At 43.5% G+C, this 121,896-nt stretch overlaps 1 protein-coding gene across 2 annotated transcripts; it reads right to left on the reverse strand.

Annotated features, from left to right (window-relative positions):
• Positions 1–36,614: 36,614 nt before the first annotated feature.
• On the reverse strand, positions 36,615–121,445 carry LOC147114589 (vesicle-associated membrane protein-associated protein A-like). Of its 2 annotated transcripts, XM_085992359.1 has the most exons (7): positions 121,253–121,445; positions 84,766–84,918; positions 59,650–59,753; positions 51,781–51,861; positions 49,151–49,417; positions 47,786–47,965; positions 36,615–37,374 (listed from the first exon to the last, which is right to left on the reverse strand). In XM_085992359.1, the coding sequence occupies exons 1-7, from the start codon at positions 121,308–121,310 to the stop codon at positions 37,213–37,215; spliced, it is 1,005 nt and encodes a 334-aa protein (XP_085848485.1). In that variant the 5' UTR covers positions 121,311–121,445; the 3' UTR covers positions 36,615–37,212. The 2 variants fall into 2 exon arrangements, with proteins under 2 accessions (XP_085848485.1, XP_085848483.1); XM_085992357.1 differs by lacking the exon at positions 49,151–49,417 and having other exon boundaries at positions 121,253–121,432.
• Between the last annotated feature and the right edge of the window lie 451 nt (positions 121,446–121,896).

The raw sequence follows: 121,896 nt of genomic DNA on the forward strand, positions 1-121,896 counted from the left end.
CAATTAGAGTAGATTGGGCCATCCCAGACAGGGAGCGTTACAGCAGATTGGATCATCCCAGTCAGGGACAATTAGAGTAGATAGGGCCATCCCAGACAGGGAGTGTTAGAGCAGATTGGATCATCCCAGTCAGGGACAATTAGAGTAGATTGGGCCATCCCAGACAGGGACAATTAGAGTAGATTGGGCCATCCCAGACAGGGACAATTAGAGCAGATTGGGCCATCCCAGACAGGGACAATTAGAGTAGATTGGGTGATCCCAGACAGGGTTAATTAGAGCAGATTGGGCCATCCCAGACAGGGTCAATTAGAGCAGATTGGGCCATCCCAGACAGGGTCAATTAGAGCAGATTGGGCCATCCCAGACAGGGTCAATTAGAGCAGATTGGATCATCCCAGTCAGAGGCAATTACAGTAGATTGGGTCATCCCAGACAGGGTCAATTAGAGTAGATTGGATCATCCCAGACAGGGACAATTAGAGCAGATTGGGTCATCCCAGTCAGGGACAATTGGAGTAGATTGGGCCATCCCAGACAAAGACAATTAGAGTAGATTGGGCCATCCCAGACAGAGACAATTAGAGTAGATTGGGCCATTCCAGACAGAGACATGTAGAGTAGATTGGGCCATCCCAGTCAGGGACAATAAAAGTAGATTGGGTCATTCCAGACATAGACAATTAGAGTAGATTGGGCCATTCCAGACAGGGACAATTAGAGCAGATTGGTCCATTCCAGACAGACTATTAGAGCAGATTGGGCCATCCCAGTCAGGGACTATTAGAGTAGATTGGGCCATCCCAGACAGGGACAATTAGAGTAGATTGGACTGTTCCAGTCAGGGACAATTAGAGTAGATTGGATCATCCCAGACAGGGACAATTAGAGTAGATTGGACCATTCTAGTCAGGGACAATTAGAGTAGATTGGATCATCCCAGACAGGGACAATTAGAGTAGATTGGGCCATCCCAGACAGGTTCTAAATTGGGGGAAGGCCGATTTTAATAGGATAAGGCAGGATCTGGCCAAAATGGACTGGGATCAGCTACTTGTAGGAAAATCCGCATCGGAGCAATGGGAGGCTTTCAGAAGGGAGATTGAGATCATACAATGGCAACATGTTCCCGTAAAGGTCAAGGGTGGTTCCAAAAACCACAGGGCACCTTGGATGTCAGGGGATATACGAGAATGGATTAGGAAAAAAAAGGAGGGCTTTTGGTAGATACAAAAGGCTAAAGACGGAGGAAGCCCTAGAGGAGTACAAAAAGTGCAGGGGGATACTTAAAAAAGAAATTAGGAGATCAAGGAGGGGCCATGAAATAACACTGGCGAGCAAAATAAAGGAAAATCCGAAGATGTTTTATAAGTATATTAAGGGTAAGAGGATAACTAGGGAAAAAATAGGGCCCATTAGGGACAAAAGTGGCAATCTGTGTGTGGAGCCGGAAGATGTAGGAGGGGTTCTAAATGAATTTTTTGCATCTGTTTTCACTATGGAGAAGGACGATGTAGACATAGAAATAGGGCGGGGGGACTGTGATATGCTCGAACATATTAACATCGAGAGGGAGGAGGTATTGGCGGTTTTAGCTGGCCTAAAAATGGATAAATCCCCAGGCCCGGATGAAATGTATCCCAGGCTGCTGTGTGAGGCAAAGGAGGAGATTGCGGGGGCTCTAACACATATATTCAGGACCTCTCTGGCCACAGGGGATGTGCCAGAGGACTGGAGAACCGCTAATGTAGTACCATTATTCAAGAAGGGTAGTAGGGAAAAACCGGGGAACTACAGGCCAGTGAGCCTAACATCAGTGGTAGGAAAATTATTGGAAAAAATCCTGAGGGACAAAATTTGTCTCCACTTGGAGAGGCAAGGATTAATCAGGGATAGTCAACATGGCTTTGTCAAGGGAAGATCATGTCCGACTAATTTGATTGAATTTTTTGAGGGGGTGACTAGGTGTGTGGATGAGGGTAACGCAGTGGATGTGGTATACATGGATTTCAGTAAGGCCTTCGATAAAGTCCCGCACAGGAGACTGGTCAAGAAGGTAAGAGCCCATGGAATCCAGGGTGCCTTGGCACATTGGATACAAAACTGGCTTAGTGGCAGAAGGCAGAGGGTGATGGTCGAAGGTTGTTTTTGTGACTGGAAGCCTGTGGCCAGTGGGGTACCACAGGGATCGGTGCTGGGTCCCTTGCTGTTTGTGGTCTACATTAATGACTTGGATATGAATGTAAAGGGTATGATCAGTAAGTTCGCGGATGATACAAAAATTGGTAGGGTGGTAAATAGCGAGGAGGGTAGCCTCAGTCTGCAGGACGATATAGATGGGTTGGTCAGATGGGCGGAACAGTGGCAAATGGAATTTAACCCGGAAAAGTGCGAGGTGATGCACTTTGGGGGGACTAACAAGGCAAAGGAATACACAATGAATGGAAAGACCCTAGGCAAGACGGAGGGTCAGAGGGATCTGGGTGTGCAAGTACACAGATCCCTGAAGGCAGCGGAACAGGTGGATAAGGTGGTAAAAAAGGCATATGGGATACTTGCCTTCATTAGCCGAGGCATTGAATATAAGAGCAAGGAGGTTATGATGGAGCTGTATAAAACACTGGTTAGGCCACAGCTGGAATATTGTGTGCAGTTCTGGTCGCCACACTACAGGAAGGATGTGATCGCGTTAGAGAGGGTGCAGAGGAGGTTCACCAGGATGTTACCAGGGCTGGAGCGCTTCAGCTATGAAGAGAGACTGGGCAGGTTGGGTTTGCTTTCCTTGGAGCTGAGGAGGCTGAGGGGGGACATGATTGAGGTGTACAAAATTATGAGGGGCATAGATAGGATGGATGCTGAGGAGCTTTTTCCCTTAGTAGAGGGGTCAATAACTAGGGGGCATAGATTCAAGGTAAAGGGCGGGAGGTTTAGAGGGGATTTGAGAAAGAACTTTTTCACCCAGAGGGTGGTTGGAGTCTGGAACTCACTGCCTGAAAGGGTTGTGGAGGCAGAAACCCTCACAACATTTAAGAAGCATTTGGATGTGCACTTGAAATGCCATAGCATACAAGGCGACGGGCCAAATGCTGGAATATGGGATTAGATTAGACAGGGCTTGATGGCCGGCGCGGACACGATGGGCCGAAGGGCCTCTATCCGTGCTGCATTACTCTATGACTCTATGACTCTATGAGGGACAATTAGAGTAGATTGGACCATCCCAGACAAGGACAATTAGAGCAGATTGGGCCATCCCAGACAGGGACAATTCGAGCAGATTGGGCCATCCCAGACAGGGACAATTAGAGTAGATTGGGCCATCCCAGACAGGGACAATTACAGTAGATTGGGCCATCCCAGACAGAGACAATTAGAGCAGATTGGGCCATCCCAGACAGGGACAATTATAGTAGATTGGGCCATCCCAGACAGGGTCAATTAGAGTAGATTGGGCCATCCCAGACAGGGACAATTAGAGTAGATTGGGCCATCCCAGACAGGGACAATTAGAGTAGATTGGGCCATCCCAGACAGGGACAATTAGAGTAGATTGGGCCATCCCAGACAGAGACAATTAGAGCAGATACGGACCATTCCAGACAGGGACAATTAGAGTAGATTGGGCCATCCCAGACAGGGACAATTAGAGTCGATTGGGCCATCCCAGACAGGGACAATTAGAGTAGATTGGGCCATCCCAGACAGGGACAATTAGAGTCGATTGGGCCATCCCAGACAGGGACAATTAGAGTAGATTGGGCCATCCCAGTCAGAGACAATTAGGGCAGATGCGGTCCATTCCAGACAGGGAGAATTAGAGTAGATTGTGTCATCCCAGACAGGGACAATTAGAGCAGATTGGGCCATCCCAGACAGGGACAATTAGAGCAGATTGGGTCATCCGAGACAGGGACAATTAGAGTAGATTGGGCCATCCCAGACAGGGTCAATTAGAGTAGATTGTGCCATCTCAGACAGGGACAATTAGAGTAGATTGGGCCATCCCAGACAGGGACAATTAGAGTAGATTGGGCCATCCCAGACAGGGACAATTAGAGTAGATTGGGCCATCCCAGACAGGGACAATTAGAGTAGATTGGGCCATCCCAGACAGGGACAATTAGAGCAGATTGGGCCATCGCAGACAGAGACAATTAGAGTAGATTGGGCCATCCCAGTCAGGGACAATTAGAGTAGATTGGGCCTCCCAGACAGGTACAATTAGAGCAGATTGGGCCATCCCAGACTGAGACAATTAGAGTAGATTGGGCCATCCCAGACAGAGATAATTAGAGCAAATTTGGCCATCCCAGACAGGGACAATTAGAGCAGATTGGGCCATCCCAGACAGAGACAATTAGAGTAGATTGGGCCATCCCAGACAGGGACAGTTTGGGCCATCCCAGACAGCGACAATTAGAGTAGATTGGGCCATCCCAGACAGGGTCAATTAGAGCAGATTGGGTCATCCCAGACAGGGACAATTAGAGTGGAGTGGGCCATCCCAGACAGAGACAATTAGAGTAGATTGGGCCATTCAAGACAGAGACAATTAGAGTAGATTGGGCCATCCCAGACAGGGAGCGTTACAGCAGATTGGATCATCCCAGTCAGGGACAATTAGAGTAGATAGGGCCATCCCAGACAGGGAGTGTTAGAGCAGATTGGATCATCCCAGTCAGGGACAATTAGAGTAGATTGGGCCATCCCAGACAGGGACAATTAGAGCAGATTGGGCCATCCCAGACAGGGACAATTAGAGTAGATTGGGCCATCCCAGACAGGGACAATTAGAGCAGATTGGGCCATCCCAGACAGGGACAATTAGAGTAGATTGGGTGATCCCAGACAGGGTCAATTAGAGCAGATTGGGCCATCCCAGACAGGGTCAATTAGAGCAGATTGGGCCATCCCAGACAGGGTCAATTAGAGCAGATTGGGCCATCCCAGACAGGGTCAATTAGAGCAGATTGGATCATCCCAGTCAGAGGCAATTACAGTAGATTGGTCATCCCAGACAGGGTCAATTAGAGTAGATTGGATCATCCCAGACAGGGACAATTAGAGCAGATTGGGTCATCCCAGTCAGGGACAATTGGAGTAGATTGGGCCATCCCAGACAGAGACAATTAGAGTAGATTGGGCCATCCCAGACAGAGACAATTAGAGTAGATTGGGCCATTCCAGACAGAGACAATTAGAGTAGATTGGGCCATCCCAGTCAGGGACAATTAAAGTAGATTGGGCCATTCCAGACAGAGACAATTAGAGTAGATTGGGTCATTCCAGACATAGACAATTAGAGTAGATTGGGCCATTCCAGACAGGGACAATTAGAGCAGATTCGGCCATTCCAGACAGAGACTATTAGAGCAGATTGGGCCATCCCAGACAGAGACAATTAGAGCAGATTGGGCCATCCCAGTCAGTTACAATTAGAGTAGATTGGGCCATCCCAGACAGGGACAATTAGAGTAGATTGGACCGTTCCAGTCAGGGACAATTAGAGTAGATTGGATCATCCCAGACAGAGACAATTAGAGTAGATTGGACCATTCTAGTCAGGGACAATTGGAGTAGATTGGATCATCCCAGACAGGGACAATTAGAGTAGATTGGGCCATCCCAGACAGGGACAGCTGGAGCAGATTGGACCATCCCAGGCAGGGACAATTAGAGTAGATTGGGCCATCCCAGACAGGAACAGTTAGAGCAGATTGGACCATCCCAGACAGGGACTATTAGAGCAGTTTGGTTCATCCCAGACAGGGACAATTAGAGCAGATTGGACCATCCCAGACAGGGACAATTAGAGCACATTGGACCATCCCAGACAGGGACAACTAGCGTAGATTGGGCCATCCCAGACAGGGTCAATTAGATTAGATTGGGCCATCCCAGACAGGGACAATTAGAGTAGATTGGGCCATCCCAGACAGGGACAATTAGAGTAGATTGGGTCGTCCCAGACAGGGACAATTAAAGCAGATTGGGCCATCCCAGACAGGGACAATTAGAGTAGATTGGGTCATCCCAGACAGGGGCAATTAGATTCGATTGGGCCATCCCAGACAGGGACAATTAGAGTAGATTGGGCCATCCCAGACAGGGACAATTAGAGCAAATTGGGCCATTCCAGACAGGGACAATTAGAGCAGATTGGGTCATCACAGACAGGGACAATTAGAGTAGATTGGGCCATCCCAGACAGAGACAATTAGAGTAGATTGGGCCATCCCAGACAGGGACAATTAGAGTAGAGTGGGCCATCCCAGACAGGGACAATTAGAGCAGATTGGGCCATCCCAGACAGGGACAATTAGTGCAGATTGGGCCATCCCAAACAGAGACAATTGGAGTAGATTGGGCCATCACAGTCAGGGACAATTAGAGTAGAGTGGGCCATCCCAGACAGAGACAATTAGAGTAGATTGGGCCATTCCAGACAGAGACAATTAGAGTAGATTGGGCCATTCCAGACAGAGACAATTAGAGTAGATTGGGTCATTCCAGACATAGACAATTAGAGTAGATTGGGCCATTCCAGACAGGGACAATTAGAGCAGATTGGGCCATTCCAGACAGAGACTATCAGAGTAGATTGGGCCATCCCAGTCAGGGACAATTAGAGTAGATTGGGCCATCCCAGACAGGGACAATTAGAGTAGATTGGACCATTCCAGTCAGGGACAATTAGAGTAGATTGGACCATTCTAGTCAGGGACAATTAGAGTAGATTGGATCATCCCAGACAGGGACAATTAGAGTAGATTGGGCCATCCCAGACAGGGACAATTAGAGTAGATTGGACCATCCCAGACAAGGACAATTAGAGCAGATTGGGCCATCCCAGACAGGGACAATTAGAGTAGATTGGGCCATTCCAGACAGAGACAATTAGAGTAGATTGGACCATCCCAGACAGGGACAATTAGAGCAGATTGGGCCATCCCAGACAGAGACAATTAGAGTAGATTGGGCCATTCCAGACAGAGACAATTAGAGTAGAGTCGGCCATCCCAGACAGGGACAATTAGAGCAGATTGGGCCATCCCAGACAGGGACAATTAGAGCACATTGGACCATCCCAGACAGGGACAACTAGAGTAGATTGGGCCATCCCAGACAGGGACAATTAGAGTAGATTGGGCCATCCCAGACAGGGACAATTAGAGTATATTGGGCCATCCCAGACAGGGACAATTAGAGTAGATTGGGTCATCCCAGACAGGGACAATTAAAGCAGATTGGGCCATCCCAGACAGGGACAATTAGAGTAGATTGGGTCATCCCAGACAGGGGCAATTATAGCAGATTGGGCCATTCCAGACAGGGACAATTAGAGCAGATTGGGTCATCCCAGACAGGGACAATTAGAGTAGATTGGGCCATCCCAGACAGAGACAATTAGAGTAGATTGGGCCATCCCAGACAGGGACAGTTAGAGCAGATTGGGCCATCCCAGACAGGAACAATTAGAGTAGATTGGGTCATCCCAGAGAGAGACAATTAGAGCAGATTGGGCCATCCCAGACAGAGACAATTAGAGTACATTGGGCCATCCCAGACAGGGACAATTAGAGCAGATTGGGTCATCCCAGACAGGGACAATTAGAGCAGATTGGGCGATCCCAGACAGGGACAATTAGAGTAGATTGGACCATCCCAGACAGGGACAATTAGAGTAGATTGGGCCATCCCAGACAGGGACAATTAGAGCAGATTGGACCATCCCAGACAGAGACAATTAGAGTAGATTGGGCCATCCCAGACAGGGTCAATTGGAGTAGATTGGACCATCCCAGACAGGGACAGTTAGAGTAGATTGGGCCATCCCAGACAGAGACAATTAGAGCAGATTGGGCCATCCCAGACAGAGACAATTAGAGTAGATTGGGCCATCCCAGACAGGGACAATTAGAGCAGATTGGGCCATCCCAGACAGAGACAATTAGAGTAGATTGGACCATCCCAGACAGGGACAATTAGAGTAGATTGGGCCATCCCAGACAGGGACAATTAGAGTAGATTGGGCCATCCCAGACAGGGACAATTAGAGTAGATTGGGTCATCCCAGACAGGGACAATTAGAGTAGATTGGGTCATCCCAGACAGGGTCAATTAGAGCAGATTGGGCCATCCCAGACAGGGACAATTAGAGCAGATTGGGTCATCCCAGACAGAGACAATTAGAGCAGATTGGGCCATCCCAGACAGAGACAATTAGAGCAGATTGGGCCATCCCAGACAGGGTCAATTAGAGCAGATTGGGCCATCCCAGACAGGGAGAATTAGAGCAGATTGGGCTATCCCAGACAGAGACAATTAGAGTAGATTGGACCATCCCAGACAGGGACAGTTAGAGCAGATTGGGCCATCCCAGACAGGGACAATTAGAGTAGATTGGGCCATCCCAGACAGGGACAATTAGAGCAGATTGGGCCCTCCCAGACAGGGACAATTAGAGTAGATTGGGCCATCCCAGACAGAGACAATTAGAGTAGATTGGGCCATCCCAGACAGAGACAATTGGAGCAGATTGGGCCATCCCAGACAGAGACAATTAGAGCAGATTGGGCCATTCCAGACAGGGACAATTAGAGTAGATTGGGCCATCCCAGACAGGGACAATTAGAGCAGATTGGCCCATCCCAGACAGGGGCAATTAGAGCAGATTGGGCCATCTAAGACAGAGACAATTAGAGTAGATTGGGCCATCCCAGACAGAGACAATTAGAGTAGATTGAGCCATCCGAGACAGGGACAATTAGAGTAGATTGGGCCATCCCAGACAGGGACAATTAGAGTAGATTGGGTCATCCCAGACAGGGACAATTAGCGTAGATTGGGCCATTCCAGACAGGGACAATTAGAGTAGATTGGCCATCCCAGACAGATCAGCCTCTCAACATTATCATAAGAACATAAGACATTGGAGCAGGTCATTTGGCCCCTCGAGCCTGCTCCGCCATTCAATAAGATCATGGCTGATCTGATCTTGGCCTCAACTCCACTTCCCTGCCCGCTCCCCATAACCCTTGACTCCCTTATCGTTCAAAAATCTGTCTATCTTCACCTTCAGCTCTCTGGGGAAGAGAATTCCAAAGATTCACGACCCTCTGAGAGAAGAAATTCCTCCTCATTTCCAATTTAAAAGGGTGCCACTTTATTCTGAAATTATGCCCCCTAGTTCTGGATTCCCCCACGAGAGGAAACATCCTCTCTGCATCTACCCTGTCAAGCCCCTTCAGAATCTTATATGTTTCAATAAGATCCCCTTTCATTCTTCTAAACTCCAATGAGTATAGGCCCAACCTGCTCAACCTTTCTTCATAAGACAACCCCATCATCTCCGGAATCAACCTCGTGAACCTTCCCTGAACTGCCTCCAATGCAATTATATCCTTCCTTAAATAAGGAGACCAAAACTGTACGCAGTACTCCATGTGTGGTCTCACCAACACCCTGTACAGTTGTAACAGAACTTCCCTACTTTGAAACTCCATTCCCTTTGCAATAAAGGCCAACATTCCATTTGCCTTCCTAATTACTTGCTGTACCTGCATGCTAACTTTTTTGATTCATGTACAAGGACCCCCAGATCCCTCTGTACCTCAGCATTTTGTAATCTCTCCCCATTGAAATAATAATTTGCTTTTTTATTTTTCCTGCAAAAGTGGATAACCTCACATTTTCCCACATTAAACTCCATCTGCCAGATTTTTGCCCACTCACTTAACCTATCTATATCCCTTTGGAGATTCTTTGCGTCCTCCGCACAATTTGCTTTCCCACCTATCTTTGTATCATCAGCAAATTTGGCTACATTACATTCAGTCCCTTCATCCAAGTTATTAACATAGATTGAGGTATACAAAATTATGAGGGGCATAGATAGGGTGGATAGATAGGAACTTTTCCCCTTAGTAGAGGGGTCAATAACAAGGGGGCATAGATTCAAGGTAAGGGGCAGGAGGTTTAGAGGGGATTTGAGGAAATCTTTTTCACCCAGAGGGTGTTTGGAATCTGGAACTCACTGCCTGAAAGGGTGGTAGAGGCAGGAACCCTCACAACATTCAAGAAGCATTTGGACGAGCACTTGAAATGCCATAGCATACAAGGCTACGGACCAAATGCTGGAAAATGGGATTAGATTAGATAGGGCTTGATGGCCGGCGCGGACACGATGGGCCGAAGGGCCTCTTTCTGTGCTGTATAACTCTATGACTCTATTGTAAATAGTTGAGGCCCCAGCACTGATCCCTGCGGCACCCCACTAGTTACAGTTTGCCAACCTGAAAATGACCCATTTATCCCATCAACCAATACTGCTGCTGTCAAATACAGATACAGGCATTGGAACCTGAGTGAATTGTTGCACTGTCTGTAAGACAACACATGATTTAAAAAAAACAAGTTAATTTGCTTGTGGGTGCAGAAGCCATTGGACTGATTTATTTTAAGGGTGGAGGTTTAAAAAAAGGAGGAAGGAAGGAAAATAAATTTTTGCATTTATATGGCGCCTTTCACGACCACCGAATGTCCCAAAGCACTTTACAGCCAATTAAGTACTTTTGAAGTGGAGTCACTGTTGTAATGTGGAAAACACAGCCGCCAATTTGCGCACAGCAAGCTCCCACAAACAGCAATGTGATAATGACCAGATAATCTGTTTTTGTTATGTTGATTGAGGGATAAATATTGGCCCCAGGACACTGGGGATAACTGTCCTGCTCTTCTTTGAAATAGTGCCATGGGTTCTTTTACGTCCACCTGAGAGAGCAGACGGGACCTCGGTTTAATGTCTCATCCGAAAGACGGCACCTCCGACAGTGCAGCACTCTCTCAGCACTACACCGGAGTGTGAGCCTAGATTTTTGTGCTCAAGTCTCTGGAGTGGGAACTTGAACCCACAACCTTTTGACTCAGAGGCGAGTGTGCTGTCCACTGAGTCACAGCAGCCACTAGGGCTGCAATTAAATAGGAACAGGCAGCTGGTTGGTGGGGTGTTACGGTTTGTTTGAGATGTGCGCCCAAAATAGAGCAAGGAGTCTTAATATCTAAATGTATAATCAGGGTTCTACAATATTGAAGTGCTTTTGGTGCAGTGGAATCTGCCTTTATATTTCCAGGCAAATCCCACAGGACTGAAGCAATGAAAAACTGGGTAGTTGTTTGAAAGTTACAATTTGCAAGTTGACTCTAGCCGTTGGAGTTTTCCTGAGATATAGAAGATCTGTACAAGCCAGAAAGTCAACCCACATATTTTATTGGTTGGCAAAACTGCAATACAAAGAATACATAGATTATGGTCATGCCTAAATTAGGGCCATATTGTACAGGTGTTGCCACCAACTTTGTAGGTGTTGTGGATGGGGGCATTAATCCAGACCAAATTCAGTGGCAATGGGCCTTGGGATGCGAGTACTTTCACCGATGACGTGTTGTGAAGGGAATGTTAATGGAAGCCCAGCATTAGATCAGCTTGTGGCATCAAGCAAGCTGATCTTGTATCGCGCTCTCCGTCTCTCTACTCCCCAAGAAATCTCACTTGACTGGGCCTCTTGTGGAATGGTCTAATACTTTTAATACTATGTACATTTGTATTTGGGCTTGTACCCGTCGAAAGTCTGAGAAAAATGCTTTGTCTTTATGCTGCTCAGTAACCTATTATGTGGATGACCCCTAGATGAATGCTCCGATGGACTGCCTTGCACAACGTCAGGGCTCTAATATTCCTGGCGACAAGGCTCGGCTGTTGGTTCAGTGTCAGCCCTCAGTGACCCATATATCAATTACACAAGCATCTGTGTCCTCATTTACTGGAGCTGTTTTTCCACTTATAGTGCCAATATTTGTATCTCTCCATTGCCTAAACGGCACCACATTTACACCGAATGCAGAGTCAGCTAACAATGACAACCTACATATATTTGCGAGTCGCTCTGTAAAAATATTTTTTTTTTCTTAATTAGTTTGTTCTACGTCTATTGGTGATTTAAAATAAAAAATGGCTCGCCGTGCAACTGATACAAATTGATGAGAATTAAGTGAAAAAGGTATTTGTCCAAAAGTAATTTTGTTAGCCCTTTGCAATTAGATTTTCAGTACATTTGCTAGGGAAGCACCAAATAACAATTTTTTTTAATATTCATTCATGGGACGTGGGCATCAGTGACAAGGCCAGCATTTATTGTCCATCCCTAGTTGCCCTTGAGAAGGTGGTGGTGAGCCGCCTTCTTGAACCGCTGCAGTCTGTGTGGAAGGTACTCCCACAGTGCTGTTAGGTAGGGAGTTCCAGGGTTTTGACCCAGCGACGATGAAGGATCGGCGATATACTTCTAAGTCAGGATGGTGTGTGACTTGGAGGGGAACTTGCAGGAGGTGGTGGTGTTCCCATGCGCCTGCTGCCCTTGTCCTTCTAGGTGGAAGAGGCCGCGGGTTTGGGAGGTGCTGTTGAAGAAGCCTTGGCGAGTTGCTGCAGTGCATCTTGTAGATGGTACACACTGCAGCCACGGTACGCCGGTGGTGGAGCGAGTGAATGTTTAAGGTGGTGGGTGGGGTCTCAATCAAGTGGGCTGCTTTGTCCTGGCTGGTGTCGAGCTTGAGTGTTGTTGTGGCTACACTCATCCAGGCAACTGGAGCATATTCCATGACACCCATGATTTGTACATTGTAAGTGGTGGAGAGGGTTTGTGGTGGCAGGGGTGAGTCATATGCTGCAGAATACCCAGCCTCTGACGTGTGCGAGTAGTCACAGTATTTAATGGCTGCTGCCGTTGAGTTTCTGAATGGTGACGCCCACAATGTTGATGGTGGGGGATTCAGTGATGGTATCATTGACTGTCACGGGGAGGTGGTTAGATTTGTTCTTGTTGGAGATGGTGCTGGCAAGTTAATCCACTTGGCATCTATCCTGGCATCAAACTCATCCATGGTTAGTAGCTGGGGGGCACCTTACCGACAAAGATCCCCGTTAGCCCTGCAGCGCTCCAGAGATTCCGTGCAGCCGGCTTTTCAATGCAAAAAAACGCTCACGCATGGTACTTTGAATGGGCCCCAGCAAAAAAAATTACAGGGAACATTGCTTATCGACATTAGCCCAGACCCAATACCTAGCTATAGCAGGAATCTTAGTAGCCAAATCAATGAGTAGACTGTGCAGCTATACACCATTGAAGAAGATATTTGCAAATACATTTAGGGGGGATTGGAGCTCCTGCATGTGGATTTGCTATTTTAATTTGCACTTGAAGATCAATGGGCAATCAGTCCATGGCAGTGTTTGGAGAAACATTTCAGATGCTGCAGGAGATGGGGAGGGGATAACGTCATTCACAGCTGGGTGCTATTTTGCTTGGGACAAATCATAGAATAGTACAACACAGAAGGAAGCCATTCGGCCCATCAAGTCTGCGGCGGCTCTTTCGAGGAGCAATCCAGTTATCCAATTCCCTTCTGAAGGCTACTATTGAATCTGTATCCACCACCCTATCAGGCAGCGCATTCCAAATCCTAACCACTCGTTGTGTAAAAAAGTTTTTCCTCATGTCGGATCTGGTTCTTTTGCCAATCACCTTAAATCTGTGCCCTCTGGTTACCGACCCTTCAGCCATTGGAAATTGTTTCTCTTTATTTATTCTATCTAAACCCTTCATGATTTTAAACACCTCAATCAAATCTCCGCTTAGCCTTCTCTGCTCTATGGAGAATCTTTAACATCTTCAGATGTTCCTAAATTACCTTTGCAGCATCAAACTAGTAACTAAACCTGAAGGTGGTAAATTTATTGATGAAAGCTGGGAGAAGCAGATGAGGACATTGCAGATGCCCGAACTATAATCTTCCAAAGTTCTCTCTCGGACCGTAACTCTAGATTAGAAAATTGTGCACGTGACTCTACTATTTAAGAAAGATGAGAGGGAAACCAGGGAATTATAGACCATGGAATTGAAGGCAAGTTATTGACTTGGTTAGGAAATTGGCTGAGTGGCAGGAGACAGAGGGCAGGGATAATCGGCAGGTACTCTAATTAGCAAGATGTGACTAGTGGCGTCTTGCAGGGATCTGTGTTAGGGCCTCAACTATTCACAGAATGTATTAATAACTTATATGTGGCTTTCTATCCCATCATCTATTATGGATAGAGAATTGGCTAAAAGAAAGCAAAGAGTCAGGATAAATGGGCCATTTTCCGGTTGGCAAACAGTAACTAGTGGGGTGCCACAGGGATCGGTGCTGGGGCCTCAACTATTTACAATCTACATTAATGATTTGGATGAAGGGACCGAGTGTAATGTAGCCAAGTTTGCGGATGATACAAAGATGGGTGGGAAAGCAAGTTGTGCAGAGCACTCAAAGAATCTGCAAAGGGATATAGACAGGCTAAGTGAGTGGACAAGCATTTGGCAGATGGAGTATAATGTGGGAAAGTGCGAGGTTATCCACTTTGGCAGGAAAAATAAAAAAACAAGTTATTATTTAAATGGAGAGAGATTACAAAATGTTACAGTTCAGAGGGACCTGGGGGTCCTTGTGCATGAAACACAAAAAGTTAGCATGCAGGTACAGCAAGTAATCAAAAAGGCAAATGGAATGTTGGCCTTTATTGCAAGGGGGTTGGAGTATAAAAACAGGGAAGTCCTGCTACAACTGTACAGGGTATTGGTGAGACCACACCTGGAGTACTGCGTACAGTTTTGGTCTCCTTATTTACAGAAGGATATACTTGCATTGGAGGCAGTTCAGAGACGATTCACTCGGTTGATTCCTGAGATGAGATTGACTTATGAAGAAAGGTTGAGCAGGTTGGGCCTATACTCATTGGAATTTAGAAGAATGAGAGGTGATCTTATTGAAACATATGATACTGAGGGGGCTCGACAAGGTAGATGCAGAGAGGATGTTTCTCCTCGTGGAGAAATCTAGAACTCGGGGGCATAGTTTCAGAATAAAGGGTCGCCCTTTTAGAACTGAGATGAGGAGGAATTTCTTCTCTCAGAGGGTCATAAATCTGTGGAATTCTCTGCCCCAGAGAGCAGTGGAGGCTGGGTCATTAAATACATTTAAGGTGGAGATAGATTTTTGCAAGATAAGGGAGTGAAGGGTTATGGGGAACAGGCAGGGAAGTGGCTTTGAGCCCAAGATCAGCCATGATCTTATTGAATGGAGGAGCAGGCTCGAGGGGCCAAGTGGCCTATTCCTGCTCCTATTTCTTATGTTCTTATCCAAATTTGCAGATGGCACAAAGATAGGCGGCATTGTAAGCAAATTACAAAGATATTAATAGATTAAGCAAATAGGCAAAACTGTGGCAAATGAGAGGTCATCCATTTTGGACCTAAAAAGGATAGAACAGGGTACTTTCTAAATGGTGAAAAGCTGAAAACAGTGGAGGTCCAAAGAGACTCGGGGCCCATGTACATAGATCATTAAAATGTCATGAACAGGTACAGAAAATAATCAAAAAGGCTAATGGAATGCTGGCCTTTATATCTAGATAACTAGAGTACAAGGGGGTAGAAGTTATGCTGCAGCTATACAAAGCCCTGGTTAGACCACACCTGGAGCACTGTGAGCAGTTCTGGGCACCACACCTTAGGAAGGATATATTGGCCTTGGAGGGAGTGCAGCGTAGGTTTACCAGAATGATACCCGGACTTCAAGGGTTAAGTTACGAGAAGAGATTACACAAACGAGGATTGCATTCCCTAGAATTTAGAAGGTTAAGGAGTGATCTGATTGAAGTTTGCAAAATATAAGGGGAACTGATAGGGTAGAGAGAGAAAAACTATTTCCGCTGGTTGGAGATTCTAGGGTTAGGGGGCAGTCTAAAAATTAAAGCCAGGCCTTTCAGGAGTGAAATTCGGGAACACGCAAATGGTGGTAGAAGTTTGGAATTCTCTTCCGCAAACAGCAACTGATGTTAGATCAATTGTTAATTTTAAACCTGAGATTGATAGCTTTTTGTTAACTAAAGGTATTAAGGGATATGGGCCAAAGGCGGGTATATGGAGTTAGGTCGCAGATCAGCCATGATTTCATTGAATGGCGGAACAGGCTCGAGGGGCTAAAGTTGAAAGAGATCCAGACATCTATTCCCCATCTGTATAAGCCACTGAAGAATGTCCCATGACCAATTCATGGTTTGAAAATGTCCCTGGGAATGAATTAGTATTTCTATGCCAAGCTGAACTCATGTGTCTGTGCCAAGTTATGATTTTCTTGAAAGCAAATTCATGACCCAGTGAATGATTCAGCCGTGTCCACCCCTTTCCTGAGTTTCAAATAGATTTCACACTTCGGAGTCATCTGATGACAGAACACTTTGTGGACAGATGCTGTACGAATCATTTGCATCTGACGCTTGATGCAAATTTTTAAATCAGGAGCTGGCCTGTGCCAGTGACTGAGGCGGAGTTACCAGAGTACGCTGCAGAAACCCAATACTCAAAATAGTATTAGTGCAATTAGCTGTACAAGGACATGGTAACTTAAAAGAATGAATAAACAGCAAATTTACAAACTCCTAGCTTGAGGCAGAAATCTTCTGCTGAGAGAGAAACAACCAACTAAGGCCATTGCTAAGAATTAGGTCTTGTATAGAACAAAGTGGAGCTAAGTCACTTGACTACATAAGATATAAATTGCCACGGGTTTCACTTTTAGTGTCAGCCATGGCTCGGGGTCAGAAGATTGTGGGTTCAAGCCCCACTCCAGGCTTCTGGAGCACAAAAAAAAAATCTAGGCTGACACTCCAGTGCAGTGCTGAGGGAGTGCTGCACTGTCAGAGGTGCCGTCTTTCGGATGAGACGTTAAACCGAGGCCTCATCTGCTCTGGTGGACGTAAAAGATCCCACGGCACTATTTCGAAGAAGAGCAAGGGAGTTATCCCGCAGTGTCCTGGCCACTATTTATCCCTCACTCAACATAACACAAAAGAGAGATTATTGCAAAATACTGCGGATGCTGGAAATCTGAAATAACAACAGAAAATGCTGGAAATCCTCAGCAGGCCAGGCAGCATCCGTGGAGAGAGAAACAGAGTTAACGTTTCAGGTCTGGGACCCTTCATCAGAACTGGAAAAAGCTGGAGATGTAACAGATATTAAGCAGGTGCAGAGACGGGGGTGGGGGGGGGGGGGGTGGTTAGGAGGGGAGGAAGAAATAGAAAGAACATCCTGTACTTTTGTAAGAGGCAGGAAAGATAAAATGTTGCAAATGGGAATGGCAAAAATCATACTGCATGAAAAAAGGGGGCAGGGATAATTATCTGAAATTGTTGAACTCAACGTTGAGTCCAGCAGACTGCAAAGTGCCCAATCGAAAGATGAGGTGCTGTTCCTCGAGCTTATGTTGAGCTTCATTGGAACAATGCAATAGCCCGAGGACAGAGAGATCAGAGTGGGAATGAAGCGGTGAATTAAAGTTACAGGCGACCGGAAGCTCAGGGTCACCCGTACGGACTGAACGGAGGTGTTCCGCAAAGCGGTTGCCAAATCTGCGTTTGGTCTCCCCAATGTAGAGGAGACCGCATCGTGAGCAGCGAAAACAGTATATTAAATTGCAAGAAGTACAAGTAAATCGCTGTTTCACCTGGAAGGGGTGTTTGCGGCCCTGGACAGTGGGAAGGGAGGAGGTAAAAGGGCATGTGTTGCATCTCCTGCGCTTGCACGGAAAGGTGCCAGGTGAAGGAGCAGGGCTGTTGGGGGTGTCGCAGAGGGAGCAGTCCCTTCGGAATGCTGAAAGGGGAGGTGAGGGGAAGATGTGTTTGGTGGTTCTGATGAAGGGTCCCAGACCTGAAACGTTAACTCTGTTTCTCTCTCCACGGATGCTGCCTGGCCTGCTGAGGATTTCCAGCATTTTCTGTTGTTATTACAAAAGAGAGATTATCTGGTCATTATCACACTGCTGTTTGTGGGAGCTTGCTGTGTGCAAATTGGCTACCACGTTTCTTACATTACAACAGTGACTACATTTCAAAAGTACTTCATTGGCTGTAAAGCACTTTAGGACATCCTGAGGTTGTGAAAGGCGCTATATAAATGCAAGTCTTTCTCTCAGATTATAAAGAAATTTCTGCCCATCTTAGTTTATTCAGAATAATCCTAAAGTCCCCCATCAGAGCATCGACTCAATTTTTGAATGATTCCAGAGTTTTCACCTTCACTACTCTATCTGGGAGTCCATTCCATAGGTTAATCACTCCATATGTGAATAAGGACTTTGTGATAGCAGTACTAAATCTGCTTTTAACTAGTTTGAACCTGTTGTCCCTTGTTCTGCTATTGAAAATTAATTTAAAGTCATTTTCTGGATTTAGGTTTTCCATACTGTTTACAACCGTACAAGATCACGGGGGGGGGGGGGAGAAATTCGGTATCGCCCCGTTTGGGGCGCAAAGTTTAGCGCCTGGCGCTAATTATCGCCTCCGACTGCAAACTTGGCTTCTATCGCCCCTGGAGGTGATTGGAGCGCTAAATCAGGCGCTACACACCTCTCTTAAGGCGCTAACGCCGAGGAGCGAGACGTTACCTCAGAGCGCTGGCGAAGCTCATGTGATGTCAGTCAGCAATGGAACACAGACACACGGGCACCGGCCAGTTCTTAAAGGGGCGGGTCGATCTTGCTCTCCATCCAGACCTTGCTCATTGCAGCCTTGAGTCTCGGCCTGGAGAGACCTGTACATCAAATCTGCTGAAAGAACAATGGAGAGGCCCAGAGAAAGAGCTCAGAGTGCAGCCCCCACAGTCTCTTCTAAATCGATACAAGGAAGGTCAAATCAAAATGAACCTGCAAGTGCAGCTCAGTACCCAAAACTCCTTCACACAGCGTTGAATCTCTCCAGAAGTCTGTCTCTCTCTCTCAGAATGCGTGGTGCAAAAATGTCGCCGACAAAAAAAGGCAGGAAGCAGTCGCCTTTAAATAGCACTGCCCCAGTCCATTCCCGACTGCAAAACTTTCCCCTCAACCTGTCATTGCTAGCGGCAGGCGGTAAGGCAAGGGCCGCCACTCAATATCTGGTCCAGGGCGCTACCGGGGCATTGCACGCGCGACTAACGTCACGATCTGCGGGCGCAGATCATGGCGGCAGTGTTTAGCGCCGCCGCAAAATGTCTGGTCAATTTCACGAGCGGCGCAAACATCACCGCGCCCGGGCGCTAGTTGCTTTGCGCCCCATTAGCGTCCTCTTAGGGCGCTAACGAGAGGCGCAAAGCAACTGAATTTTTCCCCCCACATCTCATACACCTCCATTCGAGTCTGAAAAGCCAAGTTTCTCCAGTCTTTTGTCATACCTCGGACTAGGAATCAACGTTGTGGCTCTTCACTTAACGGCCTCCAGCACCTGAATATCTCCCTTGTATCTTGGTGACCAGAACTAGACACAGTACTTGAGTGTGGCCTGACCAGAGAAACTATAGAGTTTGATCATCACTTCCTCTGGTTTCTAATCTACTGTTTTAGCCATCAGCTTTGTTGATTGCTGGGTTGGTTGAGTGCTAAGTCTGCTAAGACTCGTTAGCTCTTTTTCAACTTCATCCGTAACCATTTCAAAACCATCCATGGGCCAGGTCTGTTACCTATTTCTTCTCCCTAGAAGCAATATTTTACATTTGTCTGTATTCATTTTTATCTGCTGCTGCTTTTTTGCCCATTTACATATCTTGTTCAACTCTTTCTGCAATTTATGAGTTGCATCTTCCTATTACTGCCCCTCCTAGTGTATCATTTGCAAATTTGACCAACTTACATCGATTTTCTGAGTCCAACTAATTAATACAAATTAGGAGTTGTGATCCCAATGCCAATCCAAGGCATCCTGTCAATACTGCCCTCACCCTGGCTTAACTCCTGTAACGTACCCATTGTTTTCTAGCCAATGCACAATTTCTTATTCATATCGGAGGTTTACCTTGAATCCTCGCAGCCTTTAGCTTAATAATGTGTGGAAATTTGTCAAATGCCTTCTACATGTCTCGATACACAGTCGACTGGGGCTAGAACTTCCTAACAGAAATTGCAGAGGTTGGCCAGGCAGGATCTTCCTCTTCTGAATCAATGTCGGTTACTGCTAACTAAGTTATTACTGCGCAGATAATTTGCAAGTTTAAATCGGATAATCAATTTCATTATTTTTACACTGGGCAAGACTAATAGGCCTTGTAATTGCCAGCGTCTGATGTGTTGCCCTTTGGAATATGACCACTACATTGGTGGATTTTGAAACTAGTGGTACCGTCCCAGTATCCAATAACTCCCTGGTTCCTTTAGCTCTTTGGGATATGTATTTTATATCCTTGGTGGTTTTTTTTTAATTGGTTTTGAGTCCTTTTAGCCTATCTAGAGCTTCCATCATATCAAAACCATTAATTTTTCCTGGGCTAACTGTTTGGGGGAGGCATTGCTCATATCTTCCCTTGAGAATACTTGGAGGAATTAATCATACAGAATGTCTATTATCTAGTGCAAGGCCTTCCTTTCAAGCCCATTTTAATCTTTTATGGTTCTTATCCCTGATTGTGTTTACTGTTGTGTACTGTTTGCAACTGCATCTATGATATCTCTTATCATGTTTCTTTGTGTTCTTATATTGAGCCCGGTAAACCGCATCTCCTTGTTCCCTACAGGAGTTTGAGGGGTTATTTTCCTCTCTATTTTACTTTTGATGTGTTTATTAATCCATTTAGGACCATGCTGGTTCTGGGTATCTATTTATCCAGCATGCTCAACATTACGCATTTCAACGGTATCCACTTGTCCTCTACTTTCTCACCTGAACTCAAATTCTTTGGCTTATTAGTCCAGGCCTCTGGCTTGCTACTCCAGTAACATACCCACGATACTACCGTGCCACAGCATTGAAATTATCACTTTTGAAGTTATATGCCCAGCACTCGATCTTTGGTATATCAGAATCCCGTATCACATTGAATTTAAACCATTGAGTGGTCGTTATCTTCCTTCCCACCCCCACCGCGGGCCACAACTTCCATATTTGGTCTAGGTCATTTGCAAAAGTCAGGTTAAGAAACATTACTTTTCTAATGTACTGGGTCACAGAGTAGTTGTGCATTACATTTACCAGCTCAGACTCCAAACCATTGGGTTTCCCCCAGACTGATTGAAGTCATCCCATTAAAATAACTTCCCTATTCTCACCTGACCTCCACAGAAGGGGCTGGCTTCCTTCTTCCGCTGACCTGGTGTCAGCTTGGATTTCTTTTTTCCCCCCATATTAGAAATGTCTAACCAGAGTAGTTAATTGGGTAGTTTTCCAACTGCCACAGGAACAACTTAATTTACCTCACAGGCCTCCGGCATATGGCTGCACCATCTACTTTGCTGTCCACCATCTTTTCTGAACATTAGGGCCCCGATTTTAACTCCAGGTGGATTCCCCGTTCAGGCCCGAGTTAAAATTACAGCCGGGTCTCAATGATGTCATCGGGCCACATTTCTGTAAAGAAGGACCCTGTTGGCTCCAGGCGCGTGTCCTTGCTGCTTGTTCAGGAGAGCAGGTTAAAATTGCAGATGTTGCGATCGTGGCGGCTTTCAGACAGGTAAGAGCCAGGGTGATTTTAACTGCGCACCCACCAGGTTTCTGCTGAGCGAGTAGGGTTAAAATCGCCCCCATTAATACCTTTGAAGATTACATCCATTCCCATCCTCTGAAGTTAGCTACATTTGTTATTCCTATTACATCAATTTCCTACTGCGACAAGTCTCCAGATTCAGAGTCATATTCCTAAAGCTTCAAGTATGTGTGTACGTAGATGTTGATACAGATTTTCCTCCTTTTTACACACCTACCTTTACCTGTAAGAAATCACACAACACCAGGTTATAGTCCAACAGCTTTATTTGAAATCACAAGCTTTCGGAGCGCTGCTCCTTCTTCAGGTGAAGTGGAGAAATGCATAAAAGACACAGCTTATATAGTCAGAGAATCATGTCAGATGTTTACAGGTAACCTTTCCAACTGCCATTTATCACACCCCGGCAGAGAGATAATCACAGCAGTCAAAGGTGTGAATGGTGTCCAAACAGGTCAGTCAGGGAAACATTACATCAAAGAACAATGAGGTGGGGTCACAAGGGGTCAAATATTGCAGATGCTGGGGTCTGTATGAAAAACAAAAAAAGACAAAAAACATTTTTTTTGGCTGGAAATCACAGCAGGTCCAGCCGCATCTGTGTAGAGAGAACAAGCCAATGTCGACTCGAGTCTGGATGACCCTGCATCAGGTGGGGTTACATGTAGCGTGACATGAACCCAAGATCTCGGTTAAGGCCGTCCTCATGGGTGCGGAACTTGGCTATCAGTTTCTGCTCGATGATTTTGCGTTGTCGTGTGTCTCGAAGGCCACCTTGGAGATGCTTCACTTCTCCAGCTTCCACCCTAACCACGTTAAAGAAGCCATCCCCTATGGACAAGCCCTGCGAATACACAGGATCTGCTCAGATGAGGAGGAATGCGATGGACACCTACAGACACTGAAAGACGCCCTTGTAAGAACGGGATATGACGCTCGACTCGTCGATCGACAGTTCCGACGGGCCACAGCGAAAAATCGCATAGACCTCCTCAGAAGACAAACACGGGACACAACCAACAGAGTACCCTTCGTCGTCCAGTACTTCCCCGGAGCGGAGAAACTACGCCATGTTCTTCGCAGCCTTCAACATGTCATCGATGACGACAAACACCTCGCTAAGGCCATCCCCACGCCTCCACTACTCGCTTTCAAACAGCCGCCTAACCTCAAACAGACCATCGTTCGCAGCAAATTACCCAGCTTCCAGGAGAACAGCGACCACGACACCACACAACCCTGCCACAGCAACCTCTGCAAGACATGCCAGATCATCAACACAGATACCATCATCACACGTGAGGACACCACCCACCAGGTACATGGTACATGCTCATGTGACTCGGCCAACGTTGTCTACCTCATACGTTGCAGGAAAGGATGCCCCGGAGCATGGTACATCGGCGAGACTATGCAGACACTGCGACAACGGATGAACGGACACCGCGCAACAATCACCAGGCAGGAGTGTTCCCTCCCAGTCGGGGAACACTTCAGCAGTCAAGGACATTCAGCCTCCGATCTTCGGGTAAGCATTCTCCAAGGTGGCCTTCGAGACACACGACAACGCAAAATTGTCGAGCAGAAACTGATAGCCAAGTTCCGCACCCATGAGGATGGCCTTAACCGAGATCTTGGGTTCATGTCACGCTACATGTAACCCCACCTGATGCAGGGTCATCCAGACTCGAGTCGACATTGGCTTGTTCTCTCTACACAGATGCGGCTGGACCTGCTGTGATTTCCAGCCAAAAAAAATGTTTTTTTGTCTTTTTTTGTTTTTCATACAGACCCCAGCATCTGCAATATTTGACCCCTTGTGACCCCACCTCACTGTTCTTTGATGTAATGTTTCCCTGACTGACCTGTTTGGACACCATTCACACCTTTGACTGCTGTGATTATCTCTCTGCCGAGGTGTGATAAATGGCAGTTGGAAAGGTTACCTGTAAACATCTGACATGATTCTCTGACTATATAAGCTGTGTCTTTTATGCATTTCTCCACTTCACCTGAAGAAGGAGCAGCGCTCCGAAAGCTTGTGATTTCAAATAAAGCTGTTGGACTATAACCTGGTGTTGTGTGATTTCTTACATTTGTCCACCCCAGTCCAACTCCGGCATCTCCACACCATACCTTTACCTGGACACTGCATATTAATCGGAGTTTCTCGGGAGAATTTTAACTGTGAGCAGGATGCGGGTGGGCGTGAAACACACCCGATCTCGGCCACATCTGACCCGTGCGATTGGAACTCACTCCCGGGCCTCAGCTGCCTGTCACCGGACTTCTGCCTGCCCAGACAGGCGGGAAGTTGCAGCTAGCAGGCGGCCAGGAGCGTAAGTTTGGACTGCAAGATGCTGCCGCTCACCAGCAAGAAGGTAAGTCACAGGGAGGCCTAAACTTTCCTCATGGTCTGGAGAGCAGTCCTACTCCTCATGGCCACACTAGTTTAAAAAAACACTTACTTTCAGTGGCCTCCTGACCAGGATCCTCTTTCGTTGATTTCATCTGGTTTCAGGGCCGAGGGGGGGGGGGGAAAGAGAATGAGAGGGGTGATGGGGCCACAGCAGCTTCACTGTTCAGCATTAAAATTATATTCATCTGATGACATCGGACAGATGTACATTTGAAGGAAGGACCCTCACCAGCTTCAGGCGGGTGTTTCTGCCAACTGTTCACAAGAGCAGGTTATAAATTGAAGATAACAGGATCCAGGCGAGTCATTCACGGGTAAGCCAGCGGCCCACCTGCGTGGTGACTGTGGGTTAAAAATCGCCACTTCTGTGTCCACACACACCCGACTAACTTCTACACTGCATAGAGTATCAGCTGGTAACCGGTTTCCTCCCTGCCGTCCCCATCCCATCCCACCTACCATGGTGTACGACAGCATAGTGGTAATGTTACTAACATAGAAGATAGGAGCAGGAGTAGGCGATCCGGCCCCTCAAGCCTGCTCCGCCATTTATTGAGATCATGGCTGATCATTCAAATTCAGTACCCTGTCCCTGCTTTCTCCCCATATCCCTTTAGCCTTAAGAAATATATCTAACTCCTTCTTGAATATATTTAATAAGTTGGCCTCAACTGCCTTCTGTGGTAGAGAATTCCACAGGTTCACCACTTTATGGGTGAAGAAATTCCTCATCTCTATCCTAAATGGCTTACCCCTTATCTTCAGACTGTGACCCCTGGTTCTGGACTCCCCCGCCCTCAGGAACATCCTTCCTGCATCTAGTCTGTCTAGTCCTGTTAGAATTGTATTAGTTTCAATGAGATCCCCTCATTCTTCTAAACTCCAGCGAGTATAAGCCCAATCGACCCAATCTCTCCTCATACGTCATTCCTGCCATCCCAGGTATCAGTCTGGTGAATCTTTGCTGCACTCGCTCCATGGCAAGAACATCCTTCCTCAGATAAGGCGACCAAAACTGCACACAATACTCAAGGTGTAGTCTCACCAAGGCCCTGTACAACTGCAGCAAGACATCCTTGCTCCTGTACTCGAATCCTCTCGCTATGAAGTGCTCCTGTACTCGAATCCTCTCGCTATGAAGTGCTCCTGTACTCGAATCCTCTCGCTATGAAGTAGCTAACTCGTAATCCAGAGGCCTGGGCTAATGATCCGGAGACGTGAGTTCGTAATTACACCAAGGCAGCTGCGAAATTTAAATTCAGTTAATTAAATTAATAAAAATCTGGAATAAAAAGCTAGCATTAGTAATGGTGACCATGAAACTACCGGATCGTCTTAAAAACGCATCTAGTCCACTGATGTCCTTTAGGGAAGGAAATCTGCCGTCCTTACCTGGTCTGGCCTATATGTGGCTCCAGGCCCACAGCAATGTGGTTAACGCTCAACTCCCCTCTGAAATGGCCTAGCAAACCACTCATTTGTATAAGGCGGCTCACCACCACCATCTCAAGGGCAATAAATGCTGGGCTTGGCAGCAACGCCCACACCCCGTGAATGAATAAAAAAATCCAGTTTAAATGATTCTCAGTTACTGACTCGGTTATTCAGAAGTCTTTGTCCTTATTTACAGCCAGTCCTATCTCTACATGTCCTTTTCATTTTTGACTGTGTTCTGTTATTTATGAATGATTTGTTTAGATGTCTCTACATTAAAAAAAATTGCAATTTTTGTGGTTTGCACATGCAGGATTAGAGACATTGCCGTACTTTTTGACATTCATGCTAAATTAGTTTAAAAAAATAATGCATCACATTTCACATGATTAGCTCCATATGCCCTATCAAAATGGCTTATTTCCAAGATTTTTCAAGCACCGGCACAAAGGGTTCAACCGTAAAACACAAAAACATTTGGAGTGAATGACACAAGCAGGTTCAAGTCCAACCAGACTGATAGGGTAATGTTTAATCCAGCCGCAGTAAGGTGCTCGTGGTTTATAAAAGGTCAGGAAGGGCGCAGTGACCTACTCTTGCTCCTAAACTGCTTATGTTTTCCCTCAAGATCATAAGGATGATTGCAAGGAGGATAGAGTTCAGATGGCACAGAATACATTTTCTCAGCATTTCATCATACTGAATTTGGTTCAAGATTGGCATTGGTCTATTCTCCAGCATGTCATCTCTCCTATTAATCAATAAAATTCACCAAAACATTTTGGGGAAAAAAAAGTTGTTTGCGCCTCCCGTGGGCGCAAAGCAACTAGCACCCGGGCGTGGCGATATTTGCGTCGCTCACGAAATTAACCAGACATTTTGCAGCGGCGCTAAACACTACCGCCACAATCTCCTGCGCCGGCAGATTGTGACGTCAGTTGAGTGCACAACGCCCCAGTAGCGCCCGGGACCGGATATTGAGTGGCGCCCCCTGCCTTACCGCCTGCCGCTAGCAACGACAGGTTGAGGGGAGCGTTTTGCAGTCAGAAAGGGACCGGGGGAGCGCTATTTAAAGGCGACCGCTTCCTGCCTTTTTTTGTTGGTGACATTTTTGCACCACGCATTCTGAGAGAGAGAGAGAGAGAGAGAGACTTCTGGAGAGATTCAACGGTGTGTGAAGGAGTTTTGAGTACTGAGCAGCACTTTGCAGGTTCATTTTGATTTGCCCTTCCTTGCTTCGCCAGCGCTCTGAGGTAGCGCCTCGCTCCTCGGCCTTTGCGCCTTAAGACGGGTGCAAAGCGCCTGATTTAGCGCTCCAATCACCTCCAGGGGCGATAAAAGCCAAGTTTGCCGTCGGAGGTGATAATTAGAGCCAGGTGCTAAACTTTGCGCACGGCCGATAATGGCGCCCCAAACGGGGCGAAACTGAATTTTTCCTCCTTTAAGTTTAGAAAGCATTTCATACCTTTAGTTTGAAAGCACTAAGTATTTTAAAACAAAATTCATGGGCGTTTCTGAAAGGATAGCTCTGCTCAATAAAGCAAATATAAATGTTTAAACTTTGCCCCGCCAGTATCTGTAGTAAGCACTCCCAGCTCAAGTGCAGCACAGCAGAATGCAGAGTAGACCTCTCTCAACCTCAAAAGTGCCCACACCTGCACCTGTCTGTTTATCAGGTTTCACACCAGCCTTCCTCATGGTCCGAATAAACATGGGTTCAAATCAGAGGCAGCTTTGTACTGTAACATGCACCCACTAGTAACCAGGCTGAAAATCTCCAATCTCCAAATTTCAGGCAAGACCCTACAGCAAATAAATATACTTTATTTTGATCTGTGATTAATTATACGATGGTTTAAAGAAAAGTAGTTTTTGTCACATACATTTCTTTCTACAAAAATTGATTTTTCTCCCTGCCTTTCGGAGTCATTAGCTAGTGAGTTTGTAGATAGAAGAGCAGGTGTCTAAATCTTAGATATTTCAACCACATTGACATTTTGCATCATAGTTTCAATAACCTCAAGTAGTCCTGCCCCTCATTACAAATGACTACAATCTAACAATTGCAGTATTGTCCGTTACAGAGATAGGTGGGATACATAGAGACGGATCTCTTATTAAAACTGTAAACTTGGACAGGAATAAAGGCACTGCAAAGCACAAAACTCCTAGTCCATTTTTCTGATAGCTCATTAAAGAGTTATACCAAGTTTATAATGATCCAGAGGTACCTGGCTTTGAATCTCACCTTGACCTCCAATGGTCTTTGATTAGAGACAGGTAAACTACAATGGCAAAACAGAGGTAAGTAGTTCTAAAATCCACTGTACAGAGGTCATTTCTGCATAACAAGTTCACATCATGTAAAAGTAATGCTAGAATAATGTGTCGGTTCTGTATCAGCAGATGATATATGGCCACACCGAAAATGCAAATACTAAAGCCTGGTACATAGTTAACATGTTGAAATGTCAGAAGGCTTCAAACCTGCAATTAATATGTAAAAGACAGGGGCCCTAGTTATTATAGCGCTATTTTGGGGGGAATTATTTCAGCAAGTACATTTCAGAGATGACTACATACAATAGCTTTTTTGTAATGATATTTATGTGAACAAGAACAAAATTCTCCATTTGTTGATGGTAGACAGACTTCTTTTTAAAGCCATATACAGACAGGTTTATTCATAGGATCAATTATGCAAGTGGATCAATATTTTCCTACAGTTTTAAAAAAAAGCCAAACATGGGCAGGAAAACACTGAACAATGGATATTTTTCATCAGAACAACTATAGCATTTTTGAAGAGCTGTTTGGTTGAGTCATACACAAATATGGTCGTTACTCCTTCAATACATTAGGGAGAATTGTTATTAAACTTTCTAATGGAGGAAAAATCTGCAGCATGAACCACGCATCAAAACATTGTTTAAGGCAAGTGTTTCAAATTACTTCTTGTGCAGCTTTTCCGAGTCTGCAAATAGTCTACATATACTGAAGTGTTTTCTTGAACACAAACTTAGTTTCCACCTTGGTCCTTTAATTTAAAAAGCTTCTTCTAAAGAATCGTTATTACTGTTTGAAATTTAAACTTTAATATTTGATCTAAATTTGTGTTCAATAGAACAGCTTGTATTTATATAGTGCCTTTAATGTAGTAAAACGTCCCAAGGCCCTTCACAGGAATATTAGAAGACAAATAATTTGACACCGAGCCACATAAGGAGATATTAGGGCAGATGACCAAAAGCTTGGTCAAAGAGGTAGGTTTTAAGGAGTGTCTTAAAAGGAGGAAAGAGGTAGCGAGGCGGAGAGGTTTAGGCAGGGAATTCCAGAGCTTAGGGCCTTGGCAACAGAAGGCACGGCTACCAAAGATTGACCGATTATAATCAAGAGGGCAGAATTAGATGAGCGCAGATATCTCGGGGGGATTGTGGGGCTGAAGGAGATTACAGAGATAGGGAGGGGAAAGGCCATGGAAGGATTTGAAAACAAGGATGAGAATTTTGAAATCGAGGCGTTGCTTAACTGGGAGCCAATGTAGGTCAGCGAGCACAGGGCTGATGGGCGAACGGGACTTGGTGCGAGTTAGGACACGGGCAGCCGAGTTTTGGATGACCCCAGGTTTACGCAGGGTGGAATGTGGGAGGCCAGCCATGAGTGCGTTGGAATAGTCAAGTTTAGAGGTAACAAAGGCATGGATGAGGTTTTGAGCAGCGAATGAGCGGAGGCAAGGGCGGAGACGAGCAATGTTACAGAGGTGGAAATAGGCGGTCTTAGTTATGCTGCGGATGTGTGGTCGGAAGCTCATTTCAGGGTCAAATATGAACTAAAGTTGGAAACATATCTACTGAAGAACAGGGATAGTCGCACAAATACATTGCATCTGGCGCTGTACTGGATAAGAATTATTCTATTCATAAGATACTAGAGTGCCACCTAATGTCAAATGCTAGAATTTGGCTGGCTTTCTGTAAACAATTATGCTGTGTATAAAAATTAGAATGAGGCAATATTAGCATGCTGATTTCCTGGTCATGGTGACCTTTTATTGTTTTCTTTAGAGCCAAACTTAAACCACAAACCCTTTAAACAACTAACTACCTTGAGTGTGTACCCCAAGTGATTGCCAGCAAGTGGACAGGTGACTTCCAGCTGGTTACTGCTGGAGGTTACACTGTAGCAACAAGAAACTAATACATGAGAGTTTTATTGTACTGTGCTTACATGGCCAAATTTTAATCAAACATTGAAAGCAACTACAATTTTCTATCTAAAAAGCGTAGAAGCTTAAACATAGTAAACCAAATTTGTAGAGCACATTTTCTGGTAGATCACTCATACACGTCCTTTATTGCACAAGGAGTATTCAGTAACAAGTCATGACCATCTTACAAAGTAAAAACAGAACCTCACTATATACTGTTTATAATGGAATTTAAAAATACACATTTAGTTTGGTGCTAAACGCATGTTATTTTGAATTATTCAGAAACCAAGTTTATTTTAGAAGCTAGCAAGACACTACAACATTCATTCAATATTAGCGTAGGAACTAGGCTATTCAAATTTGCATTACAATTACTTCATTATATGACGTTATATTCCACATAACTGATATATGTATATCATAGCTTGTGAAATGTGGGAACCCTCTAGGTCAGATCATTACCTACCATTTCTAGATTACTTTCTGGAATAAAATCTAATTCAATGCCATTTCCGGTCAAGGTCAGCAAGACTGTGTAGAGATCTGATCACTGGGGGGCTGTACACAGCTTTCAACTTTCTTTTCTGGTAGTGCATTTTCACTTCCTCCAGCACTGAACTCCATTCAGTTGACTGTAACTATGATCCCTGACAATATCTGGTCTCCCCAGTGAGTAAAGCTGAAAATGATTGAATATGAACTTGAAAAGCACTGCTCTAAAGGTCACTATTCCACAACAGAGAATTACTGTTCTGAATTCCTCCTCAAGGCAATCTTCATTCAAATTTACCTCGCCTCCGAAGGTCCTTGCAGTGACTCAAGGCTGATTGAGTAATCTCTTGGTCACTTGCTAGCGGAGGACAGCTAATTTTTTTTTTAAATAAACGTCCCAGCCAATTTTTCTCCTCTCCCCTCCTGAAGGGGAATATTCCTTGCTGGGGTGGCACTAATCGCACCTCATTCCTTACCCAGCAAGTCATTTGTTCAAGAGCCTCAATAAGGAGAGCCTTTCCGGCTATTCAACCACAACAGGGTAGGAAGGTATCATCAAATCAAACGCTGATTCTGTCCTCATCTGATGATGTCTTTCGACAATGGGTCACTGGATAAGAACATAAGAAATAGGAGCAGGAGTAGGCCAATCGGCCCCTCGAGCCTGCTCCGCCATTCAATAAGATCATGGCTGATCTGATCCTAACCGCCAATCCACTATCACAGAACCATCTCCTGAATCTAACAGAATTAGACACACGAAATAGGAGCAGGATCAGGCTACACGGCCCCTGGGCCCGCTCCGCTACCCACAGGGCCATGACCGATCCGAACCTAGTCTCATGTCCAAATTCCTGCCCGCTCCCCGTAACCCTTAATTCCCTTTACTTCTAGGAAACTGTCTATTTCTGTTTTAAATTTATGTAATGATGTAGCTTCTACAGCTTTTTGGGGAAGCATATTCCATGGACCTACCACCCTCTGAGTGAAGTAGTTCCTCATCTCAGTTTTGAAAGAGCAGCCCCTTATTCTATGACTATGCCCCCTAGTTCTAGTTTCACCCATCATCGGGAACATCTTCCCCGCATCCACCCGATCCAACCCCTTCACAATCTTATATGTTTCAATAAGATCGCCTCTCATTCTTCTGAACTCCAATGAGTAGAGTCCCAATCTACTCAACCTCTCCTCATATGTCCATCCCCTCATCCCCGGGATTAACCGAGTGAACCTTCTTTGTACTCACTCGAGAGCAAGTATGTCCTTTCTTAAGTATGGACACCAAAACTGTACGCAGTATTCCAGGTGCGGTCTCACCAATACCTTGTACAACTGAAGCAATACCTCCCTATTTTTATATTCTATCCCCCTAGCAATGAAAGCCAACATTCCATTGGCCTTCTTAATCACTTGCTGCACCTGCATACTAACCTTTTGAGTTTCGTGCACCAGGACCCCCAGATCCCTTTGTACTTCAGTACTTTCCAGTTTCTTGCCATTAAGATAATAACTTGCTCTACGATTTTTCCTGCCAAAGTGCATAACCTCACACTTTCCAGTATTGTATTCCATCTGCCAAATCTCTGCCCACTTACTTAGCCTGTCTATGTCCCCTTGCAGGTTTTTTATGTCCTCCTCACTCACTACTTTCCCTCCCATCTTAGTATCATCTGCAAACTTTGATATGTTACACTCGGTCCCCTCCTCCAAATCGTTAATATAGATTGTAAAGAGTTGGGGACCCAGCACTGACCCCTGCGGAACACCACTAGTTACTGATTGCCAGTCTGAGAATGAACCATTTATCCCAACTCTCTGCCTTCTGTTAGATAGCCAATCCTCTATCCATGCCAGAATATTACCCCCAATCCCGTGATTTTTTATCTTAAGCAATAATCTTTTGTGTGGCACCTTGTCAAATGCCTTTTGGAAGTCTAGAGAGAGAGAGCAGGAACCCGGTTTGATTTTCCATTCCCAAGGCAGAGGTTATAGCTCTCCTACCGCGGCCCTGGCCATCAGCTATTTAGACAGAAGAGTTGCACCTCAGACAATCCTTGTTTATATGACTCAGCGACTCAAGAGACAAAACTCATGGAATGGGCGGACACGTGGCAGGTGAAATTTAACATAGAAAAGTGCCAAGTGATACATTTTGGTAGGAAGAACGAGGAGAGGCAATATAAACTAAAGGGTACAGTGCTAAAGGGGTGCGTGAACAGAGAGACCTGGGGGTATATGTGCACAAATCATTGAAGGTGGCAGGGCAGGTTGAGAAAGTGGTTAAAAAAGCATATGGAATCCTGGGCTTCATAAATAAATAGAGGCATAGAGTACAAAAGCAAGCAAGTTATGAACAACCTTTATAAATCACTGGTTCGGCCTGCACTTTAGGAAGGATGTGAAGGCCTTAGGGTGTGGAACAGATTTACAATAACGGTTCCAGGGATGAGGGACCAGTTACGTGGATAGACTAGAGAAGCTGAGGTTGTTCTCCTTAGAGCAGAGAAGGTTGAGAGGAGGTCTGATAGAGGTGTTCAAAATCATGAGGGGTCTAGACAGAGTGGATAGAGGAAACTATTCCCATTGGCGGAAGGGTCGAGAACCAGAGGACACAGATTTAAGGTGATTAGCAGAAGAACCAAAGGCGACATGAAGAAAAACCTTTTTACGCAGCGAGTGGTTAGGATCTGGAATGCACTGCCTGAAAGGGTGGTGGAGGCAGATTCAATCGTGGCTTTCAAAAGGGAATTAGATAAGTACCTCAACGAAAAAAATTGGCAGGGCTACGGGGAAAGGGCGGAGGAGTGAGACGAGCTGAGGTGCTCTTTCAGAGAGCCGGCACAGGCTCAAATGGCCTCCTTCTGTGCTGTAACCATACTATGATTCTAACCATTGGATGCCTGATTTGGTAAAATGCCATACAGACCAGCGGTCTTCAGGTTCAATTTCTGGTGTGCGTTGAGCTTGCTGATCTCAGCTCGAACTGCAGTCAGATGGTACAATTGGCCTCAGCACCCCAAGTTGGGGGTGATGGGGGGAGAGAGGGAGGGAGCGAGCGATGGAGTGAGATGGAGAGAGAGAAAACAATAGCCAGGGTTTCTGCTTCTGATTAGTATCCAGTGGCTTCTGCAGGAACGTATATGCGCAACCATCAGGAATAGGATTGGACTCAACTGTGATGCCCAGTAAGTAGCATGCAAAACCTTACCCGAGCTCTCATTAAAAATAGCCACTTGGGCAGGGTACTCTGGCAGCCAGTGATCCATAACTCAACAGAAATCAAGAAAAGAAGGAAGTTGGAAAGGTGAGAGAAACAAATTTTCAAAAGGAAAACCAAGCACATTTATGGCAGCCCTATAACCCATCAGTAAACTATCAACCACCCAACCAAGGAGTTGGGATAGATGCCCAGAGCAGTCAGTTCAATCCAAAGGGAGAGAAGTTGGAAACTCTTATTTCCAGCCACGATTAGACAAGACCATCGGTCATGTGGAAGCGCACCGTCTCGAGGGAAATAAAACCAGAGAATGTCTAGCTTTCTCTCGCTTCTGTGGTAATGCTAATCATAACATGGCATTGACTGAAATCGTCACAGGAGGAGGCCATTCAGCCCATTGTGCCAATGGAAATTGTGGTTAAACTACAGAAGCAAATTTGACCAGACTTTCTGGTCATGCAGAATCAGGTACAGCAGCAATAATGAACTTGAGCAACCAGGATAATGAAGCTGGAATAGTTGTAACTGAAATGCAAGACAGTTTCAGTATCAAAAGGCTGCTCAAATTGCAGAGTAAAGGTTAAAGCTTTTCCAGAAGTCATTAGAAACTGCTGAGAGCTTACAACCTTCATTTCTCAAGGGTTATATATAGTGGATCTCCCATGTTATCGCACAGTGAGTCAGAGAATATGCTGGTTTCTTTCATTTAATACTCAATTTTTCATCTCAACTTCTGTTTCTTTTTTGTTTTAAAGTACAGGAAACGGAACAATATGATAGACAAGAAGTGCCAGACTGGAGATAGGTACCTGGCATTTAGGAGTATGGAGGAAGGGTTGTTAAATTTAGCCACATTGACCGAGTGGTCTTGGAGTTTGGCAGCACTGCAGAGGGAGAATCAAACCTTCAGCAGGACTAGCAATATGGCTCACAGAGTGGGTGAAGGGGGTTCACTGGGATCTCAGCACAAACAGCATTCTCGCCAGTCAGTAGGGAGGGATGCCTGGGTTAGAGTGGCACTGGAAGAGGGCCTGGCAGCAGTAATGAGGTAAATCCCAGGATTTGGCAGAATTGAGGAGTTGGATTCCAGGATGTGTGGTTAGTGGGAGGGGAGGGGAGGGGAGGGGAGGGGAGGGAGGGAAGGGGAGGGGAGGGGAGGGGAGGGGAGGGAAGGGAAGGGAAGGGGAGGGGAGGGGAGGGGAGGGAAGGGAAGGGGAGGGAGGGAAGGGGAGGGAGGGAAGGGAGAGAAGGGGAGGGAGAGAAGGGGAGGGAGGGGGAGGGAGGGAAGGGGAGGGAGGGAAGGGGAGGGAGGGAAGGGGAGGGAGGGAAGGGGAGGGAGGGAAGGGGAGGGAGGGAAGGGAGGAGAGGGAAGGGAGGAGAGGGAAGGAAGGAGAGGGAAGGAAGGAGAGGGAAGGAAGGAGAGGGAGGGAAGGAAGGGAGGGAGGGAAAGGGAGGAGGGAAGGGGGGAAGGGGAGGGAGGGGGAGGGAGAGAGGGAAGGGGAGGGAGGGAAGGAAGGGGGGGGAGGGAGGGAAGGGGAGGGAGGGAAGGGGAGGGAGGGAAGGGGAGGGAGGGAGGGAAGGGGAGGGAGGGAAGGGGAGGGAGGGAAGGGGAGGGAGGGAAGGGGAGGGAGGGAAGGAAGGGGAGGGAAGGAAGGGGAGGGAGATGAGGAGAGTGGAGGGGCGAGCAAAGAAGATTCTACAGTCTGTCAGCATGGCGGGGGGGGGGGCTGCTCCCTGGTCAATGAGATGTTGATCAAGGAGTCTAGCAGCACTGAGGGAGCCAGGCAGAAAATTGTTCTTCCCACTGTCATGGGCACTTACGCCACCAATCCGGCACTGCCAGACTCTAAACCTCATTCCTTCCTATGTACTGTCCAACATACTGTACCACAACTCCTGCTTGTTCCAGGGCAATAGGCACAATGTTGAGCTCATCATGCTTGCTATATACTAACTACCAAGCTGTAGGTGAACAGGAGCTGCACCACTACAGGTTACCCAAAGTTAACATTACAGCTGAAGATGGAAATGTAATTTTTAAAAAATTTACAGAAGAGTAGAATGATGAGTAATTCTACCACTTACAGCAATAACTGGACACCATTCTTTCAAAAAATGAAACCACGACTTTGTACATTATAAATCAGTACCACACTTTGTGAACACTTACTTGAAAGGATGGTGACAGTCTCAAATTGGATTATACCGAGTGGTATTATACAGGCTCTTCCCAAGTCGCCCAATACAGTGAGTCATAATCTGTCTGGTAAAGGTGAAGAAAACTAGAGGGCGGGGCAAGTCAACTCATGCCACTATTGCACATCTTGTACCAGCTGATCAGACAGCAGCATAGGCACCTGGTCACCTTTGTCTAGGTAGAGTGCATGGAGTGGAGACTTGGGAGGGGGGGGGGGTGGCGGGGAGGAGGGAAGAGATGAAGAGGTAAACATAGAAGATAGGAGCAGGAGTAGGCCATTCGGCCCCTCGAGCCTGCTCCGCCATTCAATGCGATCATGGCTGATCATCCAAATTCAGTACCCTGTCCCTGCTTTCTCCCCATATCCCTTTAGCCTTAAGAAATATATCCAACTCCTTCTTGCATATATTTAATGAATTGGCCTCTACTGCCTTCTGTGGTAGAGAATTCCACAGGTTCACCACTCTCGTGAAGAAATTCCTCCTCATTTCTGTCCTAAATGGCCTACCCCTTATCCTTAGACTGTGACCCTTGGTTCTGGATTCCCCGACCATCGGGAACATTCTTTCCTGCATCTAGTCTGTCCAGACCTGTCAGAATTTTATAAGTTTCAATGAGATCCCCTCTCATTCTTCTAAACTCCAGCGAGGACAAGCCCAATCGACCCAATCTCTCCTCATACGTCATTCCTGCCATCCCAGGTATCAGCCTGGTGAATCTTCGCTGATATCCTTCCTCAGATAAGGCGACCAAAACTGTACACAATACTCCAGATGTGGTCTCACCAAGGCCCTGTACAACTGCAGCAAGGCATCCTTGTTCCTGTACTCAAACCCTCTCGCTACGAAGGCCAACATACCATTTGCCTTCTTAACCGCCTGCTGCACCTGCATGCTTACCTTCAGCGACTGGTGCACAAGGACACCCATAGAGATAACAAAGTATCATTTTAACAAAGGCATTCAAGTCCATAAATTCGACATAATCAATGACAAGAAACTGAGGCATAATTTTGTTAAAATAAGCGAGACAGAAAAAAAAATACACAGTAGTTTAACATGTTAAAGATTTTATTTTCGTTAAATACCATGGGACAGGATTGGTAAGAATGGAGAGCTTTCAATCAACATTTGCCTCACAGGGGATGTTTCTGTGGCTAGGGAGAAACTCTGCATTGATAAACTGGTCAGCCTTCAGCAGCAAGGAAAGGAAGGGGGTCATTTACAAGGAGGCACCTTTTTTTTCAGTACATCTGTCATCACTGGTAAACAAGTGGCATGAGCAACCTGACTATAAAATGAAGAATTTCAAGAGGTAATCCAGCAACAGGTAACAAAATTTAAAAGGATTAAAATAACATTTACAAGACACTTAACATTTCATTCAACTCTTATTAAACCACAGAGAGAACAACTCATTATTTCCAAGGACCTTTATGTGAAACCTTGAGACACCTGCTATTGATGTTTTGACAATGTACAACTCCAATTATCCAAGAACTGAAAGTAATTTGTGTGTTCTAACCGGGTGAGATCATTAAAGGCAAGGCCTGTAAGATGCTGTACACAAACATGGTCACTGTGAGCCATACTACCAATGATATGGCAGATCAACAGGACATTTCAGGCCTCAATAACTTGCATGCTTCCTCTACAAGATGAATTTCCCTAGAAAGAATCCAATGAAAATGGCTGCAATTACAACAAGGAGGGAGGGAAGAGCAGTGGAGCCGTTGTCTCTGTTTGCAACATTAGATGTGGAAGACACTGGGTTGCCTGACTGAGCTGTCTTCCTCAGCCTCAGTCCATCATCCTAAAGAGAACAAAACAGTAGAGTTACAATGGAAATGCACCGCGTTAGGCAGCATCTCACAAATTCTCATAATTAGTCCAAACAGTGAGAATTTAGTTTTGTATCAACAGCCATTTGGCTCTTACCACCAATTGGTTTGCAGGCCACTGAATTACAGATACCAGAAACTGCATTGTACCCCTTATTTTTTTAAAATATTTATATGAACAGTCTACATTTCATGCAAAGCTTAGTCTCAAGACAGGTCAACAAGCATCAAGTGGAAACAAGTTGCTTCTCCACGCCAGGAAAACATCTGGAAAGGCAATCACTGGCCTGTTTTTGGGCCCCACCAAGTGGTCAGTTCTAGAGCAGATTTGACCGCAGCAGGAATAAGTAATCTCTGCTTTCAGTTATGGAATGACGCATGGTTTTGAATGGCAGAACAGTACAGATTAAGTTTCACCATCTATCCTATAGACCATAATATATAAATTTACACACAGATGGATAAATATTTTAATTGTCTATTTATGAGGGTTAATATCTCATTTATGTGTTCAAATCCTTCCCAACAATATTTTCATTCCTTCAGTTTGTACAGGAGGTGGGGGCAGGAAAGAGTCTGTGTATTGGCCACAATATTGACTCAAAAGCTTGAAGGCCAAAAATAATTGTTACAGTTAAAAAAGTCATTTAATTCTGATGTGAGACACAATCCAAAAGTTTAGTCTCAGATTATAACTGTTCCATATGACCTTTGCTTTCGTGGGAAAGTCCACTAGAAACTTGGAAAGATACATAAATTCCAACTCCAAGCGTTCAGAAAAGCTTTTTGGAAAATTTCAAACAGGAAAATTTGAATTTGAACCAAAGGCAACAAGCTGGACGAGTGCCAGTCCGGGGCAAGCATATTCTAAGGATCCCATTCAGTCTCCTTTTCAAAAGGAGGATGATTGTCATCTGGTTCAAATGGAACACATTCCAGAATTCTGAAGGATATGAGTGAGAAAACAAGTGAGGTTCAAGAGTTAATATTTTGGGAGCTCCACCCAAGTCAGGCGTTAGGAAATGCTTTCCCAATAATCAAAAAAAACTACAACCTAATATTCTCGTAGGAAAAATGATCAGCAGCATTTTACAGGATACTAAAGGCGACAGAACCCATGAGTAGTTAGCATGGCTTCAGAAGCAAAAGGACATGCATCGCACAAGATTACTGGTATTGTAGGAAGAAGTAATTATATTAGTGGCTAAAGGTTCGCCAGTGGGTGCGAGTTACTTGGAATTTTTAGACAGCATCTGATAAAGTTTAGTATGTGATGCTTTTAAAAAGTCTCACGGAATTGATGCAATTAATTAGCTGGATTAAACACAGGGTTAGAAACAGAAAGCAGATGATGAAAAATGGAAAACGCTCTGCCTGGGCATGGCGCAGTAAGAAATGAGAGTTAAGTGTGGGTCTGCTGCATGTCTGCTGCTGCTCATCATATTATTATGAAGGAAGAATAGTTCTGAATGTGAAGATAACACCAAGCTTTTTGTCCAGGTGACTTTTACAATTTACCAAAACAGAAGAAACAAATTAAAGTTAGCATATGAAAAAATATAAAAGTGCATTACAATCTCTGATCTTCATAAGTGCATAATTGGGTGCTCAATTATTCAAATACCCTGAAATGTGCTAGGGATATTTATAGCATTCAAAGGGATCTAGATCAATTAAGTAGATTTTATTATTGACAAATCAGAAGGGAACACATTTTAGAACAGCAAATATATGTTCATAATAAATAATGTTCATTGTTCATAATAAAAAATGTTCATGAACAACAGAAAACAAAAAAGGATTAGGGTACAATTACTGACCATTTACTCAGTGACCAGTCAATGTGAAACTAAACAAAGCTACATTTCAGGGTATTTGAATAACGGAGCACCTAATTATGCACTTATGAAGATCAGAGATTGTAATGCACTTTTATATTTTTTCATATGCTAACTTTCATTTGTTTCTTCTGATTTGGTAAATTGTAAAAGCTGCGCAAAAATGCAGAGGTACAATTTTAACTATAAACGGTCAAGCATGCAGATTATGCACTATAATGTGGATAAATGTGAGGTTATCCACTTTGGTGGCAAAAACAGGAAGGCAGATTATTATTTGAATGGCAATAGATTGGGAGAAGGGGGAAGTGCAGAGAGACCTGGGTGTCCTTGTGCACCAGTCGCTGAAGGTAAGCATGCAGGTGCAGCAGGCGGTTAAGAAGGCAAATGGTATGTTGGCCTTCGTAGCAAGAGGGTTCGAGTACAGGAACAAGGATGTCTTGCTACAGTTGTACAGGGCCTTGGTGAGACCGCACCTTGAGTATTGTGTGCAGTTTTGGTCACCATACCTGAGGAAGGACGTTCTTGCCATGGAGGGAGTGCAGCGAAGATTCACCAGGCTGATACCTGGGATGGCAGGAATGACGTATGAGGAGAGATTGTGTCGATTGGGCTTATGCTCACTGGAGTTTAGAAGATTGAGAGGGGATCTCATCGAAACCTATAAAATTCTGTCAGGTCTGGACAGACTAGATGCAGGAAGGATGTTTCTGATGGCCGGGGAGTCCAGAACCAGGGGTCATAGTCTAAGGATAAGGGGTAAGTCATTTAGGACTGAAATGAGGAGGAATTTCTTCACCCAGAGAGTGGTGAACCTGTGGAATTCTCTGCCACAGAGGGCGGTGGAGGCCAGTTCATTAAATATATTCAAGAAAGAGTTGGATATGTTTCTTGAGGCTGAAGGGATCAAGGGATATGGGGAAAAGGCAGGGACAGGGTACTGAATTTGGATGATCAGCCATGATCACATTGAATGGCGGAGCAGGCTCGAAGGGCCGAATGGCCTACTCCTGCTCCTATCTTCTATGTTTCTATTAAGCAAAAAAGTTGGTAAGAATCGGTTTGATTTGGAAATCAAAATGAACTCCGGTGACAAAAACGCACACATCGACTTGGTGCTGAAGGGTTGGAAACATAATAGCGTAAATCCAATCCTTAAAAAGTTCAGAAATGGGATGCTGGAAATTACAGGCATTATTTTGAACTCTACAGAGTAGAAAAAATTAGTCCAATGCAAGGAAGCATTCAAAAGCAACTCGAATCAAGGCAATAACTCCAAGTTAACACGAGGGGTTGCATCAAGTTTATTTTAATTTTGGATGCAACTATAAAATCAATAAAGGGAAGATGGTTTCGAAAGTGTATTTAATAAGGTTTCTCGAGTATTGTGGCTGAAACAAAACTGTACGCGAGCCACTATATTTAATAAAAAATGTTCATGAACAACAATTTAATGCTGTAAATTTGGTTGGCAAGATAGAAGAAAACGATACTGCTGTCAATGGTAGTACTGTAGTTCCAACTTGTGATCTAAAATTACTCACATTAAGAACTAGTGTAAAGGATAAATGTGTTGTTTTAAAATAATTTCATAATGTGGTAGAAGATGGGGATATGTCATATGGAAGTAGGAGAGTTAGCAGACACGTATATAACAAAACTAAATCTTGAGTGTATCTATTTCACACTTTGAGCCCATTTACAGAATGTAGGGCAGTTAACAGTCTTTGAAAGCATTAAAAAAAAATCAATATTCCTGACTTAGCACCAAGTCAGACGACAAATCAGAATCAACAGCTTTTAACTCCAAAGCAACGCTTTTCTGTTTCAGCCTATTTACTGGTAGACCATTCTCTAACAGGTTAGAGAAACTTCTTCTGTACTTAGTAACCAAATTTACACTCTAAATAGGTAATAGCAATGTTCCACCTCCTGTCAACAAAGCATAACTTGGGAATTCCAGATGGCTTTAGATGAAAAGAACACTGTTGACAGCTGGCATTTATGAGACACAAGAGACTTGCAAAGCTTTCAAAATCTCATGGCAAACAGCAGGGATGACCATAAGTCCAGGCAAGTAGCCTGTTAATCCCAGATTTTGTTGGTTTAATAAGGCTGGTCTGAAACCAAGACTTGTTGAGTTTGGTCTTGAATTTGATGGAAATATGAACCCCAAAAACAAAATCAAAACTAGGGAGAGAGAGTTAGGACGGAGTCTCTGCTTCTGAATTATATTCAGTAGGGCATTGATTTTAATGAAGATCTTTGCAGTTGTATCCAAGTCAACAACGTACATGATATTTTGCTTTTTACATACACAACTTTCCACTGCACATTACAGAATAATAGCAAAAGGAATGGAAACACCAAAAAGGAGGCAGAGTTTAGGGGTGGGATTGTAAAAATGGGATTGAAGAACGTTCTTAAAGGAGAGGGGTAGAGCAGCAAAGGAATCGCAGGAGGGAGTTCCAGAAATAGAAGGGCCGAGGTGGCTAAAAACTTTGCCACCACCAGTGAGACAAATGTGAGACGCAAAGGCGGCCAAAATCAGAATAGTGCAAGGAGGGGCTTGCAGAGATAGAGCGGAGTGACGCCATGGAGAGACTGAAGACAAGGATTTTAAATTTAATGAGACGGGAGAGGGGAAGCCAGTAGGTTTGAGAGAAGTAATGATGGACTAGGCATAGTGTAGGATGGGATATGTACAACTGCAGTTTGAAGACGTTGGAGTTTATAGAACATCAACAAAGAGAGATGCATTGGAATAGTTAAGCCTGGAGATGACAAAAGTAGAGTGGTTCGGCAGTACAGTAACCAAGGTAGTGTTGCAGAGGTAGAAATAAGCAGTCTTGGTGACTGAGAGAATATCAGATTTGAAGCTCAGCTCAGGGTTGAAGAGGACACCAACCCTACGCATGATTTTGTTAAGCCTGAGGAGGGCCAGGGAGGGAGATAGAATCAATGTCAAGGGATGATGCTGCAGAGGGGCTGAGGACAAAGTTGCACAGAAAGAAATAGACAATCTTGATGATAGACAGGATGTGGGTTTGAAACTCATCTTAGTATTGAAGATTTTGCAGTCTGGTTCAGTTTGAACAAGTAACTAGGGAAGAGGATGGAATCAATGGCAAGGGAGCAGATTTTATGGCAGGGGTCTTCTCTTTTCAAGTTAGTGGAAGTTGATGCTTATCCATGATTTGATGGTCGGCAGGCAACAACTTGCATTTATAAAGCACTTTTAATGTAGTAAAATGTTCTAAGGCAATCTGACATTAGGGAAGTTGTCACAGGAAGTGAGTGAGGTGAAGATATAGATGGGTGTCATCAGAATACATATAGAAACCATCACCAAAGAGCAGCTTCTAGATGAATGAGGAAAGGGACAAGTATAGATCCTTGGGGATCCCAGAGATGATGGTACATTGGTGTGAAGAGAAGTAATTGCTGCAAATGCACAGTCTGCAGTCAGACAGGTAGGAGTGGAACCAGGTAAAGATAGTTCCAGAGGAGATGCAACATATTAAATGCTGCAGTCAAGGTTAAAAAGGAGGGAGAGAAGTCGAGGTTAACAATGAAGGATAATGTGTCACAGTCAAGAAAATCATTTTGTAACATTGACCAGGGCCATCTTGGTGCTGTGAGCAGGGCAGAAACCAGACTGAATGGATTCAAACTGAGGTTTGGCAGGGACCTGGGAGGTGATAATGCATTGAAGAATCTTAGAGTGGACAGAGAGGAAATGAAATATGAGCTATTAGAAACACAAGCTACAGCAATATACATTTCCATAGGCAGTGGAGATTTGTGGGGTGGGGGGAAAGAGAAAGAAAGACTTGCATTTATATAGTGCCTTTCACGACCTCAGGAGGTCCCAAAGCGCTCGACAACCAATGAAGCACTTTTGAAGTGCAGTCACTGTTGTAATGTGGAAATGCAGCAGCCAATTTGGGCACCGCAAACTCCCACAAACAACAACAAAATAAACAACCAAATCATCTGTTTATATTGTTAGTTGAGGGATAAATGTTGGCCAGGACACCTGGAGAACTCCTTTGCTCTTTGAATAGTACCCTTTTACGTCCGCCTGAGATGGCAGACGTTTAACATCTCAGCCAAAAGGCAACACCTCCAACAGTGCACCATTCTCAGTACTACACTGCATTTCAGCCTAGATTATGTGCTCAAGTCTCTGCAGTGGAACTTGAACCCACAACCTTCTGACTCATGTCAAGGATGCTGACACTTAACAGCTAATTGTCATGAGCTACATGATGGTTATTCGTCACGACATTTGCTGAGTTAGGAGTGGTTAAACAGGAAGTTATTTCAAGTAAAGCCAACATCATTTAAAATCTTAAAAGGACAAAGTTTAACTTCTAAAGAAAATTTCAATTATTCCAATCATGTTATCCAATATTGTGTCATATTCAGCCAAACTATCAGCTAAAAAACAAAACTGAGACACTTGTGTACCACAGCAGGGATATTCAAGAGGTACTAAGGAGATGGGTGAAAATGGGGGAACACAGTAGTGTGTTTAGCAAGATTTAAGGTTGTTTTAAAAAAAAATAAAGACTTGTTCTCTAACTATAGTGGAACCTTACTATAAGCTTTTTGGGAACTTCAACTACGATGGGCCGAAGGGCCTCTTTCTGTGCTGTATAACTATGACTCTATGACTTCACAATAGGTTTATTTTATAATAAAAAGGGAATAGAAATTAAAAAGTGATTTATTTTGAAGGGGGAAGAGGACTACCAAGTTTTGGACACCTTACTTTAGGAAGGATAGCAAGGCCATGGAGAGAGTATGAGAGAGATGCACTATGACCAAAGATGAGGATTTTGATCAAATAAACCAGAAGAAACTATATCCCATGGTCAGTGAGTCAGTAATTGGAGGGCATCAATTTAAGATCATCACAAAGGGGGCGGTTAATAATTGTTTTTATTTTTTTTAATGTATGTTGTTAGGGCATGGAATGCCCCGTGAGAAACAGAAGTAGAAACTATAATAGCTTGTTAGAGAGAAGTAGATAAGTATTTTAAAAAGAAAAAAGGTAAGAGGATAAGGAAAGGGACTAAGTGGATAGCTCTTGCACAGAGCTGGCACAAGCATGATGGCCTGAATGACACCTTCTTCTGTGCTGTATGGCTCCATGACCTACTGTTAAAAAGCTATGCTGAGTGGCCCAAATTAACTCATGTTTCTCCACGTGCTTCACAATTTAATTCCAGTCTGGTAGTTTACCAACAATAACTGGTCTATAAGTTCCTAGCTTATCTGTCTTCTTTAAGGCAGGGTGCCACATTTGCTACCCTCCAGCACAATTTTTATTTGCACTGTTGGAAAATTAAGGGTTAGCGTCTCTGCTAGCTCTTCCCGCGCTTCCCTCAGAATCTTCAAATGTTAAACCAACAGGCCCTAATGATTTGACTACCTTACGTTTCAGTAGCTTCTTTAGTAACATAACCTCCACTAACTGCACTACATGGATCCCTGGGTGGTTCCACAATCTCAATAGCCAGCTTCTCGCTGAAAACTGAGCAAGTATTTATTTAATATATGATGTGATATTATGCAATACAAGCCAGAAAATCCCAGGCTCAATTCAAACCCTCCAGTGCAGAGGTTGGGTTCCTACAATTGGTCTTTGCACCCCTAAATTAAGGAGGGGGGGAAAAGTATTAGCTAGATTTCCAGCTCCTGAATGCTAATTGGCAAGGTACCTTCAAAACCTAAACCAGGCAAGAGTTGGCATCTTCAGGTAAAATTTAAACATTTATAATGCTGGGAATGGCAATTTGTCAGATATGGATTGCAATTTAATACAGTAACATGCATCTTGTAATCTAAAATCACAAGTGCATAAATTCAGTATCAAGCAAATCTAAAAAAAAACTTTAGAAAACATCATAATGCCAGATCACTATATACACATTGCTGTATCAAATAGCAGTAAATCAAGTTTACTTGGAAGTAGTGGAACACATTTTAATCCAGGATCGTTATCCCAAAATGTATTTCACATACTATAAAAACTGGTGTATAAGACCACTTGCACTTCTGCACAGACTCCCAAGTTATGAGAACTTGCAGTAAAGTGCAATTTATGCACCAGGTTTCACAGTATATTTATCTTCTGAATCCTGAAAGCAATCTAACAATGTGCCTTCAAATATTTATAAAATCAGAGGTGACCCCCCCCCCCCCCATCTGTGTTTTTAGCTCTGACTTCTTTTTACAAAAATACATGAATGGGATTCCCATCCCCTTAGCAAGTTTATCCTGAAAGTTGCTGAACCATACCATCAAGAAGGTCGGAGGTTCAATGCCCAACGTCTGCAGTAATGAAGTCTGAACTGCTTCTTTCACTTAAAGATCAGATTAGTTTGTGATCAAAATGGTTTGTCCCTTGATTTATTTACAGCAGTGTTCCTTTGATTTGAATACCATTTTGTTTCATGGGATAGATTTGCACATTTGATGTGTGAAATGTTCATATTGGTTAAGTTATGTATCTCAGTATTTGTGATATTGGTTTCTCCATGGTCAATTGTACATATATGAACAAAGTATTGCAGAGTATGTACAAAAAACATTACTTCAGAAGGATGCTAATCAAAGTGTTTGGTTTCGTATCCAATAGATTAAACAACTCAAATTCTTCCAAATTGTGGTACTAGATTCAACAAGAATCTGGGCTTATCGCCCTACTGGAGGACAAAGATACTTTACGATACACTGATACGGAAAGTTTTACGAGGAGACAGAAGCAATTGAATTTGATGTACATATCTAAAGAGATTCAAAAACAGACATCCCAGCGAAAGGTAATCAATCCATAACAGACTGTCTCATTCTATGTATGAATATATATAATATATATATATATTTGCATGCCTTTGATCCTATGGCAATAGCCATCATTTCAAAGAGTTCGGTAGTGTAACGCAAGTCTAAATCAAATCAAGTAAATAGATTACAGCAAGTACAAGCTGTGAATCCCTTGCATACACACCATCAAAATAATAGGGGGTAAGATCTGCTCATCCGTTAAACCATTGAGACAAACTGAATATAAATGCAAAATTATAACACTTGTTGACTTGCATTAGGCAGAGCATTACCATTACCCTCAATTACACTGGCTTATGGGCAGAGAAGAGAGTGAGAGTTCTTGCTTCTCTTCATTATCCAATAACTGCTAGATGTACATGTGTGGTCCTCAGGTGATGATAACATCAGGTGAGTAAAGGATCAGGCTCAGCTGTGATACACCCCATTCTAATCCTGCAGACACACAGTCAAAGCTCAAGTGAATAGTGTCCACTTAGTCCAAGTACTGGGGGAAGACTGCTGACCATCAGTCAGAGCCATGGTAAGGAAAAAACACTTTTTAGAAACAAGAAAAGCTCATTATTAGGCACAACCAGTTTATCCCTCTTAACTATTTAAACACAGTTCTGTACTATAATGGTGTCTTTATATGCACATTTTGCATAGGCATCATCTGCAAGTAAAGCTTCTGTACTTTTACTGGAGGATGCATTCAAAGGCAGTCAGGTAAGTTGGTGTACTGGTGCAATGCAACACAGTAGGTTCCAAGCTCGTATCTGCAATTCTGTGGCACACTACACTGGCTCATCAACTTACTCAACTGCCTTTGTGCGCATATTCTAATAAATGGTCCAAAAACCTCCCTATCCCACCCAGGCCAACTGATCACAACAATTCTCGTGGAAGGAGAAGGGAAATGCAGGTATTACAATCATGTACGCTCTAGCAAACGAATCTTGAGCAGCACTAGTTGAGGCCTGGAAGCAAGTGGCCTATGTAGAATCATAGAAATTTACAGCACAGAGGCAGGCCATTCGGCCCATCGTGTCTGTGCTGGCCGAAAAAGAGTTAACCAGCCTAATCCCACTTTCCAGCTCTTGGTTCGTAGCCCTGTAGGTTACGGCACTTCAAGTGCATATCGAAGCACTTTTTAAATGCAATGAGGGTTTCTGCCTCCACCACCCTTTCGGGTCGTGAGCTCCAGACCCCCACTACCCTCTGGGTGAAAAAAATTCTCAATTCCCCTCTAATCCTTCTACCAATTACTTTAAATCTATATTTATACTTATACTCTGTTAAATAATGTATAATGGAAATGTAAAACATAACAGGAAACAAAAGTATGACAAGTGAAGAAACTGAATTTTTAAAAGGAATATTACTCGACAATATGCTTGATCACGTCAGTCCATTCTGTACATACAGTCGAAGCCATTCCTTGGTCAACCTGAAATGGGGTGCATTAGTACGGCGCAGAAGGAATTCTTTCCCTTTCTCCATTCCTTCCCTCCCCATGCCAGTGTCTGGTGGAGATTCAACCTCCGATCACCTCATTGATTGTACCAGCCGCTTGAGTGGTTCCAGTATCTGGTGTTAATCTCTCAGGTTAAGAGCAACATTCTTCTGCCAACATATCTTGACAGACCTCCAGGAATGAATGTGTTATACTGTGCAAAGCTTTTTGTACTGGTTCATAAAGGCTTACTTTCAGCTGTCGATTCTCATCTGTAACTTTCACCAACTCAACTTGAAGCCTCTTGCATTCTTCCATTAGTTTCCTCACTTCAGTGTCATCCAGTGAAGCACTGGCAGATTTTGGCATTGCCGGTCCATCTGATTTAGGTGCATTCGTTATTCCAGCAGATTTGCTTATTTCAAGATCATTCTGTACACATTTTAAAAAAGGAGCATTATTTATGCTTAATGTACTTATGAAAGCTTGTTTACACACAAATGAATTACAGCAGTGTGAAACACATATGGTATACCCAATGTCTTTAAAAAAAAAAAAAAAAAAAAAAAAAAGTTTTTTGGTCAACTACACGAATTTACAGACAAGTTATTCTAACAGGATTCTCAACATACAAGGTAGATACTTCCTTTAAACATTGATTATTTAGCTCATGCACGAACACTACTTTGAAAGAAAAATCTTCTCCCACAGAAAAGCGTTATGTATTTACACTTAATACATGTGCCCTCCTTTATCAATTTAACTCAGATATGATCACTTATTAATCTTTTGGGATATCTCCCATTACTCAAATATTTAAATGATGTATTAAAATATACAGAACTGCTACATCTTTCATCACCCGCACATTGTGAATAATGTTCCTTTTTGTCTTAGCAGAATGTTGTAATGTTTGAAAATACCAGGAAATTGTAAGTATTTGCATAATAAAAGTTCCCTTGCTGCCATTTAAAATTTGAGATTACATACGGCAATGAAGAAAACCTAAGACAGTATCTCCGATAAAACTTCAAATATTTTGTTTGACACAGTTTCTGCTGAATACACCCATCTAACTTTGTACAACCGTAAATGTACAGGTTCAAATGTTAAAAGAAAAAACTTCTAAATTTAAAAAACAGTATTTACTCCATTTCTTATGCATACCTAAAGACCTGCTTATGGTTCAGAATCTAGAAAATCCTATCCACCTTCTGCAAAAATGTCAAACATATATGCAACCAGAAGAACAGTGGACTCCTCTTATTGTCTTTTTGTCCGTTTTCTAAACTGTTAATTCTTCCATTTTTGTTACAGTACATTTTTGTCACACCAGTCAGATGAGTGCTCACAGCTCCCTCAAGATGGGAAAAGAAAATTAAATCCCCATTGCACTGCAGCAGCAGTCATCTGAAAAAAGGCCACTGCATTTTGATTTGATTTGATTGCAGAATAATTAAATGTAAATGCTTTGTGCCAGAGAAACGACATATGGAGCGAGTGTCATATTTCCCCCCCATTATTAGTTGCAAACGTGACAACAGGAATCCACTGTACGATTCTTGCTGCAATACTTGCATTAATCCTAAACTGAACTACTTGCTCACTAGAACAGACCTGGACCTTCTGCACTTTGGTTTCACTGGTTGGGGCAGATATAAATCCCTGCAGGTCACTTCTATGGCTACCACTGATTGGAGTCTGACGGTTGCCACCACGGATTGGAGCATGAAACCTGAGCGCATTTCCTGGTGTGGGTACAGCACGTGGAGGTGGTCGAGCACTGTCATAATAGTGCACAAAGCTGTGCAGATCCATCTTTGCTGTATCTAATGGGGTGTCTAAATCACTGCCTAATGGATCGCATTCTACAATCTCGTTCTGCTACATAGAAAAAAAAACTTCAGATAGATACATGCAATAATAACTAGCTTCTCTTTTGACTCGCATAAGCAGAGCTTGCATTTCTTTGTTTTTGAGGTCTTTTAGTAGTTTTGTCCTAAAAGAAAAGCACACATTATTTAAGAGAACAGTTATCTGATAAATGGCACACTCCTCTGCTGGTTTTGAGTCAAATATTCCAATAAATTGACATAAGTTTTGTCCACTGTTACCAATGGCATATTTACAGAAGGGGGAAGAATTTTTAAATATATAAACACACACACGTCCAATTGCTTATAACAAAAATGCATGCCCTTCTTATAAGCCAAGTCCTCTGTTAACCTTGAAAGCACTCGTCACTGCATTTGTTGCGTCAATCATACAAAGTTACTATTTCAGTGAGGTCACTAGTCTTTCAACAAAGCACAATGCTGGGCATGTGAAAGTTTTATGCTGTGTCCATTTGAACAATTATAACCACAAGAGCCACACAGCACAATTAGATTTTTGTCCTTCCAAGTCTGGGAAGCAGCAAGACCTCCAAGACACCAATGGGAGCAAATTGAGGTGACTTAGTCTGACTTGCCCTGTATCACATTTGTACTAATATATTAAATACACGTAGTAACAACACTGATTTAGTTATTCACTAGATGAAGTTTTAAGCCCACAATCTTGAATTTAGTATGTTTATATGCTCTTGCAATAATTCTGTTAAATACTTCACAGCAAGCACTTGGTCTAATTCCAAATTAAACAGGGGAAAAAACTACGACAGAAAGTCAATTCAACTAAAGAAAATGTGAAATAACAACAGAAAATGCTGGAAAAACTCAGCAGGCCAGGCAACATCCGTGGAGAGAAATAGAGTCAACGTTTCGGGTCGAAACCCTTCTACAGAACTGAGAAAAGGCAGGAAATGAAACAAAAGGCAGTTTGGGGGCTGGGAAATGGGGGAGGGGATGAAAAGAGGAGACATTAAGAGATAGCAAAATGGAAATCCGAAATAACAACAGAAAATGCTGGAAAAACTCAGCAGGCCAGGCAACATCCGTGGAGAGAGAAATAGAGTCAACGTTTCGGGTCAAACCCTTTGTCAAGAAACGTTGACTCTATTTTCTCTCCACGGATGTTGCCTGGCCTGCTGAGTTTTTCTGACATTAAGAGATATTCAAGGTGAGACGAGATGGTAATAGGACAGGTAAAGAAACAGACAATGGCTCGAGATGAAGTGTGAAATGTGCTGGCAGAGTAAGAGACAGCTGCCATGTGGGAGAGAGAGGAAAAAGGAAAAGGCACAAACCATTAGTTTAAAGAAAACATGAGTGCTTTGGCTAATGCAAGACAGCGAGAACTGAGGTCAGCAATAATAAAGGAAATAAGGGAATTACTGAGTATTGTTATCGACTGTCCAGATAAAAGATAAATGGAAAGGTTTTTACAAATCAATCAGGCCTGTAAAAGGGCCCGAATGTTTTATCATCTAGGATTTCAATCACCCAGAGACTGACGAGGAAAACAGCAGGGGGGGGGGGGTGGTGAATGCTTCTGCGGGTAAAGCATGTTTGCTTTCTTACTCATCATTTTCTTAAAGGGAAAATGTGGTCCTTGGCTAGTCTAGATCTAATCTTTACCAATGACCCAGGTTTGATACATAAAGTGCAGAATATGCAAAAATTATTACAATAACCATATTCAAATCAAATATGCTTATAAAAGGTATACAAAAACCATAGTAATTCAAAAATAATACTTTAAAAAAAGAGCCTTTGAGGAAGTGATTTTTTTTAAACCAGTTAACTGGACACAGTAATAATTGGTAGAACCTCAAAGTGTCTGAAGAATTGTTTGGTTCCACATTCACATATAATGGCTAAGAGAAGGCGTGATGGATTAGGAAGTCCTAACACTGGATAAATATTTGGCTTAAAATTGGGTAGAGGTCATTTGTGAGATCTCCTCAAGAGTGTGTCTTGGGACCATTGCTACTTTAATACAAAATTAACGTCCAAATTTCTATATTTGCATAAGATACAAAAATGGGAAATAAGAATGAAAAATTCAACCAGATGCTGCGTCTTTGCAATTAGATAAAGAATAAGTCCATTCATCAAAAGAAACTTTCTTCTAAAATTACAATTACTCAGGAAGCAAAGACAGAAAATGATTAAAAGTTATTTACATTTGTGATAAGTAAAACAACTAGTAGTAGATAGTCACTACACTTTGTGCTGTACAATCACAAAGTACGGCATCTGTACAAGCAGAAAAGTTACAACTATTCTACATGGGAGAAAAAAAGTCAAATATAACCTTCCAGAACTCAGTGAACAGTCATTTTTGTCTCTTCACTGTCCTCTTACCGATTTCTCATTCTCCAAAGGCAATTCAAAGACACATCTCAGTTTGGAGTCCATGAGTTCTTCAGACTTTGCATCCTTCCACTAAGGAAATGAAAAAAGTCTGTGTAAATAACCACTCCTTGGACACAGAAAAATCATCAAAAATTATCAGTAGAAACAGTAGCACAAACAGTGAAGAACTCACTTTAAAACTGTTCAACAACCTATCCCAAAGCGCGCACTGTCTGCAGACGAGAGACAGTCAGTTCAATAATGCATATCACAAGCTTTCAATTAAAATTAAAAATTTTAAAGGCCACTTTTCTACGGTTAAAGTGGTAATTTGCCAGAAATCTGGAGATTTTCATGCCAAAAAGTGCCGCATTTACTGTAGAATTCCAGACTAGTATTTTGATAAAAGGTGCAATATTTTCAGATCAAGAACAGTATTTTTTGAATTTAGGAAACTAATTAAAGAAATGCCTAGTCTAAGGCGAACAGCACCTTTTTAGTATGATACAATTACAGAACAAATCAAATGTGCTTCAAGTTTTCTTGGTAGATCACAGTTAACTGGACTACAGTGAAATACTTTCCAGCACCCAGTTTTCTAAAAATTAAATAGATCTTAAGAAACCATGGGTTCAAATGGGTCTGACACAGGTTTTTTAAATTTTGTACCAACTTTTCACAAACCTACACACCACTGGATGTTCCCAAAATTGAATTTACCACCAACAGGCAGGCGATGGGCTGCAATGACTGCAATTAACACCGTTCAATGAATCATAGAACAGTACAGCACAAAAGGAGGCCATTCGCCCCATCGAGTCTGCGGCAGCTCTTTCGAAGAGCAATCCCGTTAGTCCCACTCCCCACTCTTAGCCCATATCCCTGCAATCCTTTCTCCTTCAAGTATTTATCCAATTCCATGTTGAGGGCTACGACTGAATCTGTTCCCACCACCCTATCAGGCAGTGCATTCCAAACCCCAAACACTTGTTGCGTAAAAAAGTTATTTCTTACGTTGCCTCTGGTTCTTTTGCCAATCACCTCTCTGATTGTCGACTCTTCAGCTATTGGAAACAGTTTCCCTTTATTTACTCTAGCTAAACCCTTGATAGATCAATATTCAGTTCATAATGAACTACATAGTAGATGGAGCATGTAAAAACTACAAATAAGAACAGTTAGATGGTTGCACTCTTTATTCTAGTACCATCTTAGTTTCAATTTAATATTGTGAGCTTTTACGTTAAATGCTTTATCGGACGCCAAAGCTATCAAAAATTAAATGGATAAATTCTAGCATAAGCTGGTTCTCAGAGGAGCCAAAGCATCCAATGGTGGCACTGGGAAGCACTGTGCCATATCTACCCTACTTGAAACACCAAGTGTTGGCTGCACAGCCCAAAGTTTCTCCAGTTACTACAAAGCAATTAAACCCTTTGATGTGCCTTCCATCCAGATCTTGTAAATGATCATGGGCATGAAAACAAATAATAGCAAAACATCTCAACTAAGAAAATGTACACGCCAATAGAATGTAATACTCCTTCAAAATATTGGCAATTTTTAAGAACAGAAAATTCCACTGTTGCATTTTGGGGTTTATACTTTAGATATTTTTCTTGGGTTTAGCATCCCGCATCACTCCCATAGGTGAGCGCTCACTCCCTATGGCTCTCAGGACACATATACCTGTCCAATATCTAGGTAATTTGTAGCATGCCCAGGGGTCAGAGAGTTACTATATTTCACTTACTGGTTATATCACATAGCCTCACATGACCGTCCTAGACTTTGGAAGGCTGTAGAATAAACTTGACTAAACTGTGGCTTAGGCTGGAACTGCCGGATTGATGAAATAGCAAATGGAGAAGTAAACAAAAGCACGGCACACATGATTTACAGTAGATACTGGTTAACTTACAAGGATAACTTGGACCTCCTCCACGCCAAACTTTCTCCTCTCCCTGTAGGGGCTTCCCGATTCCCCACTCAATACTTCCCGGAGGCGATATTCGTGGGTCCTCGAGACCCGCCCCACCTCTTGACTTTTGACGCCCGCCCACTAGCAGTGACATCATCCCTGCCAGCTTCAGGCAGGAGTCAGTGTTGGAATGCGTTAATGAGGTCCCGGTTAAAATAGTCCGGGCCTTGCACTCCGGGGGTCCACGCGGTTATCAGTCAGCTTCAGACCCCGCACGCACGATGCCCGCCCCCCAGTGAAAATCCGCCCTTCTGTCTCTGATCAACATTACCTTCAAGTACAGAGGTCATATACATAGTTAAAACTTGCCATGGTGTCTACTGTGATAGTCCACATCCTATTAGCTGTTCAAAAGAACATTAAAATTTTGCCACCAATGCCATATGTTTGGGTCAAGATGGAAATGAGGAGGAATGAGACATTTATGTCATTAACTATGGCAGCACAGTCTGGCTACTAATTTGTTCCTTGAAAAGCAGCCAAGCTAGTCATAAGCATCAAGTACAAGTTAGTTGATGGCTAGGTCCGCTAATTTTGAGCTTATGGTCCCTGAAAATGGACACCATCCTTTGAGGAAGGAGTGACAGACGTAGCAAATTTTTCAGCCACAATTTGTTCATAAAAACATAAGATTTAGGAGCAGGAGTAGGCCATACGGCCCTTCGAGCCTGCTCCGCTGTTCAATAAGATCATGGCTGATCTTCGACCTCAACTCCACTTTCCCGCCCAATCCCCATATCCCTGGATTCCAAAAGTCTATCGATCTCAGCCTTGACTATACTCAACTCAGTAAAGAATTCCAAAGATTCACAAAGATACGGGTACGGCAGCATAGTGGTAATGTTACTGGACGAGTAATCCAGAGGCCTGGACTAATAACAGGAGTTCAAATCCCACCACGGCAGCTGGGGAATTTAAATTCAGTTAATTAAATAAATCTGGAATAAAAAGCTACCGTCAGTAATGGTGACCATGAAACTACTGGCTTGTCATAAAAACCCATCTTAGGGAAATAAATCTGCCGTCCTTTACGTGACTCCAGACCCACAGCAATGTGGTCGACTCTTAACTGCCCTCTGAAATGGCCCAGCAAGCCACTCAGTTGTATCAAAGGGCAAGTAGGGATAGGCAATAAATGCTAGCATTGCTAGCGACACCCACATCCCGTGAATGAATTTTTAAAAACCCTCAGTCAAGAAATTCCATCTCATCTCAGTCTTAAATGGCCGACCCCTTATCCGGAGACTATGGGGGAGAAATTTGGTATTGCCCCATTTGGGGCGCAATTATCGGCTGGGCGCAAAGATTAGCGTCTGGCTCTAATTATCGCCTCCGACTGCAAACTTGGCTTCTATCGCCCCTGGAGGTGATTGGAGCGCTAAATCAGGCGCTACACACCTCTCAAGGCGCTAACGTCGAGGAGCGAGGCTCTATCTCAGAGTGCTGGCGAAGCTCAGGTGATGTCAGTCAGCAATGGAACACAGACACACTGGCGCCGGCCAGTTCTTAAAGGGGAGGGTTGATCTTGCTCTGCATCCACATCCTGCTCATTGCAGCCTTGAATCTCGGCCTGGAGCGACCTGTACATCAATTCTGCTGGAAAGAACAATGGAGAGGCCATGGGAAAGAGCTCAGAGTGCAGACCCCATAGTCTCTTCTAAATCGATGCAAGGAAGGTCAAATCAAAATGAACCTGCAAAGTGCTGCTCAGGACCCAAAACTCCTTCACACAGCGTTGAATCTCTCCAGAAGTCTCTCTCTCTCTCTCTCTCTCAGAATGCGTGGTGCAAAAATGTCGCCGACAAAAAAAGGCAGAAAACAGTTGCCTTTAAATGGCGCTCCCCCAGTCCCTTCCTGACTGCAAAACGTTCCCCTCAACCGGTCGTTGCTAGCGGCAGGCGGAAAGGCAGGGGGCGCCACTCAATATCCTGTCCGGGGCGCTACACGCTCGACTGACGTCACGATCTGTGGGTGCAGGAGATCGTGGCGGTACTGTTTAGCGCTGCCGCAAAACGTCTGGTCAATTTTGCAAGAGGCGCAAACATCGCCGTGCCAGGGCGCTAGTTGGTTTGCGTCCCATTAGCGCCCTGGCACTAACAGGAGGCACAAAGCAACCGAATTTTTCCCCCTATGTCCCTAGTTCTAGACTCTTCAGCCAGGGGAAACAACCTCTCAGTATCTACCCTGTCAATCCCTCCTAGAATTTTATATGTTTCAATGAGATCACCTCATTCTTCTAAACTCCAGAGAGTATAGGCCCAATCTACTCAATGCATTGGTAATGACATTAAAAGATACAAGGGGATAAATAGGGAGGACCAGGACGATAACCAAAATTGTTCATTAGAAGAGCAGACTGTTGATATCAAAAGGAATCCAAAAATTCTTACATTAAGATTAAATAAATGAACTTGGTAAAATTACTGGAAGACTAGGTGATTTTCTTTAATGCTTTCTTTAAATCAGTTTTCATGTGAAGATTGAACAAATTCCTCAACCTGTCCTTTTGGTTCAGGCATCTACAACATATACATACTTATGAAAAGAAAGGTATTAAGAAACTCAAGATTTTAACCCCTGCAGGGCACCCAAGCCAAATCTTGGGATACCTCCAAGAAAATGACTAAGTAAACAATATAAAGTTCTGGTTGATATTTGACACTGATAAATAAATGGATGGATCCAAGAATAGATTTTAGGTGATTGGCAGAAGAACCAAAGGCGACATGAGGAAAAACCTTTATACGCAGCGAGTGGTTAAGATCTGGAATGCACCGCCTGAAAGGGTGGTGGAGGCAGATACCATCGTGGCTTTCAAAAGGGAATTGGATAAGTACCTGAAGGAAAAGAAATTTGTAGGGCGACGGGAAAAGGGCGGGGGAGTGGGACTAGCTTAAGTGCTCTTGCAGAGAGCTGGCACGGGCTTGACGGGCCGAGTGGCCTCCTTCTGTGCTGTAAACCATTCTATGATTCTAATAGGAAGCTAGCAACTGCCATCCCCAACTTTAAAAGGAATGAAGCATCAACCCAAAATTTCAGACTAATTAGTCCAACGCTTGTGTGAAAAACACTTGCACATTTTTAGAAATGCTACTGAATATTTTTCAGAGTGCAAATCTCAGTCACAGCATGGATCTACTGGAATTCAAGCTACTGAAATTAATTCAGAATTATCCAGTAATTTAGTTGGATTTTCAGAAGCATTTATTTTACTCATGAGTCTTTTAAAAGACCATTAAACCTCATGACTAATGACAAATTAGCTAGCTGGGTTAAAAACTGGCTTCGCAATAGACAGCAGAAGGCAATAAAAGAAGTGCTCTTCTGAACATTGACGATTGAAACTACAAACAGATGGGTCTTCAGCCCCGTTATTCCCATTACTCAGAGAAGGCTAATTCTAACATAGAAACATAGAAGATCGGAGCAGGAGTAGGCCATTCGTCCCTTCGAGCCTGCTCCGCCATTCAGTGAGATCATGGCTGATCATCCAAATTCAGTACCCTGTCCCTGCCTTCTCCCCATATCCCTTGATCCCTTTAGCCTTAAGAAATATATCCAACTCTTTCTTGAATATACTTAATGAACTGGCCTCCACCGCCCTCTGTGGCAGAGAATTCCACAGGTTCACCACTCTCTGGGTGAAGAAATTCCTCCTCATTTCAGTCCTAAATGGCTTACCCCTTATCCTTAGACTATGAACCCTGGTTCTGGACTCCCCGGCCATCAGAAACATCCTTCCTGCATCTAGTCTGTCCAGGCCCGACAGAATTTTATAGGTTTCGATGAGATCCCCTCTCAATCTTCTAAACTCCAGTGAGTATAAGTCCAATCGACACAATCTCTCCTCATACGTCATTCCTGCCATCCCAGGTATCAGCCTGGTGAATCTTCGCTGCACTCCTTCCATGGCAAGAACATCCTTCTTCAGATAAGGCGACCAAAACTGCACACAATACTCAAGGTGCGGTCTCACCAAGGCCCTGTACAACTGCAGCAAGACATCCTTGTTCTTGTACTCGAACCCTCTTGCTACGAAGGCCAACATACCATTTGCCTTCTTAACCGCCTGCTGCACCTGCATGCTTACCTTCAGCGACTGGTGTACAAGAACACCCAGGTCTCTTTGCACTTCCCCTTCTCCCAATCTATTGCCATTCAAATAATCATCTGCCTTCCTGTTTTTGCCACCAAAGTGGATAACCTCGCATTTATCCACATTATAGTGCATTTCCCATGTTTCTGCCCAATCTCCCAACCTGTCCAAATCGTGCTGGAGTTTCACGACATCCTCCTCACAGCATACCCTCCCACCCAGCTTTGTGTCGTCTGCAAATTTGGAGATATTACATCCAATTCCCTCATCCAGATCAAGTGGATATTAATTATCAGGGCAATTGTTAGCATTCAAGGTGATCCTGACAAATTAAAGTAGACTTGCTAAGGAATGAGGGATGCATTTTAATGAGAATATAAATATAAGGTAATATATGTTGCAACATGAAACACTGCTATGCTACTAGCAAAGGTAGAGAGTGAAAAGAATCTTATAGTCTTTGCATTGAATTACTTAACTAGAATAAAGCACTCTCGTACTTCACTTCAGCTGGGAGGGTGAGATTGAACATTGCCATCAGCTTTTGTTAAATGCTTCATCTAATGAGCCAGCTAGAAGTTACAGGATCTTTCCAAATGACGTGAGGGTTATGGGCTTGAATTTTGCCCAGAGTATGTGTGCGCTTCCACTAGAATTATGGGGCCTGCCTTCTAAGACATTGAGCCCTGGTCCAAATTTGTAATAGGTTTTATTCTAGAGCAGTGGCTGCTGTTGAAATTAAAATTCAGAATTTTTGACTTGTCACCTGCCTTTAAGTCCAGCTTCATTGGTTTCACATCAACTATGTGACTAGTTAATAACCCAAAATTCTTTTCACTTTCTACCTTTGCTAGTAGCATAGCAGCGTTTCATGTTTCAACATACATTACCTTATATTTATATTCTCATTAAAATGCATCCCTCATTCCTTAGTTTGTCTACTTTAATTTGTCAGGATCACCTTAAATGCTAACAATTGCCCTGATGTTAATCGATATCTGCTTGCAACACTGTTTGGTTCAGTGCCAAAAATTATTTCCCATTTCTGCTAAAAATGTACAGAATTATGGCATAAAATGTACACCATCACTATTCCTACTTGATTCAGCATCTGACTGGTGTTATTTTTTACCTCACCACTGAAGCAATCAATAAACCAGCAGTAGGTGAAAAAGTTCAGGTAGTATTGTATGAGCAACATTTCTACGGCAATTGCTGCATTGAGGCGGCATCACAAAGTGGGACAATTTAGTCAAGAGTCTACAGCTTTTACAGCAAATTCTAGCAACTTTTTTCACTACATGCAATTCAACAATTACAGTAATACCAACTGCACCTAGAGGAACTTCCAATAGCAACAGCATTACCCGTTCACAAAAAATGGCAATAAATTGGACTCTGTTGAACCAAATAAGCGTGCCCTACACTTGGAAGATAACCTTATCTATCAAGAATATACAGCGATCTACAGAGCCTACTTTTTCATCCAATCTTCACTTTCTAATTGAACCATGCAGAGCAATACAAGTAACATCTAGAAACTGCAGCAAAGTCAGCCTAACATGATGCTGACTGATCACCAGCACGGCATTAGGTTAGGTATGGGTATTGGAAAGAATTTGTAAAGATCACTAATTGTAGTCAGTAAAACTTTATGAAGTACACAAAACAGAGGCGGAACTGATTTTTTTTTCTTTAAAAACACAGGTTTTACAAATCCTAGAATTAGAAGTACTGGCTGTTGGAGAATGCAGTAATACTTTTGCTCTTTTAATCCTTACTGATAAAATGTAATACTTACTACTGCCTCCATGTCTGCAGCACCAGGCGGAGCATAGACTGTCTGTACCATGAATTTGTGTTTGCTTTTCTCATTGGGATCATAGTCAAATGGCTGTAACATTACTGGAGAGGGAAAACAGAAGTGTTAGTTTTGAGAAGGCCAGGGGGTTGGTTCTTAATTTGAACATTTAAAAACTGTTAGTGCATGAAGTAACTGCTGCCCCTCCCCTGTTAGTTTAAATACTATTCAAGTGATGATGATAAATAAAGTAGCTGCCTGGCCCTGGTGTTGCCATTAAGTCTCCAGTCTAGATACCAGCAAGTGGTGCATTGATTCCCTTAATCTGTCTAAAAATGTAACCACATCAGTGCGAGTACATGAATAACTAGTACTGAGAATCAGATAACAAACTTCTGGTGAACTACCACTACTGCTGGCAGTGCTTTTAAGTTTCAGTTCACATTTGCTGCCAGGCATGAACAAGCAAACAGCTGGAATTGGCACTGAAATTCAGTACACAAGCTGGTTACACATTGCCATCCACTGGCAAGAATCAATTTGAAGACCAAAATACAAATGAACTTTTTTTTTTTTTTTTAGTGGTCCGGAATGAATGGGGGGGGAAAAAAAAGCCCCGAACCTCAGAATATCCATGAAATACAAGACCACTGGAAGGTGTTTTACATACTTACACACAAAATAGTATACTTGATCGCTCAGGCAAGCAACTGAAAATGCTGGGAATAGACAGCAAGTCTGTACGTGTCTATAATGGCAAAATAAATGTTTACCAATGTTCCCTTTAATTTTTTTTTGGGTGCGCGGCCCCTTTAACGGGCTGCACGTCCCATTCCAATACCCGCACCGGCACGTTTCTTCCTACTTAAAAGCCAGTGCGCCGGCTGCGCAGGAGCTTGGACAGCTGTGTGGCCACACAGCTTGACGGGAACATTGATGTTCACCCTTCCATATCCAGAAGGGTCCACACGAGAAATGGTTAACCCATCTTTTCTCTTTACAGTTGTGATTGAGCTGGCGAGTATTTCAGCATTTTCTGTTTTTATTTCAGATTTCCAGTTTCTTGCCATCAGGTTAGTAACTGCTATTATCTCAAGACCACACTTCAGTACACCAGGTTAGAAACTTACACCAGCACTCCTAGAATCATAGAATGGTTACAGCACAGGAGGCCATTTGGCCCGTCGAGCCCATGCCGGCTCTCCAAGAGCACTTCAACTAGTCCCACTCCCCCGCTCTTTCCCTGTAGCCCTGCAAATTTTTTTCCTTCAGGTATTTATCCAATTCCCTTTTGAAAGCCACGATCGAGTCTGCCTCCACCACCCTTTCAGGCAGTGCATTCCAGATCCTAACCATTCGCTGCGTAAAAAAGTTTTTCCTCATGTCGCCTTTGGTTCTTCTGCCAATCACCTTAAATCTGTGTCCTCTAGTTCTCGACCCTTCTGCCAGTGGAAAACAGTTTCTCTCTCTCTACTCAGTCAAGATCCCCCATGATTTTGAACACCTCTATCAGATCTCCTCTCAATCTTCTCTGCTCCAAGGAGAACAACCCCAGCTTATACAGTCTATCCATGTAACTGAAGTCCTTCATCCCTGGAATCATTCTTGTAAATCTTTTCTGCACCCTCTCTAAGGCCTTCACATCCTTCCTAAAGTGCAGTGCCCAGAATTGGACACAATACTCCAGTTAGGCCGAACCAGTGTTTTATACAGGTTCATCATAACTTCCTTGCTTTTGTACTCTATGCCTCTATTTATGAAGCCCAGGATCCCGTATGCTTTTTTAACCACTTTCTCAACCTGCCCTGCCACCTTCAACAATTTGTGCACATATACCCCCAGGTGTCTCTGTTCACGCACCCGCTTTAGGATTGTACCCTTTAGTTTATATTGCCTCTCCTCGTTCTTCCTACCAAAATGTATCACTTAGCACTTTTCAACATTAAATTTCATCTGCCGTGTGTCTGCCCATTCCACCAGCCTGTCTATGTTCTCTTGAAGTTTATCACTATCCTCCTCACTGTTCACTATACTTCCAAGATTAGTGTCATCTGCAAATTTTGAAATCGTGCCCTGTACACCCAAGTCCAAGTCATTAATATATATCAAGAAAAGCAGTGGTCCTAGTACCGACCCCTGGGGAACACCACTGTGTACCTTTCTCCAGTCCAAAAAACAACCGTTCACCACTACTCTCTGTTTCCGGTTACTTAGCCAATTTCGTATCCATGCTGCCACGGTCCCTTTTATTCCATAGGCTTCAACTTTGCTGGCAAGCCTATTATGTGGCACTTTATCAAACGCCTTTTGGAAGTCCATGTACACCACATCAACCGCATTGCCCTCATCAACCCTCTGTTACCTCATCAAAAAACTCGATCAAATTAGTTAAACACGATTTGCCTTTAACAAATCCATGCTGGCTTTCCTTAATTAATCCACACTTATCCAAGTGACTGTTAATTTTGTCCTGGATTATCGTTTCTAAAAGCCTCCCCACCAGAGGTTAAACTGACTAGCCTGTAGTTGCTGGGTTTATCCTTGCGTCCTTTTTTGGAACAAGGGTGTAACATTTGCAATTCTCCAGTCTTCTGGCACCACCCCGCCAAATCCAAGGAGGATTGGGCGATTATGGCCAGTACCTCTGCAATTTCCACCTTTACTTCCCTCAGCATCCTAGGATGCACCCCATCTGGTTCTGGTGACTTATCTACTTTAAGAACAGCCAGCCTTTCTAGTACCTCCTCTATCAATTTTTAGCCCATCCAGTATCTCCACTACCTCCTCTTTCACTATGACTTTGGCATCTTCTTCCTTGGTGGAGACAGATTTTGTACCTCAGACATGCCCTCTGCCTCCATGTGTAACTCTCCTTTTTGGTCCCTAATCAGCCCCACTCCTCCTCTTACTTCCCGTTTACTATTTATATGCCTATAGAAGACCTTTGGATTCCCTTTTATTTTAGCTGCCAGTCTATTCTCATACTCTCTCTTTGCCCCTCTTATTTCCTTTTTCACTTCCTCTCTGAACTTTCTATATTCAGCCTGATTCTCACTTGTATTCTCAACCTGACATCTGTCATACGCCCCCTTTTTCAACTTCATCTTACTCTGTATCTCTCGTCATCCAGGAAGCTGACTTTGGTTGCGCTACCTGTCCCGCTCGTGGGAATGTACCTCGACTGTACCCAAACCATCTCCTCTTTAAAGGCAGCCCATTGTTGGATTACAGTTTTGCCTGCCAATCTTGGATTCCAATTTGTCCGGGCCAGATCCATTTGCAACCCACTGAAATTGGCCTTCCTCCAATTAAGTATTTTTACTCAAATTGCTCCCTGTCCTTTGCCATAGCTAATCTAAACCTTATGATATTATGATCACTGTTCCCTAAATGTTCCCGTACTGACACCTGCTTCACCTCACTCCCCAGAACCAGATCCAGCAATGCCTCCTTCCTCGTTGGGCCGGAAACATACTGATCAAGAAAGTTCTCCTGAACTCACTTCTTAAATTCTTCCCCCTCTCTGCCCTTTACACTATTACTATCCCAGCCTATATTAGGATAGTTGAAATCCCCCATTATCACTACTCTATACTTCTTACATCTCTCTAATTTCCCTGCAAATTTGCTCCTCTATATCCTTCCTACTAGTTGGTGGCCTATCGAATACACCTAGTGTAATGGCACCTCTATTAGTTCTCAACTCTAACCAAATAGATTCTGTCCTTGACTCCTGAAGGACATCCTCTCTCCAGCACTGTAACATTCTCCTTAATCAATACTGCCACCCCACCCCTTTTCTTTCCTGAACACCTTATATCCAGGAATATTTAGTATCCAATTCTTGACTTTTTTGAGCCAGGTCTCCGTTATCGCCACATTATATTCCCATGTGTCTATTTGCGCCTGCAGCTCACCAACCTTTTTAACCACACTTCGTGCATTCACACACATACACTGTAAACCTATCTTAGACCTTCTTATATTCTCTTAGTCTGACCCCAACTAATACTGTACTATTTCTTACTCTAGTGCTCTCTGTCGCTCCCAATCCTTTGTGCACCTTGCTTCTCCTTTCTAATGCTACATCCTGGTGCCCATCCCCCTGCCAAATTAATTTAAACCCTCCCCAACAGCACTAGCAAACCCCCCCTGCGAGGATATTGGTCCCAGCTCTGTTGAGATGCAACCCATCCAGCTTGTACAGGTTCCACCTCCCCCAGAACCGGTCCCTATCTGCTCTATCCTCCTATTTCTATACTCACTCGTTCGTGGCACTGGGGGTAACCCGGAGATTACTATCTGCTTTTTAATTGTTTTCCTAGCTCCTTGAAATCTGCCTGCAGGACCTCATTCAACTTTCTACGTATGTCGTTGATACCGATATGGACCACGACCACTGGCTGTTCACCCTCCCCCCTCAATGTTCGGCAGCTGCCCAGTGATATCCTTGACCCTGGCACCAGGGAGATAACACATCTGCGGTCGCAAAAACACCTGTCTGTTCCCCTAACTATCGAATCCCCCATCACTATTGCTTTCCCGATCTTCCTCCTCCGCCCCTGTACAGCTGAGCCACCCGTGGTGCCGTGGACTTGGCTCTGGCTGTACACCCCAGAGGAACCATCGCCCTCACCAGAGCGAGATGCACTCATGGGACTCCTGCACTACCTGCCTGGTCCTCCTTGTCTGTCTGGTGGTCACCCATTCCCTCTCTGCCTGTACACTCCGACACTGCAGGCTGATCACCTCTTGAAATGTGCTAGCCACATAGCTCTCAGCCTCAAGGATGCACCGCAGTGGACTTAACAATTACAATTCTACATTCAGAAAGAACAGTTTCTCCCCGCCATGTGGAAAACCTGATTATCTCTCAAAAATTAGAACCAAACTGACACCAATGTTCCTGGTACCAACAGATAGAACTGTAGGTGAGAGTTTAAACTAGTAAACTCAAAGGCTGGACACAAAACATGAGGGTGGGTTAGTAAAGAATATTGAAGATAACATTTAAAATTGAGGGGAAGATACAAGGGGGTTATGGAGAAAGAAGAGCTACAAAAAGAAAAAAAAAAGAGGGAAAGGGGCAACTCATATGGAGGTCTATAGGCCATTACAAATACCCATGTACAAGAGTCCAAAAATCTACCTCTCTCAGCCTTGAATATACTCAACGATTCAGCATCCTAAGCCCTTTGGGGTGGAGAATCCCAAAGATCCACAACGCTGAGTGAAGAAATTCCTCATCTCAGTCTTAAATGACTGACCCCTTATCCTGAGACTATGGCTGTATGGCCTACCCCTGCTCCTAATCCTTATGTTCTTAATGTAACTCTTGTACATGGATATTCACAATGGCCTATAAGACCTCTAAAAGAACATCTCCAGGTGAGTTATCAATAGAGTTAGAAAAGTATTGTGCATGTGTTATTTTTGTGAGCATGAGCTAAAAGCCCTCAAAAATAGTACAAACTGCCATATTATCTATTGCTTTTAATAAACCCGTTTTGCAGTTTATAGCTTAAACCCATATAGTCTGTTAGAATGTTTATTCTTCTGCTTTCCAAAGTCCAAAAGATCACAAGAGTACTTATCTCATATCCTGCTGCAACTGCTTTTAACTGCAAGTGATAAATGTTGCTTTTTGATACCTATACAACACCACATTGAGCGATACTGTGCATGTAAAGTCACACTAGTTCATAGGGGCTCAATTACAGAAGTGCTCTTTGACAGAGCAGGAGACAATTATCTAGGTAAAGCATAAAAACATACTAGGCTGCCTTATTCACAACAGAAAGGTAAGATTTTATTGATGGTGCTCAGTTACAGTCTGTCTGGATTGAGCTAAGAAATAAAGGATGTTTCTCCGATATTGGAAGTACACTATAGACCAATGAATAGTGGGACGACAATCGAGGATGACATTTGTAAGCCATTTAGAGAGGTTGGCATAGTAACACATCTGTAATAGGGGACTTCAACTATTAGGAGACAGATGGCGATAAAAAATGTTTGTGACCAAACAAGGAAAAATGCAAGGCACGATTTGTTTCAGGGTAAAAAAGAACAAGGAAGCAATATGAAGGTAAAAATACAGGTAAGAAAAAGGGGAAGTGAAAGATAAAGGTATCTAATTGGAAATAAGCACATAAGTAAACAACTGTTCAAGAAGGGATAGGACCACTTAGAGATAAAGAGGGCACTATTTTATAGTTGAGTATGAAGGCATGGCAGAAATGCTCAACAATTATTTCGCCTCAAGTTTTTTTTTTTTAAAAAGAGGAAAGTAAAAGTGGGACTGCACGAGTAGCAAAGAGGTAAGAGAAACTTTTTAAAAAAAATTTGTACTTGGGATGTGGGCGTCACTGGCAAGGCCAGCATTTATTGCCCATTCTTAATTGCCCTCGAGAAGGTGGTGGTGAGTCGCCTTCTTGAACCACTGCAGTCCGTGCGGTGAAGGTACTCCCACAGTGCTGTTAGGGAGGGAGTTCCAGGATTTTGATCCAGCGATGATGAAGATATATTTCCAAGTCAAGATAGTGTGCGACTTGGAGGGGAACTTGGAGGTGGTGTTCCCATGCGCCTGCTGCCCTTGTCCTTCTAGGTGGTAGAGGTCGCGGGTTTGGGAGGCGTTGCTGAAGAAGCCTTGGCGAGTTGCTGCAGTGCATCTTGTAGATGGTACACACTGCAGCCATGGTACGCCGGTGGTGCAGGGAGTGAATGTTTAAGATAGTAGATGGGGTGTCAATCAAGCGGGCTGCTTTGTCCTGGATGGTGTCGAGCATCTTGAGTGTTGTTGGAGCTGCACTCATCCAGGCAATTGGAGTATTCCATCACACTCCTGACTTGTGCCTTGTAGATGGTGGAAAGGCTCTGGGGAGTCAGGAGGTCAGACACTCACCGCAGAATACCCAGCCTCTGATCGCTCTTGTAGCCACAGTATGTGTGTGGCTGGTCCAGTTAAGTTTTTGGTCAATGGTAACCCCCAGGATGTTGATGGTGGGAGATTCGGTGATAGTAATGCCGTTGAATGTCAAGTGGTGGTGGTTAGACTTTCGTTTGTTGGAGACAGTCATTGCCTGGTACTTATGTGGCGCAAATGTTACTTGTCATTTATCAGCCCAAGCCTGATTGTCGTCCAGGTCTTGCTGCATGCGGGTATGGACTACTTCATTATCTGAGGGGTTGCGAGAACTGCTAGAGATAATAGTGCTGCGTTAAAAAAAATGAATGCAACCAAGCGTACAAAAATAACTAGACCCAGATGGTTTACATCCCAGAATATTAGAGGTTCAGGAGGTGATAATGGAGGCACGGACCACAATTTTCCCCCCAAAAAAATTGGAAATGGGCATTACACCAAAGGAATGCAGGGTGGTAAATGTTACAGCTTCAAGGGGAAAAGGGGTCAGATACTCTTACCTTAGCTGTAGCTAAATTTCTAGAGCCTACGTTGCAGGGTGAAATTAGTGAACACTTAAGAAATATATGGCCTAGTCAGGAACAGTCACCTTGTTTTGAACATGGCAGGTCATGCTTGACTAATTTAGTTGAATATTTGTGAGACAATTAAAGAATCTATTCATGATGTGAATAATGCTAAATACATGGATTATTTGATGAGGTGCAGGTTATGAATTCGGGTCTGCCACATGTATTCAATGGTGTAAGTCACTCCCTTAAGTGATCTGGTTGCCTGCTTTATTCTTTTAAAAAAATGAACTCTGACTCTCACTGCCCTCTATCTGCTGGGTGTGGCAACAGGATCCAGGAGTCTAATAATGCAACTTCCTTGTGATAGGGACTGAATCTCCATGTCTTAAGAACACACACTCCTTTAACAGAAACAGAAAATGCTGGAACCCTCAGCAGGTCTATGGAGAGAACAGATAAGTTAAAGTTTTCGGTATGACAGAAATGGAGGATATTACTGATAAACACCATTGAAAAAGGAACAGAACAAAGGGAAGGGACAGTGAAAAGCCTTTCTTCCCCTTCTTGCTTTGTACCTTTTTAGTTGCTGTTCATCAGCAATAGCTTCCAGTTATAAAACCTGAAATGATAACTTCTCTGTTCTCGCCACAGATACTGTCGGACCTGCTGTGCGTTTCCAGTATTTCCTGTTTCTGTTTGATTCACAGCATCTGCAGTAATTGCTTTTTAAACTCCTTCAATCTTTCCAAAGGTGGACTGAATTAACACTGGGCGTTACTTGGTTCAGTGCATAAGCTGCTTTATTTCACAACTGGTAAAACATACGGAACACAGAGTATGATGAAAGTGACAGCATAATCAGTTCAACTTCTGTTTGCGTTCTTTGCACATTTAAATAACATACGTATGCCAGGCCAACTTGGTGAACGTTTTACTTGAAGTAAAAACACTAACTCCCTATCCGGGGCAAGACACTCCCCACTCATAGCCCTTTCAGCTGCCTTGCTTGACTGACTGACTTTGGGTGTCTATGTTGATTCTTAAAAAGCTTCCGTCTAAGACTCAGATCACATAAATGTTGTGAACATCAAAATGCTAAATGCCTACCAAATAACCAGGCATTAATGACAAACGGGTTTATTTGATCTGTGCAAACAACTGCCGATCCTGCATTTAAACTGAGATTTTTACACCCCAATCAAGTAACCAGGTTTCTAAATCATCTAGAACTATATCCAGATATTGGTCCCTTCACAATGAATGGAAAAGACATTCAGAGTATGTTACACATTAACTTTCCAGCCCCACCACATGCCCTCGAGCTGGATAGGCATTTCTCTACGGGTCCTTTCCAAGTTCCTTAAATTTCTGCCTTTGCACTTCTGGTATTAAAGACCCAAGAAAAGCACACTTTACAACATCATAGTCTATCCAATTGGAAGGATTAGCATTAGAAAACTCCGCAAGCACTTTTCCACTTGGGGATGTTAAGAATCAACTGGCCCATTCATTTTTGTCCCACTTGTGCTAACCAGCTAACAATTTGATTACCTGGATAAAACTGCCGATACTAGCCCCCTTTTGAAAATTTGGAATGAGGTTTGATTTAATAAAATGGTGGGCCCCTAGTTCTGCGACCCCACTTAGCAGACTCGCTGCTGAAGCGTGGTCTCTGGCAGTTCAAGATCGCCTTCTCTTCTGCCTCACCTCGACACTTTCTCCTCCTTGTTAGCGTCAAACTTATGCTGTTTTCTCTTTGTCCAATCTACGTTGCTCTTACTCTTTCCTTAGCTCAAACTCACTTTCTCAGCTGGAACTTTCAGAACTAAAACTTTCACCCCTTTAGCTAAAACACTCTCACCTTGTCTTCTACCACCAAACATGCCGATTCAATATCTGCCTCTTTTGATCTGGACGACATTGAGTTTCTGATCCATTCACACTTAAACATTTTGTATTAATTTCCTCACCAGTGTAACTCAGGTAATTGCCACCAATTGGTGCAATTTCAGTTCTGCAGCAGGTATCTACTCAGGTTCAATGCTGTCAGTCAACACTTTGGTGCTAGTCGTCTCCCAAATTCCTACACTACAACAGTGACTACACGTCATTAAGTACTTCATTGGCTGTAAAGCGCTTTGGGACGTCCGGTTGTTGTGAAAGACGCTATATAAATGCAAGTCTTCTTTTTCCCCACTTGACCATACATTAACCAGAAAGATCACTGCTTGGGATCTGTGCAGAACAACCTATTCCACCATTAAATTACCTCTCGTGGCTATAGATGGCCAACCCAGTGTGGGGCTGTGAGGAAACTAATCCCTTTCAGGCAAGTTACTGCCCAAAATACCAAAACAAACATTGAAACTGCTTATGTCTCAGTCTTTTTCATGGAAAAAAAAAGTCACAGAATCCTAAACTGTGACAGTGCCACATAAATGACTTATGGAAATTGAGGCAAATGATATTGATTGGAATGGAGTTGCATGGAGAAAGCAGAGTAGGGATAAATGGATGTTTTTGGGTTGGAGGAAATCACAATTACAGATGTGCATAGCCATCTTCATTCATTCAGAAGTATCTTCCAGTTCCCCTAAATGTAGCATTTAAATGATTCAAGCGTTTTTGCATGCGTGTAGAAAAATGTCCCATCAGTCCTAAAATTGCTTTTTAGTAGTTTGAACCCATGTCCCTTTATTCTAGTCCCACAATTTAAATTAAATTATTCCAGGTTTACTTCCTCCATTCCATTCACCATTTTGTACAGCTCCAAGATCATTTATTTGACACCATCTTTATAAGCTGAAAAGCTGAAGTTTTTCCAGTATTTCCTCATAACTCCTTGCATTAGCGGTCAGCCTCATAGCTTCTCTTTGTTTCTTGGCAAATGGTAGTCTGACCGGAACCTGAAAGGGTTTGATCACATGCTCCTCAGATTTATATTCTACTGTCATGGCTGTGTAGTTCAGCATTCTATTGCTCTGCATTACAACAACTACTACTTGCATTGATATAGCGCCTTTAACGCAGTAAAACGTCCCAAGGCGCTTAAGTTTAGCATCAAGTCTGCTAAGCCTCCTAGGTTTAAGATTCATAATAAACTACCTCAACACCATTCATATACATATGTCAGCTATTTGCCCTATGTGTAGCACTTTACAATTGAAGCACAGAATGGTTACACAGCACAGGAGGTCATTCGGCCCGTCGAGCCCGTGCCGGCTCTCTGCAAGAGCACTTCAGCTAGTCCTACTCCCCCCACCCTTTCCCCGTAGCCCTGCAATTATTTTCCCCTTCAGGTTCAATTGCCTGCGTTAAATTTAATCTGCCATTGTTCTGTTCGCTTACATATTTAGTCCAATTTATTCTGCAATTCCTGAGCTGCCTCATTATTCCACAGACCCTAGTTTAGCATCACCTACATTTTAATCACTTTGCATTGAGTATGACTCAAATGAGAAACAGCGGTGTTTCCAGCACCAAGCTCTGGGGTATTCCACTCTGCACCCCCTACCACACCCCCCAACTTCCAACATAACTCTTCTAACAAGTACTCATTGTCGCCTACCCTTCAGCCAATTTCCTATCCATTATCTGGGTTTAACCTGAATCCCCACAGCTCAACTTCAACTAAATAGCCTTTCGGGTGGAACTTTATCAAAAGCCCTTTGGAAGTCACTATCAGAGTCCCACAGTCATCACATCCTCTATGAGAACATTTGTAAAATAATTATTGTACAGATAACCTTTACTCCTGATAATTAATTCTATTATTTTACATTAAATGAAAGCAAAACTAATGGAGCTGTGATTGCCTGCATCTGCTTTATCACCCTTTTTGAACATGGGCACCACACTAGCTCGTTTCTAATCTACTGATAACCCCCAGCTTCAACCAACTTCATGATCGTCAGTGCCTCACAAATCTCTACCACTGGTCTTGCTCAGCGCTCTGGGATAATCATCATCTATCAGAGGATTTAATGTTTTAAGTCCATTTCGCCTTTTTAGGATTTCCAATTCATTTATATCCAAGTGGTCAATTTTACTAGGGATGTTTTTGTTTGGGAAATATACTACAGTATTGCTCACGTCTTCCCTTGTGAATACTGCAGGCAAATGATCATTCACAATATTTATTATTTTGTGCTGATCCTGAGTTTTAAGCCTGTTAGCACTTTATGGTTTTCATCTCTTCTCTGACTGCCCTTACACTTGTAGTACTGCAGTATGTTTATCCACAGCCAATTTGATTTTTCCTAGGTCTCTTTTGCTGCCCCTCAACCCTTTAAACGGGCTTCTGCATTTTCATGTATTCATCCCAGTGAATTTCTTCCCTTTCCTCTTTGCAGGATTTGTAGAGGTTATTTTCCTCTTACAATCACTTTGTTTGTTCATCCATTTAAGGTCATATTTCTTTAGTCCGAGTTTGCTGATTTTCAGCACGCATTTGGCCTGCATGCTAATAAGCATTAAACCTTTAAAGTATTCCACTTGTCTACTGAAGTGTCACTGAACAACATCCACCAATCATTTACTTTAGTCGTTCTATCATTTAATTGAAATAAGCCCTTTTTAAAAAAAGTTATATACCTGGCTCCTGGTCTTGGGATATTTGAGACTCCTGGGTCTGTAGTTCCTGCCCAGAGGGATGCTACGACTTTCATTCTTGTTCTCTGGATCATTAACTAATACAAGGTTAAGATGGGCACCGTCTTTCTAGCCACCCACTTTTATAGGAAGGGTATTAAGACTATGGAAAGAATACAGTGACGATTCAACAGAATTATGGCAGGTATCAGAGGTAATAGCTATTTAGAAATACTCAAAATACTATTTTCCTCCCCCCACCCTCCTGAACAGAAGGCTTCCAAAATAATCAAGACTTTTGAAAGACCATTTTTGCTGGTTCTGCATAGATTCAGGATATCACGAGGGCTAAAAAGGGGGAAGTTGGAAGATTTTTTTTACACAAAAGGATTGTTATAAAACGGTCTGCCTTCCCACAAGGGGCTATTGATGCACAAACGATCAATTAAAAGGGAATTGGTTAAGTGTTTGAATACACAAAAAGGAGCGGAAGAGCAGGAAAATTAGATTAAAGTACTGTAGATAGCTCCAGTTAACTAGCTAGCACAGACACAATGGGCCAAATGACCTCTATCTGTGCTATAATTTATATGATTCTATCTGTACATTAAGATACTAATACTTAGGATATGTGCTACATGTTGCTCAGCTCCAGAGATCTAGACTAAATGCATATTTCAAAAGGAACTCCGTTTTATGACATCCTTTATTTGTGGTTTTGGGGAGCAAGCAGGAGTGAGAAAAAACATTTGTAAATTTCTCACTTAACTTTCCACAAATATGGAATATGAAGGATTTGCAGAATTCAAGACGTCGATGCTGTCAAGTAGCATACATTGCCAGAACTTTCTAGTGTATGGGGTGGGGAAGGGAGGAGAGGAGAGGAAGGAAGAAAAAGAGGAAGAACTCAACCAAAAAATCTCTTTCATAATGAGATTGATCATCTGTAGCCATTAGACACATTGAGGGCAAGAGCTGGCTTTAGGAAAATGAAAGCAAGTTAAAGAACTCGTAGAAAAGGAGAGAAAAATAAGAGAAACACACACAAGAGAGAGAGAGAGAGAGAGAGAACAAACATATGAACTTGCATTTATATAGCACCTTTCACGACTCAGGACATCCCAAAGTGCTTTACAGCCAAGAAAGTACTTTTGAAGTGTCACTGTAGCAATGTAATCAAACAATACTACTGTAGCAACAGAAAATGCTGGAAATACTCAGCAGGCCAGGAACCATGCTAAACACAATTGCAATCTGTACGTCCCAAAATATTTATTACACATCATGTTGCAGGACACAAAAATGTTGACTCTATTTTCTCTCCACGGATGTTGCCTGGCCTGATGAGTTTTTCCAGCATTTTCTGTTGTTATTTCGGATTTCCAGCATCTGCAGTATTTTGCTATCGTACAATTACGTGAGTGTTGCCTAGGTATACTCATAATAAAGTTAACTCTGTTCCCTCTGACATGTGCAGATTAAAGCAGCACCCCACCCAGAGGGTGCATGACTGCCACACATACCTTGGTGTAGCTTTGCAAGTCCTCATGCGAGATGAGCTTTTACTCACCCAACTGGATTGCTGGGTTTTGGATTTCCGGAGAATAGGCACGTGACTTTATGGCCAATCCCAAGAGGATTTATGTAACTGTCATCTATCATCAAGACTGTATCCGTGAATGCCGAGTTGGGGAAATCTCATTAGTCTATGATAACCACTGTTAAGTATTTATCTAAGTATTTATCATGTGGCTGCAGGTACCAAGGAAATGCAAGTGCCCCAGTAACTGCCCGAATTTGCCATTTCACACTCAGCCATCCAGCCTCAAGACCTACCCCTACTGTGGCATTAGGTTCCACTCTCCGTGGCTTCCCTGCTCCAGCCTCCTGTTCCTCAGCCTTCCTATATCTTCAATGGTCCAACAAATGGAGTGCAACAAAATGCGAGAAAAAGGAAACAGATACAAAGATAACAAAAGTATATGGAAGCTCGAGGAAGAATGAAAGACAGAGACAGAAATAATTAGGGTGTGGGAGATAAGCAGAGAGCTAAGAAGGAGGAGAAATTCAGTATCGCCCCGTTTGGGGCGCAATTATCGGCCGGGCACAATGTTTAGCGCCTGGCGCTAATTATCACCTCTGACTGCAAACTTGGCTTCGATCGCCCCTGGAAGTGACTGGAGCGCTAAATCAGGCGCTACACACTTCACAAAGCGCTAACACCAAGGAGCAAGGTGCTAACTCAGAGCGCTGGCGAAGCTCATGTGATGTCAGTCAGCAATGGAACACAGACACACGGGCACCAGCCAGTTCTTAAAGGGGAGTGTCGATCTTGCTCTCCATCCACACCCTCCTCATTGCAGCCTTGAATCTCGGCCTGGAGAGACCTGTACATCAATTCTGCTGGAAAGAACAATGGAGAGGCCCAGGGAAAGAGCTCAGAGTGCAGCCCCCATAGTCTCTTCTAAATCGATGCAAGGGCAAATCAAAATGAACCTGCAAAGTGCTGCTCAGTACCCAAAACTCCTTCACACAGCGTTGAATCTCTCCAGAAGTCTCTCTCTCTCGCTCAGAATGCGTGGTGCAAAAATGTCACCGACAGAAAAAGGCAGGAAGCGGTCACCTTTAAATAGTGCTCCCCCGACCGCAGAACACTCCCCTCAACCCGTCGTTGTTAGCGGCAGGCGGCGCCAATCAATATCCGGTCCGGGGCGCTACTGGGGCATTGCACGCTCAACTGACGTCATAGAAAACATAGAAACATAGAAAATAGGAGGAGTAGGCCATTCGGCCCCTCGAGGCTGCTCCGCCATTCAATGCGATCATGGCTGATCATCCAAATTCAGTACCCTGTCCCTGCCTTCTCCCCATACCCCTTGATCCCTTTAGCCTTAAGAAATATATCCAACTCCTTCTTGAATATATTTAATGAATTGGCCTCTACTGCCTTCTGTGGTAGAGAATTCCACAGGTTCACCACTCTCTGGGCGAAGAAATTCCTCCTCATTTCTGTCCTAAATGGCCTACGTCACGATCTGCAGGCGCAGGAGATCGTGGTGGTAGTACTTAGCGTCACCGCAAAATGTCTGGTCAATTTCGCGAGCGGCGCAAACATCGCCACACCCGGGCACTAGTTGCTTTGCGCCCCATTAGGGCACTAACGGGAGGCACAAAGCAACCAAATTTCCCCCCCCCCCCCCAAAAAGTGTTTTATTCATCCATCAGCAGTGCCACATGAGGTCAACCAATTTACATTAAATAGGCTTGACTGAATATTTGACTTGAATGGTCCATCACAGCAGCCAGAAAACGTCGAGCTATTAACTTTTCTTCAGAGTGGTGAAAAAACAGAACTTCAAGCTGGATGATGTGGAAACAGTTTATCAAGAACATGCAATTCTAACAACTGGTAACCTGTAAAGCCAAATTTTCCATTCCAAAAGGAATCTTTAGTCAGGTTGTCATCTAGTTGATTTTAACGGATGGTCAAACTAATTCTCGATCAGAGAGGAAAAGGTTTTAATACTGTTGGAGTGAATTGATTTACATGGGATTACAAAGGATATACAGCACAGAAACAGGCCATTCGGCCCAACCAGTCAATGCTGGTGTTTATGCTCCACTCGAGCCTCCTCCCGTCTTTCCTCATCTAAATCTATCAGCATAACCCTCTATTCCCTTCTCCCTCATATGCTTGTCTAGCCTCCCTTTAAATGCATCAAATTTAATTTCACATTTCAAAATCTACAGAGCCCCCAACTTCATTAAGGAGAAGAAAAATGAAGATAAGATTTGTCTGCTTGGAATTGGATAGATCAGAGTTTACTTGTAAACTGAGTCATGAATTATGAGCCCACGTTTATTCTCCAACTAGTATACAGGAGTACCTGCATCGCCTGGCGTTATACGAAGGAATTAATTTTACATTTTCCTCCACCAATGCCAAATGCAGACATTATTTTTGTTGACTTCCCTTTTTGACAGCATTCTCCCCATACCCCTTGATCCCTTTAGCCTTAAGAAATATATCCAACTCCTTCTTGAATATATTTAATGAATTGGCCTCTACTGCCTTCTGTGGTAGAGAATTCCACAGGTTCACCACTCTCTGGGTGAAGAAATTCCTCCTCATCTCTGTCCTAAATGGCCTACGTCATGATCTGCAGGCGCAAGAGGTAGCCATTCGCTAAGTAATTTGCAATTGTCCTTCAACAAAAAGGCAGAAGTTGAACAATAACTGATAAAACAAACATTAATTCCTAGGAAAGAATTCTCATGTGACTATAGGAACATAGAAACAGGAGTAGGCCATTCAGGCCCTCGAGCCTGTTCCACCATTCAAATAGACCATGGCTGATCAGTAACTTAACTCCACCTACCTGCCTTGGTTCCGTAACCCTTAATACCCTTGCCTAACAAAAATCTAAATCTCAGTTTTGAAATTTTCAATTGACCCCCCCACCAGCCTAAACAGCATTTTGGGAGAAGTGTTTTCCAGGTTTCCCCTTTGTGTGAAGATGTGCTTTCTGACATTCATTCACCCCTGAACAGCTTAGCTCTAATTTTATGGTTATGCCCCTTTGTTCTGGACTCCCCCACCAGAGGAAATAGTTTTTCTCTATCTGCCCCATCAACTCCTGGGATCATCTTAAACATTTCAATTACATTACCCCATAATCTATATTGAAGGGAACACAAGCTGACTCTTCGAAACCTGTCCTCATAATTTAACCATTTTAGCCAGGGTATCATTCTGGTGAATCTGCGCTACACCTTATACCCTTCCTGGGGTGCAGTGCCCAGAACTGAATGCAGTGTTCTAGATGGGGTCCAACCAAAGCTCTGTACAGCTGTAACGTAACTGCCACCCTATGTATTGCAGCCCTTTTTAAAATTCATTCACAGGATATGGGCATCACTGGCAAAATGCTGTTTAGACTGGGGCAAGGCCAGCATTTATTACCCACCCCTCACGGCCCTTACCGGAGTGGCTTGCTAGGCCATTTCAGAGGGCTGTGGGTCTGGAGTCATATATAGGCCAGACAAGGATGGCAGATTTCCTTCCCTAAAGGACATTAGTGAACCAGACGAGTTTTTACGACAATCCAATAGTTACATACTAGCTTTTTATTCCAGGTTTATTAATTAACTGAATTTAAATTTCCCAGCTGCCGTGGTGGGATTTGAACGCATGTCTTCAGATCATTAGTCCAGGCCTCTGGATCACTAGTCCAGTAACATTACCATTATGTTACCGTTCCTTTGAAGATCAAGGTCCCTTGAGATAACGGCCAACATTTCATTAGCCTTAATTTCTTTTTGTACTTGTCCAGCAGCTTTTAGTGATTCCTGTACGTGGAGCCCTAAATCTCTGCGCATCCGCAGTTCCTAGCTTCATGCCATTTAGAAAATAATTTATCTTTCTTAGATCCAAGTGGATGGTCACAGCTTTGCCCACTCATTTCATCTATAATGTCCCTTTGCAACTTTCTACTCCCATTGTGCCTCCTAACTTCGTGTCGTCAGTGAACTTAGATACACGGCTATCTACTCCTTCATCTAAGTCATTGATATAGTGAAAAGCTGAGGTCCTGGTACAGATCACTGAGGGACACCATGAGTCACATCCCACCAATTTAAGTACATACCCATTACCCCTACTCTCTGTCTCCTACCTCCTAACCAATTCCCTATCCAAGCCAATATGCTGCCTCATTTTTGTTAACAGTCTCTTATATGGACTTTGCGGAATGCTTTCTCAAAGTCCATATAAATAACATCCATAGACACTCCCTTATCTACCACATTTGTTAACTACTCAAAAAATTCAACTAGGTTCGTTAGGCACGACTTATCCGCTACAAATCCATGCTGGCTCTCTGATCAGCTCATATTTATCCAAATGCTCAATCGTTCTGTCCCTAATAACAGATCCTATTATTAACTTGCCCACAACTGATATTAGACTAATAGGACTATAACTGCCTAGGAGACATATCTCGTACACTGTTTTTTAAATAATGGAGCGACATTGGCATTTTTCCAGTCCAAGGGGACAATTCCTGAATCGAGTGTTTGGGAAGATCATGACTAACACGTCAACAACTTGCTCACCTACTTCTTTTAATACGCTAGAAATCAATCTCTCTTTAATCCCATTAGTTTGTTCACCAATATTTTTTTTATTGGCATCGAATATACAGGAAACTCTCTTTTAACCGGCACCTAAATGTCCGGAAATCTCTCTTAACCGGCAAAATTCAGGAGTCGGTTCAGGTAAGTTTTACTTCATATTTGTGGCCGTGTAACCGGGGTCCCGGCACCTGTGGCCGTGTAACCGGGGTCCCGGCACCTGTGGCCGTGTAACCGGGGTCCCGGCACCTGTGGCCGTGTAACCGGGGTCCCGGCACCTGTGGCCGTGTAACCGGGGTCCCGGCACCTGTGGCCGTGTAACCGGGGTCCCTGCACCTGTGGCCGTGTAACCGGGGTCCCGGCACCTGTGGCCGTGTAACCGGGGTTCCTGCACCTGTGGCCGTGTAACCGGGGTCCCGGCACCTGTGGCCGTGTAACCGGGGTCCCGGCACCTGTGGCCGTGTAACCGGGGTCCCGGCACCTGTGGCCGTGTAACCGGGGTCCCGGCACCTGTGGCCGTGTAACCGGGGTCCCGGCACCTGTGGCCGTGTAACCGGGGTCCCGGCACCTGTGGCCGTGCAGCAGGGACTCCAGGATCTGTGGCCGTGTACCGGGACTCCTGCACAAGTGCCTTGTCACCGGGGCTCCTGCACCTGTGGCCGTGTAACTGGGGTTCCTGGATCTGTGGCCGTGTAACCGGGACTCCTGCACAAGTGCCCTGTAACCGGGGCTCCTGGATCTGTGGCCGTGTAACCAGGACTCCTGCACAAGTGCCGTGTAACCGGGGCTCCTGCACCTGTGGCCGTGTACGGGGCTCTCGTACCTTGGTAAGTATACCTCTCTGTAATCCGGGCTTTTTGATCAACTGGCACCACGCTGGTCCCGTCGGTGCCGGATAAAAAAAAAGAGTTTCCTGTATTTAGTTACTCTCCTTGATTTATTTTTAGTTTTCCTTGTACCTCTGGTACTTTATCCTCATCCTCCACTGTGAAGACCGATACAAAGTAGCTATTTAGCAAGTCTGCCATTTCCTGATTTCCAATTACAATATTAAAACCACAAATATTTACAGCACTCAGTTTCCATGTAGACCTCAATTCAAATCATGGTGGAAGTACTAGTCCAACAAATGCATTTAATATTTATTCACTTTAATAACTTGGACAATTAGATGCATTTGTCCATATTAATTCCGTGACCACTTAACACCATTATTAAAAGTAGTAGAAAAAAAAAAGTGGTCTAACTGGCACCATCAGGCCCAGAAGGACTTGGGTTCGATCCCCCATGTACGGAGATAACTAATTTCAGTCAGGGTGGCAAGGTGCTAGAATTGGTTTCAGCACCTCTGGACTAGGAAGGGGAAAAATAAGTCAGCTTAAGTTCCTGCTCCTGGTTGCTAGTCAGTGAGTCCTGCTGGAAAATGCACACGTAGATGAACACAGGATTCCGATTGGCTGTAATGCACCTCATGGTAAAATACCATGCAAAGATTGACTATCAAGACCCACACACAAAATGAAGAAGTGACGTGGATAACAATCCAGAGGGTGACCAGTGCCTGGGGAGTATGCCTCAGCAGGAGTCTCAGGACAGAAAGTAAGAAAACAGGAAGGCAAAAAATGTTCTAACAAGAGACTGTTGGACCAATGCTAAAAGTTTGATCCTTAAGTTTAATATTTCAAAAAAAAATCATGATGCAACTTATTGGCCCAGATCTTGCAGTGCTAGCCGTTCACTGCACTTGCCCAGACTTCAGTACGGGCTTTTGCACGGAGACTTGCGGTTATTGGAAATCCGAAACAGCGCGGCGCCCTCTAGGACCTGTGTGAACAGGGCAAGCAATGGTGTATCCTTAACCAATCAGAATGAAGAATCCTTACCGAGCCAGGCAGAGACTAAACCAGGAAGTGTAAATTAAAATATTTAATACAATGTAAAATCATGTACAGAAAGCAAAATAAAAGGGGAAAAAAAGATGGGATTCAGATAGAGAGAAGAGACACAGAAAAAGAGTTAAAAAAAAGTAAATCTCCTACAATTATTAAAATCTGAAAGAATGAGGCTTCACGCTTTTGGAAGAAAATGTTCAGTGCCAGAAGGGTTGTTTGGCAATAATTAAGACTTACCACACTGTTAAAAATTAATTTACACCTGAATGAATCAGCCCCAACTTTTTCCTGGTGTGTTTAGTGGATACCTAGTGGTTAAGTACCACAAATTGACACCCTTTCATGTATGCGAGTGCCAAGTCTCACTCAGCACTCACATACATGGAAGGCCGTCAATTTGCGGTACTTAACCACTAGGCAAGATACGGTTAACGTGCAGATTCTAGAGGAGCAGGGCAACTCAACAGCAACTTCCTGATTTCTGTGTTTAACTGCGCAGGTACGACTGCCGGAAGTTGTCCAATTTGCTCCAATAGCCTCAACGTTATTTTTACCTCAAAATCAGGACCAGTAAATCTCCCCGTTATCAGACAGAGTCATTGCTGCATTTTTGGGTCCCTGCACAAATCAGAATCCATCGTAACTTTTCTTTTTATTAGTTTATGGGATGTGGGCGTTGCTGGCAAGGCCAGCATTTATTGCCCATCCCGAATTGTCCTCAAGAAGATGGTGATGGGCCACTTTCTTGAACCACAGCAGTCCGTGTGGTGAAGGAACTCCCACGGTGCTGTTAGGGAAGGAGTTCCAGGATTTTGACCCAGCGACGATGAAGGAACGGCGATATACATCCAAGTCAGGATGGTGTGCGACTTGGAGGGGAACTTGCAGGTGGTGGTGTTCCCATGCACCTGTTGCCCTTTTCCTTCTAAGTGGTAGAGGTCGCGGGTTTGGAAGGTGCTGCCGAAGAAGCCTTGGCAAGTTGCTGCAGTGCATCTTGTAGATGGTACACACTGCAGCCATGGTACGCCAGTGGTGGAGGGAGTGAATGTTTAAAGCGGTGGATGGGGTGCCAATCAAGCTGGCTGCTTTGTCTTGGAATGGAGTTGAGCTTCTTGAATGTTGTTGGAGCTGCGCTCATCCAGGCAAGTGGAGAGTATTCCATCACACACCTGGCTCGTGTCTTGTAGATGGTGGAAAGGCTTTGGGGAGTCAGGAGGCGAGACATTCGCCGCAGAATACCCAAACTCTCACCTGCTCTTGTTGCCACAGTATTTATGTGGCAGTTCCAGTTAAGTTTCTGGTCAATGGTGACCCCCACGATGTTGATGGTGGGGGATTCAGCGATGGTAATGCCGCTGAATATCAAAGGGTGGTGGTTAGACACTCGCTTGTTAGAGATAGTTATTGTCTGGCACTTCTGTGGCACGAATGTTACCTGCCACTTATCAGCCCAAGACTGAACATCGTCCAAGTCTTGCTGCATGTGGGCATGGACTGCTTCATTATCTGAGGAGTTGCAAATGGCACTGAACACTGTGCAGTCATCAGCAAATATCCCCATTTCTGACCTTATGATGGAGGGAAGGTCATTGATGAAGCAGCTGAAAATGGTTGGGCCTAGGACACTGCCCTAAGGAACTCCTGCAGCAATGTCCTGGGGCTGTGATGATTGACCTCCAACCACCACAACCATCTTCCTTTGTGCTAGTATGATTCCAGACAGTGGAGAGTTTCCCCCTGATTCCCATTGACTTCAGTTTTACTAGGGCTTCTTGATGCCACACTCAGTCAAATGCTGCTTTGATGTCAAGGGCAGTCACTCTCACCTCACTTCAGGAATTCAGCTCTTTTGTCCAGGTTTGGACCAAGGCTGTAATGAGGTCTAGAGCCAAGTGGTCCTGGCAGAACCCAAACTGAGCATCAGTGAGCAGGTTATTGGTGAGTAAGTGCCGCTTGACAGCACTGTCGATGACACCTTCCATCACTTTGCTGATGATCGAGAGCAGACTGATGGGGCGGTAATTGGCCAGATTGGATTTGTCCTGCTTTTTGTGGACAGGACATACCTGGGCATTTGCCACAATGTTGGGTATATGCCAGTGTTATACCTGTACTGGAACAGCTTGGCTACAGACGCGGCTAGTTCTAGAGCACAAGTCTTCAGCACGACAGCCGGGATGTTGTCGGGGCCCATCGCCTTTGCTGTGTCCAGTGCACTCAGCTGTTTCTTGATATCACGTGGAGTGAATCGAATTGGCTGAACACTGGCTTCTGTGGTGGTGGGACCTCAGGAGGAGGCCGATATGGATCATCCACTCAGCACTTCTGACTGAAGGTGGTTGCGAACACTTCAGCCTTGTCCTTTGCACTCATATGCTGGGCTCCCCATCATTGAGGATGGGGATATTCATGGATCCTCCCCCACCCGTTAGTTGTTTAGTGGTCCACCACCATTCACGACTGGATGTGGCAGGACTGCAGAGCTTTGATCTGATCCGTTGATTGTGGGATCGATTAGCTCTGTCTACATCATGCTGCTTCTGCTTTTTGGCATGCATGTAATCCTGTGTTGCAGCTTCCCCAAGTTTCTAAGTATGCCTGGTGCTGCTCCTGGCATGCTCTTCTACACACCTAGTTGAACCAGGGTTGGTCCCCTGGCTTGATGGTAATGGTAGAGTGAGGGATATGTCAGGCCATAAGGTTACAGATTGTGGTGGAATACAATTCTGCTGCTGCTGATGGCCCACAGGGCCTCATGGATGCCCAGTTTTGAGCTGCTAGATCTGTTCTGAATCTATCCCATTTAGCACAGTGGTAGTGCCACACAACACGATGACGGATGTCCTCAGTGTGAAGATGGGACTTCATCTCCACAAAGACTGTGCGGTGGTCACTGCTACCAATGCTGTCATGGACAGATGCATCTGTGACAGGTAGGTTGGTGAAGACGAGGTCAAGTAGGTTTTTCCCTCATGTTGGTTCTCTCACCACCTGTCGCAGGCCCAGTATGGCAGTTATGTCCTTCAGGACTCGGCCAGCTCAGTCAGTAGTGGAGCTACCGAGCCACTCTTGGTGATGGACATTGAAGTCCCCCACCCGGAGTACATTCTGTGTCCTTGCTACTCTCCATGCTTCTTCCAAGTGGTGTTCAACATGGAGGAGTGCTGATTCATCAGCTGAGGGAGGGCGGTAGGTGGTAACCAGCAGGAGGTTTCCTTGCCCATGCTTGACCTGAAGCCATGAGACTTCATGGGGTTCGGAGTCACTGTTGAGGACTCCCAGGGCCACTCCTTCCCGACTGTATACCACTTGCCGCCACCCCTGGTGGTTCTGTCCTGCCGGTGGGACAGGACATACCCAGGGATGGTGATGGAGGAGTTTGGGACATTGGCTGAAAGGTATGATTCTGTGAGTATGACTATGTCAGGCTGTTGCTTGACTAGTCTGTGGGACAGTTTCTCAATTTTGGCACAAGTCCCCAGATGTTGGTGGAGGACTTTGCAGGGTCGACTGGGCTGGGTGTGCCGTTGTTGTGTCCGTAGCCGGTGCCGACTGAGTGGCTTTCAGAGGGCAGAGGGCAGTTAAGAGTCAACCACATTGCTGTGGGTCACATATAGGCCAGACCTAAAGTACAGCAGTAAACCAGATGGGATTTTACGACAATCCGATCGTTTCATGGTCACCATTACTGATACTAGCTTTTTTATTCCAGATTTATTTATGCCGTAGTGGGATTTGAACTCACGTCTCCGGATCATTAGTCCAGGCCTCTGGATTACTAGTCCAGTAACATAACCACTATGCTACTGTTCCCGGACATTAGGACATTTACAAATGCAACAGTAGTTTGCATGTTTAATGCATGCGATTTGTCTGATGGACTCTCAAGTACAAAAGGTCAAATTTGACTTTGATTATGATGCATAAATAAGGTAGGGAAACAAGTACAGATCACATCTGGACTGCTCCACTGTTGAGTTTGTGCATGTTGAACTATTTACTCAGCTAACTGTTAATATTAAAACAAAGATCGAATTGAGCAACCAAGTTGTCAAGGTAAGTGAACCAATTATCTTCAAACAAAAGGGTGCCAGGAAGAACACTTACTGATAAATACAGACTGCTACTTCGTATAAAAATGCTGCCAAGTTTAAATGTTTAAACTTTCAAAATATGAATATTCCCAGGCACCCCAAGAAAGATTTAAGAATGTTCTAGCCCTCAACACTGTGATACAACACAAAACTGTATGGAAATCTATTCATTTTATTGGGTAGTTAAGAATTACAGGAAACTTTGTATTATCCGGAGGCTAAATGTCTGGCAAGCTCGAGCCACCGGCAAAAATCAGGAGCCGTTTTGTAAGGTTTTTTTTCTTCTCGTGGCATTTTTTTTCCAACAATCAGGCTCTGCAAAGTCTCTGTAGCTTAGCAACAGCTTCAGAGAGACGCTTCCAAGGTACGGGCCGACTGTTTAGAAGCTGTTGCTAAGCACCAGTGTTTGTTGTCAGATACGGAGATGAAGTGTGTCCGGCAGTTTTGAGGGAACGGCAACAGCTCAGTCCCGTCGCTGCCGGATAGCACAAAGTTTCCTGTATATAGCCAATGTGTCAACCAAAAAATTGCAACTATCTGGAGTCAAGTTAAAAATATCTAAGTTGAACCTAGCCAAAAAAAAAGCCAGCTGATGATCCCCAACACTCTGACTGAAAACCTGTCTGCAAATTTATTAAAAGCCTGATATTTGCTATCTATTTTAGTGCAGTACCCACTGTACTATTTACAGTTTAACTGAACAGTCATAGGATCAGAATCATACATTTATTTATGAACACTACCACACTCAGCATTGCAGATGAGAATCTCAAATTACAAGCAGACACTTGGATGCACACACTGTAGTTTTAACAAATGTACTCAATGTATTTTACACTCATCAAGAGCACCACAATTTTCAACTAATCCTAATAAGAAAAAAATATTTTTAGTACTGTAGCCTGTTTGTTAAAAATAATCAATTGCTTTTACATTTGTGAAAGGTTATGCGAATTGGTCATCATTCTTACCGGAAACAGTAACCGTTGATCCAGGGTCAATAATCCCACTGTTAGGCCGTACACAGTACCGGCGCGGTGCTGTAGTCTTCACTTTGAAGCATACCCTCTTATCTGCTGGGTTTTTCAATTTGAGGTTTGTAATTACAACATCTGTAAATGGACCTACATATATAGACATAAAAAAATACATTAATAAAAAGAACTTCAATTTATACATTCACAGCCAATTAATTTTGATTCTGTATTACCATGGGGATACATGTTGCACAGCAATTCACGCCTTCAACGTTTATATCTACGTAAGGAAAGTCATCAAAGATTGAGGAGCATCAGGTTTTAAACTCCATTTTGGAATTTCCAGAGCTCTGGAATATAGGTGTGTGTTATTTCTATAATTTGATTGAAAACATGACAATAACTAGCATTTACACAGCACCTTTTAACAAAGATGTTCCAATGCTCTTCACAGAGGCGCAATTAAGAAAAACTCTTGCTGAGCCAAATTTTAAAAAAGAGCGCGATACGGAAGGGTGTACAAAAAATTGGTCAGAGGTGAGTTTTAAGGTCTTAAAAAGGGGGTAAGGGAAGTGGAAAGACAGAAAGGAATTCCAGAAGCTGGTTACTGAAGGCACAACCATCGATGGCGAGACATGGGGGGGGTGGGGGGAGGGATGCACCAGAGGTTGGAGTAAAAGGAACAGAGTATAGGGGTGGAGGAAGATTGTAGGAGGTTACAAAGAAAGGGAGGAGGGAGGCCACGAAGAGATTTAAATCCAATTTTAAATGAGAGATGTTGGGGTACCAGGAGACAATGTAGGTGAGCGAGGACAGAGGTGGTGGCCGAACGGGACTCGTACAGGATCGAACATAAGTAGCAGAGTTTGAATAAGCTAAAGTATACACAGGGTGGAGGATGTGAGGCTAGCCAGCTTTGGAATAGTCAAGTATGGAGATCACAAGTGGGCGGCGCAGACACGATGGGCCTCTTTCTGTGCTGTAAAACTCTATGAGATGAGGATTTCAATGGCAGATGGGCTGAGATAGAAGTAGGGAATCTTTGTGATAGTAATTATTATATGGGGTCAGAAGCTCAGCTCTGGGTCGAACTGTGTGCTGAGGTTGTAAATAGTCTGGCTCAACGCAAGACACTGAACAGGGAGGAGGATGGAGTCAGTAGCAAGGGTATGGAGTATATGGCAGGGCCAAATTGGCTAGCTTTGGAATTCCCCTTGTTTATCTGGAGAAAACTGCAATTCATAGAAGGCTGGATGTCAGACAAGCAAAGAGACAGTGGAGGGATCGAGAGAGGTGGTGGGGAAGTGGAGCTGCGCGTCATTAGCGTACATTGAAAGCCGACCCCTTGTCTATGGACTAGGTAACCATGTAGAGGAGGAAAAGTGGGGGGGTGGGGGGCAAGAATGGGAGACTCCAATGGTGACGATGCAGGTCTGAGTAAGCCATTGTTAGAGATGCTCTGGCTACACTACGATAGGCAAGTGTGGGACCAAGCGAAAGCAGTCTGACCAAGCTGAACAACGGAGGGAGTGGCGTTGGAGGAGGATGGTGTAACCATGTCAAAAGCAGCTGAAAGGTTGGGGAAAATGAGAAGGGGTAATGCACTGCAGTCAGAATCACAGAAAATATCATTTGTAAAATAAAAGAACTGCCCTTTTCTCTTTCACCCAGCTTCCTCCCCAAAGAAGCATGCAATAAAATTTTCTGGTCAAGAAAATGACTAATTACTGTAGATTTCCTAAATTTGCACATCTAAATTATAACATCTACAACCAAGTCAGTGTTATCACTTCAATTTCAGTAAAGTATAATGACGAACGTGTGACATGGTCATTTAATGTCCATTTGAACTGTGAAAAACAACAGTAGAATCAGAGAATTTGTCATTCTAACCTCAGGTTGTGTCTGGGGAGAGAATTTTGAACTGGAAAACTCAAGGATGATGTACTGGGATTGCTATTGGAGGGAGCAATGCGAGGTGAGAATTTAAGGCAGCATAGGGAGCATATTAGCACAAGTTAATTTTTCATAAATTGTATGGATACTAATAATCCTAGGGTCAACATTTCAATTACTTATAAAATGACGACTAGAATTTAGCATCTAGTTTGTCAGAATCTAGATTAAAATTGGCTGGGAGGAACACCCACTGCAGTTAACTTAACAAAAAGCTAGAGGTTTCTGTTCACAAACTTGAATCATACTAAATTATATACTTCACAATAAAGAGATTCCCAACACTAGATTAAGATGTGGGGAAGAGGAGACTCTCTTCACAGAGCTCGAAACAAAATATACAATTTACTGTGTTATTTATATTGTTTAATTCAAATATTTCAAAATTTAATTTTTTAAGCAAAAAACAGAACCTTGAATAATCACTAGACTGCATTTACAAATATGCCTGCATAACCTTTCTTCATCTGTTAATAACTTAAAGGAAACAGACAACATCCCTAAATACAAAAAGGAATCAATAAACTGCGGCTCTCCAACCAAGCATTCTTCTATAATTATGCACAATACACAAAAATATGCAAGAAGTCTGTTTCCTTCCACACACTGGTACCAATGCAATGAGACAACAACTGTTTTAAAGGAACAATGAAGTTTACACAATGGAGATGGTAATTGACTGAGTCAGCAGTCAATTTTACATTCAGGAACATGGACTATCTATTCTCCCAATTTGGGAATGTAAACTGGAATGAGAACAAACAACAACTTGTATTTATGTAGTGCCTTCACCGTAGTAAAACGTTTCAAGACGCTTCACAGGAGTGTTACCAAACAATATTTGACATCCAGCCACATAAGATATTAGGGCAGATGAGGTAGGTTTTAAGGAGCGTCTTAAAAGAAGGAAAGAGAGGTAGAAGGAGGGAAGTCCAGAGCTTAGGGCCTCGGCAGCTGAAGGCACAAGCGCCAATGGTGAAGCTATTAAAGTCGGGGATACGTATGAGGCCAGAATTGGAGGAGCACAGATATTTGGGAGGGTTGTAGGGCTGGAGGCAATTACAGAGGTGGGGAGGGGCAAGGTCATGGAGGGATCCGAAAACAAAAGATGAGAATTTTAAAATCGAGGCTTTGCTCAACCTGGAGCCAATGTAGGTCAGCGAGCACAGGGGCGACGGGTGAACGGGACTTGGTGCGAGTTAGATACGGGCAGCGAGCACAGGGGCGACGGGTGAACGGGACTTGGTGCGAGTTAGATACGGGCAGCGAGCACAGGGGCGACGGGTGAACGGGACTTGGTGCGAGTTAGATACGGGCAGCGAGCACAGGGGCGACGGGTGAACGGGACTTGGTGCGAGTTAGATACGGGCAGCGAGCACAGGGGTGACGGGTGAACAGGACTTGGTGCGAGTTAGATACGGGCAGCGAGCACAGGGGTGACGAGTGAACAGGACTTGGTGCGAGTTAGATACGGGCAGCAGAGTTTTGGAGGAGCTCAAATTTATGGAGTGTGGAAGATGGGATTCCGGCCAGGAGTGCGTTGGAATAGTCAAGTCTAGAGGTAACAAAGGCATGGATGAGGGTTTCAGTAGCAGATAAGCCGAGGCAGTGGCGAAGTTGGGAGATGTTGCGGAGGTGGAAGTAGGTGGTCTTAGTGAGGACGCGGATATGTGATTGGAAGCTTACCGCTGGGTCAAATACGACACTAAGGTTGCGAATAGTCTGGTTCGGCCTCAAGACAGTTGCCGGGGAGAGGGATGGAGTCGGTGGCTAGGGAACGGAGTTTGCGGCGGGGACTGAAGACAAGGGCTTCGGTCTTCCCAATATCTAATTGGAGGATCTGCTCATCCAGTACTGGATGTCGGACAAGCAGTCTGACAATTTAGAGACAGTGGAGGGCCCGAGAGAAATTGTGATGTAGAACTGGGTGTCGTCAGCATACATGTGGAACCGGACGTGTTTTCGGATGATGTTGCCGAGGAACAGCATGTAGATAAGAAATAGGTGGGGGCCAAGAATAGATCCTTTGGGGGACTCCAGGGATAACGGAGTAGGAAGAGAAGCCACTGCAGGTGATTCTCTGGCTACGACTGAATAGATAAGGATGGAACCAGGCGAGTGCAGTCCCACCCAGCTGGACGACAGAGGAGAGGCTTTGGAGGAGGATGGTGCAGTCAATCAGGTCGAGAAGGATGAGGAGGGAAAGTTTACCTTTGTCACAGTCACATAGGATGTCATTTGTGACTTTGATAAGAGCTGTTTTCAGTACTGTAGCAGGGGTGGAAGCCTGATTGGAGGGATTCAAACATGGGATTTTGGGAAAGATGGGCACAGATTTGGGAGGTGACAGCACATTCAAGGAATTTGAAGAGAAAAAGGTTGGAGATGGGGTGATAGTTTGCAAGGACAGAGGGGTGAAGGTTTTTTTTTTGGAGAGGGGTGATGACAGCAGATTTGAAGTACCTGAGGAGAGACCACCATTAACAGTAACAGCTAACATGGGGGCCAGCAAGGGTTGTTGGGTAGTCAACAGTTTAGTGGGAATAGGTTCAAATAGAATTGCTTCCAAAACAGTAACAAAAACAAATCTGAAATCAAATTTCAACACCAATTCACTTTTATATAGAGTGACCAGTGAGTGATGAGAATTTCAAAGAAGAATCTTTATGTAATTTTAAAGTAGTGAAATGACAATTCCACTCACCTCTTCAAGTCACCTTCTTTCACTTTTCCAATTATGCTACTCATTTTTTTATTTCAATTCTAATTTTTGCAGGGTATTTTAGGATTCATTCTTGCTATTGTTAACATGGAGGGAATATTACCAATTTAAATTCACATGGAAACTAGTGGATTCTGCAAATAATTTAGTGTTGTACACAACTTAATTTCACTATTCAGTAAATTTATGCAATTTTACCGTTGCAACAGATTGCGAATTGTGATAGAAAGTGGTTACAATTTTCAATCCATGATAGTAAGTCCTACTTCAAAAGTTAAAGCCAGTAGCCCTAATACAACTCTACCAAATTCAGATTCAATCTTTATACCACTATTAAAACACGACTTTTAACTTTAACAATGACTGGAATTTAAATACGACATATACCACGGATTGGTGAATGCCAAGCCAATTACATTTATGAAATATTCTATGTCTGCTTGTATTTTTTTTTTTTTTTTAAACTGTCTATTGCCACATGCAATTCTGCATTAAATATATTTCTGACTGCAGATGACCTGGATACAGAACCAGTTTGTGAAGAAAGTCTACTTAGACACTATGCTCTTAAAGCCAAAAGGAATATTTCCATTGGAGGGAACTGCAAAACATCGAAGATAGGAGCAGGAGTAGGCCATTCGGCCCCTCGAGCCTGCTCCGCCATTCAATGCGATCATGGCTGATCATCCAAATTCAGTACCCTGTCCCTGCCTTCTCCCCATACCCCTTGATCCCTTTAGCCTTAAAGAAATATATTTAACGAATTGGCCTCTACTGCCTTCTGTGGTAGAGAATTCCACAGGTTCACCACTCTCTGGGTGAAGAAATTCCTCCTCATTTCTGTCCTAAATGGCCTACCCCTTATCCTTAGACTGTGACCCCTGGTTCTGGACTCCCCTGCCATCGGGAACATCCTTCCTGCATCTAAACAAAAAATAACTTCCAAAAAGCAGTTTAATATTTCATAATTTTAGGCAGCACTGAGCAAGTTTTCAAATAAAGTAAGATGCCCCCTCTATTACATGTTGGACCAATATGGATCAAATCAAGATGGTTGATTGTAAGGTTAGTAAACAGGTATGTTGTCCTCAAGTAGACAAATAAGCAGTTTGAAATCAGACACTACTTCGTAGCGAGAGGGTTTGAGTACAGGAACAAGGATGTCTTGCTGCAGTTGTACAGGGCCTTGGTGAGACCACATCTGGAGTATTGTGTGCAGTTTTGGTCGCCTTATCTGAGGAAGGATGTTCTTGCCATGGAAGGAGTTCAGCAAAGATTCACCAGGCTGATACCTGGGATGGCAGGAATGACGTATGAGGAGAGATTGGGTCAATTGGGCTTATACTCACTGGAGTTTAGAAGAATGAGAGGGGATCTCATTGAAACTTATAAAATTCTGACACGACTGGACAGACTAGATGCAGGATGTTCCCGATGGTCGGGGAGTCCAGAACCAGGGGTCACAGTCTAAGGATAAGGGGTAAGCCATTTAGGACAGAAATGAGGAGGAATTTCTTCACCCAGAGTGTGGTGAACCTGTGGAATTCTCTACCACAGAAGGCAGTAGAGGCCAATTCATTGAATATATTCAAGAAGGAGTTGGATATATTTCTTAAGGCTAAAGGGATCAAGGGGTATGGGGAGAAGGCAGGGACAGGGTACTGAATTTGGATGATCAGCCATGATCGCATTGAATGGCAGAGCAGGCTCCTGCTCCTATCTTCTATGTTAATGCTGACCCAGTAATGTGAATACAAATATATACCAGTGAATTGCATGTGGCCTTGCTCATGCTTAGCTGGAGGAAACAGTTGTTTGTTGCAACAGGTTGAGCGAAGTTGAAACCCATGCCTGGAACAAGCAAGAATAACCAACATTCTTGAATACTTTAAAAAAAAAAATTTAAATGTCAACACCACCTCTGAAGTTACATCATTTGAAGACCCAACCATTTAAAAATAAGGGTGTTAAAATGCTACTGACTACATTTTATTAGTGCCCTTGATTTGTGCAGAAGGAGAAAGTGCCGCCGAAAAACTACAGCCTTGAACGTCAAGCCATCTCCAAAGAACAAGTTTTATTCTCACATTTCCATTATAATTTTACACTGCAGGCTTGCAAATATAAATTTCAAACCCCAACTGCAGGCAAATTTGAAATATTTTAAAATAGGCTTAAAAAAATTGTTAACTACACTAGAGTCATAGCTGCGGCTATGAAGAATCAAACTACAATTGAAAATATAAGTTTCTTTCGCCTTCATCTTTTGCTATTTCAACAGAATTGATGGAGTATGTTTTACTTTTTCTTAAGTACAGTACTTAACACTTATCTGCACTAAAATTCATCTACATTACTCTGCCCACTCACATATTTTATCCAATTCATTCAGTAATTGTGAGCTCCCTCCTCAGATTACAATGCCTCTTCTGGTTTAGTGTCATCTGAAAATATGACCACATTAAATTGAGTTTCTGAATCCATGTCATTTATATTATTTAGAAACAGTAGTGGACTCAACACCAAGCCCTGAGGCACCCTACTCAATACCTTGTCCAGTCATGGCATAACATCTCTAATGAATGCTCTTACCTTACAGCCAATTTCTTATCCCATTCCCTGATTTATCCTTTACCCTTTCGTGTGGAACTTGCCAAATACCTATTGGAAGCATAGCTACACCACACTATAGGGCTTTCTATCCTATACTTGGGTTGTCACTTCCATCTCAAAATGTGTTTTTTGCATTTGAACACAACATTGTGGGCAACACACACACTCACTGTGCAAAGATCCGTGAAATTGCAATAGGTGTTATGAATGTCACATAAAATTGCAGGTTTCAGTTCATAGGAGATGCAATTATTATTATTATGTAAAAGTCTTTTTGCTGTAAACACAAATAGCTGAGTTGTGAAGAGAGCCCGAACAGTAACGAGTACTGTATGTATTTGTTCTTCTTGCCTTAAAACCATTTCTCAGCCATTTAACTTGTTATAAAAGACAGTTTGTTTTGCTCCTTATTACTCGATGGATTTTTGTGGTTTTTTTTTAAATGCATTCATGGGATGTGGGCGTCGCTGGCAAAGCTAGCATTTATTGCCCATCCCTAAAGGTGGTGGTGGTAAGCCACCTTCTTGAACTGCTGCAGTCCGTGAGATGAAGGTACACCCACAGTGCTGTTAGGGAGGGATGTTTACCCAGCAACGATGAAGAAACAGTGATATATTTCCAAGCTAGGATGGTGTATGACTTGGAGAGGAACTTAGAGGTGATGGTGTTCCCATGCACCTGCTGCCCTTGTTCTTCTTGGGGGTAAAGTCGTGGGTTTGGGAGGTGCTGTCAAAGACTTGCGGAGTTGCTGCAGTGCATTTTGTAGACGGTACAAACAGTAGCCACGGTACACCGGTGGTGGAGGGAGTGAATGTTTAAGGTGGTGGATGGGACGCCAATCAAGCGTGCTGCTTTGACCTGGATGGTGTCAAGCTTCTTGAGTGTTATTGCACTCATCCAGGCAAGTGGAGACTATTCCATCACACTCCTGACTTGTGTCTTGTAGGTGGTGGAAAGGCTTTGGGGAGTCAGGAGGCAAGTCACCCGTGGCAGAATACCGCGCCTCTGACCTACTCTTATAGTTACAGTATTTATGTGGCTGATCCAGTTAAGTTTCTAGTCAATGGTGACCCCCAGGATGTTGATGGTGGGAGACTAGATGATAGTAATGACATTGAATGTCATGGGAAGATGGTTAGAGACTCTCATGTTGACGATGGTCATTGTATGGCACTGGTGTGGCACAAGTGTTACTTCTGCTGAACTGGTCATCGATTAAACATTACTCGAGGGGGTTTTCCCCACACTGTTGAATCTCCAACACTTGTATGATGGGAGCAGAGCCCTGTTTTGCTCATCAAGTGGTTTTTCTTCACGGGATCGACACATGGAATGGGCTCTTGGAGATAGTGGATGTTAACAGTCTAGAACGATTCAAGAAACAATTAGATACTGCAAAAAAACAGGGCTAAAAAAAGAGGGCTGTAGTCATTTTGAATGGATGAACTAAGATAGGCAGAGTAGCCTCTCTCATCTGTGTCATGTGTGTCAGTCGTGGCTTAGTTGGTAGCATCCTTCCTCTGAGTCAGAAGGTTGTGGGTTCAAGTTGATACTCCAGTGCGGTACTGAAGGAGTGCTGCACTGTCGGAAGGACCGTCTTTCAGATGAGATGTTAAACCGAGGCCCCATCTGCTCTCTCAGGTGGACGGAAAAGATCCCATGGCACTATTTCGAAGAAGAGCAAGGGAGTTATCCCTGGTGTCCTGATGCCTCAATCAACATCACAAAAAAGATTATCTGGTCATTATCACATTGCTGTTTGTGGGAGCTTGCTGTGCACAAATTGGCTGCCGCGTTTCCTACATTACAACAGTGACTACACTTCAAAAAGTACTTCATTGGTTGTAAAGTGCTTTGAGACATCCGGTGGCTGTGAAAGGCGCTATATAAATGAAAGTCTTTCTTTTCTTTTAGAAAGTGCTCATTGCTACCTACCCTTCAAAACAAATCATATCCAAAAAAAAATATTTAAAGTAAAGAAAATGCTGCTGGGTGGGGATTATTTTTCATTTTCCCACTGCTTAGTTACTTGTAAATTTTCTGCCTATTTTTGTATCCCCAAGTTCCTTCGCCCCTCCATTGGCAGCCATGCCTTCATGCCTAAGCTCTGGAATTCATTATGCATTTCACATATGCAGAATTTCTCCACAAGCACTGAAACTCCCTAGCTCTTTTGTGCCTGGCTGTCATGCAATGTGGGTTATTATGGTGCACTCTGTGAATTATAGTTTAAACTTGCTCCTGTGAAACTACAACTCCCATGATACCTAGTTCCACATCCAACTTCATCAGCTCTGCCCTTGCTTCACTCCCACCAAGACCCTTACCCCGATTATTGCTCCAATGTCCTCCTTGCGGTCCCTCCCAAGCTCCGCCCTACGTAAGCTTCAACCAGAACAAAACTGTCACTTGCATCTTGTTCCACACTAAGTCTTACTTGGATCATCATCCTCAAGCTCATTGGCATTCACCAGCTCCCAGTCCCTCAATATACCAAATTCAAAATCCTCCTCCTAGTTTATAAATCAGTCCACGGCTTCGCCACTTCCCAAATCCAATCTCCTCTCGCCCTACACCCCAGTCGACAGCTTCCAGTCTGCCTTCAGTTCACCCTTGGTACTCCTTCCCTAAACCCCTGCATCTTGATAATAATTCTGCCTAGGATTTCAAACACATCCTCAAAACAATAGATTTTGAGGATACTTTTGGTCAGCTCAGATCTCTTCTGTGAAACACCTTGGGATGTTTTACTATATAAAAAGCACTGTATAATTGTGATGTGAAGACTTCCAGTGACATCATGAGAAGTACAGAAAATTAGGAACAAGCTCCAATCAGTTGTTGAAGTTTCATCTAAAATTCCTACCACTACCAGGAATGAACAATGTCAAACAGTGCACTGCATGGCCCAGAAGAAAGCAGCCAAAGCAGAATGGAGACCAGGACACAAAAATTAGAGTCTTCTCGCTTTCTCTCCTCCTTCTTGCCATCCTTTATTTTGCAATAAAAGGCAGAAATCGAGGCCTGGATTCGGGACCCAGACTCAAAGATTTCTGCTCAACTCCTGGTCAGAATGTCACCGCAAAAACAATTCAACGCCCAATAGTCAGCAGCTGGCAGGATCAGCAGCTGGAGCAGCAGCTGTCATGAAGCATGAAATCGTGAGACGCACTATAGTGGGAAGCACCCCCACGAGGGCCACAGCCACCAATGCAGAGATTCATTGTCCTCTTGCCAAAAGTTCTCCCCCGCGCACTCCAGCCTCGCTAGCTATTTTGGAGGGTTATGATTTCACATCCCGGCTAAGCCTTCTGCAGTCTGCCCAGTGAAACAGCTCCAGGCTGTTACTCTCATCTTCAGCAGCTACTAAAAGTACTCGTTCCCCTCCTAGAAGGTCCAATATAGATACATACAAAGGACACATCATGCACAGACATACTTAGATGCAAACTCCCCCTCCCGCCAACTCTTCAGGGCAGGTCTATTAGGATAACCATAAACGCATCTGTCGTGCCATGACATGATGGCTCCTGCCACCCCTCCAAGGAAATGCACCTAGGATTCGAAACACACCTCAGCAAATTTAAAATGCTTTATCCCAAACTCAAAAACCTGGCCAATGATTCCCCCACCCCCCTTTGTTTTCCTGCAAGACAAAGGATGTCTCCCATAACCCACCCCACCTCAAATTAGCAACAATCCGGTGAACAGAAACCGAGGCAGAAGCAGAACCCCACCATTTGCAGGCTTGCATAGATCTCACTCCCGACAACACGAAGCTGCATCTCTGCTGCGGCATAACCCAATAAACGTTTGGACACCGACTAGTGCACAGGCTGTGCATGGAGCTACCCAACTATATTTATGACACACATTGTCTGCTCCTAGCAGTTTTGTGCAGCCTATAACTCTATCAAAGAAGAACTTTTGTGGAAAAAAAATGCTAATTGTTGTTGCACCGCAACCAGAAAGAATTTGTTTACAGCAGTCGGAAATTCTCAACACCAGGTCAAATTTCAAACCGAAGCCCCACATTCCAGACAGAAAGGTGGGCCTGTATGGGAAAAACATTTTACAGGCACTAGCAATAGTTTACTGCACAGAAGGAGGCCTTTCACCCCATTGTAAACAAAGCAGCTCTTTGCTGAAGCAATCCAAATTAATTTTCTCCTAAAAGTTGCAATGGGCTCTGCCTCAGCCAACATCCGTGGCAAAGCATCCCATGCCCCAACAAGCCTCTGCACAGGGACATCCATCAACTTGGTGATCATTTTAAATTGATGATTCCGTCAGTCTCCCAAACCAGGGGTTATATTCTTTCCTCACACTATCAAAAACTCCTCATTTTAAAAAACCAATATCCTCAGCCTACTCTGCTCCAGTGGAAATAATCTCAGTACCATCATAGCTTCCCTTCCCTGGCAGTATCCTGGTGAATCTACACTGTATGGTCTCCATGGCTTTCATATCCTTTTTATAAATGGACACCCAAAACTGCACTCAGCACCCTAACTGTGACCTAACCAATGTTTAGTATATATTCATCATTACTTCTTCACTCTTGGACTTCATGCCCCTTTTAAAACACCCAAAATACTACAGGTCGTCTTCGGATTGATCTACCTACTCTCACACTTTCAGGGAATTATGTATCTGAACTCTTTGGTCTCTCTGTTCAGCCAGACCATTTGGTGTTTTTGTATTAAGTGTTAATTCATTCTTCATCCTCCTGAAATTTAATACCTCAGTTATCCAGATTAAATTGTATTTATCTGCCGCTTCCACTAACCCATCTACGACTCGCTGGCTATTTGCTAAAACCTACTTTTGCATGGTCAGCAAATTTAGCAATTTTGGATTGTGCCCAAATCGGGGTGCAATCCCAGTGCTATGCACGTTGCATACACCGAATGAGGCTAGCAGCGGGACCACAACAAATTGGTCCGCTGGCCTCATTTGTTTATCAATTGCACCCTCAGTGGGGGAGTGAATTTGACCGGCCAAGGTTCTCGACAGAATCTGAGGGGGTTGAACCAATTGGTTCAAGCGCAAGCAGTGGCTGGCTGCAGCTCATGGATTTAATGTGGACCCTGGAGGAGGACTCCTGCTCCCCTCAACTCCACAAGATAAGTAAAAAAAAAAGTTCAAACTTCCTTTCAGGTGGCAGCCTCCTGTGGTCACTTTAAGGACAGCTGCTTTGGCTGCTCAGCATCTGAAGCAATTGACCACAGCATACGGTGCACACTGCGGCCATTCGCAATCCAATTCCGCACATCATAGAATCATACAGCACAGGAGGCCATTTGGCCCATCATGCCTGTGCCAGCTCCTTAAAAGGAGCTACCCAATTAGTTCCACTCCACTGCTCTGTTCCCCATAGCCCTGCAAATTTTTCCTTTTCAGGTATATATCCAATTCCTTATTGAAAGTTATGATTGAATCTATTTTTACCACCATTTCAGGCAGTGCATTTCAGATCATAACTCAATGTAAAAAAAAATCTCCACATCTCCCCTCTGGTCCTTTTGCCAATTATCTGAAATCTGTGTCCTCTGGTTACTGACCCTCTTGCCAGTGGAAAGTTTCTGTCAAAACCCTTTATAATTTTGAACACCTCTATTAAATCTTCCCTTAATCCAAGGATAACCATCTCAGCTTCTCTAGTCTCTCCACATAACTCCCTCATCTCAGATACCATTCTAGTAAATCCCTACACCCTCTCCAATGCCTCGATATCCTTCCTAAAGTGTGGCGCCAAGAATTGGACAAAATTCTCCAGCTGAGGCCTAACCAGTGACTTATAAGGGTTGAGCATAACTTCCTTACTTTTGTACTATTATGCCTCTTTATAAAGCCAAGGATCCTGTAGGATTCTTAAACAGCCTTATCAACTGTACGTGCCACCTTCAAACAGGCGGTAGGCCCTTGGCATAAGCACGTTTCAGGTGCGCGTCCTGGACGCTTATGTAAGAGTCCTAACCAATATAGTGGGCAGCACACCATGTTGGACCCTTAGGCACCCATTTTGCGTCTGTAAAACTAGTGCAGCATGATCTAATGATATTTGGTATGTCTGATGGAGCTATCAAACAACTATATTGCTACATTAGTGTTCCAGGAAAAAAAATATATATTTTCTTTCGAGGTGTGGGCAAGGCTGCCATTTATTGCCCATCCCCAACAACTGAGCGGCTTGCTAGGACACTTCAGAGAGCAATTAAAGAGTCAACCGCACTGGTATAGAAAAGGAGTCACATATGGGCCAGACCGAGTATAAACGGCAGATTTCCTTCCCTAAAGTAACAATCAATTAGTTCGCGTCATGACCACTTTTTACTGCTACTAGCTTATTTGCAGATTTCTTTTTAAACTGAATTCAAATTCTCAAACCGCCATTGTGGGATTTGTACTCTGGATTACAACTGCAAGCCTCTGGATTATTAGTCCAATAAAATAACCACTACACTACCATATCCATTAACTGGTATATCAACTTATTTTAAGACTCTGAAATATCCTGCCCATGATTTCCTTGGCAAAATAAACAGAATTATACGCATTTGCCCCATTAAACAGCCACTGAAAATATTAGCCTATTTACAGTACATGAAAAAGTATCTTGCTATAATTATCCTCAATAGATTTCAGATTTAACATTGAGTCGTGTTTATGCGTAATAAAAAAAGTTTATGGATATAGTTTGGCAAGCAAAATGGGAGATAACTGCTACTAACTAAATCAAACTCTTAATCCAATTAAGCAGTTTTAGTGCATGCACTGCCCAATTTTTGCAACCATATTAAATATATTTATTTGTACAAACACCTGACTTCAGTTGGGAGGAGGGCGAGGTGAGAAGAGAAGGCCGTTCATGAGGCAGAGATAAAGTAACTCAAACATTTTACATATATTTGAAAATGCTCTTAAAAATCTGGATTCAATTTCCTTACAAATCTTAGCAATATATTGCCACTCAGCAATCACTATAATTGGGAGCTACAACAGTTTCTATTCCAACTAAATCCGCCATTTGTAATAAAACAGAATATATCTGAACAAAACTGCATTATGTAGTGTAAATATCCATTGATTTGGTTAAATCAAGGCCAGAACTTAACTTTAAGTATCCAATACAGTTCTACAATTATGCCTCTGTTCATTTTCTTCCATCCACAAAGTGAGGGCGCAGTTGGCAACTGTGTTAGAAATATTACCAGCTAGTTTCTCCTTGCAGAGGATTGCAAACTCGAATATGTAGCCCCAATTTAACAACCAAAGTTTAAGCATGACAGTTGGTCTGTAACATTTGTCCGAGAGAAGTGCATACTGTTTATTTTGGGTGGGATGGGAAAGAGATGAATAAACTCCTTCAATCGGGCAGTTTTCAATTACGAATAGTGCTACCTCTGATAATGGCCCTGAATTTGCAGTTGTAATGATGGCGAAACTGTCGGCATTCGCTGTCATTACAACTGTGAAACTGACAGCAACTCCTGGCGTCAGCACATGCGCAGTTAAACGCGGTTGCTGTCAGTCAATCCCTGCTCTGCCACAGGGCATGCTGTTGAAGACCCCACAGCCGGCATTCATTTGAAATCATTGAACTGGCCATAAATTCCGTTTTTATGCTCTAATATCGCTGTTAACCACCGCCCCACCCCCCCCCCACCCCCAAAAAAAGTTAAGCCTTGTTCAATGAGGTGTAAGTGGATTTTTAACAGCGTACGGAGTCATAACTACTGCTGTACAACTGTTCTGGCCCCGAAAACTCATTTTAGATTTGTGGAATGTCATTTCTTCCCCATTATGATAAAAATTCCATGGTTTTTAATGTAATAATTTTTTTTTTTATTTTTTTTTTAAGTTTATGATATTTCAACTTCTACTTTAATCCCATGTGTAAGTCCCAATCTTTATTTCGCTCTCTAAAATTTATTAAAAGTGAAGGATAATCAGTGCATTTTACTTCCTAGTTTGCTGTCTGAGAATTCTTCAATGTGATTGGCTGCCTAGCCAGCTTGATGACATCACTGTGGCTGGACGCTGGAGATCCCCTAGACTTGGCGTCGGATTCAAATTAACGTCAGGAGAGGTGAAATTGGTGCCAGAGATCACTAGATCTTTGTGGACAGCTTTCTTTGAGGTCAGCCATTACTTTGCCGCTGACTGCAAACACCAGGCCATTAATTTCCGACACGATCATCTTGAGCAATATGGTCCAACAATAGACAAAGGGAACCCGACAAGATTTGCTTTAAAACCAACAATTGGAAACTTTTGTTTTGGGCGATGGGGGAGCAGGGGGATAAAAAGAGAGAAGGGGCAAGAAGAGGTGACAGAGTGAGCTTGGTCCTGCACAACTTTGTAAGATCTATGTTTACTGCATTGCATCTACAATATTTAGCCAGATCATAATTAGCTACATCATAGGTTACACAGCTAGACAAACTACCAGATTTGGAACTGGATTAAAAGGCAGAATTTCAAAGCAATACTGGATTGCAGAACACCAACAATTTCTCATTTCTGGTCACATTATTGCAAGAAACTACCAAGCAAAGGCCACGTCTCTCAATTGGGGAAGGGCAAAACCTAAAGAGCTGGCACAGATTCTATTATTAATTTGAGTGGTCCAAATGCCTGTCAGTAACTTGGAGGTTGATTTTCAGAAACTAGCACACAAAAGGTCATCAACCATCAAGTAATTTTTTTTTGTCAATATCGTTTAGGGGCCAGTCAAAGAAAAGTTGCTAACTCTTACCATTCTTCATTAGCACAAATTAATTTGGCATTGGAAATGTTTTGGCTGCTACCATTTTAACTTGGCAATTCTAATGCAGTCAGTTGCAGCATATTACATTCCTTTTAACGAAGTTTAACATGGTACTGTCAAGTGTTATGGAGAGCAGTTTAGCAGTAAAGTGCATTAGTATTATGTACACTGTACAAGTTTCTTAATGACACCAACCTACTGGGCGAGAAAAAATCTGCACTATCCAACTGTTCCCAGCAACAAAACCATATTAAGCTTATGGAAAGAATAATTGGTTCCCAACTAAATGCTGCTGTGTCCTTTTGTACTCATTAGATTTGCTGATATTTTAGGTCTTGCTACTTGTTAAGTATCTTTCTAGTACTGTACCTTATAATTATTGCCTTCAAGCGCTAGATTCCAACAAGCAACAGTCATTAGTAACCTTCAGCTTGGTCAGTCAATAGTGCAGTACAGGAAACTCGATTTACCAACACCTAAATAACCAGAAATCTCTGTTAACCAGCAAAATTCAGGAGTAGGTTCAGGTAAGTTTTACTTCATATTAGTGGCCGTTCCTGGATCTGTGGCTGTGTAATCGGGGTTCCTGCACTTGTTGCTAAGCAACAGGGATGCTTGGTCTGTGGCCGGGGTTCCTGCAGCTGTTGCTAAGCAACAGGGAAGCCTGGATTTGTTGCTGTGTACGGAGCTCTCGTACCTTTTAACTATACCTCTCTGTAATCCGGACTTTTTGATAAACCGGCACCACGCCGGTCCCATCGGTGCCGGATAATAAAGAGTTTCCTGTATCTCTACATTAAAAAGCACTACATAAATGCAAGTAGTTGTTGTTGCTAAAGAAATGCAGAGCTGGATTTTGCAGTCAGTGGCGAAGTGATGGCGTCGCTACTGACCTCGAAGAAAGCGGCCCACAAAAATCTAGCGACCTCTGTGGCGTCAATTTCAACTCTCCCGACGTTAATTTGAATCTGACGCCAAGTTTTAGGGATCTCCAGCGTCCAGCAACAGTGATGTCACCAAGCTGGCTAAGCAGCCGATCACATTAAAGAATTCTCTCAGACAGCAAACTGCACTGATTATCCTTCACTTTTTAATCATTTTACAGAGCGCAAAATAAAGATTGGGACTACACATGGGATTACGGTAGAAGCTGAAATATCAACAAAAAAAATTTTAATTATTAAAAAAAACATGGAATTATCATAATGGAAAAATTTGACATTCCACAAATATAAAATGACTTTTTCAGGGCCAGAACGGTTGTTCAGCAGTAATTATGACTCAGTACACCATTAAAAACCCAGCTGCACATCAAGGCTTAAAAAAAAAAGTTAAGAGCGATATTCCAGCGTAAAAGCTCAAGTTCATCAGTTTAGTGATTCAATTGATAGCCGACTGTGTGGCGTTCAACAGTGCGCCCTGTGGAGGAGCAGGGAATGACCGACAGCAACTTCTGGATTTCCGCGTTTAACTGCGCATGAGCGTACTCCACAAGTTGTTCAGATTCACAGCTGTAATGACAGTGAACGCTGACAGTTTCATCATCATTACAACCACAAATTCCAGGCCATCGAGTTTGTTTATGGTGAATCCAACAACCTTTCAGCAATCCGAAGGGACCGCCCCCTCCACGACACCCTGGTCCACTCCTCTATCAGCCCCAACACCCCTTCCCCCGGCATCTTCCCGTGCAAGCATCAGAATGCTGTTCATAGACTACAGCTCAGCATTCAACACTATCGTCCCCAACAAGCTGGCCACCAAACTCCACACTCTTGGCCTGAACACTTCCCTCTGCAACTGGACCCTGGACTTCCTAACAAACAGACCCCAGTCTGTCAAATTAGGTAACCACACCTCCCCCCCCCCCCCCCCCGACCCTGAACACGGGGGCCCCACAAGGATGTGTGCTGAGCCCCCTCCTCTACTCCCTCTTCACCCACGACTGTGTGGCTGTTAATGGTTCCAACACCATCATCAAGTTTGCGGATGACACCACGGTTGTAGGCCAGATCACCAACAACGATGAGTCAGCCTACAGGGAGGAGGTCCAGCATCTCGTGAAGTGGTGCGCCGATAACAACCTGGCCCTTAACATCAAGAAAACCAAAGAAATCATTGTGGACTTCAGGAAGTCTAAAGGCGGAAGTCACACCCCCATTCACATCAATGGGGCTGTGGTGGAAAGGGTGGACAGCTTTAAGTTCCTCGGAGTTCACATCACGGAAGACCTCTCCTGGTCCCTCAATACCTCCTCTCTGGTGAAGGCGGCCCAGCAGCGCCTATATTTCCTAAGGAGGCTGAAGGGATGTAACCTGTCACCCCTGATCCTCTCTAACTTTTACCGCTGCACAATAGAGAGCATCCTGACGAACTGTATCACAGTATGGTATGGCAGCTGTAGCTACTATGACCGGAAAGCCCTGCAGCGGGTAGTCAAAACTGCCCAACACATTACCGGCACCCGGCTACCGACCATAGAGCACATATACCAGAAACGCTGTTTACGGAGGTCACGGACCATCATCAAAGACCCTACCCACCCCAGCCACAGTCTGTTTGCTCTCCTGCCATCTGGGAGACGCTACAGATGCATTCGCACCCGTACGACCAGATTTAGGAACAGCTTCTTTCCCAGGGCTGTCACAGAATCACAGAATCACAACAGTGCAGATAGAGGCCATTTCGGCCCATCAAGCCTGCACCGACGCATATCCCACCCGATCCCCGTAACCCCTACACCAACACATATCCCACCCTATCCCCGTAACCCCACGTATTTAATCCCCCTAACACTAAGGGTCAATTTATCATAGCCAATCAACCTAACCTGCACATCTTTGGACTGTCATCCTACTGAACTCCACAAATAAACTCTAAAGCCTGCACATCTGCCGATGCACTTTATTATGGTTATGTTTATGTTAATGTATTACAAGCCAAATGTATGTTGAATGTTTAAATGTCTTAATCTAAACGTACACTCTCGGGAGCTGCAAGCCTACATTTCGTTGTACTGCACTTGTGCACTAACAATGACAATAAAGTTGATTATGATTATGAGGAGATGCAACACATGCCCTTTTACCTCCTCCCTTCCCACTGTCCAGGGCCCCAAACACTCCTTCCAAGTGAAACAGCGATTTACTTGTACTTCTTGCAATTTAGTACACTGTATTCGCTGCTCACGATGTGGTCTTCTCTACACTGGGGAGACCAAACGCAGATTGGGCGACTGCTTTGCGGAACACCTCCATTCAGTCCGTAGGGGTGACCCTGAGCTTCTGGTTGCCTGTCACTTTAATTCACTGCTCCACTCCCACACTGACTTCTCCATCCTCGGCCTCTTACACTGTTCCAATGAAGCTCAACGTAAGCTCGAGGAACAGCACCTTATCTTTCGATTAGGCACTTTATAGCCTTCTGGACTCAACATCGAGTTCCACAATTTTAGACCATAACCTCTGCCCCTATCTTTTTTGTTGTCTCTCTCACATGGCAGCTGTTGATAATCCTACCATTGCCATTTACACTTCATCTAGTCATCTTTTGTTTCTTAACTTGTCCCATTACCATCTCCTTTTGCCTTGCACCATCTCTTAATCTCTCCTGCCTTCCATCCTATCACAGACCTTCCCTTTTGTTCTTTCCTCCCCTCCCCCCTCTCCTTGCACTTGCTTAAAAACTGGTTGCATGTCCAACTTTTTCCAACGAAGGATCATCGACCTGAAACGTTAACTCTGTTTCTCTTTCCACAGATGCTGCCTGACCTGCTGAGTATTTCCAGCATTTTCTGTTTTTATTTCAGATTTCCAGCATCCGCAGTATTTTGCTTTTGTATTAACATTTATGAATGAATAATTTTGTAACATATTTCCAAAACAAAAATGAAAAAGGCTTTCTAATCTTTAAATGTTGATGGCTAGTTACCACAGTTAATCTACTTTCAGGAAGAGAAAGCTAATCCATGTTCTTGTCTTTGGTTCAAGCTACTGTTTCAGACAACTTCGGCACTAAATTAATTAGGAGCTGTGCTGCACGCTTTATCCATAGCCTCCACCACTGTTTCCCTCATTTGTCATTTGCCTGTACTTGACATCTTAATAATTGATCTTTTAACTTTTTGTTGCTTGCAGTATTTCTGTGTGCGAGAAACCCCTGGTCAATGGGTGGATAGTTTTGGCCCATGAGAAAAGGTGCACTGGAAGAGCATCTTTCTTGGCAAAGTATTGGCCAGGATTCCATGCTGTTCAACATTACTGTTGTCCACTAGCAGAAGCAGACATGCAAGCTGGTTTAAGTGCTCATCCAATAGCATGTAACTGATCTATAATTTTAAGCATTATATAGTCTAGACAGACCTATTGAAGTCATCCTAAACCTGACCACTTACACATTAAAAGTTAAATTGGTATAAATGTCCAATTCGTGTACTGACAAAAGATTGCACAGCAGATTGCTATATCAATTTTCAATTTATTTCCTCAAATTGGTTCCCTAGTATTAGTGTTTTTTTTTTAAAAAGGGCCAAAGTTGAAATTTGCATAAACCCAGGCTAAAACGCTGCTCATACAGATATGAAAATTCTTCCAGCCACAGGTTTTATTTTGATATACAAGTCATCAGTATTGTCACCGGGATTTCAGCAACCGGGATTTCAGTAACAAGGTGGATGTATGCAATATTTATATGATGTCTACCTAACCTGCACAAACCACCAAGCAATACAATTATAGATTTGGTCCATTCAGAAATGGAGACAGCATTTTAAACTACACAACAGTGAGTGTAAGCGAGGGAGAGATAAAACAACAGATACAATTGGCATTTGAAATGGTGTTCTTGCTGTGATGTTGATGAACATCAAGGTTCTGAATGTGGAAATTTCCCGCTGTTGTTGATGTTCCACCCTGAAGTCGATCTGGGACCTCGCAGGGAGCTGGGTTCAGCAGTGACTCAGAGGAACTACTCCAGAAAATTATTGGCACCAGTAAGATCAGAACAAGTTACATGTGATGTGTTGGACAAAGCAAGTAAACACACCAAATAAGCATGGAATAACCAGGGCCCGGATTTAGAATGCGAAAGTGACGACGCTCACCGCTGACCTCGAAGAAAGCTGCCCAAGATCTAGCGATCTGTGCGGCGTGGATTTCACCTTTCCCGACATTAATTTCATTCTGGCATCACCTATAGGGTATTTCTAGTGTCCAGCAGCAGCGATGTCATCAAGCAGGCTGAACAGTCATTTGTTGCAGCCCTCCTCATTATTGACTATTTCTCCTAATTTGATGTAATCCAGCAAATTTACAAATTGCGTTTTTGATTTCAAAGTCTAAATCGTTAATACAAATTGTGAACAGTGATCCCAGCACTATCCTTGTGGGACCCCACTTCCTACCTTCTGCCACTCTGAATAGCTACCCTTTATCCCGACTCTGTCTTCTGTCTTGAAGCCAGCTAGTTATCCATTCTGCTACTTCTTCCCTGACTCGGCATGTGCTCACCTTATTCATTAATCTATTTTGTGGCACCTTATCGAAGGCCTTTTGGAAATCTAGATAAATGACATCTACTGCATTACCCTTGTCTACTCTCGGTTACCTCCTCAAAGAATTCAATGAGGTTGGTCAAGCAAGACTTTCCCTTTTGAAATTTATGCTGACTATTCATTATTATATTTCTGGTTTCTAGATGTTTTTCTATTTTCTCCTTTAGTAGGGATTCCATTATTTTTCCTACCACCGATGTTAAGCTTATCTATACACCCCTGAACATGTTCTAACTCACTTCTAAAATACAGATACTGCGCCAGCTATCCACCAGTCCTCTGCCACTATTTTCTAATTAATTAAATAGGTGTCATAGTTTTGCTGCTATCTTCTGGATTCTTTTAAAACCCACAGATGTAATCCATCCGGAGATGGGGATTTATCCTCAGTTTGATTTGTATTTAATATTTCTATTCTTTTATTTTTAATGCAGTTATATAGTTTTTAATCTCATCTTCTGATGTCATTTCCACCTAATCTGTCTCTAGGGTTGCGATGGGGTGGAAAGTTTCCAGTAAATTTCTGGAAATTTTCCACGGGAAGTTTAGTTTGGGAATTTTGCCCAAAAAAGCACATGCTAGCATAATATTGTTTTTTTTTGTATTTCTTTCATTTTTTTTCCCACAGGTCCTCTCTTAAAATTACTAACAGAGATGGAATCTTAATTATTAAGGAATTTCTTAATCAATATATGTTTATCTTCTTACTTGGCTTGTTTTAATAATTACAAGTTTTGTGTGTGACTGTGAACAAATGTGTCCTGATTGGTTGGATGAGTGATTAGCTCCCTCTATTGGTGATGTAGCGTCGTGTGCGTACAGGTCATGCTTGCATCACAGGGAGTATCAGGAAAAATTTACTCACCCTGTTGCAATCGTGCTGATCGACCACAGTTCGACACAGCGACAAATGCCCTTTATTTCACTGCATAGAACAATGCCACGTTTACCGTCGGATGTTTGGAAGCATTTTACTCCAGGCATTAAAGATGGAAAGACTGTGTACATGTGCAAACACTGTACAAAGCCATATGTAAAGAATGCCACAAAGATGCAGCAGCATTTATCCAAATGCAACAACTTCACTCAAAGCTCACAGCAGTCAGCCCAGAGTTCCTCTGCTTCCATTCAAGAAGATGATGCTTCACATTCAGCATCAGGCTCCTTATCAGCAGCGACTCCTGGCCCACTTGGAAGGTTCTTTGATCCAATGGATAACCATAGCCAGAAGAATGTAGAGGAGTGCCTTGCTCGAGCTGTATATGCAACAGGCTCACCCCTCATGCTCACAGCCAATGTGTACTGGAAAAGATTTTTCAATGTTATTCACCCTGCATACTGTCCTCCCACCAGACATGATTTGTCTACTTATTTGCTGGAGGCTGAGTATAACAGAGCCCAAGGAAAGCTCAAAGAAATGATAGAGATGGCAGACTGTGTTGCAGTTATAACCTAAATAAAGTTTTGAAAGCCTGTTTTTATTTGTATGGAACAGTATGTCTATTTTGATGACAAAGATAATAAGGGTCAGAGACAAAAACCATCAGTGTGCAAAAAAACTCAAAATTCCCATAAATTCCTAAAAATTCCCATGGAAAGTTTCCTCTTAAAAATTCCTGGAATTTTGCAACCCAATCTGTCTCCCTGGTAAATACTGAAGCAATGTAATTATTTAATATTTCTTCCATTTTGCTATCACTGCCTGTGATTTTATCCTGTCCATCCCTCAGTAGCCCTATTCCCATCCCGACTTTCCTTTTTTTTTTTTAATTTATGCGCCTGTAGAATATTTTACTATTTTATGTTCCTTGATAATTTAATTTCCTAGCTCCTCTTTGCCTTTCTAATTGTTTTTTTTAAAAACTTCTCTCCTAATCTCTTCGTATTCTCCCTTGTCATGCTCTCCCCTGCTGCCCATGTACTTAGTATGCCTCTTTCCTTACCCTCAAATTTTTTCTTATGTCTTTATTCATCCATGGTGTCTCATTAGTGTTTAGTTTGTTCTTGTTTTTTAGCAGAATATATTTTTCCTGGACTCTGTTGAATACCGTTTTAAATGTTTCTGATTGCTATTCTACACCATTGTTTGCCAATATTATTCTCCATTTTATTTTTCCCAAGTTCTTTTCAAGATCAGCTTTTCTCCAACCATGGTCTATCATATTTATGTCTTTCTCAATTATTATCTTAAAGCATATTGCATTACCGTCACCATTGCCTCGATGCTTGCCTACTTTTACTTCTCTTATCGGCTCTGGTTCATTTCCCACTACTAGATCCAGTAGCGAATCCTCCCTTGTCGGGCTGCTTACATATTGGTTAGATAGCAGTCCTGTACACATTGTAGGAACTGAAAGAAGATAAATCCCCTGCTCCGGACGGATTACACATCCCCTTTACCTATTAATTTTGAGGTAGCTGAAATCCCCAACGATTATTCTTCTACATTTTTTACTAATTTCCCCAATTTGTTTGCATATTCCTTCCTCCGCCACCTTTCCACTATTAGGTGGTCTGTAGACTACCACCATTAGTATGATTGATCCTTTATTATCTTTTATCTCGATCCACATGGATTCTATTTCCATCTTACTGATAGCTGAATCATTTTTTTCTACTGCCATTGTTATCCCTAATAAGTACAGCTACTCCACCTCCCCCTTTCCCCTCTCTATCTATCTTTTCTAAATATCTTAGAATGTTTGATTCCCAGTCCTGATTTTTCTGTAGCCATATCTCAGTAATACCCACTATATCTGGTTCCTCGCAACATATTATTGCCTCCAGTTCCCCTGTTTTATTACGGACACTATATGCATTGCCATACAGGCAGTTTAACTCATAACCTAATAACAGTTCCTCTCACTTTATTTTTAACCATCTTTTTAACACTCCTGTTCTATAACTATTTATTCCCTGCCCATTTATGTCCTCCCTTAGTTTAGTCTGTCCTATGCTCTACTTTGCCATTTCATTTATATTTAGGCTTGTTTCATTTCTTTTTTAGAACCCTCCCCCCATCTTACTAGCAGACAGAGCACGGGCAGCCTGCCACACTGCTTTCCAACCCATCGTCCTATTTAAGATGGCTCTGGTCAGGGAATAGGTAGCAAAATGGATAGCAAGCTGGCTACAAACAGAAAACAGAGTAGGCTTAAGGGTAGTTACTCAGACTGGCAAAAGGTATTGGTGAGACCGCACCTGGAATACTGCATACAGTTTTGGTGTCCATACTTAAGAAAAGACATACTTGCTCTCGAGTCAGTACAAAGAAGGTTCACTCGGTTAATCCTGGGGATGAGGGGATGGGCATATGAGGAGAGGTTGAGTAGATTGGGACTCTACTCATTGGAGTTCAGAAGAATGAAAGGCGATCTTACTGAAACATATAAGATTGTGAAGGGGCTTGATCGGGTGGATGTGGTGAGGATGTTCCCAATGATGGGTGAAACTAGAACTAGGGGGCATAATCTTAGAATAAGGGGCTGCTCTTTCAAAACTGAGATGAGGAGAAACTTCTTCACTCAGAGGGTAGTAGGTCTGTGGAATTTGCTGCCCCAGAAAGCTGTGGAAGCTACATCATTAAATAAATTTAAAACAGAAATAGACAGTTTCTTAGAAGTAAAGGGAATTAGGGGTTACGGGGAGTGGGCAGGAAATTGGACATGAGTCTATGTTCGGAACGGTCATGGCCCTGTGGGTAACGGTGCGGGCCCAGGGGCCGTGTAGCCTGGTTCTGCTCCTACTTGTGTTCTAATTATGTTAGATTTCAGGAGATGGTTCTATTCCTGTTCCTGGCTGGGGTGGAGATCACCTTTCACAGAAGGTAAGTACTGTAGAAAATATAGGGACAGTGATCTCCTGGACGAGTTTCGATCGCCTAGATGGGTCGGAGAGGAATTTCCCAGATTTTTTTCTCCCAAATTGGCCTTTGGGTTTTTATCTGGTTTTTCGCCTCTCCCAGGAGATCACATGGGTTCGGGAGGGATGTAGAGTGATAGTAGATTTGAGGTTAGGATCAGATCAGCCATGATCTTATTGAATGGCGGAGCAGGCTCGAGGGGCCGATTGGCCTACTCCTGCTCCTATCTCTTATGTTGTGTTCCACAGAGATCGGTGCTGGACAGTGAAGTGCAATTTGCAAACAACCCCAAATTGTGGGGTGCAGTTAATACAAGGGAAGATTGAGACAAAATACAGGAAGACTTGCAGAAAGAGCATATAATTGGCAAATTAATTTCAATATAGATAAGTATGAGGTGGTGCATTTTGGTAGGAAGAATCAGGAGACTTATTCTTGCCACTCTTTGGGTAAAGATGTTTGTCCTGAAAAGAGTCTAAATGGGGTAGAGGAGCAAATGGATCTAGGGGTACAGATACACAAATCACTAAAAGTAAGTTAATAAGGCATATAAAAAAAAACAAGCACTGGGGGTTCATTTCTCGAGGGATAGAATTGAAAAGTAGAGAAGTTATGTTAAACTTGTATAGAACCTTGGCTAGACTACACTTCTGAAGTACTGTGCGCAGGTCTGGTCTCCGTATTAGAAAAAGGATATCAAGGCATTGGCAAAAGGTGCAAAAAAATATTCTCAAGGATGATACCAGAACTGAGTGGACTCATCAGGAAAGGCTGAACAGCAGGAGAGAGAAGGCTGAAGAGTGACCCGATGGGTCGTGAAGATAATGGAAGGGTTTGATTGGGTAGACATAGAGAAAATGTTTCCATTTATGGGGGAGTCCAAAACTAGACATCATAAATGCAAGGTAGTCACTGATAAATCCAATACAGAATTCAGCACAAAAATCTTTACCCCAAGAGTGGCAATAAAGTGGAACACATTACCACAAGGAGCCGTTGAGGCAAATACCATAGGTGCAATTAAGGGGATGCTAGATAAGCACACGAGGGAGAAAGGAAGAAGGATATGCTGATAGGGTTAGATGAAGAGGGGTGGGAGGAGGTTCGTGTGGCGCATAAACGGCGGCATAGACAAGTTGGGTCAAATGGCCTGTTTCTGTGCTATAGACTCCTTGTAACACAATGGTGAAGAACTGATCGTTACAGGCCAATAATCGATGGTGATAGAAGTGGGATCATGAATTAATACCACTCAAGATACATACTGGTACAAAGGTCAAACATACTGATTTAAGTGTGATGATTCATGTAGCATATTGGTAACAATACTCTACATAGCCCTACTCTCAACATCTCCAATACAATTCATCAACTGTGGACCATCACAAACTCGGATTATGTCACAATCACTCATCCATTCATGTGATGCACATGGAGCAATGTGGCCAATATCCATCAGCAAAAATGAGCAAGAGCAAAAATGCCCTCATAACAAATATTTGACAAAATAACCAATGCATTGCAAGACAGTAACACCTTCAGGATTATTGCTTAGAAGTACTCTCACTTCACTTTGACAGTCCATGATGTAAGCTGAACTCAATGGCCCAGAAATTCGGCTCTCCCCGGGCGAGTACGCACGGGGTCCTCACCCGTAGGCCGAATGGAATTGCCGGTTTCCTGCATGCACTGCGCATGCGTGGGAAACCGGCACTTCCGATCCTCTGAAGGAAGAGGTTCAGAGGTCGAATGCGCGCGCAGGGGAGGCTGCGCGTGCGCATTGAACTTCAGTTTTTTTTTAAAAACAGGTTTTCCCGGGAGGGTAAACCTGCAGGACTTACACATTTAAAAAGCAGGCGTAAGGCCTGCTTTTTGCAAGGTAAGTGGTCAATTAATTAAAATTAAAACATTTTTTCCACAGGTTTATTATTTTTAAATACTTGAAAGCAAGGTAAGTTTATTTTTAGCCCCATTATAATATAAAATTATTTTTTCAAAAATTTAATGTTTAAAATAGTTTATTTAAAAAGTGTGATTTAAAAAAAAAATTATTTGAAGGTTTACTGCTATTTTGGGCCCGTAGTATTTATAAGTTTTGACAGGTCTACCTGTCAATCTTATGAATGGGCTTTTCCCTCCTCCGATTGGCTGACCATGGCTCACGTGATCCCAGGGGACGCATCGCACTAACTACGCCCCTGGGACACGCAAGCACAGCGCGCCGGCAGCTGGGTCAGGCCCCGGAGTGGAATTCCACGGGGCCCTACAGCTCAACTGCCGGCGCGCAAGGTAAGTGCAGGTCGGGGGCTTGCACCCACGGGAAGCTCCCGACCTGAATTTCTGGGCCATTACCTTTGTAATTTTCAGTAGGCATTCATTCTATGTGAAAGTAAACAGCTACTCCAAAAACTCAACCTTTGATTTTGCTTCCACCTCCATGCAACAAGAGAAATCTGTATCAAGATGATTGCCGGTTATATTTAACTTTTCAAAGTCCTTACAAACTTGTAGCCATACACCAATTCAGATCACACCACAAAACACCATGCAAATACTCAGTGATGCTCTGCGTTTTCCAAGAAGCTACAGTATGTAATGTGTGCAGCCAATATTACTGGATCCATACAAGTTAAGCTTACTAGTACATCAGTCAACACTATGAGAGGACATGTAGTAAAGTACGAACAGCACCAATAACACATTTTATCGTGCAAAATTAATTCTGGGGCACTGTCGCCTCTAAATGCAATACTGCAGCCGACAAAACAAATTTTCCACTTAAGTATCACTTGAGGTTGATTTTATTCCTGTTCGTGAGTCAACCCTTCATTTTATTGCCACATTTAACCATTAAAGCAGCACTTGCATCCTTAACTCTTGCCAGTGGAATTAATCATGCTGCATTTGCAACAGTGCCACCACTGGCATAGAAAAACCATCTCAAAGTTTTGTTCCCCACTGTTCTGAGGCAGAAGAGCTGATACAACATGAAGCAGCTGCTGACTGAGCCAGCTGCCATTTTTCTGGCCAAAGGCCACATCACCACAGCAACTATTTACATTTCTATACGAGCTGTGCTGTCTCTGACAAAGCAGATAGATAGGTCACCTGTTGAAAGGACTGCTGCCCATGGCACTAGCAATTTAAGGTAAGTGCAGCATAAAGATTTTCAGCAACAAAAAGATCCAGCACCCAGAAACTGTGAACCAACCACAGTTTTTTTTTAAATGTTCCTACCGGTGCTCCGAAATCCTCCTGCAACATTAAGGCAGCAAATTTCACAACATTGGGAACTAACTCTTGCATAACCGCTATTTAATCTAAACTTGTCAATTCAAATTGAACAAAATGGAGACATTTAGATTAAAGCTTTACAAGCAGACTAACACCATCTTTAGAAACAGTCCAATTACAGTATCTATTGCCCATGCCAAAAAAATGACAAACCTTCACAAACTTCTAACTAAAGCCAAATCATTTAAACACTCAATACATCAGTTGTGAAGATCAGCTGTTAAGTCTGGTGTTAGATTACAGAAGTTATGCCACTTCCACAATGCTGCACGTTGTATCCATGTATTACTTATGAATAAATCCTTTGCTCATACTCGGCACCACTGTGAACTATAGACTATTAGTCCAAAGAGTCCAACACAAGTTAATCAAAAGTGCTCTACAGCATTGCACTGCATATGAACTTTGGAAGGTGATTAACAGGATTACCGTTTTCAGTATTTAAGACTCCACCAGCAGCTTGGTATTTGCATGTAAAATCCCAGTGGAAGCCCAGATATAGTGCTTCCAATCAGTCTCAAATTCAGCAAATGAAATTCTAGTTTACACCAGTTAACCGGCAAAATCCCTTTCTGACTACCTGTTTCATTTCAACCCTCTACATAAGCTGTCAAAGAACATTTGTTAACTACTACTTTTTGTTGATATTCTACTCTTTGTCTACATTTTGTGAAGAGTGTTGTCATAAATCACATTTTAATGAATTTTTCCAATTTAACCCCCTCGCAGGCAAAATAATTACTAGTTTTAAAATGACAGGAGCAGTAGCTCATGTAACTCGCTGCCTGATGTAACTGAATGGCAGAACAGGCTTGAGGAGTTTAATGGCCTACTCCTGTTCCTATGTCATAATGAGGGAGATTTTACACTGATAGTATTTTCCTAATCAGTATAAAAATACTACCTCGCTAAATGTTTTCTACAGCCAAGATGGCACGGTTGTTTTAACCTATTCTTTTAAGGCCACAACAGGATCAAAGCAGACAACTGATGTTATACTTGTTCACAACTAGTTCCTTTGAGGAAATGCTCCAAAAGAAAAACTCTACGGCCAATTGAAGGCTAATTGCGGTTGCTCAGAGAATTAAAGAAAACTAAACCAGCAATCCCAACTCTGCCCGAGATGGAGCAAGACAAATGGTTGATTGATAGCTCCTTGTAAATGCACAGTTCCTCCCCTTTGACCTTGCTGTGCACAAATTGGCTGCCACGTTTCGTACATTACAATGGTGACTACACTTCAAAAAGTACTTCAATGGTTGTAAAGCGCTTTGGGAAATCCTGAGGTCGTGAAAGGCACTATATAAATGCAAGTCTTTCTTTTGCTGGGGGAGGGAGAGGCCAATGTTTAGCAGAAACCAGCAGATGACTGTCCTATCTTACTCCAAGACCTGCTCAGCTATAATTATTGTGTTTTAAATATATTTGAGCCAATTCAGTGCAAGTATGACATATACTTTGCATTTGTGATACTGTGTAATGGACACAAAAGAACAAATTATATACTAGTGGACCTTTCATGGCATTGCTTAGTCAGAGGATGTGCTGTGCCATGTAAAGCACAATGTATCAGGCCACTGATTATGATGACCGATCAAGTCAGGTTTCATGTTTGCTACATGGTATTCTGCAACATCCCCACCGACACCTGGGAATCCCTGGCCCAAGACCGCACAAAGTAGAGGAGAAGCATCCGGGAAGGCACCAAACACCTCGAGTCTCTTCGCCGGGAGCAAGCGGAAGCCAAGCGCAAGCAGCACACGTCAACCCAAGCACCCCACCCGCCCGACCCTTCAACCACCGTCTGCCCCACCTGTGACAGAGACTGTAGGTCCCGCATTGGACTCATCAGTCACCTGCGAACTCATTTTTAACATGGAAGCAAATCATCCTCAGTTCCGAGGGACTGCCTAAAAAGAGAATTCTGCAACTGAATTGAATTTTCCTCTGAAAATTGTAATAAGTGGTCGTGGTCATTATTATATATTCTTTAACATATGTACTCAAATATACCTCAACATTTTTTTTTGCAAAAATATATCCAGGTTACATAGCAAGATGAAACTCCCTTCAGCCGCCAGAAAAACATCACCTCCAACCCTGAACTTGAGAGACATGCTGAAACCTCCAACTGAAACATTAATGAAGCTTCTCCAACACAAGACAATTTAATAAGCTAGGTTAACCACATTATCTGAAATGTAATTTTTTTAATTTATGGTTTTTAACCCAAAGTCAGCAACCCAAGGGAAAAATGGCAGTCAATTTTGATTCAAAAGTATTTTGAGCAATTTGATTGGTGCATCAGCCAGAGAAATCCATAGAGAGGTGAGGTCTGCAATATACAGCTACTAGCTGGGGGGGCCCGGCGTTGCTTAGGCTTTTTTGTGAAACGGCAGTTTACAGGGCCGCGCGGTTGACAGCCGGCCACTGCCACTCCCCCGCTCTTGTGTCTCGGACCGAGCGGGTGTCAGGCCTGGCCCGGCCCGAGTGAGCCCAACTCACCTCCCGCTCCAGCGGGCCGCCGCAGCTGCCCCGCTCGCTGTTGAGTAAAAGCAGTGAAAAAAATGGCGACTACGTTTCGGGAGGCTGCAGGATTAGGTCCCGCCCACACACGGAATGAAACGCCCCCCGTGACGCACCGATTGGTCAACCATCAGGTCACTGAACTGTAGGATTGGTCAACCATCACGTCACTCAACGCTAATGAGTGGTAGGATTGGTCAACCGCTAATGAGCGCATTTTTGAACGTTTTTTGTATACTGTCCGAACAATTTTTGTCTGACCAAAAAGTAAATATGCCTATGAGACTCCCCTAATCATAAGCTTTCTTTTGATATAACATATGTGTAGGTACGCTCTATAACTTTTGAGTCTATAGTGGACAGACAGACATACAGACAGACAAACATATAAATAAATATATATATAATATATATACACATTAATTAATGTTACAAAGGATTCAAAAAGTGTCTGCCCTATGCATGGCCAGTTCATGTCCAAACAATTGTTGGGGAAAAAAACTTACTGTTTTGTGTTAGGTGATCAAGTATTCAACAACAGCTTCAGATTATTTGATAGCTTTCGTGAATTTAAAACCAAGAATCAAAGCTGTCCATAATTTATTTTCTTTCCCCACGTCCAAGTGTATAAATATATTAAAAAATCTTCAGCTGAATACAGGTGCAGTGACCAAATTGTAACTGGTTTAAAAAAAGGTTGAGTGTAACAATCGGAGGTTGATGTTTAATTTCAGGACGAATTAGCTTGTTCACATACACATGTCTGAAAGCGGAATTACTGCATTTCCTTGTGTTAAATAGTAATAAATGCTGATCGTGATTAACTTAAATTCACATTCATCTAATCTTTAAGATCAATTCCCTATTGTAAATGTTATCACAAAAGTGACTTCAAACAAAGCTCGTTCAGTAATTAAAAGGCTCCATTAGGTATTTGTCTCTCCTATTGCAGCTGCTCCCCATCTTCGTTCCAAGTCCATGAGGCACAGACTTGTGTGCATCTGGTGCATAACTGGTTTAGCCATCTGGCTGGACCACATCAAGCACCACACACCTTTGTCAAAATTCAAGAATCAACCTCCACTACCTCCTGTCTCCTTAAACCCCTCTCCCCTCACCACCAAGTACTGGGAGCTCATGGACGTTTGTCACCAAGATTAAGACCATGTATTCAGATACCTCACGTGCTTCCTCTCCTCCCAACCCTTTGCCTTACCCATCAAGCCAAACCTCCCCTGCTATGAGCTTGTCTTTTTCGAGATTCTCTGCCGTCTCCTGGCGTGCTCTCACCAAGCTCATTTTGTCCACAAGACCAATCTCCTGCTCCTCTGACCCCAATCCAACTAAATTGCTGACCACCGAACTTCCCTTCCTGGTACCCATGCTAGCTGACATTGTAAATGGTTCCCTCTCCTTTTCAAACCGAACACCATCACACCCCTCAAAAGAAAATCCGAAACACGTCTGTCATTACAAACCACCACCCTATCACCAAGCTTCTTTTCCTCTGCAAAGTCCCTAATGTTGTCGGCTTCTTTCCTGCAACTCCATGTTTGAACTTCTCCAATCAGGTTTCTGTCCCTACCACTGCAACAAAACAGGCCTAATCAGAGTCACAAATGACATCCTTCGTGACAGTGACCGTAGTGTATTATCCCTCCTTAACCTCTCAGCAGCCTCTGACACAGCTGACCACACCATTCCCCTGCAACACTTTCCTACCGAGTTGGACAACAGAGGAACTGACCTTGCTGCATTCCACTATTGCTCATCAGAATGTAGCTGGAGAATTCCTAACATTAGCTTTGCTTCCTACCTTTGGGGTCCGCCAAGGATCTACCCTTGGCACCCCCCCCACCCCCACCTCTTCCTCATTTATCTGCTGCCCTGTAGTTACATTATCCAGACATCGAGTCAGCTTCCACATGTACAATAAGAGTGAGGCTAATAGCGCTATTTATACATAAATAAATGGTACAGCAACTTCAGGCAGCGAGCAGAGGCACGGCTAAATGCAAATATCCAAACGTTGCAGCCAGAGTTGCACCAGTCCGCGAAAACGGCTGTCTGCCTCACCACTGACATGCACCAAATGTCATGAAGTTGCTGTATTTGCACGAAGATACAAACTAAATGCGCCACAGAAAGTCAAGTCAATTTCAAGCACAAGTACCATTTTAACAAATGTGATCATTGTTCATTACTGCCAATAAACCTCTTGCACTGAAATTGAACTATTACAGGATTCTCATTCCTGCAGGTATTACTTGTGGTTGCAGATTTTTTAAATGTCAATTTTATAAAAATGTTTAAACTTTTCCTTTCTCTCTCTTAATCCAATCTTTCTGTACCTGATTTGACATTGAATTCACCCACTCTAATTTATACCTCCTTCTCAGTTCTTCCGCTGTTTATTTCTCAATCCTTCAATCTGATTGGTTCAGGAGATACACAGTTGGTTGCCCTTCTCACTCGGGTCCCAGATGCCCTGTTTCCCTCGCTGTGCCGTTATCAGCTCGCACTTTCAGCAAATGTTTGGAGCTGAAGGGTGCAGGGGAAAATCTAACTAACAAACATCTGGCCCAATGAGAACACCCAGTTTTACCTCCCCACAATCTATCAGACTGCTTGTCTGGCATCCAGTCTTGGGTGAGCCACAATATCTTCCAAATAAGCACTGGTAAAACCAAAGCCAACTTCTTCAGACCCCACCACAAATGCTGTACCCTTAACCACCGATTCCATCGGCAGTGAAGGGAAAATTACACCCAGCATCCCTTGGTCAGGAGAAAGGTTGGAAAATAAACAAGGCTGTAACAGTAATTTAAATTGCGTTTTGAACATAGTGAAACATTCCAAGCCAATTCACACAGCTAGGCAGAAAGTGAGGGAGAGAAGACAAGAGGAACAGTATTCAAGCAGGAGTTAGAAGAAAAATTAGGAGGGACTAAAGGTATGATCAGAGATAGGCAAGGAGATATACAGCAAGGCAGAGGGGTTTAGGAAAGCAATTCCAGACTCCAGCGACATGAATAATCAAAAGCTCCACTCCTGATGAGGGCAGGAGAAGAGGCGTGAGAAAGGTTCCTGCTCCTCATCATTTTACAGAGGCAAAGGTCAAATCAAAGTTGTACGTGCACATTTTTGGGAGGGATGGGAAAGGTGCTACAACTGTTAATTTCACTCAGAAACAGTGTAACAAAATATAATTGAGATTTAAATTCCATTGTTTAAAGCTGCACTCCTCTTCCATTTTAACAAATAGGAAATACAAGTCCCAAACTACAGCATGCTGAAGGCAGGACAATTTCACAGTAATACCGCAGGTAAGTTTCAGAAAGCCAATGCAAAGTACTTACCAATAGGGAGGATAAAACATTTCTAAACCATTTTGGGTCTTGAATAGCAATTGGAAAGTCAAGTTTAAATCTATCAAATCCCTTTTACAGTCTTTATCCATCATCTTTAATATTGATACTGATTATTCTCCTTAGCTAAAATTTATTATTTGAGGCGCCAGGAAATTTCTTTACTACCTTAACAATTTTCAATAATAGCATGTTTGTCTGCAAATTAGCAGCATCATTTTAAAAGTCAAAACTTAAATCTTATCTGAAATCAGCAATTAACTCAAGAGCATTTACTTATTAGATCAGTTCTTTGGAATGAAGCCTAGCAAAAAAAAAATGGACAAGATCATGTTATGCTAGTGAGCTTAAGAAACATAATCCACTTGGTGTCGAAGGGCAGAGATTGCAGCTCAGTCGCATTTCCAACAGCCTCGTTGGCACTTTGGGCGGAGCTAGTCAGTACCATGGTGTAGAGTCGAAGTGACCACCAAGGCAATATCTTATTAAGACAGCCAAACAGATCGTGGAGTACCGAGTTTCTCCTCATCAATCAGCCATGGCCCAATTTTGGCATCAGGACTTGAAAATAAATTTGACAAGACTATTTTTACCCTGACCTCTCAAAACCTCCAGAGTCTGTAATACAAACTGTATCTAGCTTTAGCAGTGCTTACTCAATTAAGTAAAACATACTTTTAAGCCACCTGATTTTTTTGTCTTAACAAATCTAACATATTTAGAATATAAAAGAATGGGGGAAGTGAATAAAAATATTTAAACCAGTATCTAAATTCCCTGGCATTTCTTCCAACAAGAATACTCAGCATACAGAAGGTCTGACAAAAATAATCTTTATATGTAGACATATTAAGCAAAACTATATTATGTGGGGAAATGAGTTGATGTACTAAGAAAGTGTTACTTAATGTGTTAACTCTTATTTAACTGTTAATGCTAATACACATAAAAAACAAAAGCAAAATATTTATTTTTAGCAAAGCATTCCCTAATATCAAAGCAAGGTGAAAATCTTTGAGAGATTATAGTATAGATTATTTTCCTCCACACTAGAATGACAATTTTAAGATTTGCTTGGAAATAAATGTGGATAAGTGAGCATATGCAAGAGTTATTACAGTACTTGATGCAGATCACCACGCCTGAAGGATGCTGTTTCGATGGAAAATTGTTCAGCCTCCCAAACCCCTCCCCACTTTCTTCCTACCTCTGTCCAGAGCCTGCAAACCTCCCGCTCCTGCCCAAATTCCCCCAGCCCAAGCTCAGGCTCCTGTGTGTGTTTTGTCAGGCTCGGCTAGCAAAAAATAAAAAGGCCAAGGCTGGGGCCCACTCGGCTCAAACTACCAACACCGGCCACCCTCCCCTTCTCCCGAATAGACGGCGGGGGGGAGCCACTCATCATGTCGCTAACCTCCCCCCTCCTTGGAATCAATGAGACTTCCCTCCTCCTCCATTCTCCCTCCACTACGACAAACCCGAGGCTCCATCCGCGGCCTAGAGAGAGACTGGAGTTTGTCCCAAGTTACCAAAATGGCGGCCGCGCCGGTGGCTCCCGCAGGCTGAAGACAGCCGGCGGGCTCCCGTCCACACTCGGCAAGCGAGAGTCCACCCTCCACCTCCCCGGAGGGTGGCGGCCGCAGCCCCGACCACAGCCCCACCCGGCACCGGGATGGCGTTGGGTGGGAGTGAAGGAAACGGAAGAGAGAGCGGCAGCGTCACCCCCCCCCGTCCTGGCCTCGGGCAGCTGGTTCGGTTTTTAAAAAAAAAGGATATATGTATTATTTTTTTTTAATGATTAGCACTAGCCGCGAGTCACCTTTGAATTTCAGCTCGATGGGCGGGTCGAGGATCAGCACTTGCTCCAGCCTGGCCATTGTCGGGTGACACTGAGAGAGTTGCTGGCTGATGGCGCCCGACGCTTAATTTCAGCCGATTTTTTTTTTCCTCGTCTCCCCACCCCCCTCTCTCGCTCGCTCGCTCCGTCTCTGCAGGACGTGAACGTGCGCGCACTGCCGCTGAGCCGACCTCCGTGACCGCGCACGTCGGCGAGGCCAAGAAGAGGGGGCGTGCGCGCGCGCGATCAAGAGACCGGTGGGCGTGCGCGCGCACGAGCGAGAGACGTTGAGCGTGCGCGTCCATTCACACTTTCACGCGGCGAGCTGACGCTGCGCATCTCAAGAACAACAACGACTTGTATTTCTATAGCGCCTTTAGCGTAAACGTTCCAATGCTTCTTCGCAGGAGTGTCATAAGACCCAAAAAAAATTGACAAAAATCTCCTGAAGCTCACAGGAACAAGGGGGACTCTTTTTAATAAAAAAAAGCAAAACTTATTTATCTTTTAAAATCACTTACAGTACAAAAGGAGACTGTTCGGCTCATCCTCTCTTTGCAGCAATAATTATTTCCATTCAGTAGTGGAGATTCGTAGGGGAGGCAAGAGAAATAAAGAATTGCATT

Source organism: Somniosus microcephalus, chromosome 7 (genome assembly GCF_052327205.1).
Source record: "Somniosus microcephalus isolate GS21.2 chromosome 7, FLI_Smic_1.0, whole genome shotgun sequence".
Taxonomy (NCBI): domain Eukaryota; kingdom Metazoa; phylum Chordata; class Chondrichthyes; order Squaliformes; family Somniosidae; genus Somniosus; species Somniosus microcephalus.

Bases quoted from the DNA above. Each gene is read 5' to 3' on its own strand.
- LOC147114589 (XM_085992359.1), bottom strand. From the start codon at position 121,310: ATGGCCAGGCTGGAGCAAGTGCTGATCCTCGACCCGCCCATCGAGCTG. The intron at 51,862-59,649 runs GTAAGTATTACA...TCATTTCCTTAG, and splicing joins CTGCAGACATGGAGGCAGTA to TGGAAGGATGCAAAGTCTGA. The intron at 47,966-49,150 runs GTCTGTTCTAGT...AAATGTGTACAG, and splicing joins CCAAAGTGCAGAAGGTCCAG to AATGATCTTGAAATAAGCAA.